The 144,179-nt window shown below is 38.0% G+C and overlaps 8 protein-coding genes and 1 pseudogene across 19 annotated transcripts; 3 read left to right on the forward strand and 6 right to left on the reverse strand.

Moving 5' to 3' along the window:
* Nucleotides 1-2,739: 2,739 nt before the first annotated feature.
* LOC118349259 (origin of replication complex subunit 6-like) lies at nucleotides 2,740-3,586 on the forward strand. Its single transcript, XM_035693165.1, has 3 exons — nucleotides 2,740-2,820; nucleotides 3,252-3,314; nucleotides 3,418-3,586. Exons 1-3 carry the CDS (start codon nucleotides 2,779-2,781, stop codon nucleotides 3,535-3,537), a joined length of 225 nt encoding a protein of 74 aa, XP_035549058.1. The 5' UTR covers nucleotides 2,740-2,778; the 3' UTR covers nucleotides 3,538-3,586.
* A 21,288-nt stretch (nucleotides 3,587-24,874) lies between these two features.
* Nucleotides 24,875-29,239, reverse strand: LOC108989091 (protein FAR1-RELATED SEQUENCE 5-like). The gene is made up of 3 exons (XM_018962584.1): nucleotides 29,015-29,239; nucleotides 25,511-27,589; nucleotides 24,875-25,078 (listed from the first exon to the last, which is right to left on the reverse strand). Exons 1-3 carry the CDS (start codon nucleotides 29,237-29,239, stop codon nucleotides 24,875-24,877), a joined length of 2,508 nt encoding a protein of 835 aa, XP_018818129.1.
* A 5,099-nt stretch (nucleotides 29,240-34,338) lies between these two features.
* LOC108989090 (protein PIN-LIKES 3-like) lies at nucleotides 34,339-40,161 on the forward strand. 7 transcript variants are annotated; one of them, XM_018962581.2, is made up of 11 exons: nucleotides 34,339-34,404; nucleotides 34,983-35,153; nucleotides 35,245-35,324; nucleotides 35,611-35,735; nucleotides 36,346-36,467; nucleotides 36,893-37,153; nucleotides 37,812-37,904; nucleotides 38,698-38,798; nucleotides 39,293-39,345; nucleotides 39,452-39,637; nucleotides 39,818-40,161. In XM_018962581.2, exons 2-11 carry the CDS (start codon nucleotides 35,019-35,021, stop codon nucleotides 39,940-39,942), a joined length of 1,281 nt encoding a protein of 426 aa, XP_018818126.1. In that variant the 5' UTR covers nucleotides 34,339-34,404; nucleotides 34,983-35,018; the 3' UTR covers nucleotides 39,943-40,161. The 7 variants fall into 7 exon arrangements, with proteins under 7 accessions (XP_018818126.1, XP_018818125.1, XP_018818124.1 ...); XM_018962580.2 differs by having other exon boundaries at nucleotides 34,343-34,404; nucleotides 34,988-35,153; XM_018962579.2 differs by lacking the exon at nucleotides 34,339-34,404 and adding an exon at nucleotides 34,524-34,768.
* Nucleotides 40,162-44,480: 4,319 nt separating this feature from the next.
* Nucleotides 44,481-88,090, reverse strand: LOC108989092 (annotated as a pseudogene).
* Nucleotides 52,354-53,455, forward strand: LOC118343732 (cyclin-dependent kinase B2-1-like). Its single transcript, XM_035693166.1, has 2 exons — nucleotides 52,354-52,564; nucleotides 53,406-53,455. The coding sequence occupies exons 1-2, from the start codon at nucleotides 52,366-52,368 to the stop codon at nucleotides 53,429-53,431; spliced, it is 225 nt and encodes a 74-aa protein (XP_035549059.1). The 5' UTR covers nucleotides 52,354-52,365; the 3' UTR covers nucleotides 53,432-53,455.
* Nucleotides 88,091-89,770: 1,680 nt separating the features above from the next.
* On the reverse strand, nucleotides 89,771-92,105 carry LOC109000526 (UDP-glycosyltransferase 74E2-like). Its single transcript, XM_018977441.2, has 2 exons — nucleotides 91,377-92,105; nucleotides 89,771-90,741 (listed from the first exon to the last, which is right to left on the reverse strand). Exons 1-2 carry the CDS (start codon nucleotides 92,016-92,018, stop codon nucleotides 90,013-90,015), a joined length of 1,371 nt encoding a protein of 456 aa, XP_018832986.1. The 5' UTR covers nucleotides 92,019-92,105; the 3' UTR covers nucleotides 89,771-90,012.
* Nucleotides 92,106-114,593: 22,488 nt separating this feature from the next.
* Nucleotides 114,594-122,005, reverse strand: LOC109000525 (pyrophosphate--fructose 6-phosphate 1-phosphotransferase subunit alpha-like). The gene is made up of 19 exons (XM_018977440.2): nucleotides 121,817-122,005; nucleotides 121,140-121,312; nucleotides 120,934-121,046; nucleotides 120,027-120,101; nucleotides 119,820-119,933; nucleotides 119,667-119,734; nucleotides 119,394-119,477; nucleotides 118,950-119,003; nucleotides 118,684-118,764; nucleotides 118,476-118,569; nucleotides 118,316-118,389; nucleotides 118,065-118,175; nucleotides 117,919-117,963; nucleotides 117,784-117,840; nucleotides 117,018-117,122; nucleotides 116,810-116,926; nucleotides 116,530-116,627; nucleotides 116,073-116,238; nucleotides 114,594-114,855 (listed from the first exon to the last, which is right to left on the reverse strand). The coding sequence occupies exons 1-19, from the start codon at nucleotides 121,904-121,906 to the stop codon at nucleotides 114,730-114,732; spliced, it is 1,845 nt and encodes a 614-aa protein (XP_018832985.1). The 5' UTR covers nucleotides 121,907-122,005; the 3' UTR covers nucleotides 114,594-114,729.
* Nucleotides 122,006-124,631: 2,626 nt separating this feature from the next.
* On the reverse strand, nucleotides 124,632-127,263 carry LOC109000523 (bZIP transcription factor 60-like). Its single transcript, XM_018977435.2, has 3 exons — nucleotides 126,599-127,263; nucleotides 126,205-126,428; nucleotides 124,632-125,158 (listed from the first exon to the last, which is right to left on the reverse strand). Exons 1-3 carry the CDS (start codon nucleotides 127,039-127,041, stop codon nucleotides 124,914-124,916), a joined length of 912 nt encoding a protein of 303 aa, XP_018832980.1. The 5' UTR covers nucleotides 127,042-127,263; the 3' UTR covers nucleotides 124,632-124,913.
* Nucleotides 127,264-129,975: 2,712 nt separating this feature from the next.
* On the reverse strand, nucleotides 129,976-134,786 carry LOC109000524 (splicing factor U2af small subunit B-like). Of its 6 annotated transcripts, none has more exons than XR_004802239.1 (3): nucleotides 133,678-134,786; nucleotides 131,552-132,695; nucleotides 130,480-130,706 (listed from the first exon to the last, which is right to left on the reverse strand). XR_004802239.1 is itself a non-coding variant. In XM_018977439.2 (2 exons), exon 1 carries the CDS (start codon nucleotides 134,556-134,558, stop codon nucleotides 133,710-133,712), a length of 849 nt encoding a protein of 282 aa, XP_018832984.1. In that variant the 5' UTR covers nucleotides 134,559-134,786; the 3' UTR covers nucleotides 129,976-130,460; nucleotides 133,678-133,709. The 6 variants fall into 6 exon arrangements, 2 of the variants coding, with proteins under 2 accessions (XP_018832984.1, XP_018832983.1); XR_004802240.1 differs by having other exon boundaries at nucleotides 130,485-130,706; nucleotides 132,353-132,689; XR_001997730.2 differs by having other exon boundaries at nucleotides 130,487-130,701; nucleotides 132,353-132,695.
* Nucleotides 134,787-144,179: the final 9,393 nt, after the last annotated feature.

Raw genomic sequence — 144,179 nt, forward strand, 5'->3', positions numbered from 1 at the left:
GAAGAGAAAAGATAAACAAAGAACAAGGAGATAGCTAAGATTATCTTGGGTGTGTACCAAATCAACAAACTAATTACAAATATCCTTAAAGCTTTGTGGAGTTGTATTGAAAATGCTAGAGACATGAATTTCTTATTGGCTTCCACAATCTCCTTAATTAGTATATATAGGCAATGTGCAACCCTAGTAATAATAATGTTATTATTTTAGTGCTATTATTGTTATCTTTTTCAGAAAGATGGCTGCAAGAAAACTCTACTTCTGCTAGTAATTATATTTTAGTGCTATTAATTCTATAAGTGGACTAGTTCTAGCCTCCCCAAGTCATCAACATCTAGGAGAGAGTTAAAAAGTCTTGAATTATTAAGCATCATGTAAAATATGAAGGTCAGTTTGATAATTGCATGTGTTGACTAGACTCTTTAACCAAAGGTTGACAAGTTTGCCATCATGTTCCTGCCGTTTGATGATCTAAAGGACACTTGCTATGTAATAATGCTAGCATATTGCATCCAATAAAAATGTCCATTTTATGACAAGTGTCCCCAACCATTATATATAGTTTGGTGTGGCAATATAACAATTAACTAGAAACTGTCAAAACTCGTGGTTTTGCCTGCCAATTCTAGTGCAAAGAAATTAAAATCACTTTAAGTATAGAGCATAAATGTGGGAAGGTATATATCTACCTATATATATAAAGAGGCTATCAAACGGAAATTTCTTGTTTTAACGGAGGTAAGTAATTTTAATTATTTTCCGTTATGTTTCCGTTAAATCCGTCTAGGCATCAAACTTCACTTGGCGAGACATTGGTTGCTTTAAAAGAATATTTATGAGAAAGGAAAATAACGCTTCCAGTACCGAGTGCCTCTTCGCATTCATCGCTCTCGCTTCGTCTTCCACATGAGAGTTCCCGAAAATAGCAGGGCAGAATGTGTTCAAAGAGAGGAAGGAAGCTACAAACATAAACTTCAACAAAAGGTGCATGGAGGATGGTTTCACCATTCCAGAAACTAACCTTCCTTTGATTGGCTCCAAGAGATCTAGACCTTTTTGGTAGAACAAAGAAACCTGTAGATATACTTAGGTGATTGGAGAATGGTTTCAGTACTGTTCCATATATTTTCCTGATTTGGCTTGAATCCTGTTCTCTTTACTTTCCGAGTTAAGTTGATCGTTTCATCAGCTTTTTGTATGTGCTTTGTATGCCAACCCCCAAGATCTTTCTCGGAGTGTTCAAATCCCTCCTTCAGCGTCGCTCCAAAGCCCTCTCACTCCTCTATTCCTCCACTACCATTGCTAACCATAAGGTTAAAATCTGCTTCTAGAATGTTAAATCTGCCCTGTATTTCTCGTTCTTTTTTATTTTTTTTTTAGGTTTTTGGTGGTTTCGAAGTTATATTTTCTTGTATTAAGATTATTTTTTTTTTATGTTTTTAAATGGTTTTTAAATGGATTCTTTGATCCATGGTTTCCTCTCGAAGTACAATGGCAACAAATTCTGTATGAAAGATTTTGTCTTTATAATATTTGGGTTTTTGTTTATGAACAAGATTTGACCTTTCGGTTGGATGTTAAATAGTTGGGGAAAATATATGTTTTATTTTCTGTTCTTTTTATCAGATGGGTAGTGAGTTTGTCAACTTTTTTGTTCTTTTTTAGTTTTAGATTAGTACTTTGGTTTTAATGTAGATTGAGAGTGAAATTTACTAATAGATATATTTATTGATTTGTTGGAGTCAATGTCGTTTTATATATGCAGTTGTGATATACTCTCTGTTTGGCATGAATCATAAGGTATTTGCCAGTTGCCAAGATTACTTTTTACAATAGAATCTGCAAATACGTTTATGATTTTCATTCCCTTTTATTGGTCATATTTCATATCATTTTTATTTATTTATGTTGGTTTCATTTTTTTTTCCGTTCCAGTACAGAATTTTAGGGGTTTTTATAACCACAACATTATTCTGGTTTTTTACGGTTTAGTTTATGAGTGCCCAGGAATGACATTGATTTTTTGCCTGAGAATTGTTGGCCCATGAGGATGGCTATTGGGAAGTTAGTTATTTATTTGACTGAAATCTTTCATATTTTAGATACCATGCGGGGTAATGTATCTCCTTTTGTATTAGAGATATAATGCCTTAATGATCCCTTTTGTTTCACATAGAATTGATTTTATTTTAAATGTCTTATGCACATTTGAAGTATTTGTATTTTTGAGCTGCATTTTGCATAGACATGGTGAAGAGTTTGCTTCAATAACATGATCTCATGCTTGAATATAAAATTTGTCCGCATGATAGTGTGAATTTGCTTGAGAAGAGTTGGTTCCACTAATGAGTTGAGAGGTAATGTCAGCTTATTGACAACTTATTGACGTTCATGTAAAAATTCTATTTTTGCAGCCTTAACAACCTGGTTACACTGCCCCACCTCCTCCTCACTCTGAAGATACTTCAATTGATATAAGGCAAGATACTGATTGTGTCTCTTGACTGTGTTTGTTTTAAGTGACTGCCACTTAACAAAGTACCTACAAATGACCGCAATTTTGGAATTACCTGAAAACCTCTCAAACAATCCAGTAGATCCACCACCCTTCTAGGCTTTTCATCAAAATTTATTTACTTTCTTTTGGGAATTATGTCATAGACAATTTTTTTATTTTGCTGTAATATATTGGTGAGAATGGGGCCTAGATTGGATCTGATTGGATTTGTGGTGTTGCAGGAACAACCTGGATGTAAAGGAATTGGCAATTTAGTTTGAATGTGTGAGGCTCATTCCTTTTGTGAAAAAGGGCTTATCTATGTAAGACCCATTTCCGTTTGTTTTGCCCAAGTTTCCAACTTCTCTCTCTTTATGTTCATATGCTATCTCTGTGTTTGAGAAAATTCCTGTAAGTGTGAAGATTGTTGCTTTTGCAATTTGCAATTTGCTAGGTGTTTCAAATGTTAGTGATTACTTTGTACTATTTGATCCAAAATGGTAAAAGTTTATAGTCAATGATCCCTGTATAGTTTTTGTAAATGTTTATATGTGAGTAATTGCTAACATGTTTGCTTTCCAGTTTTAAGGAACGGTTTCTGGCTTCATTGCCAACTTCTCAGCATGCAAGTGCTGACTTCACTCGCCCCTCATTCATGATCCCTCTATCTCTCTCACCATACATAGGCAGGGAAATTAGTTGCCTTCTGTTCTTTTTGAGCAATTTACAAATTTATTTACTGCTTGTTTTACAGCTCAAGGTAGACAAGCTTAAGTTGATTGAGCTCTGTGGGGCATCTGAACCTGAATTCTCTAATGTAAGGGAGCCTTCCCACCATGCACGTTGTTGTGTAGCCCACTATAGTTTTCATTCATTTACTCATCATATTGTTAGACATTGATTATGGTTTACCACTGAAGGTTTCTACTTCCAAGAAGAACTTATGCCACTATGTTTCCGGAGTTGCAAAGGAAAAGAAAGATGCCAGAGATATAAAGGGGAACCGAGGTATGTCTCTTAAGTGGAGGTGGCAGAACTAGACCCTCTGGGATGTGCACGTAGTGGAGGTCAACTCGACCATGTTATAGCTTTTATTAATGCCCTTCTTTTATAATATATTACAGTGTATAATTATTTATAAATTACATAAACATTACATCGTTATTTAATTGACCAAAACATTACGTCCTTATTAATAAAAAAATAGTTCTTAACAAAAAATAAATAAATAAAAATTAAGCAAACGTGCATTGCACGTTACTTTCACCTAGTATATATATATATATATACCTGTATATATATATATATATATATATATATATATAGGAGAAAAAAGATAGGAAAGAGAATTTGAATCAAATAATAATAAAATATTATTATTTTTAATTTTTTTCTTAAAATTATTATTATTTATATATTTTACAATTAGCACCATGTGCTCAAAAATACAAATTTCATATATTTAAATATTACAAATTTCATATATCAAAATGACTAATTTTATCAATAAATATTAATATGTATTAAAAAACACTTTGTATCATCAATTTAATACAAATTTCATATATCAAAATCATTTTAATACAAATTCTACAAAGTTGATTTTAATGGATAAGAGAGAAAAAACATTTAAAATAATGTTTGGAGAGTGAATAGTGCTTCTTCAATCATAACTATGTAAAAATTTAGAAATGCATGTAGATGAATTTAAAGACATATTATTTAAATATAAAGATAAAAATAAAGATAAATAAGCCATTACTAGTACTCTACAGAAATGCTATATGTCTTGAAGGTATGTCTCGAAAATGTGTCCCGAAATCTTTTTTTTTTTTTTTTTACTTAGTGATTAAGAATGTGTTTTTTAATAATGTTGTGAATTTTTTATTTTTTTATAAATTTTTATGATAATTAAAAAAATGCATGAAAAAAAAAAAGAAAAAGATGAAATGTACATTTCAGGACATAAATTCCGGACAAATCTTCGGTAGGTAGTATTACTCAGTACTCTAAGATTCTCCCTTTTATCAATGGTTACTTTTTTTCTATTTTGGGTCTGCCGCCATCTGAAGTACACTAATGAAAGTGGGATTCAGCTTTTCTATAATAATTTAAACTCAAATGCTTGTTATAAATAGAAGAAAGATAAATACAACGTGTATTCCACTACATCAAATGATACACGTGCGTAATGTGTACTTCAAATTAAAATGAATAATTCTGTTTGGATAACAAATTATAGAAACTCCTTAATCTATGAAAGCCCACTACGATTAGATTCATAAAAAAACCTTGGAATTACAAAAACCAGTTTTATCGTGCTGTGAATTCCTTTGAAGATGGTTTCATTTTGGAAATTTATGGTCCTATTTGATATTCAATATTGAAGTCTAATTATCAACATGATTAGAAAGAAGATAAGTAATAATAATCGAAAAATGATACCCTTGCAATGGGCAAGTTTCTGGAATTTTTCCATGGTTCATAGGAGAGATTTTAATATTATTAAGAACAATGATGAAAAGGTGGGTGAAATTATGCAGCTGTTCCGTGTGAAATATGAGTTTAATTATTGTATTCAGGACTGCGGTTTGATCGATCTTCCTTACGAGGGGCAATATTTGTCATGGTGTAATGGAAGGCTAGGGGGGAGACAGATTTGGGGGAGGTTGAATAGAGTTTTGGTGAACACAAAATTTCTTAATTTATTTGGTGATGTGCGTGTGGTGTATCTCCCGAGAACATCTTCAGATCATAGTCCGATCATGGTTTCTTTAGGCCTGGTTTGGTTACACAATACAGATGACATGTTTTCATCTCATTTGTACCATACAATAGTTTTTCCTATTCAAACACACTATATTTCATCTATAAATTTTAAAAACATCCACTTAAATAAACTGTAATGAATAGTGAATACTGACAGTGAACATTGCATGAACAGTACGTGAACAATGAATGAACAGTGAAAACTGACAGTGTGTGAACAATGCATAATAGTGCACTTTTATGTTCTCTAATCAACGATGGGACCCACACATTTTTCAAATCCCAAAAATTAAAAACTATATCATCTCATCTCACTATCCAAACACATATTTTTTTTACAAAATATTTTATCTCATCTTAACTCAAACACTTCACTACTATTCAAAATATCTCATTTCATCTCATTTGAACTGCGTAACCAAATAGGGCCTTAATCCGTGATAGGAGAGTTGTGGCAAGGCCTTTTCGTTTCCTGCGTATGTGGGGCACTCATGAAGGGTTTCTTCCATTAGTGAAGGAGGTGTGGAGCGATAGTGTGGAGAGTTGTCCAATGGTGCGCATTAGTAAGAAATTATAACTTTTGAAAGGAGCTTTGCGGAAATGGAATTTAGAGGTCTTTGTGTGAGATCCCTAATTTTCATATGTTTTTAATTCCTTATTATTTTATTTAAGTGTGTTATTTTATTTATGATAATTTTAATTTATTTTGGTGTGTTTTTATTTTGGACTTTTTTTAACTTGTAATGTTTTTATGGGCTGTGTGTGTATTGTGTGTGTTTTCAATTGGGCCGTGTGTATTAAAATGACCCAGCCCGTGTTTTGATCTAGCATGTGTGTTTAAGTGAACCTAACCTGCGTTTTGAAGCCCAGCCCATATAAGTCTCTTAACCCAACCCTTAGCATGTTAAACGGCGCCGTTATGATCAGGAATCTAGGGCTCCATCACTTTCTCCTTTGCGCCGTGCACTACTTTTCTTCTTCTTTCTTCTTCTTCCTTCGATTTTCTTCTTCCTTCCACTTATACTTCCGTGAGTCACCACCTTCACTTCCACCTCCATCTTCCATGAGTTACTCGGTGTCATTCGATAGTGAACTCCGAGAGGTTGCTATCAAGACGTCGCTCCACTCAGCCACCTCTTTCTCCCGTGAGCAGCTCCCTGTTGACTGGTGGTGGACTTTGTGTTGCGCTGTTAGCCGCCGCGCCACACGTCCGCATGAAATGCCTTCTTTCCTCCACGGCTTACATTGCCGTTTCTCTCTTCATTTACTCGTGAGACACGCAGCCTCGTAGGCCGCCGTGCTTGGCTTATAAATAGACCATGGGTTCTAAAAATAAAGTCTTATATATTCTTCATCTTCCCTCTCTCGTATAAGCTTTTTCATCCTTAGGTGTTTAGTTGTTGTTTTGTGAATTTTGTTGGTGAGTTGTCGTGCTCTATTTTTGTTCAAAAGTTGTGAACTTCAATCGGTTTTGGTAGTTGTTGTCCCAAAATCTTTAAGCTTTTATCGTGTTCACCACCACAAACCACCACACACAGTGTCTTACCTTGGTTGTTTGACCATCCCCGTGAGCCACTTTGAATATCAACTTGTAAAAGTTAGCCAACCTGTGAGATAAAAGCCCTTTTTGGCACTGCTCTGCCGTGAGCTCCGCCATGTACTGCCACCTTGAGCAACACTTCCTTTTGTGCGATCTTCCAGAAAATTTCCATCTTCATGTATGTAATTTTCCAATGCAACCCATAAGTTTTAAATAACGTTGTTATAATTGTCATTTATTTGTAATCTGTTGGTTTGTTGGAATTGGGCCTTGGGCCGTTGAAGTGTTGAGAATTTTAATTGGAGTTGTTGAAATTGGGCCTTGGGTCGGATTTGGAGGATGAGATTACGCGTGTAGTTGTGAAACTGTATATTTGTAAATGGTTGAGATTTTATGTAAATGAGATATTTAATATATCATCCAATAAATTGTTGTCATGCATATTTATTGTCTTAAATAAATTGTGCTATGAAGTCACGTTGTCTGTTTTGAAAATTGAGACTGATTATGTGGGTGCGTGTGTATCACGACCCCAAGTCGAGATGGGGCATTATCTCGGTGGAGCTCCTCTGGTCACTCAGGAGCGTAACAGACTGATATGACGTCTCATGAGTTGTCGCAGGGCGACGACGGGAACGGATGAGACGGTAACACTATCATACCGATTCCATGACCTTTTGGCTGGCAAGGTTAGAGGATGCTTGGCCATGTACGCGCTGGGCGCGGAACTGGGCATCGCTCGTTACGAAGTCTCAAGCACAGACATTACCCGTACTGTGACGATGAGAGCTAGGGCGTGCAGATGGTCGATAGGGGAGACCGTGGTGCATGCATAATAAAATAATAATTATGATTGGGCCAAAATGAGATTTTTGGTGTGAGTTATTAAAAGTGTATTTTTGGAAAAAGAATGTGGTTTTGTTTTCTACATATTTGTCTGTATGGGACGTGTGATTATATTATTGTGTTTTAAATCTCTTAGATATTGTTTTGGTTAATTACTTGCTAAGTTGTCATAATCTGATTGTGGTGTTTTACCCTACGGTTCCCTCTTATGGTGCTGTAGAGTCTGACGCAGAGCCCGAGTATAAACCTGAGGGGCCGACTCCGCCAGAAGCTTAAGTTGCTGATATGTTGTTCAGCATTTTGGGATTTGTTTCCCTTATGTTATTTGTTTTCTTTAAATTTTATGTCGGATGACTGTATAATTCTTGAAAAAATATTTTACTATTTTTGAACAATTCTAGTATTTAATAAAGAAAAACCTTTTTATTTCTCCGTTGCGAATATTATTTTTGTACACTTATTGCATGTTGTACACACTCTGAGCACTGGTCGTTGGGGTGTGTGATCTGTGTGGTCATCATCTCGGTGTCACGAACTCCACAAAAATAACACGTGGGGGTCGAGGGCGCCACACTTTGGTAGAGTGGAAGTGGAATTAAATGCACTTGAAGATTGTATTTCTTGTTTGGAGCAATTTGTTAGTGTAGATTACACTTAACAAAATGAAAGTGATTTATTAAAGTGTAAGCAACAACATTTGCAGTGGTTGCAACATAAGGAAATGTTGGGTTGTCAAAAGTCTTGTGTGTTAAATGGTTAGCGGAAGGGGATTCCAATATGACATTTTTTCATTTTTGATGAGAGTCAAGAAGAAAAATAAGCGGGTAGAACGTATGATGCTTGAAAATGGATAGATGTTGGAATCCTCGGAGGAGGTCCATAATGGTGCTGTGAATTTTTTAAGACATTACTCACATTGTCCAGTGTGGAGTTTAATGAGTCGACGCTATCATTACTGTTGCCCCCAGTTTCAGTGTAGGAAAATGAGGATTTATGAGTTATGACATCGATGGAAGAGGTTAAAGCTGCTCTTTGATCAATTCAGTTAGATAGTAGCCAAGGTTCGAATGAGTTCTCCGTTAGTTTCTTTATACTAGCATGGGATATTGTTAAGCAGGATCTTATGGAGATGGTTACAGAATTTTTTGAGGGGAAGTCTTTTGCGACATTTTTTGGTGCTACAAATTTAGTGCTTTTTCCTAAGGTTGATAAACTTGTGGGATTTAGGCAATTTCGGCCTATTATTTTATGTTTAGTGGTCTAAAAAATCATGGCTAAGATAATGGTTTTTAGATTGGCACGGCTTCTTGATTGTATTATTTCTCTTGAGCATGCGGCATTCATTAGGAGAAGAAGTATTTTTGATAATATGTGTTGATGTTGTAAAAATTGCATAACATGCTGGAAGGAGAGAAAGAGTCATTTCCATCCCACTAGGTCAATTGGGCCTTGATCGGTGTGGTTTGGTGCCCTCGACAGTGTTCCGGTGAAAATAAAGAGAGAGACAGATTTACGTGGTTCGACACTAGGCCTACGTCCACGGGAGTTTGGGGAGAGGACTTTCCACTATAATATATTTGTTTACAGTCACTCATGGTCTCTCACATCTCACTGTACAAAGAAAGCTAAAGATCCATTTGTTGGAGAAGAAAATCTCATTGGTGCGCTCTGTTCCTGGGAAAAAGAAGAAGAGGAAGAAGACTAATTTGAGAGAGAGCCCATTGTTCATCTATCTGAAGGCTTTTTATCTAGCCTGTAGTGATGGGACCAGACCCCTTGGCGTGTGTCAGCTCCCCCCTTTTTCCCATTTCCTCTAACAGCCTTCCATACCTCCTGACCCCTGACAACCCCTCCCTTACTTTCTCTGCTCTGAAGCCCCCGCCACAAGCCTGCTCCACGTCCCCCCTTGTTCCCCATGCCTATCCCTTTGTCTTATCTTCTAATGTGGCCTAGTGGCTGGGCCTTATACTGGGCTTTAACATTTTATTCCTCTACAGAAGCTCGCAATTCTTAAGGGCAACTTGTTCTAACAAAAGTCCTTGAGAATCTTTAGGATAAAATATGCATCACAGGGGAGGATAAAATGGAAAAGTCCATAACAAAAGTCATTAGGATAAAATGAAAAAGTCCTTAACAAAAGTTCTTAAGGGGAGGCAATGTTATGTTGAAAACTGATATTGCCAAAGCTTATGATCGGGTGAATTGACGTTTTTTAATGGAGGTGTTGCGTAGATTGGATTTTTCAGATAAATGGAAAAATCTTATCTTTAATTCTATCTCTTCTCCATTTTCTTTGGTGATGTTGAATGGTTATAATAGGGGTTTTTTTAAGCCTTCTCGTGGGCTTCACCAAGGTGATCCTTTATCATCTTATTTGTTTATTTTGTTAGAGGAAGTGCTTTCTCGGATGTTGCACAAGGAGTTTCAGTTGGGAAGTATAAAGCCTTTCAATACAAATGGGGGAACTATGATTAGCCATTTGTTGCATTTGGATGATCTCTTGATTTTTGCTAATGGTGGTAAAGCCTCTCTTTATTCTTAAGCTTACGGAGGTGATTCACAATTATGAGGAGATGTCTAGTCAGTTGGTAAGCCCGCATAAATCTTCTATGTTTTTGTCCTTTAATATTTCACTTAATAGGAAAAATGATTTGAAATGGATTTATGATTTTGAGGAGGGTGTATGGCCATGCACTTATTTGGGGATTCCATTGCATGTGGGAAGAATGAGAATTCAGATGTTTGATTCTTTGTTGGCAAAAGTTAAAAAAAATTAGCGGGTTGGAAAAGCAAGCTTCTCTCTTTTGGTGGTAAACTTATTTTTATTAAGCATGTTTTGAATAGTATGCTCATTCATATACTTTCAGTATTGTATGTGCCAAAGAAAGTGTTGTCAGCACTTAAAAGGGATTTTCTCTAATTTCTTATAAGGTTATAGCATCGAAAAAAAGAAGAGGAAGTTGATATCTTGGAGGAAGATTTGTTTACCAGTGGAGGAAGGTGGGCTTGAAATTCAGGATCTTTTTGAGGTTCAAAATTCTTTGCTTATGAAATTTGCTTGGAAATTAATTATGGGAGGTTCGTTGTGGTCAAATTTTTTTCCAACAAATATGTGGGCAATGCACACATTGCATCAGATATATCTTTGGGGAGAGGATCTCGTTTCTGGAAATGTGTCATGCAGCTCATGCCTACTGTTTTATATAACTTGAGATGGTTACTCTGGAGTGGTAAGGTGAATTTTTGGCATGATAATTGGTTGGATGATGGGCCATTGGCGGAGGAGATTTCAGTGGTAAGGGATGCTGGGTTGCAAGTGCGGTCTCTGGTGGACGAAACAAGGTGGAATCTCAAGTTATTAATAGCAATTGTTACCGAGAATGTTGTTGAGAAAATAACTCAATTTGGTTTATGCCTGTAGGAAGGAAATGATATTTGTGTCTGGATGCATTCGGTGGAGGGAGTGTTCACAACAAAATCAGCCTGGTAGCTGCTTTGATAGCATGGTACTTTTGTCCATGGTAGAGGTGGTTGTGGCAGGATTTTAAACCAAAGAAAATGTTTTTCATGTGTTCGAGGGCTTGACAGAAAGCATTGCTTATGGATGATGTAATCCGACAACTTGGAACTCTGATTGTTTCAAAGTGTACCTATTGTGTACACTATTGACCGTTTCTCACGGAGGCCGTTCGTGAGAACGAGTCTCCAGCTTTCCTTAATTTTAGGAGCTCTTGAAGTGGTCCACTCTGAATATTCATCACGTTTGTAGAACGTTGGAACTTCTACAACACGTGGGACACATAGCCACCAAAGCTTGATGGAAGCTTCAGCTATAAATACTACGTTTGGTCCTCAGACTCATTTACTCAATCCCCTTCAGTCTTACACCATCTAAATAGAGTAGAGTAGAGTTTGGAAGTGCCAAACATCAGTGAGAAAGCGCAGCAAAACAGTGAGGAACATCAATGTCTGGAGGTACTGTTTCTTTGGCATTAAACTTGTCGATTCTGTTTTAAAGTGTTTATTCTGCATTATAGAATCGCCATTTAGCTTACATTTGGTATCAGAGCCCAGTTTTTATCTCTGTCTTGGTGTTTATAGACCTGCTCTGTTTATCTCTGTTTTTTGGCCGAAAGTTTTAAAAAAATTTAAGTTTTGATTTTTGGTTGCTTTTAATTCGAAAGAAGATTAGAAATCATGTGGAAATAGTTTTTCTAAACTTTCTGTGATTAAAAACATATTTTTTGACGTCAAAATCGTCTTAGAAATCGTGATCTGCAACACTGTCTGGAGGTTGAAGACAACCAAAACGACATGTAGATTAGCTAGCGGGTTTCATTCAGTATGAAGCTAAACGACATGTCGTTTTCAGTTCTAACGAAAACGACATATCATTTAGCCGAAGGCCTTTTATTCAGTATGGCCCTAAAAGACACATAGTTTTCAGTTTTGATGAAAATAACATGTCGTTTAGTTAGGCCACAATCATTCCATAGAGAGAAAAACGATACGTCGTTTATAAGTTTAATAAAAACGACATGTCGTTTATATAGCCTGTTTTTTAAACAATGAGGAAAATGACACGTCATTTTCATTTTTAGAAAAAATGACATGTCGTTTATATGGGTTAGTTTTCAATTAAAAAAAAAAATTCCTCTTTTATAGATGGTTTGGAAAGTGGGTTTTTGGACCCACGTCCTTTGTGCTTATAATTTTCATTTGTTTTAATTATATGCAATTTGGATAATTGTTGTGCAAATTTATCTATTATGCTCTATTTAGTTTGCATGAATTAATTAATTTTGCTCTATATTAATACATGCAATTTTTGGATGAGTATATAGTTAAAGGTATGAAATTAAATGTTATGCATAATATTATAGTTTTGATTATGCAATATTTATGCTTATATTATGAGAATATTTTGTACATAATAATAACATGTTAGTATTAGTTAAAATTATGTAATTCATAATATTAAACTAGTTTTATGCAATTTAATGTCTAGTGATCCATATAATTTTAATTAATTAGAGAATAACCACAACATCTTTAATTAAATAAAATTATATATTATGATTGATTAGGATCATATAAAGAATATTAGACATTAATTGTAATTAATTATACTTAATATAATAAATTTTATCCCACTTGAATTTTTATTATATTTATATTATTAATTAGGATAAAATATCAAGTTATTCATAATTTACCCACATTAATTATGAATTTAGTAAATAAGTTGATAGTTTTTTCATAAAGTTTAATCTAAGATAGAATATATATCAAATTATAATCATAATATACACATAGAATTATGAATTAAATAAATAATTTGATAAAATTCTATCATAAAGAATAATTGAATCTACTAAATTAAAATTTTGACCCGCAAGCATTTTTTATGTCATTAGATTCAATTTTTAAGCATGATTTATATTACTAAAGTAGGAAATTTTATTTAGGCATCAGTTTTAACATAAGCATGTAATCTATAATTTTATGCAGTTGTTCAACCTGTAAATTTCTCTAATATTCGTTATGATATTTTTGAACTGAAGGGAGATAACTATAAGGTCTGAAATGAGAGAGTTCTTCTTCATTTAGGGTGGATGGACATAGACTATGCTATTAGGAAAGACGAACCACCAGCACTCACTGATACCAGCACTGCAGCGGATATCGCGCTTTATGAGCGATGAGAGTGATCTAATCGCCTCAACATGATGTTCATTAAGACTAGAATTTCTGTTGGTATTCGTGGTTCTGTCGATGAGTATGAAAAGGTCCGAAACTTGCTAAAAGCCATTGATGAACAATTTGTCATTTCAGACAAGGTACTAGCAAGGACCCTAATTATGAAGTTCTCATCCTTAAGGCTCACCAGTGTAAGAGGTGTGTGTGAGCACATCATGTAAATGAGGGATAATGTGGGTCAATTGAAGAAACTCGAACTTAAAATGTCGGAGTCATTGCTGGTGCACTACATCCTGAACACCCTTCTGCATCAATATGGACCCTTCAAAATATCATACAACACACATATGGATAAATGATTAATTAATGAACTCATGACCATATGTGTTCAAGAGGAAGGGAGACTGATGATGGAATAGGATGATAGTGCAATGTTGACAACGCGTGGAAAGGGAGAATCTCAAGCCAATCAGAAAGGAAAATGCAAAATACCTCCCCAAGCTGGTATCAAGAAAGATTCCAAGTGTTTCTTCTGTAAAAGAAGGGATACATGAAGAAGGAACGCGCCCAATTTCAGAAATGACTTGTAGACAAAGGTAATCCAATCTCACTTGTTTGTTATGAATCTAATATGATTAATGTCAATATTAACATATGGTGGATTGATTCTGGATCAACAATCCACATTTTGAATTCCTTGGAGGGTTTGCAAAACCTAAGTAAGCCAGTAGGAAGTGAGCAAAGCATCTTATCAGGAAACAAGATGGGCTCGCATGTGGAAGTTATAGGAACTTGCTATTTAATTTTAACTAGTGATTTTGTTTTAAAGTTGGAAAAGATTTTTTATGTTCCAAGTTTCTCTAGAAACTTGATTTCAGTTTCAAGACTTATACCTTTTGATTATTCCTTTAATTTTTCAAATTTATCATTTAGTTTATTTTATAAATCTGATTGTGTTGGAAATGATACTTTGTCTGATGGTCTTTACATCATTAATTTATAAAATAATGCCACTTATAATTCAATGCATGTTCACACTAGCACTAAAATATGTGTTATTAATGAGGATTCCTCTAAATTATGGCATCGGAGATTAGGTCATATCTCCGTAGATAGAATTAAAAGATTTGTAAATGAAGGGGTACTTAATACTCTATATTTTACTATTTTAAGACTTGTGTGGATTACATAAAGGGAAAGCAGACCAACAAGTCAAAACAAGGTACCAATAGGAGTTCAGATATATTAGAGATCATACATACTGATATATGTAGTCCAGACATGGACTCACATGGTCAGAAATACTTCATCTCTTTTATAAATGATTACTCACGATATATATATCTCTACATGCTTCATAACAAGAACGAAGCATTATATGCCTTTAAGATTTTTAAGGCTGAAGTAGAGAAACAATGCGGTAAGCAAATTAAGATCGTGAGATCAGCTAAATGTGGAGAATATTATGGTAGATACACAGAGGATGGACAAGCACCTGTGCCATTTGCAAAGTTTCTTCAAGAGTATGAAATTGTTGTCCAATACACCATGCCTGGTTCACCAGACCAGATTGGTGTAGCAGAAAGAAGAAACTGAACATTATTGGACATGGTGTAGAATATGCTTAGCAGCTCCAATCTTCTTAAATCCTTGTGGACTGATACACTTAAGACGACAATGTATATATTAAACTGAGTTCCAACCAATGCTGTTCCTAAAATGCCATTTGAATTATAGAAATGTTAGAAACCGAGTTTGTGACATATGCGCGTTTGGGGATGCTTGTCTGAGGTGAGAATTTATAATTCACAAGAGAAGAAACTAGACCTAAGGACCATTAGTGGGTATTTCATTAGATATGTTGAAAGTCTAAAGGTTACAGATTTTATTGTCCATCTCATAGTACTAGGATTGTAGAATCAAGAAATATAAAATTTCTTGAAAATGACTTGATCAGTGGGAGCGATCAAACCAGGAACATAGTTTCTGAGAATGATCACTCAGAATCTCAAACTTCCACCTCAAGTGATAGATTGGTTATTGTTTACAGCACCCCTCAAATACAAACAGGTGTTGAACAACCAATCATTGAAGTTTCATAAGCTGCTGACGACATTCCAGTAGATCAGGAAGTTCAAGAGTTGCCAAAAACTTTTGAACAACGGTTGAACCACATATTTCTCAGGAAGATGATGGTACAATATTAAGAAGATCTATTAGAGCAAAAAGATCAGCAATTCCTAATGATTATGTTGTGTATATGCAAGAATCTGACTATAACATTGGAGCCGAAAATGATCCTGAGTTCTTTTGACAGGCCACGAGTTGCAAAAAATCAGAATTATGGTACAACGCCATGAAGGAAGAGATGAATTCTCTGAAGAGCAACGGAGTTTGAGAGTTTGTTGAGTTGCCTAATGGTGTAAAAGTCATTGGATGTAAATGGGTTCAAAGAAAGACTCATTGGGCAACATTAAGGGATACACGACAAGACTCGTTGCTAAGGGATTCACTCAGAAAGAAGGAATCGATTACACAGAGACTTTCTCTCCTGTACCTAAGAAAGATTCGTTGCGCGTTATTTTGGCATTAGTAGCTCATTTTGACTTAGAGTTGCAAAAAATATATGTGAAAACAACATTTCTCAATGGAGATCTAGAGGTCCATATACGGTTTAAAACAAGCATCCCGCCAATGGTATTTGAAATTTCATAATGTAATTTCTTCATTCGATTTTGTAGAAAACGCTATGGATCAATGTATATATCAGAAGATTAGTGGGAGTAAAATCTGTTTTCTTGTTTTATATGTGGATGACATTTTGTTAGCAACCAATGATAAGAGTTTGCTGCATGAGGTGAAACATTTTATCTCTAAAAATTTTGATATGAAGGATATAGGTGAGGCACCTTATGTCATTGGCATTAAGATCCATAGAGACAGATTTCGAGGTATCTTGGGTTTGTCTCAGGAAACCTATATTAATAAAGTTTTAGAGAGATTTCGAATGAAAGATTGTTCACCAAGTGTAGCTCCCATTGTGAGAGATGATAGGTTTAATTTGAACCAATGCCCGAAAAATGACCTTGAAAGGGAACAAATGAAGAACATTCCATATACTTCTGCTGTCGAAAGCCTAATGTATGCTCAGGTCTGTATAAGACTTGACATTGCATTTGCTGTGGGAATATTGGGACGATATCAGAATGATTTAGGTTTAGACCACTAGATAGCTGCAAAGAAAGTAATGAGGTACCTTCAAGGAACCAAAGACCACATGCTAATGTATAGACGAATGGACAATTTGGAAGTAATTGGCTACTCAGATTCTGGCTTTGTTGACTGTATTGATTCACGTAGATCAATATCAGGATACAATTTTTTGATGGTTGGTGGAGCTGTATCATGGAGGAGTGCCAAGCAGACTTTGACTGCCACTTCCACTATGGAAACTGAGTTCGTCTATTGTTTTTAGGCTACTTCATATGGTGTATGGCTTAAGAGTTTCATTTCTAGGCTTAGAATTATGGATTCTATCTCTAGGCCATTGAGAATGTATTGCCACAATTCAACTGCTGTTTTTATGGCTAAGAATAACAAATGTGGGAGTCAAAGTAAACATATCGACATTAAATATTTAGCCATAATGGAACGTGTTAAAGAAAAGAAAGTGGTCATTGAGCACGTCAGCACTGAGCTAATGATCGCTGATCCTTTGACTAAGGGCATGATACCTTTGAAATTCAAGAATCATGTAGTGAATATGAGACTTGGTTCCATTATGTAATTTTTCATTGTATGAACAATGTTATTTTAATGAAATTTTTAATTATTTTGATTTTTTTCTCATATTGATGTGCACCTTAATTTAATTTTGAGAAAATTCATGTGTTGCACCAAGAATAAACATAGGGTTTATTCATTAAGAAATTGTTGCCACATAAATTATAATGTTTAAGAAATAAATACATGGTAATACATGAAAGGTAATACTCGTCATTAGAGGACCTATCGCCATGATTAATGTATTTATTACTTAAATATAGATTATCGATGGATTTAAGATGAAAAGTGTGAACCAAGTGGGAGAATGTTGACCGTTTCTCACGGAGGCCATTCGTGAGAACGAGTCTCCAGCTTCTCTTAATTTTAGGAGTTCTTGAAGTGGTCCACTATGAGTATTCATCACATTCATAGAACATTGGAACTGCTCCATGACAAACTGAACACGTGGGACACATAGCCACCAAATCTTGATGGAAGTTTCGGCTATAAATACTACGTTTGGTCCCTATTTATTCAATCCCCTTCAATCTTACACCATCTAAATAGAGTGGAGTAGAGTTTGGAAGTGCTAAACATCAGTAAGAAAGCGCAGCAAAATAGTGAGGAATATCAATGGCTGGAGGTACTGTTTCTTTGACATTGAACTTGTCGATTCTGTCTTAAAGTGTTTATTCCGCATTATAAAATCGCCATTTAGCTTACATACACCCCCCAAGTTGAGACTTTAAATCATGTTCTTTGAGAGGGGGAGGGAGCGAGAAGAATGTGGAATTATTTTGCTGCCATTTGTGGGGTTCGGTTGCCACAGAATAGGAGCTGAGAAGGGATGATGAATTTGTAGTGGGGTCGTGTAGTTGGGTCATCTCAAGTTGAATGGATTCGTAGAGTCATTTCAATTATTATTTCATGGGCTCTTTAGAGGAGGTCTTGATGTTCAGCTCGGATGGAGGATATAAAATATGATTGGGGAGGGTGATTATTCGTGTTGGTAAAGTAACATTAATTGACATCAATAATAGCTTGCAACAATTATGAAAAATGGGATCTAATTATTTGCTAGTATTGCAGGAATTAAGTTGTCCAATTGTGCCAGTGTGTGCAAAAATGCCAAGGTTGGTTGCGTGGAAGCCATTGGATGTGGGGAGGTTCAAACTGAATGTGGATGGTGGTTCTTGTGAAAATCCAGGGATGTCGAGTGGTGGAGGCATTATTTGGGATTCACAGGGGAGAGTTATGGCTGGTTTTGCTCATTTTTATGGTCAACCGACAAATAAAATTGCGGAGTGTAGAGCTTTACAAGATGGACTATGATTGTGTCGTTCACTTGGTTTGAGAGATTTATTGGTGGAGTCCAACTCAAGTGTGGTGGTGGGATGGTTATCTTCTAGTGTTTGTAAGTATTGGTTTTTATGGGATTTTTGGGAGGAAGTGAATGAACTTGTTTGTTTGCTTAAGGTCCGTTTTTGGCATAATTTTATAGAAGCTAATATGGTGTCGGATTTCTTGGCAAAAGAGGATACTAATGGCAGAATTTCAGATTTTATTAGAGACCACTTTGTTCAAAGACAACTTTGGGGTTTAGTTCATTTGGATAAATTGAATATTCCTTATATTCGACATTGATGTAATCTTTATTTTTTCGGTACGCGAACATTGTAATCATGATTGTTCCTCCACCTCAGTGAATGTTTCAATAATAAGAGGCCTTGACTAGGGGTGATACCCGCCCCTACAGGGCGGGGCCACCCGTCCCCTGCCCCCCACCCCCGCATATGCGACGGTGGGAGATTTTTTCCCAGACCCCGCCCCAGCATGGGCGGGGGTGGGGTCCCCCGTTCGCTGCCCTGGGTGTTGGGGTAGACCCCCACCCTTCCGTACCCCTCGCATCCCCTACTGGGCCTTCGGCCCAATACATTTTTCTGGGCCCTAAATGGCCCAGAATCGGTTTTTGGGCCACTTTGGGCCCATAATTTAGATTAAAAAATATATAAATTTAAAAACAGAAAACAAATAATTTTTTTTGATAAGTAGAAAACAAATAATATATATATAATCATAGATTGAACTATTAAGTAGATATTAAGTTTCAACTATTAATTAATTAAGTAATAATCATCACTAAGGTAGTAAGACACTATGCTAAAATAAATAGTTTACAATTATACAAATTAAGAGAACTAATAAACTATTACACTATTACAAACTCCTCTAAAAAAAATAAATATTACAAATTGTACAATTAACTATTGTAGCAACATTACATTAATTGTAAATTAATAAAATTGATTTTGGGGTGGAGCCATAGCGGTGAGTTTACTGAGTTGTGTCGATTGCTGTGAGACTGAAAATCAAGATCATAAAAGTTAATAAGTTATAAAACCTAAAATATTAATAAGTTAAAAATAAAACAAATTAGAATTAAAAAGTTATAAAGATGAAACAAAATTTTAAATGCAAAAAAAAAATTAGGGGAGAAATTATGCAAACCATGGCAATGGTCGGTCCAATACAAAGTCATATTGTATCGGAGGTAGCCGTAAACGCGGTCTCATGTATCACTATAAGTATTAAATTTGAAATCAAATTAATGAATACCAATTAAATGAAAATAAATAAATTAAAATAAGAAATTAGAAAATAAAATTAAAATAAATACCAGATCCAGACTGATCATCACCCTCCTACTCGACATCGGCTTCCTCATATTTAAGAACATCCGAAACATGAATTGGGGTTCCCTTAATCTAATTCTACGTGCAAATCAAAGCCTCCACAGTGACAGGAGCTAATTAACTCCGAAATGAATCTAATACACGCCCTCCGGTGCTAAAGGCCGACTCTGAGGCTACTGTGCTAACAGGGATGGCCAAAAGTATGCGGGCTATCTCTTCAAGGATGGGATACTTCACGACATTCACCGTCCACCAACTTAATATATCGAAATCTCGTGAAAATGGTAGAATCTTTGCTGCTAAGTATCTGTCTATATTTGACTGAGCCTCTACAGAACTCCGGAGGAAGGAGGTCTGCTCATACCTCTCACCCCACTCCAATCTACGCCTTTTCCCAATCTCGACTTCAGGAAATTGTGAGCCTGAAGCTGAGGGGGTAGATGTAGGTGCCGCAATATTACCACCCCACAGGGTGGAAAACTCATCAAATAATTAGTAAGGGTTTCCCGAACCCTTGCTGCAATAAGCTTCGCCCATACTTGCCCGTACGCAAGGCCTAATCCAAATATCATGCCATCCAACTTATACCTTGAGTCAAAGACGAGAGTTACATATAACAAAATATTAGTCCTAGTTAAATCTCCCCAATACTTGTCGTACTTTGTCCTCATAATCAATGCTATCTCCCGCAGCCTAATGTGACCACCAGCGACCATGTCATCTAATTCTTCTTTTACCCTACATATTTGCTGGCATACAACATTGGATGTAGAGTACAAAGTTCCGGATAGCCTCATGATGACATCGTAAAAAGCCTAAAAAACTCTACAAAAATAGTTACAATTTCTCAATCATCATCTACGGGTTTCCTCAATCCCCCGTGATCATCAAAATATTTAATATATTGGATGTCTTCGTCACCCAATAATGCAAATGCCAGCCTATATTTTTGGGCCACCTCCAACATCAGAAATGTTGAGTTCCATCGTGTAGGTATATCAGTACAAAGGCCCTTATTAGATGTTAGACCCGCAGATCTCGCAGTAACCTTAAATTTCTCCAACCTTGAAGGAGAAGATCTCACCCATCTCACAGCAGTCCTAACCCGAGCAATCGAGTCATGAAGATCCCTTAAACCATCACTGACAATCAGATTCAGAATATGTGCTGCACATCTTACACATGCAGACACTCACCACCCATAAGTGTCTTATTTGCCCCTCTAAGATAAGTTTTCAGATATCCCAATGCAACATCATTAGACGAGGCATTATCAACTGTGACTGTAACAACTCGGGTCAAACCCCACTCTTTTATTGAAGCCTCCAAGGCCTTCCCAATTGTCTCACCCTTATGATCGGTGATTTTACAAAATTTTATAATTTTCTTTTGCAATGTTCAATGGCAATCAATAAATGCATAGTCAAAGATATATAATTAAAATTTTGGATCGATGTCCAAGTGTCAGTGGTGAGACAAACAAATTGATCTGCCAATTGACCCATCAACTTATCCTTTTCAATGTAAAAATGTTTTTTTACATTCTTTGCCACCGTGTGGCGAGATGGAATATTAAACCTTGGTTCCAAGTAGTGAGAATATGCTTGAAACCCTTTCCCGTCAACAATTTGAAAAGGTAGCTCGTCCATTATGACCATACAAGTTAGGTGTCTTCTACACTCATCGGGATCATACTTAGTATACCCCCTCAAAGTTGCACCCCCACTAGTCCCATCCGCCATTTTTTGAAGTCCAATTTCTAGCCTAGATTGGCTTTTCTCTTGTAATGATCTTAATATTGGACTTTTTTTGCATTGCTCTTCTAAGTACACCTTTAATTGTGAGGTGCCGTGTTTCCTATAGTGACATCCATAAATTTTCCCACAATGGTTACACTTGGCTTGGGGGTTACTTGAGTCACCACCCTCTAGTTTGGTGAAATGACTCCAAACTATTGAAGCAGGTTTCTTGCTGGGCTTGGGGGCGGGGCAAGGTGCCGTAGGGCTAGGGGTAGGGGTATGAGTAGGAGTGGTAGGTGTAGGTGTAGGTGTAGGTGTAGGGGTAGGGGTAGGGGTGCCCTCGGCCTGGAAAGGAGAGATCGCACTAGAATCTGCTGGCATATCCATGAACTCAAGCAAACAAGAAATCTGAAATTATAGAAAAGATAACAACTATATAATGAACATAAAAGAAAAGTAGAATAAAAAAAGTATCACTTGACATTCATATATATATATAAATATATATATATTGTGTACTTTGGTTATAAATATAATAAAGTATATTAACAACAAATACACTATATGTGTGTATATAATGAACATAAAAAAAAGTTGGATTAAATATTTACAAATATTCACGTGGAAGATATGTATATGTGTGTATATGAGATAACCTGCACGCCGGTCGGGCTGTTTTAAACAAATAACAGCCCGCGAATAAAATTGTGACACGTAGAGTCACACTGCAAATACCGTGTGGATATCCCGCATCAGAGTTTTTGCATCTCATATGTTTTTCCAAGCCCCCACCATTTTGCCGAGTTCATTCCCTTCGGTCCTTCCCATTTCGCAAACCTTAACCCAGTTTCCCCAATTGCGCAGTACCCCCAATTTTGCGCAGTACCTAATTGCGCAGTACCCCCAATTTCGCACCCCCTCTCGCAGTGCAAACCCTCACCATTTTGCAAGATCCCGTCGCACGGCCTCGCGGCTAACCCTCACTCCTTAACGTCCCTCGACGCCGCGACTCGTGGAATTTCTCTAGTATGCCCTACCCTAACCTAGGTCTCTGGTATGATTTTCTATGCATTTTTTAGGTCTCCTGCAAACTTGGCAACATCTGCTCTCTTGGATTAATGCTATTTTTTGTTTGCATTGTACGTGTTACCTTTCCATTTTTTTTCTCTGGTATGCAGCAGACTAGTGTTTGATCCTATTCCAAAATGTCAAAATGTAGTGATTTAGTTAGTTTTTTTACTTAATCCAGGTACAACTGAAATAGAGTTGTTTACTGATTTTTTCATAATTTTGGCTGAACAAATATTTACTTCAAAATAGAGTAGTATTTTTACAGTTTGGTTTACTATTTTTATGTTCAAATATTTTTTAACGTGACCAAGATTGTTGCACATTGGAGGATTGGTTTGATAAATTGATTGTGTTAGGAAGCGTGTGCTTAGTGCATTTTGAGACAAGGAAGTTTGTATTGCTGCCTGATAAGCTTAACCCATTTTAGAACATCTTTCTTCTGTAAATAGCGTTCCCAAATGATTTTGTGGTGGAAGAAAATATATCAGTTTGGTACAAAAAATTTCCAAGTAACTCCTCATCTAGAGAACCCATTGGAATCCGTTTGTGTAAAGCCTGGTTGGCTTGGTTAAGATAAGCTTTCTGTTTTGGCTGGCCTTCAATATGACTCAAACTTTTAATGTAAGAAGAGATGGTGTTTAATGGCACTAATACTTTTTATAATTTCGTGTTATCAATTGTCAGCATATGTGTTTTTGTTAACATAGCTTCTTACTGATCTGGGGGCTTTCTTTAATAGCATGATTTTCAGTTACTGCTTAGTTTCTTCAATATTATGATAGGGCATGAAGAGTTTGGGTTCTCAGTCCGGGTCAAGTTCTAGGGGTGTAAGATGGGAAGACCAAGGTAGTTTGGAAAGACCACTTTGCTATTGTGGCTGCCAAGCGAAGCTACGGATTTCTGGAAAAGCAAATAGTTTTGGAAGAAGATTTTTTAATTGTCCAAACTATAAGAAGAAAAAACAATGTGACTTCTTTGAGTGGATTGATCTTCAAAGTGAGCAAAACAGCTGCTGTAAGATGGCGTTGGAGTTAGCTGAATGGAGAAACGACAGGATTCTTCATGAACGGCTACGCATAGAAGAATCCAAATTGAAAGCAATGGAGAAGAAATACAACGGAGTTTTGAAGCTGTTAATTTTATCATGGTTATTTTTTATTTTTGTTTGTGGGGTAATTTTTATGAATCAAAATAATTACAATGTATCTCGGTCAGTGTCATGTAACCCGTTGTACTTGTTGTAACACTTTAATGTAGTTACTATTTTCTTTTTGATACTTGGTCCTGTAATTACTTTGTGCTTACTCATGGATGTGATATCAGTTGTCCTTGTACTACCGAATTGAATTTCAGCTTAACATGTTCATTCGCTTTCAATCTTATTTTAATAGGAATGAGACAGGTCTTTTTTATGCACTGGACCTTGGAGGTTTGTTGTTATAATTGATGACCTTGGAGGTTTTTTATTATATATATATATATATAAATATATATAATTGTTGCAGATCATATTTAATTAGGAGACAGAATTTTGAGTTTTGTTGGAGCATGGCGGGCTTTAAATTTCTTGATTGGAGCTATTATCGAACAAAGGAAACTCTGAATTGTAATTCCATCACGTTGCTATTGTATTGAAAGCAAGAATATTATGAACTATTGGTGTAATTTTATACATAAATGTCTGGTAAACAAAACCGATTGAAAGCTCCTTAATTATCATTTTATTCAATTCCAGATGTTTACATTGACGAACCTTATTGGTATATGCCTTTTGCGAGCTCAATGTTGATGGGATTACAATGCAAAGTCCATCCTTGTTTGGTACTTTCTTGTGAAAATTAATAAAAAAATAGGTAACAATCTCTATAAATATAAACTTGATGTTTTGCAGCCAAGAAAGAGTCCCAGAGAAGAAATCTCCTAAGACCTGGCCAGTTTTGCTGCAGCAATCCAAGTAAGTCATACAGCATCTGTACCAAGAAGGGCAAGAGCATATTGGATACATAACACAGGCCCCATTGGCTGCTTGGCAGTGACCTTAAACTACTACCACTGCCCACTTACTGGCATTCTTGACCAACATAGTGCGTCATAGCTCAAAATAACATGGCTGAAAGGTAATACCGAAACTCAAAACTAATCAGATAGGAAGATATCTTTGCAGCGAAGTATAAACTAATCAGAAATCCAAAGAAGGAAGGTAATACCGAAACTCAAAACTTTCTTTTTGCCGCTGCCATGATATAAAGTACCATCAAATATCAGTGAAGTGCTGCCATGATAACAAAGATAAATGGCAGTGAAGTGCTGCCATGATAACAAATAATGTGTCTCTATTTGTCACCAAGGGAAAAATCAATAGAGCTACATCAAACACCATGGCATAGCTTCCTTTATATGACTCGAATAACTTCCTCAGCTGCTCCTCGTATGACTCAAAACCTTTAGTTTCCGCATCCTACTGCATCAAATAAAGAGTAAGTTTGACATTTGTGTCCTATCAAATAATCCCACCAATTTAATTTAGCTAAAAGAGGGAAGAAATCACATACTGCTTTATAATAAAAGTTGCATGCACTATGAATCCAAATGTTCCGATATGTTGTCAGTTGTTGTTGGTCCAAAATCCCTACAAAAAGAACAACAATCTTTATTAGCTTCTTTAATTACAAAGTGATAAAACACAAATAACTATAAGGCTACTATACCTTACTGAAGGACAATTATTTTTAACATGTCCCTCATTCTTGCAAATGCTACAACGTCTTTTCTTTGTTGTTTGTGTTTCCTTTGGGTTCTTCGCTCTCAAAGATTTTGGACGCCCTTTTGTGGGTACCCGTGGAGGATCTTGCACCGTTTGTGAAAAGTTCGATACAACTTGGCTTCTTACTATTTGATCATCATTGGCCGGCACTACTCGTGAACATTCTACATGCTCGTCCATTGCAAGCATCTCTTTGTGAACCTTCTCCAATGCAAGTGTGAAATGATTGTGTTTTTCTGCTGATTGGGATGCAAGTTCTACAATGTCATAAAGTTGTATCATTGACTTGCTTCTTCTCATCGTAGGCTCATCTACTTCCACGCTCACTTGTGCATCACAACACGGAATGTGGGGAATGGGTCGACTCTTAGCATTAATAGTCCATCTGTCTAGAACATAATGCTCTGGCAATCTATTTAACTTCGCTTTCTTGCCAAAAACACACAAGATATGCCTACAAAGAATCCCCATAAACTCCCACATATGGCATGTACATGTAGCATGTTCTCCACTACCCTCCAATATCACATGGTAAATAGGTGTTTCTTTACCATGAACTGTCACTCCATATGTCTTCGCCTCACCAGTCAGAGACAATCTTCTTGCTTGGTACCGTAGACTATTAAACAACTCATCTTGGAAGATGATGAAAGATTTTCTTGTATAAACCAATGCTGCCTCCTCTTCAATTTTAAAAGGTGTCTTCATTATCGCTCGGGTAGATTTTGTCCGGACATCCTTCTCTTTCTCTTTAAAGTAACGTGCATCTATAACTTTTTCATATTGATGCACAAAGTCACTAACCATAGTGCTTGAACGAACATAATCTTTGAAAAATTTGTTCATGCTTTCACTCCTCTGAGTTGTTGACATACAGGCACAGAATGTTGAACGCAAGTAGGCGGGTACCCACTTATCCCGTCGGCTGTAAAGATTTTGCAACCAAGTATTTTCTCCTAGGTCATACTTCACCACAATCAAATTCCATTCTTGCTCGACCTCATCAGTAGTAATTGTTTCATGGATGCAATGACGAAAATCTTTTTGAAAGTCTGGAAATTTGTTGTATACATAGGCTAAGTGTTCTGGAAACTTTTGTAAAATGTGCCACAAACACAACCTATGAGTTGTATTCGGGAGTACCTCAACAATTGCCTTAGTCATTGCCTTGTCATCATCTGTAATTATAGTTGAAGGGGCACGCCCAAGCATTGCCTCTTGCCATGTTCTTAATAACCATATATATGATTCCGCCGTTTCATTAACTAATAAGGCACACCCAAACATTATAGTCTGATGATGATGATTAACTCCAGAAAATGGCACAAATGGCATCTTATAAATATTGGTCAAGTAAGTGGCATCAAATGTAACAACATCCCCAAAATATTGGTATGCAGCTCTTGATCTCGCATCAGCCCAAAAACAACTTCCCATACACCCATCGTTATCAACTTGCATGGAGAACACAAACTCAGGTTCTTTGTTTTGTCGATCAAGAAAGTAGGAATATAGCCTTTGTGCATCACCCTCTTCAAATATTTTTCTCCTTTGGCTTCCCAAGTAATTTTCTACATCCTTCCCAATACAACCGACATTAAAGTCACCACCTGAATCTTTACTCAATACCGACATTATCTTCCTTGTCGGTACACCAGACTCATTCAAGGTCATAATAAGTTTCTTTTGTACTTTACTAACTCCTCTATGTCCACGAAGGAAACTAGTACTTCTCGGTGTAAGCAAAATATGATTATGTCCAACCACAAACTTGTTGACTATCCACTTTTCACCATCTTTCTTTATTCCCATTATTGCTTTACATCCAATCTTTGTCTCAGCAGGTTCAGGCATTATTCGATCGGTGTCTTTCCTACTAACCCACAGAAATCCTTCTCTTGTGCAAACATAGTCTACTGCACAACGAGTTTTATCATCTTTCGACAATCGAGTATGATTTATCCGGATTGCAAATCCTTGTCGCCTTGCATATGCCTTATAAAATGCTTGGGCATCTTCGACCTCCTCAAATACCATACCAATGAATGGCTCCAACGGAGCACTACTCGAAGAGGGAATCACATTTACTCCATCTTCGACTTCGACATTAACCCCATCTTCGACATTCACATCACCTTGTACCTCAACACTTTCAGCCTCAAGTTCACCCTCAAACTCATCACTATCAATATTATAAATTGGTTCCTACCATACAAAACCACATGATTATGAACAAGCAAGTTTTGGGAAATCACCAAAATACATTATGTCATTTGCATCTAAAGACAAATTATAGATTGCAGAAAATAAAATAAACAAGTATTTCTAGATATTTTGATAAGTACCATGAGATTGTTAACAATTTAGCTGCTTTAAATTTGCAGGAAACCGCAAAGTAATGGCTCCCTACCATCGTGACAAGTAGCTCTTTCTAGGCATCATGCAAAAGGGCCACTGTAAATTATTATAATTAATGATCTGCATCTCTTGGTCACTACTTCTATATATAATGTGTTGATAACAGAAAAGTATCTCCCTATCTAATTCACTAACAAATATAACCAACATTAACTTTCTATTATGTTTATCTCAAACTTTCTATTATTGGACTCAGGAAGAGGAAGTAGGAGATTCCACTCTTCTTATCTTCCTATCTAATTCACTTGTTTAACCTTTTATGAACACCATTTCTATTGAAGTCTCAATATTCTTCTTCGACACCCTTCCTTTTTCTCTCTTTCATTTTTTTTTTTTGTAAGCCATTTGGTTTCTTTTCATAGCCTTTCTCAAACCACGTAATTCTAGACTTTTTTTTTTCTCCTTCATACCTTAAATTCATTAAATTTTCCCTCTTCTGCCAACTTTTCCCTAATATATTTCAAACTTTTTTTTTCCTTTCAATGGGTTCTCACCTTAAAACAATAATAATAAGAAGGCAATATGCCTCTTTTTGGTGGATTTCTGGTTCCTCTTTTTTCTTTTATTGATGGACTATAATGATTAAAAGAGAGAGTAGCCGAAGTAAGATGAAAGAAACAGAGAGAGACAGAGAGAAATACCTGAGCTACTTCAAACTAATTAATATTGTTCCTAATTAGGTTAGTCGAACCATGTGATTGCTTCATATTATCTAGAGATGTATTATCTACCATTCCTAACTACCAATACCGGATGAAAAAAAAAAAATATATCCCCAAACTAAAGAAAACAAATAATATTTTCTCTGCCTTGCAAATTTTTTTTTTTTTTGCAAATAGCTTCTTAAAGATTTTTATTCTTCGTGGTATTGATGTACTAGTTTTGCAACTCCATTGGAATTTTCTTGAACATCCATTAATTAAAGAGATTCCACTACCTACAACCCAGATCTTACATTAGCTTCCAAGAGCAATCTCACAATAAATTCAAATGCTAGTCTGGACCGGATGTGTCTTTCAAACATTTTTTCAAACACATGGTCAGCCATGAACAACCAAAGCATATAGAGAAATACCTGAGCTACACCAAAGCCACTGAACTCAGCCATGACAACCGTTACTGGGCGGTGGAATGGCGGTGCGTAGTGGAATAAATTACTGGGCGACGAACCAGTGGCGAGGAACTCGTGGAATAAATTACTGGGCGACGAACCAGTGGCGAGGAAAGTATGGCTAAAATCGGGAAACTCGGTTGCAGTCGGTTGCGGTTGCGTAGTGGTCGACGGAGAACTTGTGGAAGTGGTGGACTGGTGGCAGTTGCCTTTGGACGTGGAGGCGAGTTCGCGTTTTGAAGCAAACGGACCACAACAATCGCATTAACCAGAATAGTTCTGCTGAAGCATGAAGAAGCACAACTATCCCATGCGCACGAGTCCATCGTTACTTTCCAAGATTTGCTGACGTGTCAACACATCATTAGAGGGCTGTTATTCTTGAATTATCGGTCCGACCGCTTAGCAGCGGAACTGATGTGTATATATATATATATATACAAACATTTACAAACATGCAGATTGGAAGATATTTATACAAACATTTACAAACATACGGGGGTACAAACTCCTAGCTAGCTACCTAGCCTATTAATTAATTTATTGGTACGTAGATATTTATGAGCGATAACTACACTGTTGGATCAAATCATTAACGTTTAGAAAGCTGGCATCACCTGAATTATCTAATGTGATCAACAATCAAGAAGCGTCTTTATGTGGAGGTTTTGTTTTTTTCTATATGCATTTATAAATTTTAAAACAAAGGAGTCTAGAAAAATACTACAACCATATGCATATTAATAATCCAATTGGTCAAAAGTGCACGCATAGGATTGAGTTTTGGATGGGCCACTTTGAGGACAAATTTCTCCAATTTTGTTTGCTTTTTGACTTTTGGCCCCCACAAATAGGCATATACTCCATGTTCGTCCCAATTATAACGGCAATCAAAGACTAAAACATGTTTTTTTTCATGAATAAAATGAGATGAGTAAATAAATGAAATGAGATGGGATGAGTTGTAAAAAAACTAAGACCTAATTTAAAATTAATTTTGAGTAATTGTAGCAATAAACAACTAACGGAAATATAATAAGAGGTGGTGATATTCATGGGAAAGTTGTGAAAGTTGTGAATTTATTGAGAGGTATGAGGTATGGAGTTAGAGAAATGAATATTTATTAAAATCACGATTGTATTTAGTATTACTTATAAAATTAATATGAAAACAGAAAACTGCACTAATTTAATTTATAGCCATGCAAGATTAGTGCGCTAAAACTCTGGCCAGCTTGGATGAGGACATGAGGTAATTGAACATTGGTGGGATTATACTTATTATATAATTTTTCAGAGATTAATTAATATCATGGATAATTCTAATATTATATATATATATATATATTTCCACCAATTACAAAGCTGCATGCAGTAGTAGTATGTATAGACTATGCCATTAATTGTATAAAATTGTAAAATGGCCATAACATTGAAGGCATGAAGTATCTAGTGATTAATGTTGTATCTACTGAATTTATAAAAAACTTTATGGTGATTAATGTGTATCTACTGAATTAATGTGTTTCGAAAAACTCTAAATTAATTTAGGATTTCGGATTGGAGCCCTAAATTAATTTAGGGGTTCCAATCCGAATTAATTAGAGTCTTAGACACAATCCAATCCAATCCAATCCAATCCAATCCGAATTAATTTAGGGGTTCCAATCCAATCCGAAATAATTACAGAAAACAAACACAATTCACATGCACGAAGTCACAGACTCATTCAAATTTCAAACCAAACCACATGCACAATCTAAGCTCCACAGCACACAATTCACAAAAATCCCATCCTCCATCTCCGATAAACCTCATCCATCCTCCAATCTCCATTAAAAATATAAATTACAAAAAAAATAAAATGGGATAAAGTTTCGTACCTTCGGATCTTCGGTGACTGAGATGCAGAGAGAGGAACCTGATGCTAGTCGTGCGATGGCGACGTTGAAGGGGACGCTAGGCGCGGCGCCGGGAACTCAGAGAGAGGGAGAGACGAGTTGCAGCACGGGACTGGATCTGGGTCATTGGGAGGAAGTGAGCACTAAGAGTGAGCGAGGGAGGGAATCTTAGGGGAGGATTTCGTTATTAACCAAAGCATGAAACGACGTCTGGGTTAAAAAAAAAAAAAAACCTACGCATGAAACGACGTAGGATTTCGTTATTAACCAAAGCATGAAACGACGTCGGGGTTAAAAAAAAAAACCCATGCGTAGGTTTTTTTTTTTTTTAATTTTTTATATATATAAATATATAATATATATATGGGTGGGGCGGGGGTCACCCCATCCCGCCCCCGACCCCGGACAGAGCCCCAGATGCGGGCGGGTGGCCCCGGCCTCCGCATCTGGCAGACGGGGAGGCGGGGCCTGGCGCCTCGCTGCCCACCCTTAGCCTTGACCTCAACTTAAAAAAAAACCATTTAAAATTGGGTGACGTGGGAGCTTGACATAGGCTCATTTAAAACATAAAAAATAAAAATAAAAATAAAATTTTGAAATCAGATGGATTTGTTCTTCAGCTGCCCTTTTTGTTCCCAAAAAACCATCCTCCCAAACTCCTGCCCACTATCGTGAACCGTCCACCGTGAAGCCGCCACCCACTATGAAACTCGTCTCATATGAGTCCCTTTTTGTTCTTTGCGTCTCTCTCCTCAGTGGAGCTGTCCACCGAAAACAGCTGCCTTGACTTTTTACAGAGCCCATTGATCCAACTTAATAAATATCTGATGATATTATTACTATCATCATCAGATTGTAATTTCCAAAAATAGTAGAAGCAAAATGGCCAGAATCAAAGCAATATGTGCTTGCATTGAAAAAGAAAAGAAAAAGAAACTCTACCATTTTCATTTCAATTAGAGAATGCATGAGTGGTGCATGAATGTAGAAAATCTTTCGCTGGTTTCTAGAGATCCATTGAGAATAAAACAACTCCATGAGAGGAAACTCATTAGTGGTTCTAATAGGATATTAATGCATCTCACCATCATGAGAAATTGAACTCCTCTACATAATTCACATACCTATTACCTATTAAGAAATCATGGTTTTGGGGAAACACCCTTCCGCACATTTCTTTAGTTGATTATGACTGAGAGCTAACTTCGTGCAAGACTTTCCTTGAAACCAATCGAAGCAAAGAAGTAAGAATATTAACTTCTTGCATGCAAGACTTTTCTTGCAACCAACAGTAAGACTCCTGTTGTTGCGGTCGAAACAGAGTTCACAGTCTTTTTCCATCCCATGTGGTAGCAATTATTTTTATTCACTTTTTTCAACAGGAGTGTGCGGTATTTACATATTTTATGACCGCAAATATCATTTTTCTGTCTCGATTGAGTTTTAAAATGCAGTATGGTACCTTGACACACAACATAGTCATGGTGATCCACCTCAGGAATCCATAATCCATGGACATGGCACCAACATTAACACAGCTGAGATAATGTCCTAGTCTCCTAATCTAGTACCGCACTTAAACACGGTTTTTAGGAATTTTCTTTTATGTCTTTTTCTCCAATATTTATACTAAAGCAAGGTATAGATAGCAAAGCTGTGCCATTTCTTTTTTCTATATTCCTGTTATTTGGAAAAAAAAAAAAAAATGCCCAGGCATCTCAGTGTGTGATTAAATTATGAGCAAATCCAGCTGCAATTGGACATATATAACTACAAATCTAAATATGGATCCACATGAAAAAAAATTAATTTTTTAATAATAAATTTTATTCTTTTAAAATGATATATTATGCAACGCTTATATACTCCATTACTGTATGTAGCATTATTCAAATATATATTTTCACTTTCCATGTCACAACTCTTTCTTACCGTTCAAGACGGGGAGTTCTCTCCGGCCGATTGTGATGGCATGTGCGCATCACACCGAATATGATTATTTAGTAGTTTTTATTTTCTTTAATTTTACTTATAACTTGATTATGTGAAGTAATTTAAACATGGTCTTCTTCAATTATTAATTTTAAAATAAGATGATAACTATAAAATTACTCTCATTATTCATCATCCCACTATAACATTACTCTTATTTTTTTAAAGAGGAAACTTAAAAGATTGATGAATAATGAGACCTCGTCATAGTGGGATGGAAGTGGAGTAATTTGTAGAAATTTTCATGATTTGGATAACTATAGTAAAACTAATTAAAAAAGATACACATACATATGCTCGAATGAAGTGCACGTACGCATGTTGAACGAGGATGCATGATTGGCATACAATGTTCAGATGGTTAAAACATTTACTTAGTTGATAATTAATATGCTTGGATAATCTAAAAACATGATGTTCGAATGGTCGGAACATATGCTCAGATGACCGAAATATTATATGTTCCGATGCTCAACACATATACTCCGATGATCGAAATATTTATTCGGATGGTCGGAATATATACTCGTGAGATGGTTTAGACATATATGCTCGGAATCCTCAGATATTAGTTGGAACATATGCTTCTTCTTCTTATATATTGCAGTACTCTTGTCATGTATCTCAGCTAGCGAACATTGCTCATCACCGAGGTTTGCAGAACTGATATAATTTGGACTAGGAAAGACTGCTGGAATTAGAGACAGTGGGATCGAGCTCCTTCACCTACCTAAATCCCAAGGCTTACCAAACTCTTTTAACTTCTTTGTGAGTGAAAATATGTTTCTTTCTCCAGTCTTTTAGAGCTAAATAGCACCCATGCAGCATTATTCGTAATAATTATGTGGATTAGGCTCTGGTTTTTCTCATATATCTAAATCTTTTTCAGAATTGCTGAATTACTTTCAAAGTTCCTGAATGCCAATATGAGAATAGATGAAAAGAGAATTAGAGTACTGGCCTGTGGTAACAACGGCAGAAAACTGAGAGTTGAGAGATTTTTATTAGAATTAACAATATTATTAAGAATAATAAAATTGGTTTAAAAATATTAGGTGCAATATTTTATAAAAAGATTTGCTTGCTTTTATGTAGTAATGGATAGATAACAACTATTTCTTGAAAAAATGACTTTTTTATTAAAATAAGTCTATTTTCGTAACAAATAATTATTCTTATTGGAAATAATCATTCACAAATATTTTTTTATCTCTATTTGTTTATTTTTTGTAGTAGTTACGTATGTACAACAAAATAAAATATTTTAAAAGTTGTATAAAATATTTTTATTTAAAAATTTGAAAATTTGAAAAATTAAATTATTTATTATATTTTACGTAAAAATTTGAAAAAATTATAATAATTACATGAGATGTGAGAGTTTAAGAACATTATAATGATTACGTGAGATGAGAGAAAACCAATATGCTTCTCCTCTCGTTTCTTTGCCCACGTTGTCTGAGTTCTCTTATAAAAACCTTTGGAGATCCATTGCCTTCTTTGAGTTCTTCACACGTGGGATCGTTGCATGGATGACATAGAGCCGAGGAAAAAGGAGGTTCTTTTGAGGTGTCTCTCTCGTGTAGAAGAGTTAGCTGGTTGGACTCATGACATGTTTCAAGTTTTCTGTTTTGTTTCATACTCAATATATACAACCTTTGTTAATACTTATTCTGTTTGGGAATCCATAAATGTTTTGATTGAGAACGACGTGGAGTTGCAGCTTTTGGTTTGTTTAGTCGATATTTAATTCAAAATCTAGAAGCTGGATACATAACTATTTGTGCATGCCTGTAATCGTTTTCCTTTTTAATCTTTAGACCATCTTACAAAGAAATGAATCCTCCACAGCTATTCCAAGCAAATGTTCCTGTGATACTTGAACTAGATATGAAGTTTTGTTCAATAGAAGCTGGGATTTTACCTTGTGAGAATCGAGAAAATTTTGAAATAAGCCATCGGGTAATTAATTCCATGTGATTCCTTTGTACCCCCTTTTGTTCGAGCGAGCTGCAGGTGTTGGCATTTTGTTATATGTATGAATGATTTAGCCATTTTGGGTATTTTTCCGTTTTATTGTTCGAATCAGTCGTGTTTCAGACAGCAGTCAATTAATCTGAACTCTCTCTCTCTCTCTCAAGGCATTTTTCATAATATTGGCTTTTGGTATGGTTAGTGAAGGTCGTTTTCAAGATTGCGAGGGAATCTCAACATGAAGCTTTTGCATCTCTTCATCACAGCATCAATTCCAGTCTTGAAACTACTCTTGATTACCGGACTTGGGGCTTATCTTGCTCGAGATAGTATCGATATTTTGGGGGAAGATGCTAGGAAGCATTTAAATACTGTTAGTTCGTTGATTCAATTCTATGTTGTCTCACAAGCATTATTGATTAAATGCACTGTGCAGTCTCTAAGTATTCTTTGTTTGTTAACAGGTTGTATTCTATGTATTCAGTCCAGCCCTCGTAGCCTCCTACCTGGCACAAACAATAACAAGCACGAGCATGGTTAAGATGTGATTACAGCTCTCAGTCCATTTAACCTACGAGTTCAGCTATATATATAAAGTCACTTTTACATACTCATTAGGCACTTCACTAATGTAATTGGCCAAAACAGTTATTTTTTATTAAAAAAAGTGATGCAGCCAATTACATTAGTGAAATTCATAAAAAATACGCAAAAGTGACTGCACATAGAGTTTTTGTTAATCTATGCCAAAGCTCACTGGAAAAAAAATTCAATTCTTTTTTTAGTATTACAATTCTAGTATTTTGAAGTGAATTTGGTTGGGTGTGTAGGTGGTTTATGCCAATTAATATCCTCATCACATTTATTATTGGCTCTATTCTTGGATGGATAGTTATCCTAGTGACAAGAGCTCCTCCACACCTGAGAGGCCTCATATTGGGTTGCTGCGCTGCAGGTAAACATATATATAAATATATATATATATATATGTATGTAAAGATATATGTTTATATAAAGATATAGATATAGATACTTCCTTTCCTTTATTGTTCAAAATAACTAGATGACAGAAGTGTAGCAATCCTTTCATTAAGGAAGATGATGGACACAGAATGCAATTTTTAAGGAAGATTTGATTTGATTTCACCTGCTTACTCACTTTTGCAATTAGAAGTTTAATCAGTCATTGGAGGAGGCTCTGACCTGGCTTTCGAAAGCTGGATTACCCTCGAAGGCTTATCAACCTCACTCACCATTGACTTATTGCACCAATGGTGGGTTAACTTAACCATGCATAGCAGAGTCGTTGCGGTTGTAGAGGCTGATTACCTTGACAAGAAACAATAAACAGGATTTTTTTTTGTCTCAACATTTTTTATGACTTGTTTGTTTATTTTCTTTGGTGCAAACATAGCTAAAGTAATTACTTCCAAAAAAATTCTGTGTCGTTTCATCTTCAAAGTACACTCTAATTTTATCCGAGGATGTAATCCAATGAAGTGCTATTATTCTATTATGTACTACGTTATAAATCATTGACACACTTTTTCCCCTTATGTGAACAGGAAATTTAGGGAACATTCTGTTGATTATAATCCCGTCTATTTGTAAAGAAAAAGGAGGGCCATTTGGAGCACCTGATGTCTGTCAAACATATGGAATGGGTTATGTTTCACTTTCAATGGCGGTATTTCCCTTTCCTTTTATTTCATTTCTTTTTCTGGACTGAACTCTGAAGTTATTTATAATATTTTGCTTGGATTCCAAGTGTGAAGGATATCAGATGATCTTGCTAGTTGCTTCTTGTGAGTTTTAAGGTGTTTATAACCACTTTTACTATATAATAACCACCATCAAATCGTCTGAGTAAGGCTCTAGCCTAATAAATTGAGAATGTTCGATTATGGTTGGTATCTCATACAAGAGAAAGTTTATCCAATTGAGATTTTAAATAATCATATGGTATACATTTATCGCCTTCAGTTTAGAATTTAGTTGTCCTAATACATGTAATGTGAGCATTTGTTTCAGTACATCTTACCCTGTTTAACTATGATTGGCCAATTTCCAAGTAGATTTCTACTCTCGTAATTGTTTGCTGTGACACTTCAGATAGGAAGCATTTATTTGTGGTCCTACGTGTATAATATCATACGGATATTTTCAAGGAGAAGCACCAAAGGATCAGAAGTAAGAGAAATCTCTATCAGTATGCCTTCCAAAGAATCCTCCACATCAGTCCTAGAGAGTTGCATAGAGCCGCTACCTTCTTCCTCCAAGGATATGATAGCTGAGGACAATGAACATCATCAATGTGCAGTTCCCTGCAGTAGATCTGTAGAGAAACCTGAGGTTGTCTCCAGCATCAATATGGTTAGCTTTTTATCTGTATATTACTTCTTACATTAAATATTCTTTGGCGTTATTTCATATCCTAGTTGCAACCCTGGCTATAAACTGTCCCACTTGTCTAACAAATTTAGGAATTCTTGTTGCAAAATGCAAACTTAGGAAAGGCCTGAAAGGGGCTTTCAGTATTTAGCTACAATTTTGAAACTTACAATTCATTTGGCAAAATAATTGCAAATACAGATAATGAGATTCGCCTGGTATCATGTTAAAGGTCCCTTACGGGACGATTTCTTCTTCTATTTGACATGCAGCAACCGGAGAGCTTTACTTCTTATTGGTACATTATGTGAAAATTATGTCTCTCTCTTTTTCTTTTTGGGGTATTCTGGTATTGAGTTGATGGTGTCAATTGGGATATTAGACAACCCGACTCAGTCTTGGAGCCCCGTTGGCTGCACTTGAAGAACAAACTTATTTTTGCAGAAAAAGAGTTGTCTTAGCATGACTTTCTTTTATAATGTTTCATTCCCAAATAGTTAAGATTTTACTTTTTTTCTGTATGATTCATTATGGTAGATCTAGTAAATTCTTTCACTGGTTTATGGTTTATTGTAGTATTCACATTCAGAGAAAAGAGAAAGTATTCTGTGATTTCATTATTTATTGAACTCAATTTCAGGTTTCAGTTACAGATAAAGTAAAGCAAAAAATATCAATGATGTTCAGAAAAACTGATCTGAACGCAATACTTGCCCCTTCAACTATTGCAGCGGTATGACCATTGAGCAAGCTTGTTTTCATCTAATCCCGTTTCGTGTACTTTTAGCACCGTTTCCTTGGGTAGATCTGGTATCTAAATTAACTTTCCTAAACAAAACTAATTTCATTCTCCTTGGTGGATGTACTTTGCATTTTATAGAAGAATGAGTTATACAACTATAGGAATGAGATATCTTATGTTTCCAACTTCTAAATAGAATAACTTTTCACATCTATAACATGCCATGTGCTACGTCCTGGCCCTAGGTGAATGTATAAACTTCATTGGAGCTTTGAAATAGCACTAGGTGATCAGATTATAACCTATTATGTGAAAGCTGTTAAGATATAAAATGATAAAATCTACCTCTTCCCATCAGCTTAAGCTTTTGGGACAAGTGGTGATTTCACATAGTATCAGAGCAGAGGTCCTGAGTTCGAACCCCGACTCTACACTCTACCCCATTTAATTAAATATTCCACTTGTTGGGCCTACTCATTAAGGGGAAGTCTGGCCCACAAGTGAGGGGGAGTGTTAAGATATAAAATGATAAAATCTACCTCTTCTCATCAGCTTAAGCTTTTGGGACAAGTGGTGATTTCACAAAAGCATGTGTCTCATGTTTGGTGCCACTGTGCCTTCAATCTGGAGGACACCCTATGTCCCCCCATCAGAATGTTAGACTCCCAAGTATGTCCAAACTTGGAATGTGCTGCTTTTCTTTGCTAGTGGGGAGTCTGGTATACTTAATCCAAACTTTTGCTTAGTTATGGACACATTGACCTCATGCTCTTTTCTCGTGTAGATTGTTGGGTTTGCAATTGGACTCGTCCCCGAGATCCGAAAGTTAATGATTGGTGAAGGTGCTCCTCTTCGTGTTATCCAAGACTCCGTCCTCTTGTTGGGGTATAAAACTCATGCCCTAAATCTGTTAAACTCTGGATATATCAGTCATTTATCTTTTTTCAGGATGTAGGTAATAGATATTTGTTGGTTAATTGAATGAGTTTATAGAATTCAGCACATTTTATATCTGAAGGTGCACTTTCAATCCTCAAATATTGTTAGAGCTTATTGTGAAAGTGGGTGAATGAGCATTATGAATCGCTCTTGCTGCACAATGTACTTACTCCATGACCTATACAAACTATTGCATCATATCATGCAAAGGCATATATAGAAAGGTATCCAGAATGGCATAATTTTGATATCGATTCATTAGTAAAAACGATTCTCTTATTTTTGAATTGCTGAAATAAGAACTTTACTCCAAAGACGAAGTGCCAAACAAGAAATTGGATTTTATTTATTTGCATCGTTACATTTCACAAAATGAGAATCTTTTGTTGTTCAACTTCTCCTTGCTGCTAAGTTTCCCAATACTCTCTTCACAACTACAGAGATGGAACCATTGCAGCTATGACTCTGATAATCGGTGGAAACCTTGTCAACGGTAATAATTGATATGAGGATCATCTTTTGACATCAAAGCCCAACTTTCTGTTGGACTTTTGCCACATTTGCAACAGGGAAGTTGCAACTGATATTTTGTCTTTCAGGTTTGCAAGGCCAAGGAATTCGAAAATCCCTTATCATTGGCATTGTAGTCGTTCGTTATATTGCCCTGCCTTTGACAGGGATTTTCATTATTAAAGGTGCCCATCAAATTGGTTTGGTGCACTCGGATCCATTGTACCGGTTCATTCTCTTGCTCCAGTATGTAGTTCCTCCTGCTATGAACATAGGTAAATCTGTTCATTCAGAAATAAAGTGGCTTGAAAATTTTTGCCATAGTTCTTTAAAATATCTTGAATGTTTTGATAATTCGTAAACCAAAAAACTTAGTTGGAATTTGTTTGAAGTCTTATTCAATTGACTTGCATCTGGACATTGTTAAACCTTTTAATTCTAATGTCAAATGCCAGGAGTCATCACTCAACTGTTTGGAGCAGGAGAGAGTGAATGTTCTGTGATCATGTTGTGGACTTATGCGTTGGCTTCGATTTCACTTACTCTATGGTCAGCCGTCTTCATGTGGCTAGTGGCTTGAAGTCTCAGCTTTTATTAAATACATCCACTATCTTGTAAATCGTCTCCGGTCTAATGGAATGTGCGACTTACAACAGATTTTGGAAAGATATGCACTTTTTTTTTTGTTGTTGTTGTAGTATTTGGAATAAGAAGGTCGGACCAGATTAAATATCAGACTAGTGAAATTAGATTCATAGATATTCTGATCAGTTGTGGAATTCAGACTAGTGAAATTAAATTTGGTTTAACACAGCCATAAGAAAACCATATTTTCATTAAAACATTTTAAAGAGGATTCTGTGCAATGACATCTAGAACAAATTCAGTCATAAAATGATACGGAAGTTTATCATTGCCAAACTGATCTGGTTATAAATTCAGTCTTTTGATCTTTTCTGTTTAGCTTCGCTTGACTTCAACTCCAAAGCTTCAATTTGAGTTTGTATATTCCAACAGGGACTTTGCTCTGATTGCGATGAGAACTTTGTACCCAACCATCGTTGTAAAAAATTATTTTTGATCGAAGGAGTTTATATGAATGAGGAAGGAATGGAGGGAGAAGAAGAGGAAATGGAGTGGGCAAATTAGGAGGAGGAACCTGTGATCTCACTGCGTGCCATTGTGGGAACCACGTTGCCACAAACCATTTGGATTAGAGTAATCAAGGGACATGGCATCACTGTTCTTCTCGACTCAGGAAGTTCTCACAATTTCTTGAATGCCTCCTCCGCGGAGGCCATGGGCTTGTCACTTCAACGTACGCGTGGGATGAAGTTAATGGTTACAAATGGGGAGAAGTTAGATTGTAACAGTCGATGCGATGGGGTCCAAATAATTTTCCGTGGTACTATGTTCCCCATTGATTTTCTCTTGCTAGCCATTGAAGGGTGTGACGCTGTCCTAGGCACTTAGTGGTCGCACACATTGGGGCCAATATGGTGGGATTTTACAAAACTTGTGATGAGTTTTGAATACAAGGGAAGCCGATTGGAGTTGGAGGGGATTAAGGGGCCGATGCATAAGGTGGTTTAAGGGGGAGTAGCAACTAGGGAATTAATCCAGAAGAAGGATGGCCTCCTCTGCCAGTTACTTCCCACTGACCCCAGGAAGATCAGTGCACCAGCTACCATGTTTTCAATTAATCTGGGTGCTAATTTTGCAGGTCCTACAGCCATTCCATTCCATCTAGACCGGTTATTGCATGAGTACGAGGGTGTTTCTTCCGAGCCTACGGGGCTCCCACCTGACCGATCCCACAACCATCAAATCCCATTGAAGCCAGGCTCAGGACCAGTGAATGTGAGGCCCTACCGCTATCCGCACTATATCAAGGGAGAAATTGAAAAGTTGATCACCAGCTTGCTGCAATCGGGAGCTGTGCGGCCCAATAACAGCCCTTACTCGTTGCCGGTGTTAATGGTTAAAAAAAGGATGGATCATGGTGGCTTTGCGTGGACTACATGCCCTCAACCAAATCACGGTAAATGATAACTTTTCGATACCCATCATTGATGAGCTGTTGGACGAGTTAAATGGGGCCAAAATTCTTTTGAAGTTGGATCTTCGCTCGAGCTATTGCCAGATTAAGATGCACACTTCGGACATAGAGAAAATGGCGTTCTGCACTCACCATGGGCATTACAAATTTCTCATTATGCCATTCGAACTCACCAACTCCCCATCAATCTTTCAGTCCCTCATGAACGAAATTTTCAAGCCCGTATTGCGAAGGTATGTGCTGATTTTTTTCGATGACATTAATATATAGTCGAAATTGGGGGGACCATTTATCGCATCTCAAGGTTGTATTAGGCATGTTGCAATCTAACAAATTGTTTGTAAGGATGGACAAGTGTCAATTTGGACAAGGACAAGTGAGTTATTTGGGACACATGATATCCGAACGTGGGGTTGCCATGGACCCAGAGAAGGTTGCGGCAATGATCAAATGGCCCCAGCCGAATTTTATTTAAAGCTCTTCGCGGGTTTCTTGGATTGACAGACTACTATTGAAAATTTATCTACAACTATGGGTAGATTGCGGGACCCTTGACACAACTGCTAAAAGAGAGGCCTTCAATTGGAATGAATAAGCCGAATCTGCTTTCCTTCAACTCAAGTAAGCCATGACAATGCGCCTTGTTTTGGCACTTCCGAATTTCTCCATACCATTTGTGGTAGAATGTGACACCTCCGAATTTGGCTTGGGGGTAGTGCTCATGCAAGAGGGAAGGCATGTGGCGTACTTTAGCAAGACACTCAAAGGTCGAAACTTGAGCTGGTCCACTTATGAGAAGGAAGTCATGGCGTGGTGGCAGCCATCCGAAAATGGAGGCCATATTTACTTGATAGCAAATTCATCGTCCGAATGGATCACAAAAGTTTAAGGCACTTGTGGAATCAAACCATAGCCAAGAAGGTCCGGCAAAAATGGCTCATTAAATTAATGGGCTATGACTTCGTGATAGAATATAAAAAGGGACGGGATAACTTCACAGTGGACAACCTATCTCGACGTGAGGAAGAACCACTGGAACAAGGAGAAGTTTTTGCTGTTAGTAGGCCAATTCCCAATTGGACAGAGGCCATAAAAGAGGAAGTTATAAATAAACCGGACTTGAAAACATTGGCGAAAAAAATCCAAGCTGGAGAAGCCATTGGACCATGGAGTTTCAAGTCTGGACTTATTTTTTACAGGGATTGGATTTACTTAAAAAGGCCAACTCTCCCCTCATACAACCTATTCTCAGCGAGTTCCATGTCGACACCCATGAGGGTTTTCACAAAACGTGGTAGCGGCTCAAAGCAATTTTTTATTGGCCCAGGGTAAGGACTCACATGAAGGTGTTCATATGAGAGTGCGATATATGTCAACAACACAAGAGTGAACACACCAAATCCGTAGGTCTCCTCCAACAGTTGTCCATTCCTGTTGCTATGTGGTCAGACATATCCATGGATTTCATAACTAGGCTTCCCAATTCACATGGAAAAAATGTTATTTTTGTGGTGGTGGATTGACTATCGAAATTCACTCACTTTGTGCCTCTCAAGCACCCCATTTACGGCAACAATGGTGGCTCAAATTTTTTTAAAAAATGTGTTCAAGTTATATGGACTACCAACATCCATTGTGTGTGATCGTGATTCAACTTTTACTAGCAAATTCTGGCTTGAGCTTTTCCAGCTACAAGGCATCAAGTTCAATTTTAGCTCTTCTTATCATCCGCAAACAGACGGGCAAACCGAAGTGGTTAACTGCATGCTAGATATGTACTTACGATGCTTCATTAGCGACACCCCAACGGTGTGGGTTAAATGGCTACCATGGGTAGAGTACGTCTATAATACCAGCACACACTCCAGCACTGATCGGACCCCTTACGAAGTGGTTTATGGCCGAAAGCCCCCAACCCTGGTTTCATATGTGCAAGGAACAACAAGGTGGAGGCAGTAGTTCAGACACTTACGGATAGAGATTAGCTATGATCAGGGGCATTAAGAAAGGAGCTTCCAACCAGGCGACTTAGTCTACGTGCGACTACAACAGTATAGGCAGAACACAGTGGAGAGAAGGACTAATAGGAAGTTTTTCGCCAAGTACTACGGGCCATTCAAGGTTCTAGAACGTATTGGGCAAGTGGTCTATCGATTGGATTTTCCTCTTGGCTTGTGTGTCCACCTCATGTTTCACATGTCTCTCTTCAACATAAAATTAGGCAACAAGGCGATGTCATCCATGGAGCTTCCAGAATCAGTGCTCAGCTCACCACCGATCGCACTGCAAGTCGTCCTATCATATCGTGGCCAAGGGAATAGAGCGGAAGTCCTCGTCCATTGGAGTGGCAGCTGTAACGCTCCAATGGAAGGCCCAAACCACATGACTTATACTTCAAAATGACTAGTCAATGATACAATTGGAGCCTCATTGGAACCTTATAAAAAGCAAGAACTTCTCATTCCCAAGCAATGTGGGATCACATACACCACCAACCCTTATCAATATCATATGAGGTATCACAACAGCAGCCCAGAAGAAGCCACCTAGGAAAACCAAGCAGCAATCAAGGTGCAATTTCTGGAATGTTTTCTCGAGGACAAGGAAAGTTTTGAAGAAAGGGAGGAATGATACGGAAGTCTAACATCCTACTTGGAAATATCTTATTTGGCAACTAAGGGTATTTTTGGGCTAGAGAATAATTGTTTGAAGAGGCAAACTTGCATATTTCGGAACAAATCGATTACGATTTATTTCATATGTTTCCTTGTATGCAAAAGTTGACTATAAGTATGTAATGATGCTATCAATAAAGTTATCAGACAATTATTCACAAACTAATGTTTGTAGAGGTAGGTTCCTCCTAAAAACCCATGTTCATCCTTTCACAAAATTGATCAACGTAGGTAAAGCACGCAAACACGATCCAACATCTTTTCCAGTCTACCCACCAGTTACACATTCCGTCTCTAGAGCTTGAAACATAAAACAAATTTGGTTTTCTATAAAATTTCTGTTAATATCCAGCGGAAAGATTTCCCATCCAGGTAGCTTTCTGTTCAAAGTGAGTCCTTATCCAGATCATTGAAGTAAGGATGTTCCATAGCTTTCTTTGCTGAGATCCACATGGAGGGCTCATACTGCAACATTTACTACCAAACACAGCATCTTAAGCATGTCAATTATTACATCTTTTTGTCTAGAGCAACCATTGCATGGCCAATTGAAGTGGTATTAGGTCCAACTTACAGATAACAGATCCAGTCCATCCTTATCCAAGTTAGGAACAACTGTTGAAAGATGTTTGGGTCTCCATTGGGGGTACTTGTGCCAATGTGTTAGGTTGCTTACCCCAGGCCACATTTCATCATTTGGGGTACCTAATAACCTGCATAAAAACCCAGAAAAAAAAAATACAGTGGCACACGAATACAGAAGCCAGGGTGACGCATTGAGAGTGGATACTACATCACTAAACTTGAATATGTGAAAGAGCTGTTGCAGTTCAAAATCTCCTTGAAACAGTGCTTGCATTGTGATGAGCTCAGCTACAACTAAGATGAAATAAATAAACTAAAATAAATGTTTGATATGGTAACGAACAAATTTAATTGAGGATCAAACCAATTTCACTAAAATAAGGATCTTTTACCAAATATACAGCCAACAAACCACCATCTACTACGGTTGAGTAATGGGTAGACCCTAGAAGGACTTCTAGAGCTCTATACCAAAGAGTCAATATCTAGAACAACAATTAGGCACAGTTTTTTCTTATGATTTAGTTAAGAGAACTTGAGATAAACATAAAGACATACATGAGAAAACATGATTTTACCTCATGAGTATACTTCTTGATTGGAACAGTGTAGCCTCGAGCCAGTCCAAGGTCTGCTATCTTAAGCATCATTGTCTTTGGGTCCATCAAGAGATTATGAGGTTTCAAATCCTTTTAACATAAAAACAGTAAAGAGAAAGAGTCTATCATTCTAGTTTGCTCATTTATAACGATTCGTTTTGAAGGAAAAATTAAGTCGAAAAATTACCTGTGTAGGATTCCATGACCATGGCAAAAAGCAACACTCTTGCAAAGTTGGAACATTAAACTTTTCATAAATATCCCCCAAAAACATTTGTAACTATGATGGAGGGAAAACGACCATAAATCAGTGATTCAGAATCATTCATTTACCTTGACGGTTTTGGCAAGAATGTTATCTCCGGTTTGACAGAAACTCTGGATAAATTTTTTTAGATCAGTTTCCATGTACTCGAAGACCAGGTAGAGTATTGTCTTCCTTTCATTGTTTTGACCTTGTTTGACATCATTCAACATGTTGGGTGCGTTGTTTAATTAAAAAACTGTAAGAAAATACAACGGAAAAATACCTCAAGCTCAACTTATAAAATTGCTCCACAAGTTCCTCCAAATTGATAAATCTCAAGCGTTTCCTCTTAGTGACAAAGTGTACTATATAAAACTAAAGTAACACAACAAATGCACAGCCTAAATATTTTATCAATAGAGAGAAAAAAGAGAGAGTTTTTGTATATTTTAGATAGTTCCAAAAAACAATTGAGGGGGGGGGGGGGGGTTATATAAGCCTTCAATTGCCATTTAAATGGACATCCCTAAAGTGTCTAAGACATGACTAGACACTTTAGGGATGTTATTATGCTGGTCTTCTTTGTGAGAGATTTGGCGTATGTACTCCTACCTTTCTACAGATGTACTTGGTGGTCGCACGACCTATTTACTTGTATGAATAAGATTGAGAACATTAGAGAGATGCAGACTGGCTGATGCGTTACTTGATTATAATGCATGACCTTTACAAACAAGTAACGCATCAAGATCAAGCATTTTGAACCCTTTTGAGTTAAAAAACTCAGAACAATGATTGACTACCTCCAAATCATTTCAATGTGTTCACAACCTTAGCTGCTGCCAAGATGTAGCATCATAGTTTGACGTCAGCAAATACTATTGAAGATACAATATCAAAGAGCCTTTCCTTTGCACTCATATCACTCAATTTTGGTCGAACCGCTTTACCAGCAATGCCTCTTTAGACCGTATCAATCATGGCCATAGCCAATATACCAAAGTAGCAGACATCACAACCTCTATCTTGTGACATAGTCAAAAGTAAATGATATTTTTTTAAAAAATGAGACTCACATAGTGAGAAAGAGGGAAACCTTTTACTCACTTACTCATATGGTCGAATAAGCACATGTAGTATGAAGCACATGCTACGATGGATTTCTTTTTCTCAAAGATGCAAGGCTATTGGGAACAAATGGGTTCTAAAGGTCAAGCGCAAGTCGGATGGATTAATAGAAATGTACAAAGCTTGCTTAGTGGCGAAAAGATATACCCAACTGGAGGGTATAGACAATGAGAAAACTTTTTCACCAGTGGTGAGGTTTGCCTCAATTCGCCTGATTCTATCTATAATAGCAAACATGGATTTAGAACTCTACCAAATAGATGTTAAGACAACATTTCTTAATAGAGAACTAGATGAGGAGATCTATATGGATCAACCAACGAGTTTTGTGGTCAAAGGTTAAGAGCGCAAAGTGTGCAAGCTCAAACGATCTATATGTGACCTAAAGTAATCATCTAGACAATGGTACCTCAAATTCCATCGATCCATTCTCTCGAATGGGTTTACGATGATCATGGAGGACCATTGTGTCTATGTCAAAAGGTCCAAGAAGAGTTTCATTATGTTGTCAACATAACTATTCTTTTGTGGCGACTATCCACCCTTTATCATTTCTAGCTAGTATGAATGAGGCAGAATACATTTTAGGAGTTAAGATCTATAGAGATCACTCAAAGAGATTTTTGTGTTTGTCGTAACAAAATTACATAAAGAAAGTTCTCAATGCTTCCTAATGAGTGGATATAAACTCATTGAAACTCCTGTTGCAAGAAGAGAGAACTTGTTCAAAGATATCCTAAGACTCAAAGCGAAAAGGAAAAGATGGTCTGTGTCCCTTTTGCTAATGTTGTGGATAGTCTGATGTATGCAATGATGTGTACTCGGCCTGATATATGCTATACAGTTGGCTTAGTGAGTAAATTTCAATATAACCCCGAACTGACTCACTGGAAAGTAGTTAAGAGGATTATGCGATATCTCAAGAGAACTGCGGACTACGTGCTGTGCTATCAGGGTTCAAATTTACAGCTAAGAGATTACAGTGATGACGATTGGGGCAGTGACCTAGATGAACTCAAATCAATCACTGGGTATGTCTTTCTGCTCAACAAAGGCGCTATTACATAGAACAGCAAGAAACAACCATGTATAGCTTTATCCACCATTGAGGCAAAATGCATAGCTTGTTTTGCAGTAGTTTAAGAAGCTATTTGGTTACAGAGGTTCCTCAAGCATTTAGATATTGACACGGATATTTCAGATCCGATGATAATATTCTGCAATAGCATGACAACTCTTGTATATGCTAAGGACTTAAAGTATCATGAAAGAACCAAACACATAGATATAAGATATCACTATATCAGAGACATGGTAGCGCAAAAAGAAGTGGTTCTGAAACAACTTTCTACGAGTCGCATGGTTGCTGATCCCTTAATGAAGCCTATAGCAAGAGATTTGTTTGAGGCTCATGTTAGAAATCTAGGACTGCGTAAACTGTAAATGTAATTTGTGTTTCAAATGACATTGAGATGTAACATTTCCTTTGGGATATTAATACAATATGATTCAGTTCTTGTTTTTATCGTATTGTTTTTTCTAATACACACACAAGATATGTCAACAGGCTTAGATCAGCTCACTCACACGAGCGATCGCCTCTAGCGCTTAAGTAACGAGTAAAGATAATATATTATGTCCCTAGGTACTTGTCCAAAGGGATAAGTCGGTTGACACAAAGATATGTCGCCTTAGAGGGAACTAAGATGAGGTTCATTGAGAGGACTATGCATGGGTTACCCCACCATCCATGTAGCATGTAGTTAGCCAGATGCGAGATCCTCTTTGATGTCTTGGAGGCGTGCAAATAGAGGAAATCGGGTTAGACGCTTAAAGAGCAGCTAGACTAAGATCTGTAAGGGAGTGAGATAAGGCCTCCAATACCTCTTACTCATCTAAGACATATTGGATCTTGCGATGCCAAATGTCGTTATTCTCCCCATCCAATTTATCCTCGTTGTTTAAATCGGCAACTATACTCTTGGATGTCATTTCACCACAACACGCAAAGAATGGATATTACACACACACACACATTTCGGTATGTAAGGATATTATCTAATTGCATTTATTTATATATATTCTTTGCACAAGACTTTGGTACAAGAAAAATGTTTTAACCACAAATAGATTTTACAAAAGTAAATATATAAGTGACGTGGTTTTGATGTGGTATATTAGATTGTAATTTTTTTTATTGTAAAATAGATCTAACATATCATATGAAGTCATGTTAGTTTGTGAATTTATTTTTATGAAATATTTTTATGGTTATAACACTTATATTCATCCAATAGATAAAATTGCTATCATCAACAATGTAACGTCCCAAAACCGGTTGGCTCGGAGAATTACTACCTATCACTTAAGAACATGTTTCCCAACACAACTAAAATAAAAATCTAAAACTTTATTAGTAAAACTCAATCTCAAGTACTCTAAATAACCACATTGAAACTCTACAAAGTTATTACTGTAGCAAAATAAACTAAGGAGTCCAAAATCTCTTGGTAGTTATAACAAACCAAATTAATAACTTCAAAAGTCTTACTAAACCCAAGCCCAAGATATAATTAAATCTAAAAGACATTAAGACATCAGAATTCCTTCTTCTAACATCATCTCCCAGCTTAAACATGCTCACCAATCTAATCCAGGTCCTCAGTTGGACTCTCCACATCATCTGAAAAATATTATGAAGATAGGGGGTGAGTTATCAACAACTCAGTAAGTAGAGGATATATGCTAGCGTGCAAACATGAGCATTTACAAAGTATAGCATGCAGAACAAAACATTTTCCTGAGTTATCATGCAGAGCGGAACATATTTTCAAAAGTAACAGAGCGATGGTTTTAAGACACGTAAAACCCATAATACTTTGGCATAACATAAACTGAGTATCATCATCAGATCAAAACAGAGCATCAAACAGAGCAGAGACCATGTTTCACCCCCGTGGTAGGGTTGTGCTAACCCCGGTGGCCAAACCAGGCAGAGACAGAGGTGAAATCTTTCCTTTATTCTTCTCGGAGCCCCGAGTGTGCACACAGGAAAGACCACAATAAAACCACTTTGTTTCCAAAGTGGGTGCACTCAGAGACAGAGAAGTTGGTACCAACCCAAACAGAGCAGAGCATAACAGAGCAGAGCAGAGACAGAGTCAGATACAAATACTAGTACACCATGCCAAAGGTTTTCAGATGTTATATCAAAATAATACAGAGTACCAAAACAGAATCAGACAGTTTACACACACTGAGAACAAAAGCCAGAACATCTTTCCAAATAAATGTACAATTTTCCATATTCTCAATATCGCTCCCTTTTTTAGATTTCAGAAAAACACATGATAGAATTTAGCTCATGTCTACACAATGCATGTCAGAACATTTTTTTTTTCACACAGATTTGATGAATAATGCAGATAAGCGACCGAGGTTGATCTTTGTTTTCACAAGTTCTCATCATATCACAAAATATGCAAGTTTTCATAAAATCAACCTTAGTCTTATTAACTTGTATAAAACCTAACATATGAACCCCGCTTACCTGGACAACTTAGCTTTTCAGAATTTTCCTAAAAAAATGTCGAGTCGAATATAAATCGCCACCTATAAAAATAATAACATAATTTCCGTAAGTTTTCAATCAATCACGGATTTTAATATTTAATCCTAAACTTCTAAAATAACCTATTTTAATATCTCAAAACTTAAAACTCTCATAATCTCAAATTATATCATCACTTCCTAAAAATCACCAATATTCACCATGACTAACGTCAAACTCAAAACACCAATATTTAAACCCGACACAGCCAACAAATTTCATAGCATAAACCAATCTCACACAAACAATTCCATCATCCAATCCAACCGACCCTCTTACTCCTCGGACTCAGTCCGGCACAACCAACAAATTCACAGTAAATATGAATTAGTGCAGAAATACATTTAAATCTCAAAAGTTCTTTGAAAAAAATACTTACAATGCTATAATATAAGTTTTGAAAGATCACGGAGGTACTAGAAGCGGCAACGCAGCAACAAAATAGTGCCAAATGCACTGTGGCCGTGGGTCTCAAAAACCCACTTTTCAACAGGTGTACACGAAGACCCGAGATTGATAGGGTAGGACTTAAGAATGTTGGTGAAGCTAGTGGTGGTGGTGGTTGGCCGTGGGTGGCGGAGTAGAGGGCGGTCGAAGGCTAAAATATCCAAAAAGAAAATGTTGATGGTGGGGCTTCACCGGTGACAGATCGGAGGTGGGGATGGGTCCATTGGGTTGCTAGGAAGTTGATGATGATGTGGTGAGAAGATGGTGGCTGGAGGTGGCACGATGGCGGCGCAACGGCGCAAGGAGTGCCGCGGCTTGGTGATGCGCGTGGGAGCTAACGACGGCGCGGTTGGGGCTGAGATTACAGGGGGTGGTCGCCAGTGGCTGGGGAGGACGGTGGGCCGGGCGGTGTCGCGAGGAGGCAGGGCTGGGTGGATGAAGGAACGGACGGAGAGAGGGAGGGGGAGAGTCGTGCGGTGCGCGGGAGAGGAGAGGAGAAAAAAAGAAAAGAAAAAGAAGGAAAATAAAAAAATAAAAAAAAAAGAAAAAGAAAAGAGGAAAAAGAAAATGTAAGGAAAGAAATGAGGTCCAAACCTCATATCTTGGGTCACAAAAATGATCCAACAGAAAAGATTTTAAAACAGCAAATAAAATAAAATAATTCAAACGTAATGATTAAAATGAAAATAAATAATTAAACCCAACAATAAGTTAATTTAATATGAAAAACAATTTAAATGTATTACAGTAATCAATTATAAAAAAAAAGCACTTCAGAATAATTTTCACAAAATTAAAATCATAAAAATAAACCCACTAAAAATCCAACTAATTTTAAAACAAGAGAATAAATTTTTAAATTAATAACAAATAATCTTTCAATTAAAAATACACTAAAATATGAGGTGTTACAAACAATTTTAGGATACTATACTTTAAATAGAATATCATGTCAAGACAATTGTTCATCACAAGTTTTGGGCCAACAAGAACAAAATGAAATTAAGGCTAGAATGTTACGAGTAATGATATTTGTTGTCATAAAGTATAAATAAATTTTTAGCAGCGGCACTAATTTGATTTAAAAAAAAAAGAGTTAAAAGGTCTATTTAAAAAAATATAGAGGTTGTCTTTGCAAACATAAGTATGGTTTTTATATTAATTAATTAGAAACTCAACATCCAAATTTTTACGTTTAACAAATTGATGCATAGACTTTTAATTTTTACAAAATTAATATATAAACTTTAAAAAAAATTGTAATTAGTTGAAAACTTTATCAATTTTTTGTAATAAGAGATTGATGTAAATATTTAATTTTGTTTTTTTTAGAATTTAAATATTAATTTTATAAAAGTTGAAAATCTAGAGTTTAATTTGTAAAAATATAAAAAATATATATATATACAAAACCGGGCACAATTAAACTTTTTTATTTTTTATTTTTAATTTACCTCTGGCATGAATTTGAATTTTAAATCTGTAGTCGTTGCCTCAACGGGAACATAGAGCGCCTCTCGCCTACTCCCCAAGTCTTGTGTATATTTCTCATTTTGGATTCACACCTTCTTGCACACGACTAGCCGTTTGAAAGAGACACGGGAGAGAAAATGGAGGGAGCAGGAGGGGTAAGGACTGTAGTGTCTGTCTGCCATGGATGCATACCAGAAGCTAGAGAAGGTAGGAGAAGGGACGTACGGGAAGGTGTACAGGGCGAAAGAGAAGGCGACCGGGAATATCGTGGCCCTGAAGAAGACTAGCCTCCACGAGGACGAGGAAGGCGTCCCCCTCCCACTACTCTCCGCGAGGTTTCCATCCTCCGCATGCTCTCCCGCGATCCCCATGTCGCCAGGTATACTCTGTTTGTTTCTCTATTTTTTGACAATCCCGCTTCTCGGTTCCCTTTCAATCAATTCTTAATATATGTTTAATGTTAACTTTTTAAGTCCTGAGTTTTATTTCTGTGGTTCGTAAAATAGTTTATTGTGATGGGGGTTCTAGCTGGTATCTAGCGTTTCATTTCCATGGAGATTTGATTTTTTTTAGGGGGTTTATTTCGTCAGTTAATTCTTTGGCTTGCAACTTCTTTGTTGCTGTGATTTGATCCTCTCTTCTTTGGGTTGTGTTTGCAAAATAGTGGTACCTGTTTCGTGTTGGTTTTCTAAAGTCGATCTTCTTTCTTGAGCATGTTCCTTGTAGCTTTTTACTCTTTTGTGCAAATATTTATAGAATTTTCCACTTCCAATCTTACGTATCTTGAACTTATTGTCTGTTTATTGATTTGTAATGGGTGTAGTCTAGCATTAGATTTATTTTTCTTATGCTATACAGGATCAGTTTCTTTCCAAATTACATTTTTTTTTTTTTTAATTTAATCTCTCTTCCATTTCTTTCTATTGCTTAAGAGGTCTTAGTTTTTGTTGAATGGAGGGGCGCCCACGTGGGGCTGACCCCTCCCTCCTCTCCCGTGTCTAACTCATGGCGTTACTTACTTGTAACGTTACTGCCATTTAAATGTCAATTGAAGGCTGGCCAGCCGTGAGGGGTGTACTATATATAACTCTCCTTAATTATTTTTTAGAATTATCTAAAATACATAAAAGTTTTTTCTCTTTTTGTTCTTTATTGATAAAATATTTAGATTGTGAATTTATTAAGTGTTACTCTAATTTTATGTATTATTTATCAATCAGGAGAAACTTGTGGAGCAATTTTATAAGTTGAGATTGAGGTATTTTTCTACTGTATTTTCTTACATTGGTATCAGAGCTTTTATAATTGCTTCCGATTCATATATTTTTTTTCTTGCACATGCTTGAAATCTGAGTGCCATTTTTGTTTGTCCTCTATTTTTTTTTCACGTGACCAGTAGCCATTTGAAAGAAGAAGATGACTTCTAAGTCGTCTGGGCTGGGCTGGGCCCTTCGGCCCATTAGTTTTTTAAAAGAAAAAAAAAACAATGGGCTTGGGCCGAATAGGCCATTCTGTTAAATAAAAATAAAATCAAATGGCCATTTTTTGCAGCCCAACACTGTTTACACCCATTTTTTTAACACAAATAAAAGAGGACAAAAAGTGGCACACTTAGGTAAGACCACCTACTAAACCAAGGAGCAAGGCGCACCAATGGGGTGCGAGTTTTCTTTGGTTTGGGTGAGGGTTTTAAATGTTACATGTGATTTTTTATTTAATATTTTAGATTAAATGTGACTACATGTGAATATATGGTTATATTCATGCTATTTTTTTTAATTCTATAATTTTATATTACATGTGATCTTTTATTTAATGTTTTAGATTCAATGTCATTACATGTATGTGTGAATTGAACATATGGATATGCGATTATTTTATCATCCACGAATGTTAGGCTTGAATGTTTAGATATTAGTCTTCATTTCTTTAATGATGAAATAGAAAAATTTCCACTAAGTAGTCTTAGTTAGAATTGTGAGTGTAAATGATAGGCTGAAAGAATTGCAGTGACCCTAGTAAAAATTGTAAATACACTGTATAGCCAAAAGACCATAGTGGCCCCAGTAAGAACTGTAAATGCACTGATGGAACAAGAAAATTGGACTGTAATGGTCTTCTATGAACCATCTTTGTAGACTGGCCCAACAGGTTACTGTGGTTGGAGTAGCTATCTTGTAGATTTGCCCAAAAGGTTACTACAATTTTAGTAGGATCTATGTCTTTACGCGTGACTAGGTAGGTGACTACTTAAGATAGTTAGAATATGGTCGAGATTTATGATGATTAATTCTCTCATATTTGTTTTAAATTTGTACGGGAATTAGATTAGAAATTTAATAATTGGATATAGTGGCGCAAGAGATGATTCTGAAGTTTAGCGATGTTTTGATCTTGCAACATGTCTAAATTATTCTTTTTCTAGCTTGGATGGACGCGGCAGATTTCTTAGGTGTGTGCGCGTGCGATATCCCTTCTTTGCGTGTTGTTGTGAAATGACATCCAAAAGTATAGTTGCCGATTTAAATAAATGAGAGAAATTGGATGAGAAGAACTATGACATTTGGCATTCCAAGTACAATATGTCTTAGATGAGCAAGAGGTATTGGAGACCATATCTCACTCCCTTATTGTGCCTGGGGAAGAGGACTTGGAACAATACAAGATAAATCATCTAGCCTAAACTCAATGGGCTAAGAAAAATAGGTGCGCACGTATAATATAGTTAAGCAACTTGCACAATGATCTAGTTCGAGACCTACGACACTGCCCAAAGCATGTAGTAAGCTTTGAAGATGAAGTTTGGGGGCAACTTTAGTCACTAGGTTGCGTGGATGAACTATGAGGTTTGACTCCTATAAAATGCGTTTGATCACATGATGAAGCAACATCGTAAGGCTATGTCGACCATGATCCACGAACTTTAGTCGGCAGGAAACAACCTGACTAATGGACAACAAATCCAAGCCGTGATAAGATCACTATCAAATTCTTGAGAAAATATGAGCCAGAACTTGACATTTAACGAGAATATCAAAGACTTTGGTGATGTCTTGCGTCACTTGGAATTGGAGGCTAAGCGCTTAGAGGCTGCTAAGCCCAATCATACGGCTTATGTGGCTAATTCTGGTTCGCGTAATGCATCTAGGCCTAAGCGCAAGAAGTCCAAAAATGGGATAGCTGCTAGACAAATTAAGGTGTTAGAAACTTCTCAGAGTAGCAAGAGGGGCAAGCGCAAGAAGAACAAGTAAAATTAGAGTGCTTAAACTGCGGAAAGAATGGCCACCACTCCGCTCGTGACTGCACTGAGCCGAAGAAACTACACTTTGACCTTTCTCGTATTGTTTTTGTAACTAGTCATGTGATGATTGCTCACTTCCATCTTGTGTGGACTGTTGATTCCGGAGTGACCAAACACATAGCACGAGACAGAGTCAGATTTATTGAGTATCATCGGATTCCAGCTGAGAGTCATGATATCGAGGTAGGGAATGGAGTTGTAGTGGAGGTATTGAGACTTGGTACTTACAAGCTGGACTTGCAGGGTGGCCACACTCTTTTCCTCCACAATATGAGGGAGGGCCCATCCCGAAAGGCCTACCAACGCCAACTTTGGAGGTGCCAATGGTCCTGGGGCTCGAAAACTTGCCAAACCCTATCACTAAGCACTAAACAGGACCCCCAACTACACGCAAACGACAGCACGTGCCCGTAGCGGATTTGACAGACCCAGGGTGTGCTGCGAGCAGTGCTTGTGTCAGGAATCCCGACAAGGGCAGACCCAGGCGGTACAAAGCAGAGGACTGATCCAGGAGGTGGCTGCGGGACAAACCTAGCACCATTGACACGGCACGATCTCCTGCTACGCCGCAGACTGCACACTGGGTGACAGAAACGTAGGTGGTGGCGGGTTTAACACCTGACGCACCACGATCTCCCATGACAGTGGAACCAAGATCAGATGTAAATAAGGGAGATTCCTTCGACGGGGATCTCTCGCTCTTTGTCCGAGAGTGATCGGAGTGATCCCAGGATTCATCGGAGCCTCTTCCCCCTCTTAGTTGTAGGTGACTTGGAGTTGGGCATCGCGGTATTGCTCGGGCTGCGAACCACGATATCAATAGTGGCCCTGTCTGTGGGATTCATTTTCCTATAAAAGTACTTCGTATGCCGGCAGTGATGTAGTTCCAGACTACAAGAAAGGAAGATCAAGAGGAAGAAAGAATGGAAGCACGACTCGTGATACTGCTTGGGTTGCGAAACACCACATCAATAGTGGCGCCATCTGTGTGATTCATTTTCCATAAAAGGGTGTACTTCGTATGCCGGCAGCGACATGGTCCCAGACTACAAGAAGGGAAGATCACGAGGAAGAAAGAATGGAAGCATGACTCGCGAGCATGGAGGAGACCATAAGAAAGCTAACGGAAGAAGCGGGGACGCTCTGCCAGGAGAATGTAGCCCTTAGGTTCGCCAACTAGCAGCTTGCAAGGGAAGCAGAATCGAGTGTTAACGAGTAGGAGGGCTCGCGAGATGCACTTTAAAATCTGAGAGTTAGGGGACAAACAGCAGATCGGCCGAAATATGGAAGTACTCGTAGACGATCTATTGATAAAAAACAAAGAGTCTGGGAAGCACTTAACAGATCTACGAGAAGCTTTCTCCGTCCTCCGTCCTTCGGCAATATCGGATGAAGCTCAACCCTTTGAAATGCGTGTTTAGTGCGGAGATAGGTAAGTTCTTAGGGTACATGGTCTCAGAGAGATGGATCGAAGTGGATCCCGAGAGGAATCAAAGCAGTGATGGGAATGCCTTCCTCCCGTAACCTTAATGAAGTCCAAAGGCTGGCCAGACAAGTGGTAGCCCTGAACCGATCCATCGTCCGATCAATCGACTGGTGCTTACCCTTCTTCAAAGTCTTGAGGAAGGCCCAAAATTGGGATGAGACTTGCGAAAAGGCCTTCATCGATCTGAAGTTGTACCTGAGTCACCCTACTACTAAGCCAGACGAGACCTGGTGAGACCTTGACTGTGTAATTGGTAATGTCCCCACAGGTTGTATCGGCCGTACTGGTCCTAGAAACGAAAGGACATCCAGAGGTTCTTGTAGGAAGGACAACTACCCAAAGACCCGAAAAAGGACGAAAAGTCAGGAACAGGGCAGCACGGTTCACCCTGCTGAAAGGAGTGCTGTATAAAAGAGGTTTCTTCGAGCTGCACCTTAGGTGCCTCTCATCGGACGAAACCCAGTACTTGCTTGCAGAAATCCGCAGAGGAATTTGCAGAAGCCACTTAGGAGGAAAGGGCCTTAGTTACGAGAGTAACTTGGGCTGGATACCAATGGCCCGTTCCCTCAGAGATGCAGAAGAATTCGCCAAGAAATGCCCAAGATGTAAGGAGCACGGACTGATTCCGCATTGCCTAGCAGAGGAGCTGACCTCAATCATGGCCCGTGACCATTCGCCCAATGGGGCCTAGACCTGCTATGCCGCGGACTGACACAATGGGTGATAGAAACGTAGTTGGTGGCGAGTCTAACACCTAACGCACCACGATCTCCCTTGACAGCGGAACCAAGATCAGGTGTAGTAAACAAGGGAGATTCCTTCGATGGGCATCTCTCGCTCTCCGTCCGATACATTCTGTATTTTCTTCATAGAATTCTCCACTAACTTAGGCATCAGAGTGATCCCAGGATTCACTGGAGCCTCTTTTCCCTCTTAGTTGCAGGTGACTTGGAGCTTGGGCATCACGGTACTGCTCGGGCTGCGAACCACGATATCAATAGTGGTCCTGTCTGTGGGATTCATTTTTATATAAAAGTACTTCGTATGCCGGCAGTGAAGTAGTTCCAGACTACAAGAAAGGAAGATCACGAGGAAGAAAGAATGGAAGCACGACTCGTGATACTGCTTGGGTTGCGAAACACCATATCAATAGTGGCTCCGTCTGTGTGATTCATTTTCCGTAAAATGGTGTACTTCGTATGCCGGTAGCGACATGGTCCCAGACTACAAGAAGGGAAGATCACAAGGAAGAAAGAATGGAAGCACGACTCGCGAGCATAGAGGAGACCATAAGAAAGCTAACGAAGGAAGCGGGATGCTCTGCCAGGAGAATGTAGCCCTCAGGTTCGCCAACTAGGAGCTGATAGGGGAAGCATAATCGAGTGTTAACGAGCAGGAGGGTTCGCAAAAGGCCTCGACAGACATTGCGGTGAAAGAAGAGAGGCGCGAGATGCACCTTAAAATCCGAGAGCTAGGGGACAAATACGCACAGATGGAGAAGAAGATAGATACCCCATCAACCGTAGACTAGCTACTCATCAGCTCCGACCTCTCTTACAGCGTGGAAGTCATGGCCATGCTGCTTCCCCGCAAGTTTAAAGTCCCCAGAAGGAAACTTTCGACGAATCCAAAGACCCACTGGAGAATCTAGAAATAATGAAGGCCCACATGTCCTTGCATGGTTTACCGAGAGAGGTTGCCCGTCGAGCCTTCCCACTAACTCTGAAGGGACCTGCCCTGACCTGGTTCTGGTTGTTATTGTCAGGAACAATAGAAACATTTCAGGAGCTCGCTCGCCTCTTCATGACGCAATACCTGGCCAGCCGTGAGAGCCGGCGCCCGGCAGCTTACCTCCTTATTGTCAAACAACGGGATGCCGAGAGTCTGAAGTCCAATCTCTCACGGTTCAATTGAGAGCACATGACCACAGACGACCAAAATGAAAAAACCACGTTGGCAGCACTTTTGGGAGGAATATGGCCACTGAATCTGTCTATGTTCGAGATAGCACGAAAGACTCCTACCACTCCAAGGGAGTTCATGGATTGGGCGAATGGGTTCATTAATGATGAAGATGCCTTTGAGGCCCTGACTGCCCCACGACAATCCGAGGAGGGGAAAGGAGGGGGAGCGTCGGAGGTGAAGAAAAAGGGAGGCACTAGAACCAATCAAGGACCCCGCTACAGAATCTAGAAACAATCAAGGCCCACATGACCTTGCATGGTTTTCTAGGAGAGGTCACTTGTCGAGCCTTCCCACTAACTCTGAAGGGAGCAGACCTGACCTGGTGGTTGTTATCATTAGGAACAATAGAAAGCTTTCCAGAGCTCGCCCGCCTTTTCATGACGTTGTTCTTGGCTAGTCGTAAGAGCAAGGGCCCAGCAGCTTACCTCCTTACCGTCAAACAACAGGACGACGAGAGTCTAAAATCGTATCTCTCAGGGGTCAACCAAGAGCGCATGACCACCGACGACTAAGATGAAAAGACCACGTTGGCATCACTCCTTGGTGGAATATGGCCACTAAATCCATTTATGTTTGAGATAGTATGAAAGACTCCTACCATTTTAAGGGAGTTCATAGACCGGGCAGATGGGTTCATTAATGCTAAAGACACCCTCGAGGCCCTAACTGCCCCGCGACAATTTGAGGTAGTGATGGCCAGCCTGAAGCCGTTAGGTCAGCGACTCAACCACGACCGAGGAGGGGAAATGAGGGTAGCGTCAGATGCGAAGAAAAAGAGAGAGGCACCAGCTCGGCCCCAAGGAGGGTGGGCCACACCTACACAAACTTGGCAGTAGAGGGGAACCGACACTCAAGCCCTAAAAAGGAACAAACTCAAGAGGCGGAAAACCATTCGTACAGTGAGTACCACATGAATAACCAACACAGCACTTGGGATTGCTATGCCCTGAAGAGAATAAAGGAAGAATAGCAGAAGAATAGGGCGCGCCAGTCGGAGGAATAAACGGATCGACGTGGAGGTAGTGCTCGGGCTTTCGGCAGGAAGGAAGCCCGAGGAGGCAGGGGCTCGAGCTAAGGATAGAAGGCAAAGAAGGACCCAGGGGAGATTAGTACAATCGCTAGAGAATACGCGGGGGAGGTGGAGCCACGTCAATTGCCTGAAAGGCACACGCCCAGAGGGCGCACTACAAGGACGAAGTGGTACAGGAAGCACCGCGATAACCCTCGACTTCAGGGACGAAGAAAGTGTCCTTCACCCACATGACGATGCATTAGTGGTAACGATGCAAGTGGAAGACGTCAGAACATGGAGAATCCTGATCAACGACGGCAGTTCGGTAGACATCATATTTTGGGAAGCCTTTGTCAAGATCGCTCGACTCCAATGCCACTTAAAGGCTTCACAAGAGACATCCAAACAATGGGGGCCATTACTCTCTTAGTCCTAGCAGGAAAGGCACCCCAGGACTGCGACCACCATGACCAACTTCTAGTTGACAAGACTCCATCCTTGTACAATGCCATACTAGGACGTCCCACCCTGAACAGCTTGAAGGCAGTGACGTCCACTTACGATCTCAAAATGAAGTTTCCCACCGACTCTAGGGTGGGCGAAATTTGCGGTGAGCAGGTCCTAGCACGGGAATACTACGACCGGGAATTGAGGCACGAAGTCAAAGTTGTAGCATCGATCGAATGGCTAGAAGAAGCTCTCAAGCCGGGTGCACCCCCAGCCCTGATCGAATGGGACAGAGAAATCCATGATGAACAGGCCCTCCAACAGGCTGCACCCAACGAGCCGTTGGAACTAGCAACTGTCGATGAACAGGAACCTAGACAACAGGTTCAGATTGAGACAAAGCTAGACCCAGAGATGAGAGCAGCCCTAATATCTCTCCTCATCAAACACAGAGATGTATTTTCCTAGAGCCAGGAGGACATGCCTGGTATCGACATCGACCTAATAGTGGATTCGACTGCGGTGCATCCTCTGCTTCTCTTTTATGGACGCTTATTTCGGATACAAACAGATCAAGATGAATCTGGAGGTATACGTAAACGAGAGCGTTCATAACAGACTGAGCCTACTTAAAGAATGCAGGGGCCACCTACTAACTGTTAGTCAACCGAATGTTCAAACAGCAGATCGACCGAAATTTGGAAGTATACGTAAACAATCTATGGGTAAATAGCAAAGAGCTCGGAAAGCACTTAACGGATCTATGAGAAGCGTTCTCCGTCCTTGGGCAATATCGGATGAAACTCAACTCGTTGAAATGAGTGTTTAGAGTGGAGACAGGTAAGTTCTTGGGGTACATGGCCTCGGAGAGAGGGATCAAAGCGAATCCTGATAAGGTAGAAGCAGTGATGGGAATGTCATCCTCTTGTAACCTTCATGAAGTCCATAGGCTGGCCAGACAAGTGGTAGCCCTGAACCAATCCATCGTCCGATCAACCGACTGGAGCTTACCCTTCTTCAAAGTCTTGAGGAAGGCCCAAAATTAGGATGAGACTTGCGAAAAGGCCTTCATCGATCTGAAGTTGTACCTGAGTCATCCCTACTGCTAAGCTAGACGAGACCAGGTGAGACCTTGACTATGTAATTGGTTGTGTCCCCACACGTTGTATCGGCCATACTGGTCCTAGAAACGGAAGGACATCCAGAGGTTCTTGTAGGAAGGACAACTACCCAAAGACCTAGAAAAAGTGGATCGAAGTGGATCCCGAGAGGAATCGAAGCAATGATGGGAATGCCTTCCTCCTGTAACCTTCATGAAGTCCAGAGGTTGGCCAGACAAGTGGTAGCCCTGAACCGATCCATCGTCAACTGGAGCTTAACCACCTTCAAAGTCTTGAGGAAGGCCCAAAATTGGGATGAGACTTGCGAAAAAGCCTTCATCGATCTGAAGTTGTACCTACTAAGCCAGACGAGACCAGGTGAGACCTTGACTGTGTAATTGGTAGTGTCCCCACACGTTGTATCAGCCATACTGGTCCTAGAAACGGAAGGACATCTAGAGGTTCTTACAGGAAGGACAACTACCCAAAGACCTAGAAAAAGAACGGAAAGTCAGGAACAGGGCAGCAAGGTTCACCCTGCTGCAAGGAGTGTTGTATAAAAGTGGTTTCTCCGAGCTGCTCCTTAGGTGCCTTTCATTGGACGAGAAACCTAGTACTTGCTTGCAGAATTCCACGAAGGAATTTGTGGAAGCCACTTAGGAGGAAGGGCCTTAGTTACGAGAGTAACCTGGGCTGGATACCAATGGCTTGTTCCCTCAGAGATGCAGAAGAATTCGCCAAGAAATGCCCAAGATGTAAGGAGCACGGACCGATTCCGCACTGCCTGGCAGAGGAGTTGACCTCAATCATGGCCATTGACATTTCGCCAAGTGGGGCCTAGATCTGATTGACCCCTTTCCGGTTGCCAGGGGAGAATCGACCGAGTGGGTCGAAGTGGATGCACTCACGAGCATCACCTCCCAAACCATCATGAAGTTCCTGTGGAAGTCAGTAGTTTGTCGATTCGGCATACTACAGAGCTTCGTATCAGACAACTGGAGATAGTTCAACTGCACGCATTACAAAGAATGGTGTGCAGAGCTAGAGTTTAAGGTAAAAATACTCATCCCTAGGACATTCTTCTCAAGTTAATGGGCAGGCTGAGGCCACCAACAAAACCCTCCTCTCCACTTTTAAGAAAAAGATCGAGACGCAGAAAGGGGCATGGGCTGAAGAACTCCCAAGTGTGTTGTGGGCATAACGAACCACTATTCGAACCCCCACGGGTGAGACGAAGCGAAGCGGTAATTCCAGACACAAACAACGAAAGGCTAGCCGAGAATAGGGAAACGAGCCGAGTTTGAGCAGCCTGGGGTGCGCGAGCTCGGCTTCTGGAGTCGAGCTCGGTTCTGTTAACGAGCCGAGCTCGCGCTTATGACAAAATTTAAAGACTAAAATGTCTAATATAAAATTAAAATAAATGCATCAGTAAAATAACAAATTAAATACAAATTTACATCATAAAACCTTAAAGAGTATTATGGCTATGGACCTATGGTACATTAAATGGCATTAGTAATTTTTATATCATAATGGAACTGTTGAATCAAAAAAATACTTTACAAATTACAACAATAAATTATGAAATAAGATACATTAAACTTAAAAAAAAATTGAGCTGTGAAATGAATGAAGTCCTCATTTGTTGATGAATGGATCCAGAAATCTTGAAAATGTTGCCCTACGTACACTAATACACTAAAAAAATTAAGGTTATTTTTAATCCCTTGCTTAAGTACTATTAACTTAGTAATATTGTCAATGGATGTTTGACAGAAAATGCAAAACTTAATTTGCCTAAAAAATGAATGGCATATTTCTAACAAGTTACACAATAAAATTATACAAACAATCTCATAAACAAATATGTGCATTAGGGATTCAGACTCATATTGAAATTTGAAATCACCATGATAGAGTCATAAAGTCAGCAACTGCAAGTTCCCAAAATCAGATAGAAAGATGTGCATCAAGACTAAGTTACCAACTGCAGTTACCAAATGCAGTTACCACAGAACAGATCCAAAACAGCGACCCAACAATAGGCATGACTCATATCAGCCAGACAACAAACTGTTAAGTAGAGAAGTTAACAACTTTAATAGGCATAGACTAATACAACAAACAGTTACCAGCCAGTCAGCCACAAGCCCACAAGAACAATCGAATCTGCCAACCAACAGGCAGCAATATGCAATACTCAATAGGCATACACTAATATCACAGGCAGTTACCAAATAAGTTACAAAAGAAGTTACAAGTTCAGTAACAACAAGTTCACAAAGTTACCAAAGTTCAAAAAAATCAGCAAGACAAATGCAGACTGCACTTACCAAAATTTATCAAAATCACAATGACAAGAAAAAATCAAACTTATACAAAATCTGCGTTCATCATGACAGAAGTCACCCCCCCCACTGCTAAGCCAAATGAGACCTTGACTGTGTACTTGGCAGTGTCCCCACACGCTGTATTGGCCATACTGTTTTGGGAAATGGAAGGACAGCGACATGTCTACTACAAGAGCCGAGGTTTTCTAGGTGTAGAGACAAGGTACCTCCCGAGCGAAAATGTTGGTGCTCTCCCTAATTGTCGCAGCAAGGAGATTAAGGTCGTATTTACAGGCCCACCGGATGAAAGTGCTCACCGACCTCCCCCTCAAGAAGGTGCTACAAAAACTGGACACCTCTGGATGTATCGTCAAATGGGCAATTGAGCTCAGCAAATTCGACATGGAGTACTAGCCCCAAGCTGCAATCAAAGGACAAGTATTGACAGATTTCGTCACCGAGTTCACCAGCATCTCGGAGGAAGTATCGGATGCTCTGGTAGGTCTACTTGGGCTGCTCGTCCTGCCGGGCTGGCGGAGGAGCCGGGGTGCACAGAGTCATCGAGAAGGAGAAAATCACAACTATGCGGTCAAGCTGGCCTTTAAATGAAGCTGAGTATTAAGCAGCACTCTTAACGGGGATTTCAATCGTGCGGGCACTAGGGGCTAAGGAAATAGAGGTGAGGGTTGATTCCCAAATTGTGGTCAACCAGGAACTAGGGCAATTCGACACAAAAGGAGAAAGACTGAAGAGGAATCTCTAATTGGCCTGTGACGAGTGCGACCGCTTCCTCCACTTTAGCATTCAACAGGTGCCGAAGGAGGGAAATCGAAAGGCAAACTGCCCAGCGAAGGCTCAGGGCAGGAGAAGGCCCCACTTCCAGAACACTCCATGGTCCAAACGGTTGATGCCTCGTCCATCAAAGATGAAGTGTCTGTTGCAGTCCCAGCACCTCCCGGATGGGCGACAGACATCCAGAGGTTCTTGTAGGAAGGACAACTTACCCAGCGACCCAGAAGAAGGACAGAAAGTCAGGAACAAAGCAATAAGGTTCACCCTGCTAGAAGGAATGCTGTATAAAAGAGGCTTGTCTTAGCCGCTCCTTAGGTGCCTCTCACCGGACAAAACCCAGTATATGCTAGCAAAAATCCACGAAGGAATTTGCGGAAGACACTTAGGAGGAAGGGCCTTAGCTACCAGAGTAACCCAGAGATGCAGAAGAATTCGCCAAAAAGTGCCCAAGATGTAAGGAGCACGGACCGATTCCGCACTAGCTGGCAGAGGAGCTGACCTCAATCATGGCTCCGTGACCTTTCGCAATAGGACCTGATTGGTCCCTTTCTGGGAGCCAGAGGAGGAGCCAAGTTTGTCATGGTTGTGGTCGATTACTTCACCAAGTGGATCGAGGTGGAGGCACTCTGGAGCATGACCTCCCGAACCATCATAAAGTTCCTGTGGAAGTCGGTAGTCTGTCGATTTGGCATACCACAAAGCTTCCTATCAGAGAACAGTCTTGTTTGACTGCATGCACTACTAGGAATGGTGAGCAGAACTTTAAATTAAGGTAAACTACTCATCGCCAAGACATCCTCTCCAACCGAGGCCACCAAAAAAACCCTCCTCTCCACCCTCAAGAAAAAGATCGGAATGCACAAAGGGGCATGTGTTAAAGAACTCTCGAGTGTGTTGTGGGCATATTGAACCACTGTCCGAATCCCCACTGGTTAAAAGGGAAGAAGCAGTGATGCGGACGACGAGTAACAAGCATAAGACAGAGCAGTACTTCAACAAACGAGTCAGGCCACGATCCTTCATGATAGGCAACATGGTGTTGCGACAGACAAGAATATCTATCCCGGGGGAAGGGAAGTTGGGGCCATGATGGAAAGAGCCTTATGTAGTCACCATAAGCAACCGACCCAGCTCCTATTGCCTCAAGGACAGCCAAGGACACGAGGTACCCCACTCTTGGAATGTCGAACATTTAAAAAAGTACTATGTGCAGTAGCATAAGGCAGCAATTTGTACGGACAATTTCCAAGCCTTGACGAGTCCCTTGACTCATAGCGGGATAAAGTTCCATGTCCCCGAACTCGGAACCGACCCCCCTCAATAAAAGTCAAGTCCTAACACTCGCAAGAAGACAGTTCACTTAACTCGATAAAAGTTGAGTCCCTACACTAGCAAGAAGACCGAGCCCTTGACTTGATAAAAGTCATGCTGTGAGGTAAGTTTCCAAGTTCCAAAACTCAGAACTGACCCCTCAATCCAACGAAGTTGAGTCCTAACACTCGCAAGAAGACGGGTTCCTTGACTCGATAAAAGTAGAGTCCTAACACTCGCAAGAAAACAGGTTCCCTGACTTTCCTTGGCTTGATAAAAGTCGCGCTCCGAGGTAAGGTTCCAAGTCCTAACACTCGCAAGAAGACCGGTCCCTTGACTCGATAAAAGTCACGCTATGGGGTAAGGTTCCAAGTCTCAAAACTAGGAGGGGGAATCATTTACTTGAGAGGGGAGTCATGTACTTGAAGCAGAACAACCGGAGGTCAGCGCCGGACATAGAGGAAACCCAACATTTCCCACTGAAGTGTGGATGAGCAAGGTCAATTTTTGGAGCCATCGTAACAGTGAGAAGCATGGGGAAAAACAACGCGAACTCAAATGAAAAAGAATGCTGACAGAAGAGGAGTGGTTGAAGTAACACAGTGGGTGGAGAAACAAAAAGGACTTGAAGAGGAGAGAGTGTTTCGACTGTAAGAGAGGAAGAAAAGGGATGAGTGGGATTTAAATAATGGGAAAGGTTAGGCGACGCATGAGAAACGAAGTGACACTGACAGTGATGACACTGGTAAGGGCGCATCATTGATAGTAGCAGCTGAAGCAACGGCCCGGAAGGCAACCGTCACCGACAAGCGTGTGGGGGGGGGCATGAACCAATGAAACCACGAGGCGTGAAAAGGCGAGGCGTGAAAAGGAATGCAGACGGCACGTCCAATCAACCATCGAGAGATGGAGCGATTGCAGGGAACAAGAAGAATTTATTAAGCGTGTGAATGGCCTTAGAAAGTCCAATAGACAGGAACCGAAGCGGCAGAAACCAAAAAGAGGGGAGAAGCCATGAGAAGGTTGAAGCCGAATGGACGAGCGTGATAGGAATTAACTCGAGCATAAAGGGGTGGTCCCACAAGTTCTTCTTCGTGTAGGGCCTGGACTTGGAATATCCTATAAGGGAAGCGGCCCACAAGGAGTTCCCCATTCAAGCTTGCTGGAGGTACCCCCAGTCTGCGGGGAGCCTAGAGCTTACCCCCAATCGGAGGGAAGAGGGTCGGTACGAGTTGGTCAAGGCTTGGGTGAGGGCCCGCTTGAATGACATCCTACCGCTCGAAGACTGACGTGGTTCTTTTTTATGAGAACATTCGTGACTACTTGATGACACCCTACCGCTAATATGCCATCGGACAAAATTTGTTGGGTAGCATGCTGCCTTTTGAGGCTCGACCCTCTCGTCTAAAATGCACCCCGCAGCCTTCTACCCGCCCGGCCAAGAGATCAAAGGTGCGCAAGAATTCTATCCCACAAAGTGGCGAGGCCTGGGGCTCTTCCTCTTCTGGTGGTATGGCCGGGAGATCTGGAAGGCGTTCCCAAAGGCCTCGAGTCCCGGAGTCCGTGCGTGCGGAGATTTTGGCTCCCTCGATATGGGGGACAACGACGTCATTTCCTAGCGATTTTGGCCTTGCTGTCGGTCCTCCTGCTTCTACCAGTTCTCAGCCCGTCGAACCTTTCTAGGACCCATTGTTTCCTTCCACAGAGGAATTGGAAGCTTGCGATCTTCAGGTGGCATTTTTCGCCTCACTAGCGCACCCCTTCTCTCACGAGCCCTTCACTTGTTTTGAGGATACTCTTCAGTAGGAGACTGCAACTTGGAAGGGTTGCACAGGTCGGTTGGTCGACAGGGCTCCTGGATGCTAGGCAACCCCCTTCTCAAGACTCAACTCAGAGAGATGCTATGGGCAAGCGAGGTGAGACGACTCTGGAGCCTGGGTCCCTGCCCATTCCCAAGCCTCAAAACTCATGGAGACATCGAGACAACACTATGGGTGATGAAGGCGACTCGACCCTGAAGCCCGGGTTAAGGAAGGCAGAGCCAAGCCCTTCTCGAGCCACAAGCACATAAGGGATGCACGCCAACTTCTTCTTTCAAGATGAAGAAGAAGAAGGTGGAGAAGAAGAGGATGGAAGGCGGAGAAGAAGAAGAAGGCGGAGAAGATGAAGAAGAAGAAGGCAGAGAAGAAGAGGATGGAAAAGGTGAGGAAGGCAGAGATGAATCCCCCCGTCATCGACCTGAGCGATGACGATGATTACGGGGCTTCAGGTCCCTTGGCGTCTGGGCCATGCAACAAGACCTGAGGGTCCCCTCCCAATTTTTCTTGGAAGCTGGCGGTCACCGATCCCTCATCTTCCTCCTAGGCGAACTAGATGGAGGCGCCCTCAACTCGGCTTTGGACAAAAATTGGGCCGATGGCTCTGAGCGCGTAGGCTGGATGTTGAAACCCCTGTTTGGCCAGGTATTATTCACAAGATGGCTTTTTTTTTTTTTTTTTTGTAGTAGGCTGGGGACCAATTAGTCTCAACGATCAGGGAGGAACTAGGATAGTTGGAGGAGGCTAACCGGGAGCTTGGTACCTTGGGGCGCTTTGGCTATTTTAAATTAAAGCAGGTGGTCCGAAGGCTAAAGGACCTAAAGACCGAGAGGAAGGAATTGATGGTGGTGTTCCTGAAGGAGCAAAACCAGCACCTGGAGATGGTCACCGCGAGGCCTAAAGAGAAGAAAAAGACTCTCAAGGACCTCTTGCGCAATGCCGACCAGGACTTTTTCCATTTGACATCAGAGGAAGCAGCTCGAAGAGGCTCGCATTGCTTCCGAGCGGAGCTTGGTCACTCTTGAAGCAAAGCTGAGGACTGCTCAGTTGCAGTTGGAGTCGGTTCGGGAGGAGTTGCAGAAGTCCAAGGAAGAGACGGAGTTCGCCTAAAAGGAGTTAGAGGAATCTTGACAGGGGCGGGCCCTAGCAGTTCGGCAGCGTTCGAGGCTGTTGTTTGGGAACTTCAGGCACTCCCATGAGGCCCAACACTTACGGGAACAACTGTGGCTGGCAAAGGTGCGCATCTGTGATCCTGGATTGCGAACACCAACGCCATCCAGGACGCAGCCTGGTCATACGGCAATTGTCTCTTGCGTCTTTTCCTCCCGGTCCTGAGTTGAACGCTTTCATAAAGAATTTCGGGAAGCCTGGGTACCCTCCCTTCCCTCCAAGTGCTCCTCCGACTCCTTCGTCCTAGTGATAGGCTCGGGCCTTTGCCCTTTTTTTTCTTTTGGGCATAACACCTTGTAATTTATATGTAAGGACTCGAATTGAATGAAACTTTGTTTCTGATGACCGTTGTGTGTTTTTTTTTTCTTTTCCCCTTATCTCTCTTCCATCTCCCTTTTCTTTTGCGTGGTTCTGGCGAAGGCTTGGGGCCGGATGCTGGGCCCGAGACCTTTGGACGGGGGTTGAGACCAACTCCTTAGGCTTGGGCTCGTATCCTTGCGAGCGTAAGGGTTTGATTATGTTGGATGGGAGCTCGATTCCAGTCCCAGTTCCGAAGTCTTGGGACTAGAACCTTACCCCCTCAGCGAGTCAAGGGATTTGTCTTCTTGCGAGTGCAGGAACTCGGCTTCATTGGATGAGGGGTCAGTTTCGAGTTCTGGGTCTTGGAACCTTACCCCGCAGCACAACTTTTATCGAGTCAAGGGACCCGTCTTCTTACGAGTGTTAGGACTCGACTTCGTTAGATGGGGGTCGATTCCGAGTTCTGGGACTTGGAACCTTACCTCGCAGCGTGACTTTTATCCAGTCAAGGGACCTGTCTTCTTGCGAGTGTTAGGACTCAACTTTTATCAAGTCAAGGGACCCATCTTATTGTGAGTGTAAGGACTCGACTTTTAACGAGTCAAGGGACCCATCTTCTTGCGAGTGTTAGGACTCGACTTCGTTGGATAAGGGGTTGGTTCTAAGTTCTAGGACTTGGAACCTTACACCGCAGCGTCACTTTTATCGAGTCAAGAAACCCATATTCTTGCGAGTGTTAGGACTCTACTTTTATCGAGTCAAGGGACCTGTCTTTTTGCGAGTTGTTACTTTTATCGATGACGGTTCCAAGTCCGGCGACCTGGAACCTTACCCCGTAGCGCAATTTTTATCGGGGGGGTCGGTTCCAAGTCTGGGGACAAGGAACCTTACCTCGTTGCACGATTTTTATCGAGGGGGTTGGTTTCAAGTCTGGGGACAAGGAACCTTACCTCGCTGCACGATTTTTATCGAGGGGGTCGGTTTCAAGTCCGGGGACATGGAACCTTACCCCGCTGCGAGTCAAGGGACTCGACATTCCCAGGATAGGGTAGCTCATGTCCTTGGTTATCCTTGAAGCGATAGGAGACGAGTCGGTTGCTTGCGGTGACTACATAAGGCCCTTCCCATTGTGGCCCCAACTTTCCTTATTCAGGGGTAGTTATTCCCGTTTGTCATAACACCATGTCCCCTATCTTGAAAGGTCGTGACCTGACTAGTTTGTTGAGGTACTGCTCTGCCTTACGCTTGTTACTCATTGTCTGCATCACTGCTACCTCCCTTCTTTCCTTCAAGACGTCAAAGTTCTCGGCTAGGGCTGTAAAATAAACAAGCGACTCGACAGGCAGCTCGAATTCTACTCGATTAAACTCGAAATCAACTTGGATCGAATATTAAATGGGTCGTTCGTAAACATAGAATTAGGCTCGATTATTAAACGATACAAACTCGTATAAAGCTCGACCGACTCGATTAATGTTCGTGAGCAAACTCGTTTGAAGCTCGACTCATATATATATTTGTACATATATAATATAATATATATATATATAATAGCCAAAAGTTAGATATATATAATTTATAATATACATGAATATGTATATAAGTCTTATAGATTTATAGTCCACTACATATACTATATATAAATTTATAATATTAACTTAATTTACAAATTACACCATATGGTCCATATTATATATATATATATATATATATATATATATTCATATTAGTATATGAATGTTAGAAAGATGGTATATTGATATTAGTAATAGACTAATTGTATATGTATGTTAATATATTACTGGTGTTAGAAAGATGATACATTCATATACTATTGCTGATGTATGGTGGTGTTACGTGTATGATATACTAATATGCTAATATTAGTATAAGTCTATAAGATATTAGTATATGTTACTATGTATGATGATGTATAATATTAACATGTCATATTAGTATTAGTATATACATATGGTGGTGTATCAATATTAGTGGTGTATTAGTATATACATATGGTGGTGTATCAGTATTAGTGGTGTATTAATTAATATATAGTATTATTAATTTATTAGTAGTATAGTCTTACATAATATATAACATTATAAATTTACAAATTACAACATCACCTTATCATATTAGTATAATAGTATTATAGTATTAGTATATAACAGATCTATAATATTATATTATGAGTAATAGATTATAATGTTTGATAAAAGATAAAAGATAATATGTTATATTATATAACATATGTTACAACTTACATATTAATCTAGTTTTATATGGTATTAGTATAATAGCACTATTATATTATACTAATTAATATAAATATTATATTATATTATGAGTAATAAATTATAATGTTTGACAAAATATATAAGGTTAGACAATGTTATCTTTATGAGGAGTGTTATTATTATTATTTTTATCTATTTTTAATAAAATATGAACTTGTAATAATATAAATTATAATGTTCCATCAAGCAATATAAAGTTGTTATAAAAGAAATATATCTATATAATGTTAGAAAATATTATAAACTTATATATGTATTATTGTATAAAGTATAAATATTAAATATATAGTTTTATAACTTTTATAACATATTTTACGGTCTTAATTCTTAGTCGTTGAATTTGTAAAAGTAAATCTGAGTCGTTCAATCATAAAGTTACATTCTTAATTCGTAGTCGTTGGATATGTATGTTTAAATCTAACCTGTTGATTAAAAAATAACCCTAGCCATAGCCCTAGCCGCCCCTCACTTAGTCACTCGTCAGTCCTTTCACTTTCACCTTTCACGAGTATGCCGTTTCACCCATTTCACTTTCTCTATTTCACACACAACTCTCACTTCCTCTCAAACTCATCACGATTCACAATTTGTGAAACCCTAGCCTCCTTAGTCCTACGCTTTGTCACTTACCTTGTGATTTCCATGGAATGAAGTCTTGAATCAAGGCTTGAATCTTGAATCTTGATTCTTGAAGTCTTGCAGCTATCTCTGACTACTCGAAACCCTCGTAGATGGAGGCGTTAGCCATATTTGATGGGAGCCGTGTGACTGCAATCTCAATCTCAGAAATGGCAGTCAAGCCTCGAGAGATGGGTCATTAAATGCTAGCATTTACGACTCCCAACCAAATAAATCCTTAATTTCGTGGTTCAAAATGGTTCTGATCTAATCACTTGATGGCAATCGCTGCGGTGTTAGACCCTAGATTCAAAATAGTCCTGATCCAATTCTGTTTTCCTATAATTTATCAAGAGCCGGACGCTTCTAAGAATATTGACGACGTCTCTCAAGTGTTGCATGAGTTATATGATGAGTATGTTCATGAATACAATTCGACTCTTGAGGCACAAAGAGTCAAATAAACGTATCCAGTTGTTCCTCAAGTGTTGTGAGAAACATGCAGAGTGGCCAGTCATTATTTAAATCTTTTGTTAGAAGTGTTGATACCGTGTAGCCTAATAAATCAGAACTGGACAATTATTTAGAAGAGAATATATATATATATCTATGAAGAGGGTTCAGATGCAAGTTTCGATGCCTTGAAATGGTGGAAAGCAAATAGTCTTAAGTTGCAAACTTTGTCCAAATTGGCCCGAGATATATTGGCTACACCAATTACCACAGTTAGCTCAGAATCAATATTCAACACAGGAGGCAGAGTCATTGATCCTCATCGAGCTTCATTGTCAACTGAAACTGTCCATATGTTGTTATGTGGGTCTGAATGAGTTAGAGCATTATATGGGCTTAAAAGATAATCAACAAATTCTATAAGCGTAATCTATTTATTTTAACTGTCTGTTGCTATTTTACTATTTCATTCTTAATATTATTAATTTATTTACAAAAATACTAATGCTATTTTTTTTTCTTGTCAATAGAAGGATGTTCCATCAGAAATTCAGATTCTCTTGCCATAGCCATAGGCCCATACAGACTCACAATCTGTTTTTTTTTTTCATGCTTAATCTATGGAGCATTGGGGCCGCTTTCTATTTTTATATAGTCTATATTATTTAATCTATATGATTTGCTATCTGATATTTGGGATGACATGAGTCATAATAGTTCAGGTAATTTCTAACTACTCACCATCCAGATTTTCGAAATTTCTTTAAATGGCAAATTAAATTTTACATTGCAAACATCCCTTGACAATATTACTAAATTAAAAGTATTTGAGTAATGATGTAAGAGAATAAAAACGATGTTAATATTTTTGACTGTATCAGTGTGTGCAGGTTGTCATGGTGATTTTCTTAAAATTTGGGAACTTGCTAACTTCTGTCATGGTGAACTTAGATTTTGTATAAGTTTGGTATTTTCCTGTCATTGTGATTTTGATAAATTTTGGTAAGTGCAGTCTGCAATTGTCTGGCTGATTTTGTTGAATTTTGGTAACTTGTTGTAAACTTGTTTTGGTAAAAAATCAAGTTGTCTGGCTTATTTTTTCTGGCTGTTTTTGTTGAACTGTGATAACTTGTTGTGAACTTTTTTTGGTAACTGCAGTTGTCTGTCATGGTGATTTTCTTAAAATTTGGGAACTTACTGACTTCTGTCATGATGAACGCAGATTTTGTATAAGTTTGATTTTTTCTTGTCATTGTGATTTTGATAAATTTTGGTAAGTGCAGTCTGCATTTGTCTTGCTGATTTTTTTGAACTTTGGTAACTTTGTGAACTTGTTGTTACTGAACTTGTAACTTCTTTTGTAACTTATTTGGTAACTGCCTGTGATATTAGTGTATGCCTATTGAGTATTGCATATTGCTGCCTGTTGGTTGGCAGATTCGATTGTTCTTGTGGGCTTGTGGCTGACTGGCTGGTAACTATTTGTTGTATTAGTCTATGCCTATTAAAGTTGTTAACTTCTCTACTTAACAGTTTGTTGTCTGGCTGATATGAGTCATGCCTATTGTTGGGTCGCTGTTTTGGATCTGTTCTGTGGTAACTGCATTTGGTAACTGCAGTTGGTAACTTAGTCTTGATGCACATCTTTCTATCTGATTTTGGGAACTTGCAGTTGCTGACTTTATGACTCTATCATGGTGATTTCAAATTTCAATATGAGTCTGAATCCCTAATGCACATATTTGTTTATGAGATTGTTTGTATAATTTTATTGTGTAACTTGTTAGAAATATGCCATTCATTTTTTAGGCAAATTAAGTTTTGCATTTTCTGTCAAACATCCATTGACAATATTACTAAGTTAATAGTACTTGAGCAAGGGATTAAAAATAACCTTAATTTTTTTAGTGTATTAGTGTATGTAGGGCAACATTTTCAAGATTTCTGGATCCATTCATCAACAAATGAGGACTTCATTCATTTCACAGCTCAATTTTTTTTTAAGTTTAATGTATCTTATTTCATAATTTATTGTTGTAATTTGTAAAGTATTTTTTTGATTCAACAGTTCCATTATGATATAAAAATTACTAATGCCATTTAATGTACCATAGGTCCATAGCCATAATACTCTTTAAGGTTTTATGATGTAAATTTGTATTTAATTTGTTATTTTACTGATGCATTTATTTTAATTTTATATTAGACATTTTAGTCTTTAAATTTTGTCATAAGCGCGAGCTCGGCTCGTTAACAGAACCGAGCTCGACTCCAGAAGCCGAGCTCGCGCACCCCAGGCTGCTCAAACTCGGCTCGTTTCCCTATTCTCGGCTAGCCTTTCGTTGTTTGTGTCTGGAATTACCGCTTCGCTTCGTCTCACCCGTGGGGGTTCGAATAGTGGTTCGTTATGCCCACAACACACTTGGGAGTTCTTCAGCCCATGCCCCTTTCTGCGTCTCGATCTTTTTCTTAAAAGTGGAGAGGAGGGTTTTGTTGGTGGCCTCAGCCTGCCCATTAACTTGAGAAGAATGTCCTAGGGATGAGTATTTTACCTTAAACTCTAGCTCTGCACACCATTCTTTGTAATGCGTGCAGTTGAACTATCTCCAGTTGTCTGATACGAAGCTCTGTAGTATGCCGAATCGACAAACTACTGACTTCCACAGGAACTTCATGATGGTTTGGGAGGTGATGCTCGTGAGTGCATCCACTTCGACCCACTCGGTCGATTCTCCCCTGGCAACCGGAAAGGGGTCAATCAGATCTAGGCCCCACTTGGCGAAATGTCAATGGCCATGATTGAGGTCAACTCCTCTGCCAGGCAGTGCGGAATCGGTCCGTGCTCCTTACATCTTGGGCATTTCTTGGCGAATTCTTCTGCATCTCTGAGGGAACAAGCCATTGGTATCCAGCCCAGGTTACTCTCGTAACTAAGGCCCTTCCTCCTAAGTGGCTTCCACAAATTCCTTCGTGGAATTCTGCAAGCAAGTACTAGGTTTCTCGTCCAATGAAAGGCACCTAAGGAGCAGCTCGGAGAAACCACTTTTATACAGCACTCCTTGCAGCAGGGTGAACCTTGCTGCCCTGTTCCTGACTTTCCGTTCTTTTTCTAGGTCTTTGGGTAGTTGTCCTTCCTGTAAGAACCTCTAGATGTCCTTCCGTTTCTAGGACCAGTATGGCTGATACAACGTGTGGGGACACTACCAATTACACAGTCAAGGTCTCACCTGGTCTCGTCTGGCTTAGTAGGTACAACTTCAGATCGATGAAGGCTTTTTCGCAAGTCTCATCCCAATTTTGGGCCTTCCTCAAGACTTTGAAGGTGGTTAAGCTCCAGTTGACGATGGATCGGTTCAGGGCTACCACTTGTCTGGCCAACCTCTGGACTTCATGAAGGTTACAGGAGGAAGGCATTCCCATCATTGCTTCGATTCCTCTCGGGATCCACTTCGATCCACTTTTTCTAGGTCTTTGGGTAGTTGTCCTTCCTACAAGAACCTCTGGATGTCCTTCCGTTTCTAGGACCAGTATGGCCAATACAACGTGTGGGGACACAACCAATTACATAGTCAAGGTCTCACCTGGTCTCGTCTAGCTTAGCAGTAGGGATGACTCAGGTACAACTTCAGATCGATGAAGGCCTTTTCGCAAGTCTCATCCTAATTTTGGGCCTTCCTCAAGACTTTGAAGAAGGGTAAGCTCCAGTCGGTTGATCGGACGATGGATTGGTTCAGGGCTACCACTTGTCTGGCCAGCCTATGGACTTCATGAAGGTTACAAGAGGAAGGCATTCCCATCACTGCTTCGATTCCTCTCGGGATCCACTTCGATCCATCTCTCTGAGACCATGTACCCTAAGAACTTACCTATCTCCACACTAAACACGCATTTCAAAGGGTTGAGCTTCATCCGATATTGCCGGAGGACGGAGGACGGAGAAAGCTTCTCTCATAGATCTGTTAAGTGCTATTTGAACATTCGGTTGACTAACCGCTGGTAGGTGGCCTCTGCATTCTGTTGTCGCATTCTCATGCCAGGACCTGCTCGCCGTAGATTTCACACCCCGGAGTCGGTGGAAAACTTAATTTTGAAATGGTAAGTGGACGTCATCGCCTTCAAACTATTCAGGGTGGGGCATCCTAGTATGGCATTGTACGAGGATGGAGCCTTGACGACTAAGAAGTAAGTCATGGTGGTCGCGGTCTTGGGTACCTTCCATGCTAGGACCGAGAGAGTAATGGCCCCCATCGGTTGGACAACGTCTCCCACGAAGCCCTTAAGCTGCATTGGAGTAGGGCACAGTCGCTCTGAGTCGATGCCCATCTTGACAAAGGCTTCCCAAAATAAGATGACAGCTGAACTGCCGTTGTTGATCAGGATTCTCCGTGTTCTAAAGTTTGTTACTTGCATCGTGATGTGGGTGGAGGACACATTTTTCATCCTTGTTGTCGAAGGTTATAGCGGTGCTTCCAGTGCGCCGCAGCGGCCTGCATGCACCCCTTTCGACGCAGAACACTTCCTTGTAGCGTGCCCTCCGGGCGTGTGCGTTTCGGGCCGACGACGTGGCTACACCTCCCTCGTGTCCTCCGGTGATTGTGTTGTTCTCCCTGAGCGGTATGTCCTCTGCTGGGGAGCTTCTTCGCCGTCTGTCCTTAGCTCCCTGCCTCATTGAGCTCCCTTCCTGCTAAAAGCCCAGGCGCCTACCTCCACGTTGGTCCGTTTGATCCTCTACTCTTCTTCTTTTATTCTCTCCAGGGAATAACAGTCCTGAGTGTTGTGTCAGTTATTCATTAGGTACTCACAATACACCTCTCGAGTTTGTTCCTTTTTGGGGCTCCAGAGTCGATTCCCCCTCAACTGCCAAGTTTGTGCAGATGTGCCCCCTCATTGGGGCGTAGCTGGTGCCTCCCTTTTTCTTCACATCCGACGCTCCCCTCCTTTCCCCTCCTCGGATTGTCGTGGGGCAGTCAGGGCCTCGAAGGCGTCTTCATCATTAATGAACCCATTCACCCGATCCATGAACTCCCTTGGAGTGGTAGGAGTCTTTCGTGCTATCTCGAACATAGACTGATTCTGTGGCCATATTCCTCCTAAAAGTGTCGCCAACGTGGTCTTTTCGTCTTGGTCGTCGGTGGTCATGTGCTCTTGGTTGACCCCTGAGAGATACGATTTCAGACTCTCGTCGTCCTGTTGTTTGACGGTAAGGAGGTAAGCTACTGGGCCCCTGCTCTTACGACTAGCCAAGAACAACGTCATGAAAAGGCGGGCGAGCTCCGGAAAGCTTTCTATTGTTCCTAATGATAACAACCACCAGGTCAGGTCCGCTCCCTTCAGAGTTAGTGGGAAGGCTCGACAAGTGACCTCTCCTAGAAAACCATGCAAGGTCATGTGGGCCTTGACTTTCTGTCCTTCTTCTGGGTCGCTGGGTAAGTTGTCCTTCCTACAAGAACCTCTGGATGTCTGTCGCCCATTCAGGAGGTGCTGGGACTGCAACAGACACTTCATCCTCAATGGACGAGGCATCAACCGTTTGGACCATGGAGTGTTCTGGAAGTGGGGCCTTCTCCTGCCCCGAGCCTTGGCTAGGCAGTTTGCCTTTCGATTTCCCTCCTTCGGCACCTGTTGAATGCTAAAGTAGAGGAAGCGGTCGCACTCGTCACAAGCCAATTAGGATTCCTCTTCAGTCTTTCTCCTTTTGTGTCGAATTGCCCTAGTTCCTGGTTGACCACAATTTGGGAATCAGCCCTCACCTCTATTTCCTTAGCCCCTAGTGCCCGCACGATTGAAATCCCCGTTAAGAGTGCTGCTTCATACTCGGCTTCATTTAAAGGCCAGCTTGACCGCATAGTTGTGATTTTCTCCTTCTCGATGACTCTGTGCACCCCGGCTCCTCCGCCAGCCCGGCAGGACGAGCAGCCCAAGTAGACCTACCAGGGCTTTCCCTAGGGAGCATCCGATACTTCCTCCGAGATGCTGGTGAACTCGGTGACGAAATCTGTCAATACTTGTCCTTTGATTGCAGCTTGGGGCTAGTACTCCATGTCGAATTTGCTGAGCTCAATTGCCCATTTGACGATACATCCAGAGGTGTCCAGTTTTTGCAGCACCTTCTTGAGGGGGAGGTCGGTGAGCACTTTCATCCGGTGGGCCTGTAAATACGACCTTAATCTCCTTGCTGCGACAATTAGGGAGAGCACCAACATTTTCGCTCGGGAGGTACCTTGTCTCTACACCTAGAAAACCTCGGCTCTTGTAGTAGACATGTCGTTGTCCTTCCATTTCCCAAAACAGTATGGCCAATACAGCGTGTGGGGACACTGCCAAGTACACAGTCAAGGTCTCATTTGGCTTAGCAGTGGGGGGGTGACTTAGGTACAAATTCAGATCGATGAAGGCCTTTTCACAAGTCTCATCCCAATTTTTGGCCTTCCTTAGGGCTTTGAAGAAAGGTAGGCACCGATCGGTTGATCGAACGATGAACCGGTTCAGGGCTGCCACTTGTCGGACCAGCCTCTGGGCTTCATGAAGGTTACAAGAGGATGACATTCCCATCACTGCTTCTACCTTATCAGGATTCGCTTTGATCCCTCTCTCCGAGGCCATGTACCCCAAGAACTTACCTGTCTCCACTCTAAACACTCATTTCAACGAGTTGAGTTTCATCCGATATTGCCCAAGGACGGAGAACGCTTCTCATAGATCCGTTAAGTGCTTTCCGAGCTCTTTGCTATTTACCCATAGATTGTTTACGTATACTTCCAAATTTCGGTCGATCTGCTGTTTGAACATTCGGTTGACTAACAGTTAGTAGGTGGCCCCTGCATTCTTTAAGTAGGCTCAGTCTGTTATGAACGCTCTCGTTTACGTATACCTCCAGATTCATCTTGATCTGTTTGTATCCGAAATAAGCGTCCATAAAAGAGAAGCAGAGGATGCACCGCAGTCGAATCCACTATTAGGTCGATGTCGATACCAGGCATGTCCTCCTGGCTCTAGGAAAATACATCTCTGTGTTTGATGAGGAGAGATATTAGGGCTGCTCTCATCTCTGGGTCTAGCTTTGTCTCAATCTGAACCTGTTGTCTAGGTTCCTGTTCATCGACAGTTGCTAGTTCCAACGGCTCGTTGGGTGCAGCCTGTTGGAGGGCCTGTTCATCATGGATTTCTCTGTCCCATTCGATCAGGGCTGGGGGTGCACCCGGCTTGAGAGCTTCTTCTAGCCATTCGATCGATGCTACAACTTTGACTTCGTGCCTCAATTCCCGGTCGTAGTATTCCCGTGCTAGGACCTGCTCACCGCAAATTTCGCCCACCCTAGAGTCGGTGGGAAACTTCATTTTGAGATCGTAAGTGGACGTCACTGCCTTCAAGCTGTTCAGGGTGGGACGTCCTAGTATGGCATTGTACAAGGATGGAGTCTTGTCAACTAGAAGTTGGTCATGGTGGTCGCAGTCCTGGGGTGCCTTTCCTGCTAGGACTAAGAGAGTAATGGCCCCCATTGTTTGGATGTCTCTTGTGAAGCCTTTAAGTGGCATTGGAGTCGAGCGATCTTGACAAAGGCTTCCCAAAATATGATGTCTACCGAACTGCCGTCGTTGATCAGGATTCTCCATGTTCTGACGTCTTCCACTTGCATCGTTACCACTAATGCATCGTCATGTGGGTGAAGGACACTTTCTTCGTCCCTGAAGTCGAGGGTTATCGCGGTGCTTCCTGTACCACTTCGTCCTTGTAGTGCGCCCTCTGGGCGTGTGCCTTTCAGGCAATTGACGTGGCTCCACCTCCCCCGCGTATTCTCTAGCGATTGTACTAATCTCCCCTGGGTCCTTCTTTGCCTTCTATCCTTAGCTCGAGCCCCTGCCTCCTCGGGCTTCCTTCCTGCCGAAAGCCCGAGCACTACCTCCACGTCAATCCGTTTATTCCTCCGACTGGCGCGCCCTATTCTTCTGCTATTCTTCCTTTATTCTCTTCAGGGCATAGCAATCCCGAGTGCTGTGTTGGTTATTCATGTGGTACTCACTGTACGAATGGTTTTCCGCCTCTTGAGTTTGTTCCTTTTTAGGGCTTGAGTGTCGGTTCCCCTCTACTGCCAAGTTTGTGTAGGTGTGGCCCACCCTCCTTGGGGCCGAGCTGGTGCCTCTCTCTTTTTCTTCGCATCTGACGCTACCCTCATTTCTCCTCCTCGGTCGTGGTTGAGTCGCTGACCTAACGGCTTCAGGCTGGCCATCACTACCTCAAATTGTCGCGGGGCAGTTAGGGCCTCGAGGGTGTCTTTAGCATTAATGAACCCATCTGCCCGGTCTATGAACTCCCTTAAAATGGTAGGAGTCTTTCATACTATCTCAAACATAAATGGATTTAGTGGCCATATTCCACCAAGGAGTGATGCCAACGTGGTCTTTTCATCTTAGTCGTCGGTGGTCATGCGCTCTTGGTTGACCCCTGAGAGATACAATTTTAGACTCTCGTCGTCCTGTTGTTTGACGGTAAGGAGGTAAGCTGCTGGGCCCTTGCTCTTACGACTAGCCAAGAACAACGTCATGAAAAGGCGGGCGAGCTCCGGAAAGCTTTCTATTGTTCCTAATGATAACAACCACCAGGTCAGGTCTGCTCCCTTCAGAGTTAGTGGGAAGGCTCGACAAGTGACCTCTCCTAGAAAACCATGCAAGGTCATGTGGGCCTTGATTGTTTCTAGATTCTGTAGCGGGGTCCTTGATTGGTTCTAGTGCCTCCCTTTTTCTTCACCTCCGACGCTCCCCCTCCTTTCCCCTCCTCGGATTGTCGTGGGGCAGTCAGGGCCTCAAAGGCATCTTCATCATTAATGAACCCATTCGCCCAATCCATGAACTCCCTTGGAGTGGTAGGAGTCTTTCGTGCTATCTCGAACATAGACAGATTCAGTGGCCATATTCCTCCCAAAAGTGCTGCCAACGTGGTTTTTTCATTTTGGTCGTCTGTGGTCATGTGCTCTCAATTGAACCGTGAGAGATTGGACTTCAGACTCTCGGCATCCCGTTGTTTGACAATAAGGAGGTAAGCTGCCGGGCGCCGGCTCTCACGGCTGGCCAGGTATTGCGTCATGAAGAGGCGAGCGAGCTCCTGAAATGTTTCTATTGTTCCTGACAATAACAACCAGAACCAGGTCAGGGCAGGTCCCTTCAGAGTTAGTGGGAAGGCTCGACGGGCAACCTCTCTCGGTAAACCATGCAAGGACATGTGGGCCTTCATTATTTCTAGATTCTCCAGTGGGTCTTTGGATTCGTCGAAAGTTTCCTTCTGGGGACTTTAAACTTGCGGGGAAGCAGCATGGCCATGACTTCCACGCTGTAAGAGAGGTCGGAGCTGATGAGTAGCTAGTCTACGGTTGATGGGGTATCTATCTTCTTCTCCATCTGTGCGTATTTGTCCCCTAGCTCTCGGATTTTAAGGTGCATCTCGCGCCTCTCTTCTTTCACCGCAATGTCTGTCGAGGCCTTTTGCGAACCCTCCTGCTCGTTAACACTCGATTATGCTTCCCCTATCAGCTCCTAGTTGGCGAACCTGAGGGCTACATTCTCCTGGCAGAGCATCCCGCTTCCTTCGTTAGCTTTCTTATGGTCTCCTCTATGCTCGCGAGTCGTGCTTCCATTCTTTCTTCCTTGTGATCTTCCCTTCTTGTAGTCTGGGACCATGTCGCTACCGGCATACGAAGTACACCATTTTACGGAAAATGAATCACACAGACGGAGCCACTATTGATATGGTGTTTCGCAACCCAAGCAGTATCACGAGTCGTGCTTCCATTCTTTCTTCCTCGTGATCTTCCTTTCTTGTAGTCTGGAACTACTTCACTGCCGGCATACGAAGTACTTTTATATAAAAATGAATCCCACAGACAGGACCACTATTGATATCGTGGTTCGCAGCCCGAGCAGTACCGTGATGCCCAAGCTCCAAGTCACCTGCAACTAAGAGGGAAAAGAGGCTCCAGTGAATCCTGGGATCACTCTGATGCCTAAGTTAGTGGAGAATTCTATGAAGAAAATACAGAATGTATCGGACGGAGAGCGAGAGATGCCCATCGAAGGAATCTCCCTTGTTTACTACACCTGATCTTGGTTCCGCTGTCAAGGGAGATCGTGGTGCGTTAGGTGTTAGACTCGCCACCAACTACGTTTCTATCACCCATTGTGTCAGTCCGCGGCATAGCAGGTCTAGGCCCCATTGGGCGAATGGTCACGGGCCATGATTGAGGTCAGCTCCTCTGCTAGGCAATGCGGAATCAGTCCGTGCTCCTTACATCTTGGGCATTTCTTGGCGAATTCTTCTGCATCTCTGAGGGAACGGGCCATTGGTATCCAGCCCAAGTTACTCTCGTAACTAAGGCCCTTTCCTCCTAAGTGGCTTCTGCAAATTCCTCTGCGGATTTCTGCAAGCAAGTACTGGGTTTCGTCCGATGAGAGGCACCTAAGGTGCAGCTCGAAGAAACCTCTTTTATACAGCACTCCTTCCAGCAGGGTGAACCGTGCTGCCCTGTTCCTGACTTTTGTCCTTTTTTCGGGTCTTTGGGTAGTTGTCCTTCCTACAAGAACCTCTGGATGTCCTTTCGTTTCTAGGACCAGTACGGCCGATACAACCTGTGGGGACATTACCAATTACACAGTCAAGGTCTCACCAGGTCTCGTCTGGCTTAGTAGTAGGGTGACTCAGGTACAACTTCAGATCGATGAAGGCCTTTTCGCAAGTCTCATCCCAATTTTGGGCCTTCCTCAAGACTTTGAAGAAGGGTAAGCACCAGTCGATTGATCGGACGATGGATCGGTTCAGGGCTACCACTTGTCTGGCCAGCCTTTGGACTTCATTAAGGTTACGGGAGGAAGGCATTCCCATCACTGCTTTGATTCCTCTCGGGATCCACTTCGATCCATCTCTCTGAGACCATGTACCCTAAGAACTTACCTATCTCCGCACTAAACACGCATTTCAAAGGGTTGAGCTTCATCCGATATTGCCGAAGGACGGAGGACGGAGAAAGCTTCTCGTAGATCTGTTAAGTGCTTCCTAGACTCTTTGTTTTTTATCAATAGATCGTCTACGAGTACTTCAATATTTCTGCCGATCTGCTGTTTGTCCCCTAACTCTCAGATTTTAAAGTGCATCTCGCGAGCCCTCCTACTCGTTAACACTCGATTCTGCTTCCCTTGCAAGCTGCTAGTTGGCGAACCTAAGGGCTACATTCTCCTGGCAGAGCGTCCCCGCTTCCTCCGTTAGCTTTCTTATGGTCTCCTCCATGCTCGCGAGTCATGCTTCCATTCTTTCTTCCTCGTGATCTTCCCTTCTTGTAGTCTGGGACCATGTCGCTGCCGGCATACGAAGTACACCCTTTTATGGAAAATGAATCACACAGATGGCGCCACTATTGATGTGGTGTTTCGCAACCCAAGCAGTATCACGAGTCGTGCTTCCATTCTTTCTTCCTCTTGATCTTCCTTTCTTGTAGTCTGGAACTACATCACTGCCGGCATACGAAGTACTTTTATAGGAAAATGAATCCCACAGACAGGGCCACTATTGATATCGTGGTTCGCAGCCCGAGCAATACCGCGATGCCCAACTCCAAGTCACCTACAACTAAGAGGGGGAAGAGGCTCCGATGAATCCTGGGATCACTCCGATCACTCTCGGACAAAGAGCGAGAGATCCCCGTCGAAGGAATCTCCCTTATTTACATCTGATCTTGGTTCCACTGTCATGGGAGATCGTGGTGCGTCAGGTGTTAAACCCGCCACCACCTACGTTTCTGTCACCCAGTGTGCAGTCTGCGGCGTAGCAGGAGATCGTGCCGTGTCAATGGTGCTAGGTTTGTCCCGCAGCCACCTCCTTGCTAGGATAGCGTGTCAGGTCTCGGGCGAGCTGTCCTTTGCCTGCATGTTACTTGTCGGGATTCCACACAAGCACTGCTCGCAGCACACAAATCCGCTACGGGCACGTGCTGTCGTTTGCGTGTAGTTGGGGGTCCTGTTTAGTGCTTAGTGATAGGGTTTGGCAAGTTTTCGAGCCCCAGGACCATTGGCACCTCCAAAGTTGGCGTTGGTAGGCCTTTCGGGATGGGCCCTCCCTCATATTGTGGAGGAAAAGAGTGTGGCCACCCTGCAAGTCCAGCTTGTAAAGTACCAAGTCTCAATACCTCCACTACAACTCCATTCCCTACCTCGATATCATGACTCTCAGCTGGAATCCGATGATACTCAATAAATCTGACTCTGTCTCGTGCTATGTGTTTGGTCACTCCGGAATCAACAGTCCACACAAGATGGAAGTGAGCAATCATCACATGACTAGTTACAAAAACAATACGAGAAAGGTCAAAGTGTAGTTTCTTCGGCTCAGTGCAGTCACGAGCGGAGTGGTGGCCATTCTTTCCGCAGTTTAAGCACTCTAATTTTACTTGTTCTTCTTGCGCTTGCCCCTCTTGCTACTCTGAGAAGTTTCTAACACCTTAATTTGTCTAGCAGCTATCCCATTTTTGGACTTCTTGCGCTTAGGCCTAGATGCATTACGCGAACCAGAATTAGCCACATAAGCCGTATGATTGGGCTTAGCAGCCTCTAAGCGCTTAGCCTCCAATTCCAAGTGACGCAAGACATCACCAAAGTCTTTGATATTCTCGTTAAATGTCAAGTTCTGGCTCATATTTTCTCAAGAATTTGATAGTGATCTTATCACGGCTTGGATTTGTTGTCCATTAGTCAGGTTGTTTCCTGCCGACTAAAGTTCGTGGATCATGGTCGACATAGCCTTACGATGTTGCTTCATCATGTGATCAAACGCATTTTATAGGAGTCAAACCTCATAGTTCATCCACGCAACCTAGTGACTAAAGTTGCCCCCAAACTTCATCTTCAAAGCTTACTACATGCTTTGGGCAGTGTCGTAGGTCTCGAACTAGATCATTGTGCAAGTTGCTTAACTATATTATACGTGCGCACCTATTTTTCTTAGCCCATTGAGTTTAGGCTAGATGATTTATCTTGTATTGTTCCAAGTCCTCTTCCCCAGGCACAATAAGGGAGTGAGATATGGTCTCCAATACCTCTTGCTCATCTAAGACATATTGTACTTGGAATGCCAAATGTCATAGTTCTTCTCATCCAATTTCTCTCATTTATTTAAATCGGCAACTATACTTTTGGATGTCATTTCACAACAACACGCAAAGAAGGGATATCGCACGCGCACACACCTAAGAAATCTGCCGCGTCCATCCAAGCTAGAAAAAGAATAATTTAGACATGTTGCAAGATCAAAACATCGCTAAACTTCAGAATCATCTCTTGCGCCACTATATCCAATTATTAAATTTCTAATCTAATTCCCGTACAAATTTAAAACAAATATGAGAGAATTAATCATCATAAATCTCGACCATATTCTAACTATCTTAAGTAGTCACCTACCTAGTCACGCGTAAAGACATAGATCCTACTAAAATTGTAGTAACCTTTTGGGCAAATCTACAAGATAGCTACTCCAACCACAGTAACCTGTTGGGCCAGTCTACAAAGATGGTTCATAGAAGACCATTACAGTCCAATTTTCTTGTTCCATCAGTGCATTTACAGTTCTTACTGGGGCCACTATGGTCTTTTGGCTATACAGTGTATTTACAATTTTTACTAGGGTCACTGCAATTCTTTCAGCCTATCATTTACACTCACAATTCTAACTAAGACTACTTAGTGGAAATTTTTCTATTTCATCATTAAAGAAATGAAGACTAATATCTAAACATTCAAGCCTAACATTCGTGGATGATAAAATAATCGCATATCCATATGTTCAATTCACACATACATGTAATGACATTGAATCTAAAACATTAAATAAAATATCACATGTAATATAAAATTATAGAATTAAAAAAAATAGCATGAATATAACCATATATTCACATGTAGTCACATTTAATCTAAAATATTAAATAAAAAATCACATGTAACATTTAAAACCCTCACCCAAACCAAAGAAAACTCGCACCCCATTGGTGCGCCTTGCTCCTTGGTTTAGTAGGTGGTCTTACCTAAGTGTGCCACTTTTTGTCCTCTTTTATTTGTGTTAAAAAAATGGGTGTAAACAGTGTTGGGCTGCAAAAAATGGCCATTTGATTTTATTTTTATTTAACAGAATGGCCTATTCGGCCCAAGCCCATTGTTTTTTTTTTCTTTTAAAAAACTAATGGGCCGAAGGGCCCAGCCCAGCCCAGACGACTTAGAAGTCATCTTCTTCTTTCAAATGGCTACTGGTCACGTGAAAAAAAAATAGAGGACAAACAAAAATGGCACTCAGATTTCAAGCATGTGCAAGAAAAAAAATATATGAATCGGAAGCAATTATAAAAGCTCTGATACCAATGTAAGAAAATACAGTAGAAAAATACCTCAATCTCAACTTATAAAATTGCTCCACAAGTTTCTCCTGATTGATAAATAATACATAAAATTAGAGTAACACTTAATAAATTCACAATCTAAATATTTTATCAATAAAGAACAAAAAGAGAAAAAACTTTTATGTATTTTAGATAATTCTAAAAAATAATTAAGGAGAGTTATATATAGTACACCCCTCACGGCTGGCCAGCCTTCAATTGACATTTAAATGGCAGTAACGTTACAAGTAAGTAACGCCATGAGTTAGACACGGGAGAGGAGGGAGGGGTCAGCCCCACGTGGGCGCCCCTCCATTCAACAAAAACTAAGACCTCTTAAGCAATAGAAAGAAATGGAAGAGAGATTAAATTAAAAAAAAAAAAAATGTAATTTGGAAAGAAACTGATCCTGTATAGCATAAGAAAAATAAATCTAATGCTAGACTACACCCATTACAAATCAATAAACAGACAATAAGTTCAAGATACGTAAGATTGGAAGTGGAAAATTCTATAAATATTTGCACAAAAGAGTAAAAAGCTACAAGGAACATGCTCAAGAAAGAAGATCGACTTTAGAAAACCAACACGAAACAGGTACCACTATTTTGCAAACACAACCCAAAGAAGAGAGGATCAAATCACAGCAACAAAGAAGTTGCAAGCCAAAGAATTAACTGACGAAATAAACCCCCTAAAAAAAATCAAATCTCCATGGAAATGAAACGCTAGATACCAGCTAGAACCCCCATCACAATAAACTATTTTACGAACCACAGAAATAAAACTCAGGACTTAAAAAGTTAACATTAAACATATATTAAGAATTGATTGAAAGGGAACCGAGAAGCGGGATTGTCAAAAAATAGAGAAACAAACAGAGTATACCTGGCGACATGGGGATCGCGGGAGAGCATGCGGAGGATGGAAACCTCGCGGAGAGTAGTGGGAGGGGGACGCCTTCCTCGTCCTCGTGGAGGCTAGTCTTCTTCAGGGCCACGATATTCCCGGTCGCCTTCTCTTTCGCCCTGTACACCTTCCCGTACGTCCCTTCTCCTACCTTCTCTAGCTTCTGGTATGCATCCATGGCAGACAGACACTACAGTCCTTACCCCTCCTGCTCCCTCCATTTTCTCTCCCGTGTCTCTTTCAAACGGCTAGTCGTGTGCAAGAAGGTGTGAATCCAAAATGAGAAATATACACAAGACTTGGGGAGTAGGCGAGAGGCGCTCTATGTTCCCGTTGAGGCAACGACTACAGATTTAAAATTCAAATTCATGCCAGAGGTAAATTAAAAATAAAAAATAAAAAAGTTTAATTGTGCCCGGTTTTGTATATATATATATTTTTTATATTTTTACAAATTAAACTCTAGATTTTCAACTTTTATAAAATTAATATTTAAATTCTAAAAAAAACAAAATTAAATATTTACATCAATCTCTTATTACAAAAAATTGATAAAGTTTTCAACTAATTACAATTTTTTTTAAAGTTTATATATTAATTTTGTAAAAATTAAAAGTCTATGCATCAATTTGTTAAACGTAAAAATTTGGATGTTGAGTTTCTAATTAATTAATATAAAAACCATACTTATGTTTGCAAAGACAACCTCTATATTTTTTTAAATAGACCTTTTAACTCTTTTTTTTTTTAAATCAAATTAGTGCCGCTGCTAAAAATTTATTTATACTTTATGACAACAAATATCATTACTCGTAACATTCTAGCCTTAATTTCATTTTGTTCTTGTTGGCCCAAAACTTGTGATGAACAATTGTCTTGACATGATATTCTATTTAAAGTATAGTATCCTAAAATTGTTTGTAACACCTCATATTTTAGTGTATTTTTAATTGAAAGATTATTTGTTATTAATTTAAAAATTTATTCTCTTGTTTTAAAATTAGTTGGATTTTTAGTGGGTTTATTTTTATGATTTTAATTTTGTGAAAATTATTCTGAAGTGCTTTTTTTTTATAATTGATTACTGTAATACATTTAAATTGTTTTTCATATTAAATTAACTTATTGTTGGGTTTAATTATTTATTTTCATTTTAATCATTACGTTTGAATTATTTTATTTTATTTGCTGTTTTAAAATCTTTTCTGTTGGATCATTTTTGTGACCCAAGATATGAGGTTTGGACCTCATTTCTTTCCTTACATTTTCTTTTTCCTCTTTTCTTTTTCTTTTTTTTTTATTTTTTTATTTTCCTTCTTTTTCTTTTCTTTTTTTCTCCTCTCCTCTCCCGCGCACCGCACGACTCTCCCCCTCCCTCTCTCCGTCCGTTCCTTCATCCACCCAGCCCTGCCTCCTCGCGACACCGCCCGGCCCACCGTCCTCCCCAGCCACTGGCGACCACCCCCTGTAATCTCAGCCCCAACCGCGCCGTCGTTAGCTCCCACGCGCATCACCAAGCCGCGGCACTCCTTGCGCCGTTGCGCCGCCATCGTGCCACCTCCAGCCACCATCTTCTCACCACATCATCATCAACTTCCTAGCAACCCAATGGACCCATCCCCACCTCCGATCTGTCACCGGTGAAGCCCCACCATCAACATTTTCTTTTTGGATATTTTAGCCTTCGACCGCCCTCTACTCCGCCACCCACGGCCAACATTTTCTTTTTGGGTATTTTGGCCCAAAACTTGTGATGAACAATTGTCTTGACATGATATTCTATTTAAAGTATAGTATCCTAAAATTGTTGATGATAGCAATTTTATCTATTGGATGAATATAAGTGTTATAACCATAAAAAGATTTCATAAAAATAAATTCACACGTTGACATGACTTCATATAGTATATTAGATCTATTTTACAATAAAAATATAATTTTTTATTAATAAATCGCAATGATGTAAAAAAGTACAGAAAACAAAACAACATCATTGCAAATCGAGAATCAACGAAGGAATTTGGTGCAATTTTAGGAAGAAATAACCGATGTTGAGGTTTCTTCTTAGTTCTTACAGTAGTTGGCAGCCCATTCCCAAAACTATACAGAATTTTAGGTGCAGACTAGTTGAGCAATAATCTCATCCATACACTTATCTGAACTTCCACCCTCATTCACTGCCTCCTTTGCAAACTGTTTCCACTGCATTGCTTTCTTCTTAAACTCCTGCCCTCTTTCTCCGGCCTGCATGACTTGGTTGATGCATCTCTCGATTTCTTCCCCACTAGCAAGACCTTTTTCGTCTACTTTTGGCTGAACTCCCACTTCCCAAACTTTCTCCAATAAATACGCATTCGTCATTTGGTCTAGAAACTGTGGCATTCCCACCATTGGCACTCCCAAGCTTACTCCTTCCACCGTCGAGTTCCATCCGCAATGTGTTATGAAGCATCCGATGGCTTGATGGGCCAGCACCTCCAGCTGCGGGCACCATGCCACCACCAATCCTTTCCCTGACGTCTCCTCCACAAATTTGTTGGGGAGATTGCTCTCTTCGGTTGCCTTCACCACCCACAAGAAGTTGCTGCTGGTTTGCCTCAGGGCGTGTGCCATTTCTGTCATTTGTGGAGCACTCAAAGCTGCAGCACTGCCAAATGAAACATACACCACTGAACCAGGTTCCTTTGAGTTTAGCCATTGCATGCATGTCTCGCTGATTGGCTTATAGAGATTGAAACCGTAATCTTTGTCATCTTCCAGCCTCTTGTCGAGGTAAACAGATGGCACAGTTGGTCCGATAGTTCTAACTGTAGAGTAGAGATTGGTCATCCACTTTAGAACCTACATCTTAGTCACATTTACCTTTGTCACCCATTGTATGATTAAATGTTGACAAGAATAATGATATATACAAATTTCAAATATACAAATTTTGCGTAGGTATATTTTATAAAAAAGCCGACTCCATTTCCTAGCATTACTTTATTGAAAATGACCTGAGAATGTAAAACTTTGCTATATATGCAAACAGTTCAAATTTTTGGTAGAATCAAATTTTTTTACTACTTTCCTAACTTGAGCCTGCAATTAAATCAGAGAAATTCTCTCTATTTTGTCGATATCCCCATGTACCAGTACTATACATTACATCCATTATAACACCTATATCATACCCATAAAACGTATCGCACTCATGTGAACATGCACACACATTTTTTAAATGCAAACAAACACAGGATAGGGTTGGCCAGCAACAAGGATTAATGCTTGGTGTCATTATTTCCACTACCATATATGAATTTCTTGTAAGTTTACTTACTATGTTTGGTTGAACTTGTATCGTGCCAATTCACAAAAGTGATAGCAATAATAAAAAAGATTGAACAACCAATGGATAAAGAAATTGATAATAGAAAAAAAGAACAGATATATATAATGCCCTGTAAAATAGTACCCAAAAAAAAAACTAAGCTCACCTCCTCTTCCAACTTATTGAATGAGTTAAACAGGATCCAATCGGCCTTCTCAATGTTGCTGAATTGGTTTAATATGTGTTTGATTAAGGGGGGAAACTGTTCTGTCTCTGAACCAAAGGATGCAGAGTTTGGAAGTGCAGGCTGTCGCAGTCCAGGCATTGAAAAGGCAGCCACCGATGGTGGTTTGCCACACATCTCCACGTACATGGGGTAGTAGCAGGCAATTGCAGCACATGATTGAGTGAAAAATGCTGCACTGACAACACCCAGTTGCTTAGCTATGTTCAGAGCCCACGGTAAATTAGCATCATAAACCAGTCCCTTCACAGGGTACTCAGAATTCTCTAGCTTCTTCAAGAGTTCTCCTAAGCAACGTGCGCCAACAACTTCAAAATTCTCGAGGAACCCCATCAACGCTGCTGGTCCTGTGGTCCCTTCAGTGTTGTCATCATATATTGATTCTAGTGTAATTGACTCAGCTCGAGATTGCAAGGACTTGACGCTAGAAAGTGTCGTGGATACCGTGATTTTGATCCCTTTCGAGGCCAAACGTTTAGAAAATTGGAGCATTGGATTTATATGGCCTTGTCCAGGAAACGGAAGAACCACGACGTGAGAACTGTAGCATTTCTTTTCCTCCATTTGTTTTCAACACTTTCAGGTTCTTTTCCTTGCCTTTGTTTCCTAAGCTGCTTAAGATTGTCAAGACAACGATTAATGAACAGGAAGGGATAAAAAAAAAAAAATGCTGTTTTTAAGCGTTTCTGTTGGTTTGGATTAATCTTCTAAGATTCCAGATATTCGGGCGGGCGATTGTCTGTCAGTAAAAGAGAGAAAAACGGAGCCATATCCGACTCCGATAATACCGAGTCCAGAGAGAATAATCTGAACTTTGTTTTTCTTTTTCTGGCCGCGCGTGCATGTGTTTTCAGTTTTAATTACTGCAAACTTCTCCGATTCTGCAATCTGGTCCGATAACAATGTATGATTAACGTACAAAAACGACCAATACCTGTAGCGCAACTCATTTTCATTTATACAGTCGTGTGAATCAATTATGGATAGGTTTGGAGAAGGTGATGAAAATTTTATATTTTGTTTCGAAGTTTAAAATATTATGTTTTAATATTATTATTATTTTGAAATTTTAAAAATGTGTATTGGAATTTGAAAAAGTTAAATTGTTTATTATATTTTGTATGGAGATTTGAAAAATGTGTAATGATGAGATGAGATGATATTAGAATTTTATGTTTTATTTTAGTTACCAAATCTGCCCTAAGTGGCCTCTTTGGATTCTCTCTATATGATAGAGGCAAGTCTCTAAGAGCATTCTCATTGGATTAGCTAAAAGCTAAATCTAATGAGAATTTAACTATTAGATCATAAAATTGTTCACATTGAATTAGCTATATTTCAAATATTTGAAATATAGTTACAGTAAAGTCTAAACTAATTTTTAAATTTGGAACACACTATTTATTCATCAAATCACTTTTATATTATTTCTTTCTCTCTCCTTTTAATATTAATTATTTCTCTCTCCATTTTAAATGACAATTGAAAAAATATAATTAGAATACAATTATTAATTAATATATAATATTATGAATAGTAAAATATGATAAAATAAAATAAATTCATAATTAAAAAAATTAAAAAATTTTTAAAATTATTAATTACTCATTATTATATAATGAATAGATAGATAATCCAATGTGGAGATTTGATGTGAATAATCAAAGTTAAATTTATCTTATATTATTTTATTGTCATATAATGAAAAAATGGCTATTCCAATATAGAAATTTATGTGAATGTAATAGCTAAATGTTAAATTTATCTTACATTCATAAAAAATGTACTTTAACTTTAACTAATCCAATGAGAGTGCTCTAAGGACAAACTATTTTTAAAAAAATTGTCAAAATTAAAAAAATAAATAAATAAAAATGAAATTTAAAAAATTCTTAGGGAGAGACGGCACATCAACATTCTATCATTCATGTATTCCATCATACAAGATGCCGTGACGACCTAAGATTTAGAATTTACTGAGAATTATTCGTGTCACCCTACGAACGTCCAACCCTTTCAACAAATAGAAGCAAAGCATGTATTACAAGCGACAAGATCTACCATAATAAATACAGACACACACAAAAAAAAGACATTTTTATTTCGGAATGATATACGAGGATATTGTTGAAAGTCCAAAAAGTCCACGCTCCCATCGCCATCGACGAAACTCCCCACACGATCATCATCTTATTCCAACATTGAATTATCTACAATGCATACATGATTGTATAATATAATTGCCCACAACAACCCCACACGAAGGGATTTTCTGCAGCCTCTTACGTCATTTTTTTTTTTTATTGTTTTTCTAGCATTTAAAGGTGTTCATCTGCGTTCCAGACTGGATATTTGGATATACCCGGCCCAGAACCCAGGTATCAAACCCAGGTTATCACTCAGGCCGGAACATAGATGATCAGGGATTTTATAATCCGAAAATCTGGATTCCAGATTTCAACCCATATATTTTTTTTTTTAATAAAAGCCTTTAGTATTTAATATTTTTAAACAAAAAAAAAACTAAAAAGTTTATTTTTTAATCTAAAAACCTATATTCTAGTACAATTGTTCTAAGAATGTTGACAAACATATTTTTTTATTTAAAACAATTATTGCCTTTTTAGCTAAATGCATCTTAAAAAAAATTCAATTTTATCATGTAAAATGCATGCAATAATACAATTCACTACATATTAAATTACATTACATTACAAAACAAAAAATTACAACATATAAAATTAAAAAAATATAAAAATTACATATCAAAAGTGGATTGTAAAATTACATATCAAAATTACATGCAATAACATAAACTTCTTCTGCATTGAGTGAAAGCCTGAAATCTCCTTTCCTAGCAACATTAAATCATGCCAAATAAAAAACAAAAGAAAAACAGTATCGGCTCGTTTGTTTTTGAATATGAGATGAGATAAAATAAGATGGGTTGAGATTAAAGTTAAAAAGTTGAATAAAGTATTGTTAGAATATATTTTTTAATATTATTTTTGTTTTAGGATTTGAAAAAGTTGAATTGTTTATTTTATTTTGTATTAAAAGTTGGAAAAGTTGTAAAAATTGTAAAAATTAGATAAGATGAGATGTTTTCTAAAAACAAGCGTTGTCTATATTATTTCAACAAATAGTATTAATAATATACAAGCAATAAGCAATAAGCAATAAACTTGTATAACTCATGTTGAGCTAAATGCAACTTAAATTCATGTTGAAATGATTCCACTGTGTTATTTTTTCATCTGGTTCTGGTGATGCTGGTGTTGATAATCACGAAGATTATGATGGTTTCTTAGAATATCTGGGTCCATCTGCTTCTCTTCTTTTTTCTTCAATTTTCTTCCATAAAATTTTTAAGGTGAGTTTGAAAAGTAGTGTACTTTTATAAACGCCCCTTCTATGGAATCAAACAAAAAACTATCAAAAAAACTATCAAAAACCACCATCAGGAACAGAGTTTGGCTCTATTTTCTTCAGAAGCAAAATTACTTCCCTGGAAGGTTTCCATAAATTTTTTTGCTGATTTCAATGGATCTATCACCAGATACTATAAACCCAAATCAATATTGTAACTTGGACAAAGAATACACTGCCATTAAAGTAGCCTTAAGAAATAGAGGAAAAAGATGGAAACATGTTAACAACCATCCAATCTGATGACAACCAGAATTATATTTGTGAGTTTGAACCACAAAACTGAAGAAAAATAACATTAAAAAATATTCAGAATAAGGACAATCTGAACAAGAAATTTCAGAATAGGGACAATCTAAGCAAGAAATTCCAACAAGGGCAACTTAAAAAAGAAAAGAAACGCATTAAGCAACTTAATTAGACAGTATCCCCTCGCGCTATATAAATATATTTATGTAATAAAATCAAATTATATTTTCTGCCAAAAATATCTTCCTACCAGTTGTAAAGGGAAAAACTACACGATAATCCAAACAAGTCTGTTATAAGAAGATTGGTTCAACATCATTTAAAACTTATGCCCACGATCCAAGTCTCACATCAAAATAAACCCAAAATCAACAGAGAGAACAAAAATCCAAACGCAGAAAGCAAAACAAGACCAGAAAAAAATAGCAGATCTAACAAAAATAACAGCATATAACAAACCCAAATAAATAAATAAAAACCCACGTTTAAAAACAAACCCAAAACAGACTCTTATCCTTTCCCACATGCTTACAAATCTAAAACAATGTAAAGAATCATAGATTTGGAAGTGTAAAGCATGGGTTTCGGGGATATTTCCCAAACAAGGAAATACGAACCTTCAATTTGTCAAGAAGAACTAACCTAGAGACAATATTTCACAACCCAAATCGAAATAATAGCACCAACACAGAGAGAGAGTATGTGAAATGGAGGAAAACTAACCTTGGGTTGTAGAAGTCGACGACGAAGCGAAAAAGTAGAAGACGACAGCCATGAGGAACAGATTTTCGATCAGCAGAGGAAGAGTGATAGGAGTTAGGGTTTTAGCACGAGAGAGAAAGAGAGAGAGAAGAAGACGACGGAGCGAAGAGAGAGAGAGGGGGCTACGGCCAGAAGATGGAGTCCAGAATGGGTTTTGAGAAGGGTTTCAACCCTTTTGAATCTTTGATCATGCGAAATTTCTTTTTAACCTGAGTACTGGGTTTAAAAACCGGGTTCCGGGTTTTAAATCAGGTACCCGGCCCGGCTATATCCAGGTTTAGTCATCCGGCTATACCCGTAACTAAAACCCAGTTATGCGGGTTCCGAGCTGGGCTGGGAAAAAACCCGACCCGGATGAATAGTCTTACTGGCACTCTCTTACGTAATTAAAAAAAATCAAATATTATTTATATATATAAAGGATATATGGAAAAGGGTTCCCCTCCCACAAGAAAACCTCTACATATATCTAAGCAGGGGTCATGGGGGTCCGGCTGAGGAAGTCTCCCTGCTTCAATTCCCCTGGGCCTCCTGGCAGATGTGAAAGGTGGAGGGCAGTGCCCCTCCCTAATAAACGGTGGTGCGGCACCTTGAGGCCGAGAGTTGAGGGGGCGACGCTTGTGTCTTGACCCTTTCCAATTTTTGAAGTAATTTCCCCTTTATACGGTGGTTGTGTCATCTTATTTTGGGCAGGGTAATAAATAGAATTTTTTATAATATATTTATAATTTTTATAATTATTTTATAATATAAAAAATTAAAAAACAATGGTGTGGCTCCTTTAGGAGAGTTTGGGGGCAACGCTTGTGACTTGACCCTTTCTAATGTTTGGAATAATTTTCCCTTCATATAAATGATTTGTCGTCCCTTTTGGTTGTAGAGCAAACTCTGATATAGGGCGGGATAGTGATATACGTACAATTCTTTTACAATAATTATGATACTAAATTAAAAAAATAATTTTAATTTTACATAATTACCTTCATTCTAAGTAGAATGATAAAATAATTGTAAGAGGTTTATCATTTTCTTGCAGGGCTACCCCCTCTCAACTCGATCCAAGTTGAGTGGGATGTGTACACCATTTTGTTGCATGAAATACCAACTTTGAGATATATTGTAAGTCTGTATCCACCATTTTCTTGTTTCCAACGTGTTTACACCGCTGTAACATTTAAATCTCAAATTTGTAATGTTTTTTCACTACAAGAAATAAGGCTTATTCTAGCGATTTCATATTCGTCGTAATAGAAATCATTGTTCATAGTTCTTTATTGTGGCGCAAGCAACGTCGCCATAGCAAATTTGGTTTTTATTTCGTTGTGAACAACTCCCAAACTTTTTTAGTCGATATTTTAATCTTTTATGATGATTTTAGTGTATTTGCGGCTAAATTCATTTTCGGAGATAGAAATTTAGTCACAAAAAGTGAATTTTACTATAGCGGTGTTTTCTTTCTGACAATAGAGGGAAAACACCACAAATACGACTTTTTGTGGCAATTTTTTGTCGCTGCATAGAACCCACTAGGTAAGGGATGAAAAATAACAACGAATTTTGCAGTGATAGAATTGTCGCCGAAACTTATTGCGGCAATAAGTTTCTCTCCAGAGGGAAAGACTCTAAACTACGTAGGTTTGAGACAAAAATCTTAATCTCTCTCTTTCTTTCCCCCCCACCTGTGTCGTCCCCTCTTGTGACCCCCAGCAAGCCTGTCAAAACCCCATGTTTTATGGCTCACAACCAAGCTGCCAACCATGCCATGATAAGCCTTGATGGGCCATGGCTGATGCCCTGACATTGTCATTTACAAGGTTTGACGACCCCACGACCCATGCCTCGACACTGTCACTGACATGCCCCAACAACCCCACATGCCAGGTCTCAACATTGTCGCTGACAAACCTTGACAGCCCTTTGACACTGTCGCTGACATGCCTTGACAGCCCCACAGCAGCCTCATAGGCATGCCATGGCCCCACCATGACATGCCCAGGACAGCCCCACAGCCATGCAACGGCCCCTGCCATGACATGCCCAGGATAGGCCCACAAGGCCATGGCACACCCATGACAGCCCCGCAGGCATGCCATGGCACAGCCAGGACGCACAGTGAGGCTAGTGACCAGGCCAGCAGCATGCATGCCCAACGCCTAGGCACCTTGCCTGGGCTATGCCATCAGCAGCCCCAGCATGCAGCCCTAGTGCCTAAGCCCCTTGCCTGGGTCATCTCAGCCACACGCTAGCAGCCATGCCAGCAGCCATGTCAGCCATGCGACACAGGCCATCATGGGACCCACCCAAGACCTATTTTACAAGGGGACCTTTTCGAGTTTCCCACTTATGTTATTGCTTTAAATATGACCTTAGACATTTCATTTTACATCTTTCCTTTGTGGATGGTTTGTTTATTCTTGAGATCACTTTCAGTGCTTTTACACTTGGACTGCTTGGGTGCAATTCATGAATCCCAATGAGAGGATCATCCTCTTACAATTCATGAATATATGTTGTTCCATTTATCTATCCATTTATCTATCTTTGTTTTATCACCTTGCAATTCGTGAATAGGTGTTGATTCATTTATCTATCTTTTGCATATTTTCCATTCTCTATTCAATATCCAAATTATTCATAGTTGTTCTTATATTTTCTAGTTTGTTCATATATTTCCTCGCATATCAAACACATCCTAAGCCTTCATCTTTCCAATCCCATATTTTCCATAATTTCCACTTTCCAAAATTAACCACCCTTCATTCAAATTAGCCCTAGCCAAAACCCTAGAGTCCCACAAGGAAATTCCTATATTTTAAGAATCCTCATCTCATCTTCTAAATCAAGTCCCTAAAATCACTCAATCCCACCAAAGACCTTCATCCTCTTGCCATATCAAAATCTTACTTTCAATCTCCAATTCTTTAATTCTAGGAACATCCCTAGAGTCACTAAATCCCACCAAATACCTTCCTCATCTTACCTTAGCCAATCCCTAAATTTAAGGAACAACCATGGACTCATTCAAACACTACCAAATCCTTCTTTTCCAAGCCTTAGCCGATTCCCATCATCCCTAAATTGTAGGATACAATTTAGGAGTCCTAACCTCACTCATCCACATCATTCCAATCCCTAACAACTCAATATCCTACACACCAACTCGAGTCCATCACTTCCCAATTTAATAATCCCCTTTAGCCACCACCCAAACCCTAGCCTAACTTCACCATACCAGCCATAAACACCACCCAAGTGGCGCCAACATCAAGGACCATCATCGAGCCGTTCCACATTGCATCAAATATACAAATTCATCACTTAGATCTCCCAAACTCATCATTATCATCATTTCCACCACTAAACACTATATATTCATCAACTTAAGGACCCTCCATTGCCACAATTCGTTCAAAGGCCAAGCAAGTTAACAAGACACATTCAGTCAACATAAGGCGAGGCAAGATAGCGGACCCTAATGTTTAGGGCTTAGACGAGGTCCTTAACATCCCAGCCAGCCCACACTATAGCCTTTCTTTTCCTCCATTTGTTTTCAACACTTTCAGGTTTTTTTCCTTGCCTTTGTTTCCTAAGCTGCTTAAGATTGTCAAGACAACGATTAATGAACAGGAAGGGATAAAAAAAAATGGTGTTTTTTAGTGTTTCTGTTGGTTTGGATTGATCTTCTAAGATTCCAGATATTCGGGCGGGCGATTGCCTGTCAGTAAAAGAGAGAAAAACGGAGCCATATCTGACTTCGACAATACCGAGTCCAAAGAGAGTAATCTAAACTTTGTTTTCCTTTTTCTGGTCGCGCGTGCATATGTTTTAATTATTGCAATCTTCTCCAATTCTATAATATGATCCAATAACAATGTATGATTAACATACAAAAATGACCAATACATTGGACCCCAGGATTCCCTTACAATAATTTATGAGAAAGGAGGAATCAAATTATGAGTTCTAGAGAACCCACCATAATTTATGGCTTTTATATTTTGTTGGGATCAAAGTTTTAATTTTAAAGAAAAATTCTAGACTTTTTAAGAATTTTTTAGGGTAGGATTGATCAAAGTTTTAAATTTCGTACCGTACCGGCCAGTGCGACAGAAATTTTTCGTTTCGGCCGTCCGGCCGGTACAGGTATTATATATGTTCCGTACCGGTTAAAATACCGGCCATTTCGGACTGAATTTCGGCCTGTACTGGCCTATATTTCGGCCGATACCGGCCGATATTTCGGCCTGTATGTTTTTTTTTTTTTTTCATTTTTTCAAACTACAAATTTATTTTTTAACCCCTAATTTAGACTAAACTATTTATAATTTTTATATATATGTATTTATATATAATTTATTTATATATAGACAATTATTTTGAAATATAATTTTTATATATATTTATATATATAATTTATTTATATATCAACTATCCCGAAAAGTTATCCCGAAACGCTATCCCGAAACGGTACTAGTACCGAAATATTTCGTTCCAGTGCCTTGACCAGTACGACGTCCGGTACAGTATTCAAAACATTGGGATTAATAGCTATTTCATTTTTGTTTATTTATTTATTTTAATTTTGATAATTTTTCTAAAAATGGTTCGCCCTTAATTAGAGGCTTGCTTCTATCATATAGAGAATTCAAATAGGCTTCTTCATTGATTCACACAACTGTATAGATGAAAATGAGTAGCGCTAAAGGTCTGTATTTTATGCATTATATATATTGAATGAAAGTCTCATTTTATCAATATTTCTTTTTAATTTAAATTTCAAATTTTAAAATTTTCACAATTTTTAATAGTTGACAAATAAGCATGTATGATTATGTAAGTAAAATTGTAAATATAAATAACATTTTCCAATGAAAACATTCCTCCACCAGTGGACATCTAATAAATGTACTTATGAAAACATTCCTCCACAATTTTTAATACTTACTGATAAGTTGTAAATCATAAAATTTGAAATTCAAAATTTAAATTTAAAAAGAAAACTAATAGAATGAGTTGTGTAAGTAAAAATATAAGCATAGGGGTGAAAACCGACGCCTTCAGCGTGATTTTTGGGCAAAATTGACACCGACCAACGAGAGAAAATAGGGAAGAGCAATCGACCATAACTGATTGATGGAGAGGATAAAAACCGGCCGTATCGACTCTAGCGGTTCACGATCGGTTCTCGATTTGAGCTAGCAGAGATGGTGATCTGAGAGAGTAAAGATAGAGAGTTGCAAAGGAGAGAGAGAGGATGAGAGAAACTAAAAATCAATCGGGGAAGAAAAAGGGAGGGAAGAAGAAGATATAAAATCGAAACGAAGTCGTTTGGTTTCAAATCAAACGGCATCGGCATCGTTTCAGTTGTGTTTAAAACACAACTACAGGCATAAATGACGCCGTTCCACTTAAACTTAAGTGGAATTGCGTCGTTTCATATATAAGACTGAAACTTACATATACCATCTGCCGGTTCAGTGGTTTGACAGTGGTTCAAACCGGGACCGAACCGGCCAACTTTGATTTGAGCAAATATCTGCCGCACGCTAGCCGGTTCTTCACCGGTTCCAGCCTGTTATGACCGATTTGGTAAGTTCCTGTACACCCCTATGGAAGTACATGTAGCACTATTCTTTTTTTTTCCCCAATTGTAATTCATAGCTTTGTTTTTTGCTTGAGCTTTGTTACTCATCATTCCACATACCACACTTACTTGTATTTTATTTTATTTTTTTATTACTGCTAAACTAATTGAGTATTCTACTCATCATCCCTACACTACATATTTGCTAAGAAAAAAAATAAAAAGATAAAAAAAATTATGTGTGATGTATGATATAGGGATGATAAGTAAAATTTTTCTTTTTGCTTTTATATGAAGACCTAAATTGATTGGAAAATCCATTCAATCATTTCGAATTTGCAATAATGTGATTATATATCGTACCTGTGCCTTGAGTATTGCATGCGTTTCTCTGTTAACTCATCTGGTAAAATGCTCAAGCAGACACTGCTTGAGGGGAAGATTTGGCATAGTTTCGATTCAAGAACGGGTAGAATATTATGAGAAGTTGTAGGGAATGGTTTATATAATGGAAAATGATATTTGTAGTCATAGAGTAAGTAAATATAGGATCAAAAATAGTAATTTTTTAATGGTAAACCTTACTATTTTTCAAAAAGAGTGTGCGACGTTTTCACAAATCATAATTGTATTTAACATTATTCTTATATAATACAGTAGGTAAAGGTAACAGTGGTTAGAATATAGTTTTAGAAAATTCCGATTAACTTAATTTTATAAAACAAGGAATAATTTAACATACCATAAGAGCAAAGTTTTCTAAATTTAAATTTTGACTCTATACCTTATACAATCATAAGATACTACACAGTGACAATAATAAAATTTGAATGTAAAACTTAGGTATGCGAATAGACCGAATTTAGGATAGATAGATAGATAGATATTTATGGAGCAATTGAAAGTTTGACACCATTTATCAACTTTTAACTCACATTACATCTAATATCAATTTAATGGAACCTTATATCATTTAATAACACATCATTGGACTTATGAATAATTTAATGCTTTTCATATATACACATGCTTGTGCAAATCAGATCCAATCACTACAACAAAATAGCCTTTTTGCCACAAAAATATTTTCCAAGACAAACCATGGTGGGAAATACTTGATTTATGTCATAAACTGGGTTCGTGGGAAAAGAATTGCTCTGTTGTAGTGACATGCCAACAGCTCACTTAAAATTGTTGTAAAAAATTTCTTTTCCCCCCAACATATTTCGCCGCCAAAAAAAAAAAAAAAAACCCTCATTTTACACGGCTTAACACATGTGCAAACCCGGTTAAGAAAAAAAAAACATGTGCAAACCCAATTCGATGAACAACATGGTGGAAAATTGGAGTTGGCGTGCATTCTCTCCCTTTCGTCCGATTTCAGCGGGGAAATTTCTTCTCACCTCAGACCAAGTCTACCAAAATTTCCCTCTGCCTCTCTTATTTTCTCCAATTTCATGAAATCCTCCCGTGATCGACCATTTCCATGTTGGGTCAATTAGGGAGATAATTTCGCAAAGAGGAAAGGGTCAGCGTACACGAGTTGGTAACAACTCCCACGGCTTGCATCTACCACCTTCAACCCCAGAAGACTCGGTGGAGCTTCCAACGTCGCCAACCTCGTGGATTTGACTGGTGGCTGGTTGGACCATGCGCTCCACCGAAGACAGCACATGGTCATGTGGTGTCACTAGCTGAGGGCACCTCGTGGGTATGAGCAGAGGGGTTCGCGCGGTTTGAAGTCGGAGTTGTCCACAAACTGGTAGATGCCGTCACCACTCTCGCAGTGGTAAGTCTCTCAGCTCGTACCTGTCACGAATAGAAACCCCAGTCTTTAATTCATGTTCTGGTTTTCAACATCAACTTGGGAAAGCAAAATCGCTCCTTTAATTGTTCCTATTTTACTGTTCCATTTTTATTCGTTAAGAGTACTCAAAGTTATGAGTCGTGTTTATCAAAAGAATCAAAGATTATTAACAAATATCTCTCTATACTAATTTTGCATTATATTTTTACAAATTGCAACCTATTAGACAGGGAATGTAGATCTTGAAAATGATTTGGAAGATCTCTGTTTTGTTGTGGTGTTTTTATTTTATTTTTAACTTGAGGTCTCAAATAGCGACCAACATTATGTTTATTGGTTATGAACTTAATATTATTTCCCATCTCTATTGTAAATTATCTTTTATTTATAAAGTTTGTAAATGTTATAACTTGATTTTTGCATTGTTTTCTATGGTCAATACAAACCAGGGAATTAATTTGTGACATCTTAGTCTTTTTTCCACAGTCCAATAAAGGTCTGCACTGGGCTGACTAAAGAAACATGGTATTAGAGAATTATTTTATTATCCCATATATCGTTACCTCACAATCCTCAAATATTGCCTAATAACCAATTTTCTTCCAAATATATAGAGTCTAAAAATAAATAGGTACTGCAATTTTTTTCCAAAGGTGGATGTGGTCACCACTATTTCCTTATATTACCACCTCATTCCCATGACTCCAATTATGAATTATTTAGTCAGGAATTTTTAGGCTAGATTATCACAACATTTACTTGTATTGATTTTGCTTATTGATACTTATGTTGAGTATATGCCTTGTGTTTTGTATGTTTATGGTCTGAATTATCTATAGAATCTAAAGTATCAATTCAAGCAGGAGAGATGAATGCGTCATCCTTTCTTTCTTAACACCCGCTGAATATTTTTTCCTCCCTACTTGTTCTTTTCCATATCACTGCATGGTTTTTTTCCTTTACTAGAGAATTGCCACAAATCCGTTTTCATCAAATTTCTCTTTTTTATAGAGCTTTATTGGGAAAAAACATCATTGGGTATGTTTGATAATCTTCACTGATTTAGTGATCTGATTTAATGGAATGTTTGGTTCAGTTACCCAATATCCATGTCACGTGATTATAGAGAGATCCATGTTGTGGTGATGCTTTGTAGTTAGAAAGGTCGAGTCAGAGGTATTGACTGGAGGATTTTTCTCCACAAATTCATATTCTGCAACCTTTTTGTCACTTCTTTGTGCTAAATCCAGTTTTGTTTTTTCTCACCTCACTACTTTCCTTGTCAGTTATATATGAAGTTAAACTGAATAAACCAAAAATTGATGCCTACCTCAGAAAACCCTATTTACACTTTCTTATCCCTCTGTAGAGAAGTTTTCAAACCCAACCCAGCCCTTTCTACATAAATAGTTTATTTTATTTTAATAAAATAACAACTGTTTCCCCAAGGATAATCCTTCTATTCTTCTTTCACTAATCTTGGTTACTGGCATTATATGGTTACTCCAGGATGATATCATCACAGTTTAAGGCACCACAGTTGGAGTCACCAATCTTGGTTACTTGCCTTAATCAAGTCAAGCTAAATAATGTAAATGTTTTTATTTCTATAGGTTTCTAGCCATACTTCCAGAATATCCTAAAGGTTTTAGACCAAAAAATCATTATTCTCTGAATTTACTTTGGTGATGCTTTGGTTAAAATCCATCTTTAATTCTCATGGACTTTGCATCACGAATTACTTTGGTGATGTTGTTGGTGCCTTGTTTCTCCCTACTTGTTCTTTTCCATATCATTGTTTGCTACTTTTCCATATTACTCAATTCATTTTCTTTATCTTATCTTAATGCATGCATGTTTCTGCAGCAGCGGCTCTAATTTGGCTTTTGACTTAACTGGACAATTTCGTTTATTTCTTTCCATTTCTCATCCAACTGAGGCTAATTTGGGTGCATTTCACAATATTAGATTCATGATAAATCTTATTTCTTACTACCTGGTGCTTAAACTAATTTATTTATTATTTTTTGGATTACTTTTGTGCTTTTATGATAACAATATCACAATCTTTTGCAGACCTTATTTGCGATGAGACAACCTCGAGAAATCTTAACTCCCAGGAGAAATCTTAGCAAGATTTCCAGTGGGACTGAGTCATCTAAAAATGACTACAACCTCGATCCAGTGGTGTAGGATGTGCACTTTGTAGATTATGGCACAAAATGTTGTGGATTTATGATCAGACTTGAATTTATTTCCCAGTATTGTTTAGCACCTCCAATAGTGGACAGAAGTCTTTCGTGATGTTTAGTTATTGTAGATCTCTAAGAAATAGACCCCAATGAGTAGGTTGACATATATAATAAAGTGCATGATTGCAGTGTAAAGATAAATCTCTTGTTTCCATCAATTGTATGGTCAAATTAGGGAGATAATGTGCATTTGTCAACTCCTCACATTTGTCATTTCCATGCATCACCCTACGTACACTTTTACTTGTAGACTTGAGAATTTTAAACTTTGATTCAATGTTGTTGAGGGAGATATTCCTTCTTGATAGGTAGGCTAACAAAGTGATCTTTTTCATCGGCTCTAGTAGTTCCAGTCAATATTATATGGTTACATATATATATATATATATATATATATGCATGTGTGTGTGTGAAAGTTAAAACTGTTGCCTCCTCTTTTCTTGAGCCTGAATAAATAAAACACTTTATTTAGTACCAGTCTTTTTTGTTGCTTTTTTGTCCAATATTTTCCGGTGCAAGTAGAGTAGCCATTGAAAATTGCTTGATCTTTTCCTCTTCCAAATAGATTTCTGAATCGGCAACTCCATGGTGGCCGAGTGTAATCGATATTATACTTATTTAAATGTGTATTTAAGGGATTCATAAACTAGTAGGACCACAATATGAACACTTGGGAATAGGTGTATGAAATCAAAGTTGTTGGATATAGGATCAGTTTTAGCTAGGCAGTAGGTTAATCTCCCAGATAAATATTAGTCACCAACTTGATTTTATTTGCTATAGTAACGTCCTAATAGCTTGGAAATTAATGTTTTCTATTGGCTGATTGTGTTATTATACATGGTTTTTTCAGGTAACTATGAGACACCATGCTGTGTGGATTAAGATGGGTTGTAGAACTACAACAAAATTGGAGAACACAGCTTAAACGACATGTTGCTGTGTGGAGTAATGTGTATATGTGACAAAATTATAATCATACATGTACTGCCTGACCAAGGATTTGTTAGATTCATTACTGAACATGTTTGGTAATTCCCTGTTGTACTTGAGCTCTATTTGCAACAAATGTTGTATTGTCATGGCCTTAATACCCAATACTCCACAAGAATTGTAAATTAATAGTTCACATTATGTTATATATAATGTTGGTAAGAAATAGACTTGGATGGAATCATTTGATATAGTGTTGGTTTTATTTGTTGATGAGGTGCAATAAAATGATGTTTGAGTAGTATGAAGATTGTGGGATAATTAATTATCCCACAAACAAATATCCCACGGCAGGTTTTTTTCCTACAGGCAGATGTTGTTGGTGGCAATTTCTCTTTTTAAGAAGGGTTGATGTGGTCACAAATAGGTTAGTTCCCAACAACAGTATTTCCCACCACTAATTTTCTTGGAAAAAATTGCCTTTTCTTTGAAATATTTCCCAGTTGTTGGTGGGAATTCCCATATTTCTAGAAACATTTGTCATGTAAATAACTCTTTTCCCATGAATACTTTTCATGGAAAATAATGGTTATTGACACTTTTTGCAACGAATGAACTTCATGAGAACGTGAACATTTCTAATCAAATTTAGCCGTGGTGTCACATTTTTCCCCACCAACTGAGTTTGGTGGGGAAAAGAATTATTTCAACTAAAAATACATCTTTTTCCATGAGTGTCACTCCCGCTATAAACTAGTATCGTGGTCCATTGAACTTTTTTGCCACGAAGCCACTTCATGAGGAATTAGAATTATCCGTGACTAGTGTTCGTGGGAAATATATATTTGCAACCAAACTTAATTGTGGCAAAAATACTATTTCCAAAAATATTGTGCATGGTAAAAAACTTGTTCCCACGAGTATATGTCATGGATAAATATTTTTTGCCACCACTCTTCCTATGGAATGATGGTATTTCCCACCACATCATATGACAATAAAACCTTATTTACCACGAGAGGAAAATGTTTTAACCGCCATGGATGTCGTGGGAAATATATATTTGCAACCAAACTTAACAGTGAGAACTACCTTTTTCCAGCTGGCAAGATTTGGTGGGAAATTAGGTAGTTCTCACTGTTAAGTTTGGTTGCAAATATATATTTCCCACCAAAAGTAATTGTGGCAAAAATACAATTTCCAAGAATATTGTGCATGGCAAAAAACTTGTTCCCACGAGTATATGTCATGGATAAATATTTTTTGCCACCACTCTTCTCATGGAATGATGGTATTTCCCACCACATCATGTGGCAATGAGACCTTATTTGACACGAGAGGAAAATGTTTTAATCGTCACTGATGTCGTGGGAAAAATAATGTTTTTCTCATGAACTTGTGGTGTTGGTGGGAAAAGACCCTTTCTTTACCAATTATACGTCACGAATCTGCCACGGAGAAAATTGGGGAGAAAAAGTTTTTTCCCACTAAAGATATGCTTTTTCCCACGAGCCTCACTCCTGGCAAAAAATGATATTTGTTGTAGTGAATTAAGTCCATAGAAATAACTGAGACAATGCCAAGAAATAGAGGATAAGATTCACACAAAAAATTGAAAACTAAACTCACCTCTCATGGGTTGAAATTTGAGAAGGAACCCAATCTGCATTATCAATGTTGCTGATCATAGGAGGAGGATAGCAACCCTTATCTGAACCAAGTGATGGCAAGCTTGGAAGTCTTAAAAAGCAGGCACAGCGGCCAGTTGGAACTTGGAACCTGTCATAAACTACAGCGCAGAAAGCAGCAATAATATTACAGGTAAAAGGAGGTCTCGGCCATTTGAATGTAGTTTCGTGTATTAACTCAGCTTGGATTTATTCCCCACGCATTCACTTATCTTATGCTTCAAGTATAATAAATCAGTTATCTATATTTGTATTTATTTGGCTTCTAAAATCCGCTGCTGCACCCACTTGCCGTCCAAGCCAACTCTCCTGATCCCTCACTCTCGCACCCAGATACGCATAGAAATTGGTGCCTTGATCATCCCTTTTTAGGCTTTAAACGAGCCTAGATATTATGCCTGATGATGCTCTATTTACATTTGTTTTGGTCGAAGAAAATTATTTTCATTGTGTAAGGGTCCAGAGGTTGAGCAATGTAAGGGTGATTGTGTGCAGAAGCAGTTAGTGTTGAAGGCTCGTGAGAATAATGAGTTGAAGGCTCGTGAGTTGAATGCAGAAGTAGTTAAAGTGTTAGTTCTGTTAATTCTGTTAGTGTGTTCTGTTAATTCTGTTAGTGTGGTAATACGACAAGTCGTGTGTGGGTTCTTGTTTAATAGAGTGATTGCACGACGATGTCGTTATGTGAATGCAAAATGTGTAGAAAGCTTGAAACGGTGTCGTGCTAATAATGTTCAACTATATAAACAGATTGTAACGCAGTGAAAGGAATAAGATGAAATTTGACAGAATTTCCCTCGCAATCTTCTACTCTATTCTCTCTCTCTCTCTGCTCCCTGGACTTTCTCTCTCTAAGTTCCTGTAATTCATATTCTGTAAGGGCTCATTACAATTGGTATCAGTAGTCATGGCTGAAGGAACGCGATCCTATTCACAAGTGGTGGATTCCTTGAATAGTCTACGAGAGCAACAAGATCGCCATCAGAAGCAGCTCGAAGATACAATTGCTGTTCTGTTACAGCAACAAGAAAATGCAAGAATTGACAGAGAAAATCAAGATAAACGGTTTGCAGAAGTATTACAGCAGATTTCGAAAATATCAATCAATGGATCAAACGCACAGGAAGAAATGCATGATGACAATGAAGTGGTACCTGCCCGTGACCATGTCGATAGAGGATTTTTTAGAAACATCAAAGTGGAGTTTCCAAGGTTTTCTGGTGGAAATCCAGTGGCGTGGGTGTATAAGGCTAATCAATATTTTTTGTACCATCAAGTACCTCCCGGACAAAGAATCTTCTTTGCTTCCTTCTATATGGAGGAAGAGGCCTTGGTATGGTTTCAGAATTCATCTGAAGCAGGTTTATTTCGTTCTTGGGATGAGTTTACTCAAGCGTTGCAGGTAAGATTTGGCTTATCTGTTTATGATGACCCAATGGAGGCTCTTACAAGGTTGAAGCAATTGAGTACAGTAGCAGCCTATAAGACAGAATTTGAATTGATTTCTAATAGGCTTAAAGGAATCTCTGAGAAGAATAAGCTAAGTTGCTTTATAAGTGGCTTAAAAGATGAGGTGAGATTCGCTGTGAAGATGTTTAATCCTAAGAACTTAAATGATGCGTTTGGATTGGCCAAGATTCAAGAACAGAACATTTGGAGCACTAGGAAGGTGTGGAAGAACACCTCCTATGATCCGGGGACTAGTATACAGAAACCAATACAGGCTCCTTCAATCTTGGGAGCACCTCCTCGAGGGCAGGCTGTTTCAAAAATGCCTTTTCAAAGGATCTCAGAAAATCAGATGCAAGAAAGGAGAAAGAAGGGGCTTTGTTACTTTTGCGAAGAGAAATATTATCAAGGCCACAAGTGTGCAAAACCAAGAGTATATGTATTAGAAGGTATGGACTTATCTCACATGGAGCCATGCGAATCAGAAGAAGAACCTGAACAGTCAGAAGAAAATGATGAACAACAGATGCAAGGGGTTGCTGGTGTGGCTGCAATTTCAGTTCAAGCCTTGGTGGGAACACCAAGTCCCAAATAATGAGGGTTCTTGGCCATATCAAGAAGAGAAGGTTAACTATCTTAATAGATTCTGGCAGTACCCATAATTTTGTGGATACTGCAGTAGCAAGTAAATGTGGACTGGCAATACAACAATCTGAACCTTTGCAAGTCAGAATTGCAAATGGTGACTTGGTGGCTAGTGAAGGGAAGTGCTGTAATGTGCCACTACTTATACAAGGTACGACATTTCTATCTGATTTACTTACCTTGAAATTGGGTGGTTGTGACATAGTCTTAGGAGTCCAATGGTTGCTGTCATTGGGCCCTATCCTTTGGGATTTTGGCAAATTAAGCATGCAGTTCACTTACAAAGGAGTTTTGACCTGTTTAAAGGCCTTAACTTCCACTTCCAGCAATCTTGTGGATGATGTGGAGGTTACAAAAATCTCTTCTATGGAGAACACGGGATTATTTTTACAAATCACTGCAGTTCAGTCTCAAGAGGTGTTGCATGATGTACCTCAGGATGTCTTGAAATTGTTAGACAGCTTTCAGATAGTTTTTGATGAACCACGAGGCTTACCTCCACAAAGGTCTCAGGACCATCAGATACTTCTGAAAACAGATACTACACCAGTAAGTGTGAGGCCATATCGATATCCATACTACCAAAAGACTGAAATTGAAAAAATAGTTAAAGAATTGTTAGAATCTGGTGTCATCAGGCCAAGTCAGTCACCATTTTCTTCACCTGTCCTTTTAGTTAGGAAGGGAGATGGCTCTTGGAGAATGTGCATCGACTATAGAGCACTTAATGAGGCCACAATCAAAGCTAAATACCCTATCCGAGTAGTGGATGAATTGCTTGATGAACTCTTTGGGGCCACTGTTTTTTCCAAGCTTGATTTAAGATCAGGCTACCATCAGATTCGCATGAAAGAGGATGACATTTCCAAAACAGCATTTCGAACACATGAGGGTCATTATGAGTTCCTTGTAATGCCTTTTGGACTCACTAATGCACCCTCCACATTTCAAGGTCTTATGAATGATGTCTTTAGACCCTTTTTAAGAAAATTTGTCATTGTTTTCTTTGATGATATACTGATCTATAGTAGAGATTTGCACTCACATTTGAAGCATTTAGCCACTGTTTTGCATACCTTACAAGACCATCAATTGTATGCTAAAAAATCTAAATGTCACTTTGCCTGCCGTGAGATTGAATACTTGGGACACCTCATTTCTAAGGAGGGAGTCATGGCAGATCAGAAAAAGATAGAATCCATGATTCAATGGCCAATTCCTAAATCTGTTAAATCCTTGAGAGGGTTCTTGGGATTGACTGGATATTACAGGAAGTTTATTCGAGATTATGGCATCATAGCTGCTCCATTAACAACCTTGTTGAAGAAGGAAGCCTTTAAGTGGTCTGAGGCAGCAACTAAAGCATTTGCTGACTTGAAACAAGCCGTGACACAGCCTCCTGTTTTGGCCTTGCCAGACTTTTCTAAAAAGTTTGTGATTGAATGTGATGCATGTGGGAGTGGTGTAGGGGCAGTATTGATGCAAGAACAAAGACCTTTGGCTTTCTTGAGCCAAGCTTTAAAAGGAAAAAACTTACAATTGTCAACATATGAAAAGGAATTTTTGGCTTTGGTATTGGCAGTCAAGAAGTGGAGGCCTTACTTGTTGGGTGGCTCATTCCTCATTAGAACTGATCATCATAGCTTAAAATACTTGTTGGAACAGAAGGTTGGCACACCAGCTCAACAGAAGTGGCTCTCTAAATTGCTTGGCTATGACTTCTCAGTAGAATACAAAAAGGGAGTGGAAAACAAGGTGGCAGATGCTTTATCTAGGAAAGGCCAGTGGGAAAATGTCCATTCTGTGTTAGCCATATCTGTCCCAAACCCTATGTGGGTAGAGGAGATAAAAAGAGCATATGTTGAAGACCAGGTGGTACAGCAACAGTTTGTGATTTTGCAACAGAACCCTACAACAAGTTCATCATTTTCTATTCAAGGAGGAATTTTGTTTAAGAAGGGGAGGTTATATATTCCTGACTGCACTGACTTAAAAGTCAGAATTTTGCATTATATTCATGCAAGCCCTGTTGCAGGTCATTCAGGTTTCCATAAGTCACTACAGAGGGCAAGATCTGACTTCTACTGGCCTGGTATGAAAACCGAGATAAAGAAATTCATCAAGGAGTGTGAAGTATGCCAGAGAAATAAAGTTGAAAATGTTCACCCAGCTGGGTTACTTCAGCCCTTAAAAATTCCTCAAGCAGTTTGGACTGATATCTCAATGGATTTTGTGGAAGGATTGCCATTGTCTAGAGGTTACTCAGTTATTATGGTAATTGTTGATAGGCTTTCGAAATATGCTCATTTTTTGCCTTTAAAACATCCCTTCACAGCAGTTAAAGTTGCCTCAGTTTTCTTGGACCATGTTTTTAAATTACATGGCATGCCAAAATCCATTGTGTCAGATCGTGGTTCCACTTTCCTCAGTTCCTTCTGGAAGGAGTTTTTCAAGTTACAAGATGTAAATCTGGCTTATTCTTCAGCATACCATCCTCAAAGTGATGGCCAAACCGAGGCTGTAAACAAATGTTTAGAGCAATTTTTAAGATGTTTTTCAGGTGATAAACCAAGGCAGTGGTCTGATTGGTTGGCTTTAGCTGAGTGGTGGTACAATACCAGTTTCCACACCTCTACTAAGATCACTCCCTATGAGGCAGTTTATGGTGTTTCACCTACTCCACTCAGAGGCTATGTTCCAGGTCTTTCCTCTAATCAAGCTGTGGAAGAATTGTTGAAGTCTCGGGAACAGATTTTAGACATTTTGAAGACTAATATGTTATTGGCACAAGAAAGAATGAAGTTTCAGTATGATAAACAGCATACTGAGAGAGCTTTTACAGTGGGAGATTGGGTTTATTTACGACTTCAGCCCTATAGACAGAAGTCTTTGGCAGTAAGGAAAAACATGAAACTGTCACCTAAGTTTTTTGGTCCTTTCCAAATATTGGAAAGGATTGGACAGGTGGCTTATCGTCTTGAATTACCTCCACAGTCACAATTACATCCTGTTTTCCATGTTTCTTGTTTAAAGCAAAAGATTGGGCATCATATTTCTCCTTTGGCAACATTACCTCCAGTGGATATTCAAGGTGAACTTACACCTGAGCCTCAGATTATTCTACAGCGTCGTAGCAGAAAAGTGAACAACAGAGCAGTGGTAGAAGTTTTGGTCCAGTGGGAAGGCACTGATGCTGATCAAGCCACTTGGGAGCCTTATTGGCAGTTAAGGAAGAGTTTTCCTCACCTTGTGGGCAAGGTGCTTTGAAGGGGAGGGGTATGTAAGGGTCCAGAGGTTGAGCAATGTAAGGGTGATTGTGTGCAGAAGCAGTTAGTGTTGAAGGCTCGTGAGAATAATGAGTTGAAGGCTCGTGAGTTGAATGCAGAAGTAGTTAAAGTGTTAGTTCTGTTAATTCTGTTAGTGTGTTCTGTTAATTCTGTTAGTGTGGTAATACGACAAGTCGTGTGTGGGTTCTTGTTTAATAGAGTGATTGCACGACGATGTCGTTATGTGAATGCAAAATGTGTAGAAAGCTTGAAACGGTGTCGTGCTAATAATGTTCAACTATATAAACAGATTGTAACGCAGTGAAAGGAATAAGATGAAATTTGACAGAATTTCCCTCGCAATCTTCTACTCTATTCTCTCTCTCTCTCTCTGCTCCCTGGACTTTCTCTCTCTAAGTTCCTGTAATTCATATTCTGTAAGGGCTCATTACACATTGTATTAAAAAGGATGGACTTGAAAATTAACCAGTTCATTCGTAGCCACTGGGTTAAAAAGCTGAAAGATTTTTGCTGACTTGATTCCAAACCTGTTTAATGCTAAACGAATATTCGGATTATAGATTTTTAGCGATTCTTTTTTACTCGTTTTAGCAATTTTTATGGTCCTATAATAAGTAAAAGAGAAATGCTTTAGCAACAAAAAAATCCCACAAAAATAATCTCACAAATTGATGTTTTATGGCTGTAGTACTTCTCTAAGTAATATACCGGCTTCTGGTCTATTAAATTAGTTCTTATCAATCACGCCAACTTTCTCGAGGATGCTATTGAACTATATGTGAAAAAAGGGGTTAGATTTTATATCATAGTCATGAAATACTTTTGCACCAGCACAATGCAGGTCTAGCAAGAAAGGCATGCAGTTGCTTCCACGGCACCTGCAGGGCACATAAACTATGTAGCAAATTAGCAATCATTTAACAATGCAATTTGCAGACACATGAAACTGTATTAAACTGTGTAGAATGCCTCAAAGCCATTGATCCGTGGACGCCTCAAACTAAAAAAAAACATAGTGTATATAGTACCATAAACAAAATTTCATCTCTTCCAGAGCTTGAAATACAATCCTGATTATTTGGCAGATGTTAGAATAAAAAAGTCAGACTCGGTTGCACACCTACAATTTCAGGATATTAACATTTTGGAATCCGAGTATCATGGTCATTAGATCTAGATGCGAATAACTATATTTAGATAGATGAGTTGTTGGATGAAGGCGACGCCATCACAGAGAGAACGTCTGTCACAGAAGCCATAATACTTAAAGCTGCTTTGAGAACATCCTGTGAACATCCTGGCTTTACGATGGTTCGTACCTGGGAAGAAAAAAAGAATTCAATAAGCGAATTCACAGATGAAAGCAAGCAAAAAAGTAAGGATATTCATTTGAACCACAAGATATTGATCGGCAAAAGTGCAAATTAGAGAAGGGATAGGCTATGGAATGGGCATGTAATGACCTAAGGAAAGCTCTACCTACATATATGTAGGTAGATTGCGACGATGAAAAATCGCCGCAATTAAAAACCATTTTAAAAACTCAATGAAAAAAGATTGCGACAATGTAGAAATCGCCGCAATTAAAGCCTTTTTGCGACGATTTTATTTCCAACTGACAAAAAAAGGCCGCAAAAGACTATATTTCTTGTAGTGATATGAGCTTATAATCCAAAAGGACTACTTGACGTTACAGTTGGAACTCATTGAAACCATAATATAACCCAGTTCTATCTAGTAAGGAATTAATGTGAGACTTGACACTCAATGCACATTTTGTCTTGCTCATTATTTTTTCTTTTTTGGCCAAAATTTATCTTGCTCATTCACTCCTATAATTCTTCACCCATCCAATGTGGGACTTGGCAGGGTGTTAAATGGAATGAGACTTAGACCAGTTCCACCATAGGCTATGCCCGTTGGTTCTCAAGTCTTTCTATAAAGTTTCAGTGTTTTACAAAAGTAGAAGCCAGTTTTGTTTTATTTATGGTTGCACAACTTCAACTTGTTAGGGGTGTGTTTATGTAGTTTCAGAATTTCTGTTGTTGCCAAAGGTCAAGTTGCGATATTTCCCATATAAGAAGTTTTGAGACCAATCATAACTTGGGAAAGCAGTGGTCATTGTATATGGATGTGATTCTTTCAATTGAATGAAGAAAAAAGAAAAGGAAAATATTTTCAGCTATTACGGTGTCAGTTTGAGTGACGCAAGCCTAATATGTGATGCATAGAAGGTATAAGTTATAACAAGTCTGTGATGTGACCCCAAATTATCAAATTACTGATAAATTGAGAATAAATATTCATAGGTTACATTAAATCAGGAATTATTGCATTGCATGAGAATGTAAGACTGTGATGAGAAAACAGAAGCCATCAAAGTTGAACATCCCACAGGAATAAATCCATCAGCAGGAAGTGATGGATTACAAAACCTTGAAACTGAGTCTTTATCTGTGTTTCTTCTTTTCACAGCAAGGTTCATAGCACACATTTGAGTAAAACTAAAATATTGAGATAATAGAATTGTAAGCACCTTATCGAGGTATTCCTGCAATTTCTTGATGCGGCCCATGTAATCCTGATCTTCAACGCATAGAGTTACAGCCTTAGAATCAGCACCAGGACCATCGAACTGAAGGGGCCCTGGATTTCTGTAAAGGTCGTCCAACAAAAATTTTGCTGCATTGTGCCTCAACAGACTACAACCAAAATTATCCAACAGTTCAGAACCAGAACAACAATAAGATCTCATGAAGCAAAACTCAATGCTTTATTCAAGCAAAGTTGTGGGGGGGGGCCAAAATTGAGAAGAGAGAGATAGAGAAAGAGAGAGAAACAATTGCCCCATCCAAAAATGTAAAATAAAATAACTCAATTCAAAGCTAGTCACAGTTTCTTCTATATTTTATATTCTGTTCTTCGCTTCCTTTATCCAAAATCACAACATCATATCATTGAGGCAACTTAAATGCAATCGCTGGGAGACTTACTCATATGCTTTTCCCCTCAAGTCCACGGTAGCTGGGTGAATGGCAGGTTTTCCTATTGCCCCTGGATTTTGAGACCAATGCTTCACAGTCATCATTGCCTAATGTTCATCAAATACAATCAATGGAGTCAACATTCTCCACAACTGCAAGCATTATCAATGAATGAAAATCTCTGGACAATACTTTGAAAATAAGACATTAAAAAAATTGTAAAATAAATATTTTCCAGGTTTTATGGAGGAGAAAGGCTATAAAAATATTAAAAGAAAGAAACCCCTACGGTAATCGGAGCAGCACCACAACGCCAATTCTTCACAGGATGCTTCAGGTTAGTTACAGTTGCCATGTAACCATTCAAACCAGCTGCTAAAATATGATAGCAGATATGCCCAAGAACCTGCACGAACATTGTCTCAGTATTAACTCGAGGAGAATATTAGTAGCAAAAAAAGGATGAGGAAACAAAGCAAAGCCTAGTGTTTACATACATAGGCATAGTCACAGTCAAAATTTGACACTAAGGATCCTCGAGCCTGATAGCCGAAGAAGTGGCAGATAGCATTAAATTTCTTCCCTTTGTACGTGCCTTCTTTCTGTTTAGAACACGAAAGGTATCAGAAGCTAAGGCTCTTGTTGCATTAAAGATAACTAAACGTACTTAGTTAACTGTGAAACCAATTCTTAGTAGGTTATAATTTCTTATCCGAAAAGCAATTAATAGCCAAGAATCATAATTAAAACTCATTGAAAAAAAAAAAACAAGAGGCAAGCATAGTATAAAAGTTGAACAAGAACAAGAAGTCTAAGGCATATTTAATGATTACACAATGTAGACTTCAGTAAGGATTAAAATTCTGAGGAATGAAAGCAAAATGTCATACTAGAGCAAAAGAAAAGAGACAAGAAAGCAGCAAAAAACTAATGCACTCAATTGAATTTCGGATTTTGTGGGGAGTGGTTGGGCCAACTGGATTCCAAAACCTTGCCCTAAAGATTTTTTTTATCAGTTATCCTTGCTCTAAAGAAATAAAAATAACTTTCCTCTTTACAAGTGATTAGAATTTCCTTTAATGTTAATAAGTAGATATTGATGTACCAAAAAAGAAAAACACACAGAGGGAACATCATCTGAGATTTCCCACCCAGAAAAATATTATGAGAAAAAGAGAAACAAATCCCATTACCATCATCTTTAGAAAAAATCATGAAAAAACTACGAAAAGAGGAAACAGCGTACGAAGAAGAACTGTGTACCAGACGCTTGTTCATTTCAGTCTCCACAAGATGTGCAAAAAGTTTCTCTGTCTCAATCTGTAAAATGAAGTAGTATCTTATAGATCTCAAAGCTTAACGTTTCTTTTCATTATGGAAGGATCTAAAGCCCATTACCTGGGATAATTGTGCAGAGTCATCTGACTCAGGGTAAAGGAGCAGCTGTAACATTCAAAATCTCAATTATATGGGCCATATAATATATAAAGTTAAATTAAAAGTAATGTGTCTTTGGAGGGGAGAAGTCTATGGAAAATTGGAACCTGTTTCTTAATAAAGGGTGGCAAAAATTCAAACAAAGCAGATGCCCAAGGTGAAAGTTGAGAATAAATGTTATCAGCAGAAACACCTTGCCTGAGCAAAACATGAATTTCCTGAGGCACAAAATGTAAATATTAGAGCATTAATGCGCATTGATTACTCATTAATATCACATGAAAATACAAAAAGAAATATAAAAGCAACCACAACAGTGGTTCTTTCAAAGAAATTATTATTAAACTGCCTAAGTTACCTTCAAAAGTGCATAAACTTCAGGAATGCTTTCTATAAGTCCTTCTGGTAGTAAGATAACTCCATGGTACTTGTCTGGTATATATAGACTAGATCAGATAATAACGATGGTAATTATCACCAACAAGGGCATAAAAAAAAAAACTTAAACTATTTGATACCTTGTCCTGCTCTCGCTTGAACTGCATCACAAATTTGCTTTGTGATATCGAAAAGTGTAAGCTTTGATGCAGCCACCTCCTCCCCAAGAATTACCTGCAAAGAGTGTATCAGATTACACGTAGAAAAGAGATCGATAAAAATGTAGAAGCTATGTTGAAAAGTCCATAGTTGGAACATCAAATTAAATAATATAATAAAAAAACTAACCATGTTTGGATGGGACTGGAGGGTGCACTCCAGTGCAACATGCGAAGCCTTCCGACCCATGAGTCGAATAAAATAATAATACTGGAACAGAAAATAAGTTAAGTAACCTTGTCAATTGAACAAGATAAAAAAAACCAAGGAAGAAAACAGATACCAAAGATTTATAACCAAGAAGAAGAGGACTATGGAACAGCAACGTCAACAATCATAGACTGAAAATATCATCTGTTTCACAGCGAATCAAATTATGGGAATTAATCCATTACCTTCTCAGCGGAGAGTGCATCAGTGCAAACATTACTGATGAGCTGGGAATTGACCTGAAAAGAGCATTTAATTCTCAACATCAAGTTTCTTCCATTACAAATGATCTCATGACATGATTTAGTAGCCAAGTGTATAGTAGTGAATGGTACCCAGATGTTGGCAAAACAAAAACATTGATATGCTAATTTTATTAACATGAACCAAGTTGACATGCATGTGCGCACACACACCACGTCCCAGCCACTAGTTGCATGTGATCAACATAATAAGAACCAAAACCAGAAAGAAAAGGTAATAGGCTTGACATCTTCAGTGTGTATCAAATTTTCATGCACAATATATCTAGACTGCTGACACATAAGGGAAAAGGGGGACTTCCTCCAAGAACACAGGAGTAATTTCTTGAGCGTACAAGTACACAATCAGCATCATTCAGCAGATACCTTAGTTATTGTGTCAAAACCAACATTAGTTTCAACAAACTGGTTTTTAAGATCTCCATTCAGAGTAACAGGAACGCCAACCACCTGCAAAATCCAAAAGATTTAAAATTATAGACTGCAATAGCTCAAAATTATATTTAAGTAACTTTACACAAGATGCACAATAGAATCACAACATAAGCTTAAGAAAATTCAATTATCTTTAGAAAACCACCTATAAATACAACTGAAGGATTTCCTAATTCTATCATAGAAAATTTACATGCAGAATACCTTTGTTGCGCATTTTTCTTCGGCAAATGTTTCTGCAAGCTGAGCAGCATCTGTGTTTGATGTAACCCCTTCAAAAACACCAGATATCATGTTCAATAATTTCAAATTAAAAATATGTGCCTGCAAACTTTAACCCCACCATGTCCATTGTACCTCCAACAATAACAAGGCCATCCAATTTCAAATCTTTGCAAGAAATTAGGGCAGCATTAACTTGCTCGGTTGTTCTAATTTGATCTTTTGTTCGTCCCAGCAAATCATAACCACCTAGTGAAGCACAACCAAATCAAATAGTTCTTAAGCTTTAATGCATGATAGTTTAATATTGCAACATGAAAATTTCCTAATATGACCACCTACCTTGATTTTTGTAGGTTGAAAGAACCTCATCTGTTATCTCGAGAGTTTTCTTTGCAAATAAACCTTCTGAACCACCTGTTTGCAGTTGAAAAGGAATTGGCTGAAGTAAATAACATATTTTGCTGTGAAATTCAAACACCATCCTTTCATATGCCAACCAAAATGACAAAGAAACATCTTACAAAATGCAGCTTTCTGAGACAGCTTTTTAGTATGAAGCACTTGCAAAACCAAACATATAAAAAATTCATAGAGAATGAACGCAAAAATTAAGTATATCAAGCCGGATTAAATTATCTGTTGATATATGTGTATGTGTGTGCGTATATCAAATACACGTCTAGGTATGTATATGCATGTTTATAAAATACATACATCGAAAAATTGGAAACTATAACGCCCCAATGAAATGTCCAAATCACATGGCCTATACTTCAAAATAACTAGTCAATGATACAATTGGAGTCCCATTGAAACCTTATAAAGAGCAAGAACTTCTCCTTCTCAAGTAATGTGAAAACCTATACACCACCTACCCTTAGTCTTATCCTATGGGGTATTACAATCTACCCCCCTTAAATTCTCAACATCCTCGTAGGGCCAATCCGTCATAGGAGGCATAGCTCAAGTCTCACATTTCTGGTTAGAATAGGCTCTGATACCATTTGTAACTCCCCAATGAAAGGCCCAAACCACATGATCTATACTCCAAAATGACTAGTCAATGATACAATTGGAGTTTCATTAGAACCTTATAAAGAATAAGAACTTCTCATTTCCAAGCAATATGGGATCTCTTACACCACCTACCCTTAACCTTATCATATGGGGTATCACATAAACACACATAAAAACTCATATAACAAAAGAAATAGATAGTGAAACCTTAATAGAAAACTAAGCTTACCAAGAAATCCAAGTAAGGTACTCTTGGGGTTGTGGATTTTAAGAGCATTGTGAAGACCCCATATAACATTATGTCCTCCAGGAGATTGTCTCCCACAAAAGACTACTCCCACCCTGTTAGAAGACAATGCATTTGGCAGGTAAGATGTAATTGTAATATAAGAAACTATACAACTGAGATGACTTTGAAATGATCGTCAGATGGACCTAATAGTCGGGTGCTCAGTTATAATCTGAGCGTCTGGGACTTTTGCAGTTGCCCTGAGAAAGTGAGCAATTGGCTGACCATAAGTGTGGGGAAAACATCGGCTTATGCATTGGAAGTCATTGGGGTCAACCGCGGTAGTTGCATCGCCGAATTCAACCCTGACAGTAGTTCCCTGTACAACGGCAATGCATGATTACATCAGCAATATTTTCCACCCCGTTTATGAGCCATGCCCAAGCGACAACATGTATTTTTATTTTAAAGAAAAAAATTATTAATTGCCTGAATAAATATTAACTGAGTAGCAAGCAACAAGATGTTTTTTTATTTCTTAAAAACTCCTCTTTTGCATCAAAATATCAAAAGAGGATTTCATGAATAAATACAAACATATTAACAAGCAAACAATACGGAACCAAAACAGAATGGCAGTTAACAACAATATATCCTATCGAGCAGTTCCATCGGTTCTTTGAAACGATAGCCTATCTAGACAGCAATCAGAACACAGGTTTTGTCGAACACGATGAGGAAGACACATAGAACAAAGAAAATATTTCAAATTCATTCACCAAGATTTGCGAAAAATCAATCGGAGATAACGCAAGAAAAACTCTAAAAAAAAAAAAAGTCAAAAGTGTAGAGGTATTGATAGGGGGAAGCGAAGCGAGGAGACCTGGAGACAAGGAGGGAGTTGGGGTTGGTAGAGAGATCGGCGTTTTTGAAGTTCGGAGAGTTCTCTTGGAATGCCGTAGTCGGAATCCATGGAGAAACGCTCAGGGAGCTTTGTGTTGGTGGAGTAGGAGTTGTTGCTGAAAATGAAGCGACACAGTACTGAAAGTGGTTTGGGTGATGTTGGTAGGTGTTTCGAAGAAGACCGTTTTTATAGGGACTGTGTAAAGGTCATTTCGACGATATAACTAACTGTATGACTTTTCTGTTTTTTTTTTTTTTTTCCCTTCTCCTCCACTTCATTTGAGTTCCAATTTAATATGAGTTTATATCATATAATTAATAATCATCTAAAAAACTATTAAATATTTTAGTAAGATTAGACTTTTAGGCCTCATTTGATTATACAAGATTAGATAAAAGTTGAATAAACATACAAATTCACACGACTTAATATAATATATTAAATTATAAAATTATTTTTATTATAAAATAAATTTAACATGTCACGTAAAATTATGTAAGTTAATAAGTTAATTTTTATGAAATTTCTTTGTTATTATAGAACTTGTCTAATCCAAATTCGGTTTGAATTTCTCCAATGGAAAAATTACTTCAAAGTACCATCTCCTACCTTTTTTTGTAATCACTCGAATAAAATTCTTAAAATATTTATTTACTTAAATTTAATTATCCGAAGCAAATCAAAGTTAAGAGATGAAGAATAGTGTGGAGCATAATTGAGCTGATCGATTACTATTTATTTCATATTATTATTTCTTATCCATCATAGCATAAGTATGCATATGGGTTTAGATTTGAAGAACATTTTGTCAGATATTTATTTAAATTATAATGATAAAATCCCAATGAACAAAGAGATAAAGCCATAAAGGTGTAAAACATTTATTATTTAAATCTGACCTACATTTTAATGCAGTCGGTTGAACAGTCAACGGTTAAACCTGTTGAAATAATGCATTGAACGGTTGAAAAATAGAATTACTTTCCATTAAAGAATATTCAAGATTTTCTAGAAAATAGCACTTTTCTTTCTTTATTCAACCCGTTGAAATAAATATTCAAACTTGTTGTATTAACGTAAGAGTAATTTTATTCGTTTTTTTTTTCCAAATTTAATCACTGTTAAAATGATGTGATATATATATATATATATTAATTTAATCATCCAAAAATCGTAAGAGCAATTAAGAAAGATGAAAAGTTCACTCACCGGTGGGGAAGATTCGAAGGGACGTAGTTTTCTTATTCCTATTCCTATTCCTATTCCTATTCGTAAAGCACATTGTTCTTTGTAAATTCAATCGAAGACCACCGGTTTAACAAACTAATTGACTTGACTCTGTAAACTTTAAAAACACTTCACGTATCCCTCACCAAACGTTCCACCTTCAACTTTGAACTACAAGTCGTAGATCCTGTTTTATATAATTCTTTTCTTTTTCTTTTTCTTTTTCTTTTTTCATTAGATGTGGGGTATGGGATAAATAGTGATTTATAAGGAGAATTATTCATATATATATATATATATATATATCTATACACAACAATTCATAAAGAAATGAATAAAAGAAAATACAAATAAATTTGGCTCCCATTATTGATGAGATTATTTTTTAGTAGACTTTCATGTTTGTTACTGCTTCTGTTTTATATGACTAATCGTTTATCTTAAATTTTACAAAAACTCTACTTAACTTCCGGTCTGCCTATTGCACAACACACACTTGATGTGGTGAACCTGGTTCGTCGCCCGCATCACAGTTCTGCCTTTCTACCAACAAGAACAACAATAATATTGTCTAAATCAATTCAGATAAACTCCACAAATAAAAACCTTATTCCAGACTTGTTCAATTTAACAAATTAATTTAAATAAATGCCTAGACTATGAGAGAGAAAAAAAATTCTTATTGGTGGTTGGAGGAGCAGTTTGAAGAGGCGCACTAGTTGTTGTTCGTGGACAACAGTTTGAAGAGGCACACTTGTTTCGAATTTTCGTCAAGTACAAAATGAAAAAGTGGAAGAAATCTAAAAGGGCAACTTCGATAGGTCATTTTCGTTTCTTTTTAACTTTTTTCTATTTATTTTCACTTTTCGGTTCCGTTTACTTTGATTTCTCACTTTTCCGTTTATTTTAATAAAAAGTGTGGGGTTAAACGTGTGGAGTTTTAAGGCAGCCATCACTTTTCCGTTTGTCTCACGTGTGAGGTCTTAAGTGTACGTCTTTTATACGTTTTCTTTCTTTTAAGTACAAAAACATTTCTCTTTTGATTTCAATAGGTTCTACTAAATCTCCAAAACGAGCGTTTCATTAAAAAATAACAAAATACAGGTCAGCTGTGTGGAGGTTGCATCACAGTAGGTAGTTGTATAGATTTACTATAAATTTTATTATCCTCAATCGCATTACTACGCGGTACTGTCACTTAAGAACTTATACATGAAACCATTTAAATATTGTCATGTTAACAAATGTTATCGAAAATGACAAGACTTGAAATTGCTTTTTCCTCCTGTTCTGGCCAAGAGATTTGGAGAGGGTGGAGGAAGCATGCAGTATGAAAAGAACATTGTAATATATATATGGGTATCGGAACGTGTTCATGATCTTAAAAGTTTAAGAAACTCTGAACAAAAATGTAAGGGGAAAAAACATCATGTAAACCGGTGATAGCATCACAAAATTGGGTTTCATAAAGCTCCATTAAGTTTCTGTCGACGGAAGCTCCATCTTACTCGCAACGATTGCTTCAGTGGAGCCATGATCGGACACGAAAATAGGTGGAGAGCATGACTCAATATCGCAAACAGAAAGTTCATTGCTTCAACCCAAAATCATCAATCAGAAAGAAAGACACAGCCAAATGCTGTCCGATGCGAAAATGGTGCAACGAATAACATATTATATAGCTCTAATCGTTAGACAAGGAACCTTACTTCAATTTACTATTATGTCTTTACCAGGATGTTCATTGCTTTTTATTATCATCACTTAACTACTAGTAACACCTGAACATAAGAACGGAGAACAACATATTCAACCTGTAATGGAAGATGAAGGTCTCACACAAAAACACTCAAAGAACAAGGTAATTCGGTTTCATCTTCATCCTTGAAGCTTTGCATCTCCTACTCTTTACAAATGATTGGACCATCAAAAATCCAAACATCTTACTTTTTGCCCCTCCTAGAGCCACTCCTGGATTTTTCTTTCCTACGTTTTCCAGTGGAACCCTTTTCAGAATTGTCTGGGGCATGGTGGGCAGAGTGAATAGGCACATGATGCCCACGAACCAAAGCAGGGAACCCAACAGCAGGGATTCTGCAAGTAACCATTGTCAACCAAGTCAAAAAACAAAATATGGAGCTACCAGAATATAATATAAAAAATAAAGCATAATGAAAACAATATATTCTTTCATTTCCCACCTCCTAATAACACTTGGAAAAGCTCAAACTAAAGATTTACAAAACCATAAAATGGCAAGCACAGGCAAAGCAACCTCTTTTACAATCAAAAGCGGTGAGTTCTATTAACGGATACATGGAACTTGATAACAAATATATCTGCAAGTTGCATGATATAACTGGACAGGACATCAATACAGTTTATACACACCCATGTAAAGTCTGAATTCCTGAGACATGGATGATCCAGGAGAAAAATACATAGCTCCTGGATCGCATAGCCTGATTCTTATGACTGGGAAACTAAACAAGTCAGACTTTCTGATTACAAATAAGAGAAGAATAATGCCTAACGCCTCTACACCACACATCATCCACATGGCATCCACATCACGTTAAATGATAAGATGTAAGATTTTATTTGTAAGATTCAAATTTTAAAATTTATCTTCCAAATCAAATTATGTCTTGTGGATGCTATGTGGTGTAGAGGCCTTAGAATAGCTTTACTTATAAGAGAAACAATCAGCAAAGCAACGCTATAATTCCTTGGGAAAAAAAATCTTGGTGGGAATAAAATTTGTCAAATTCCTATCGATAGTAATTTGTTTGTTTTCCTTTACCCCTTCCCTTATATTAGCTATAAGACATTTGAACCCAACAGAGAAAATGGAATGACTCAACCAGGGATTCTCCCCAGCAAGCTGAGGATGTGGAGTACCAGTCAATTTGATGAGTTTTGGTGAGCTAGGCAAACAAATATAGCTACGTTAATTATTTTTTTTCAAAGAGAAAATTACAAGTTGGACCAAGTTATTAGACCGTTCTCAGTAACAAATTGGAATTAAAAATCTCTCAACTGATACACAAAAATGCACTTTCCGTATCATATAAAGCTCAATTGAACTGACAAGTGCTTGGAAAAACAAAAAAAGAGGCAATATGGTATGTTATTCATACCCAACAAGAGCACAGCAGACTCCTGCTTGGTTATGGAAGCACCAAATGCGCTGCCCGACTGCAAACCAAGGCGTAAAGCTTGATTCTCTGCATAACAACACTGAAGCAAACGCCCCAGTCTCAAACATTCCCCTTCCAGATACCTACTCTTTATCTCGAGATCCCTCACATACATCTTTTTCCGCTCCCTTGATCTCACCGCCGCGTCCCTATTGCTCAGCTGCCTGAAGACAAATTCAGATGCATCCACTGATCACATACACACTAACCATAAAAAACACACACACACACACAACGTGTGTATCTATATATATATTTAGATACATACATACATACATATATATATATATATATAATTTCATCATTTAGTACGCAATCAAATTACTACTGGTACCTTCTCCGTTTCTTGGAGAGGGGGTTATCAGCATCAACTTGACCGTCACCGTGGTTATCTTCGTTGGTCTTCTCCTTGTCCCAATTACCACTTCCGTCATCGGAAACACATGGAGAGTCTTTGTCGGCCTCACTAGATCCCTCCCGAGGCGATTTGTCCACAATTATATCGGCCAAAAAGTTATCGCAGAACTCCTTATTCGGCTCCACGGCGTCACATTCACCGTCATCGTCTTTCATCAACATGGTCTCGATCTCGTCGATCCACGAAGAAAACGAATCCCGGGACGGGTCCGAAAAGGCCTCGGCCGAAGAGGATTCGTCGAAAACCGGGGGCTCGATGGAGAAAAGATTCGCGCCCTCCGGTAATTCATCGAAAAGACCATCAAAATTGATTCTTCCGACTATGTCGTCGTCGTCTTCAAGAAATTTCTGTTCTTCCATAAACCGCTAATTAGATTATGATTTTTTAAAAAGTGGAAAACCTAAAGGCAACAGGAAGAATTAACACCAAAATTAACTAAAGAAAATAAACTAAAGGGAAGAGCCTGAGCCCTGAGGAGAGGAAAAACGTGGAAGAAGAAGAAGAATGAAGTTGCTTCGCGTTTTCTAAGAACAGCCGTTTATTTACCTGGGAAACGCGTCGGCTGTTTTCCTTTCCTTCGTGCCCAAGGGAATAGACTGGAGTGTTAAAACAAAAAAAGAATAGACTAGAGAGCAGCCTCGGAACCCGCGCCCCGAATAGTGACGTGCCGTCTGCTCAGCTGGACGAATTTGAAATTTTGAAGTTGCTGTTGACCGATTTCTTTAAACCCACGAGACATGTCAAATAAATATATAGATGATGATTCCACGAAATTGATACGACGAATTACTTTAAATCACTTTCATTGGATTACTTAAATTAAAATATATTTTTTTATGAATGTAAGATAAATTTAATATTTAGTATTATATTCACATAAATTTTTACATTAAAATAACTATTTTTTCATTATATGACAATAAAATAATATAAGATAAATTTAACTTTGAGTATTCACATCAAATCTCTAAATTGTATTATCTATTTATTCATTATATAAATAATGAGTAATTAATAATTTTAAAAATTTTTTAATTTTTTTAATTATGAATTTATTTTATTTTATCATATTTTACTATTCATAATATTATATATTAATTAGTAATTGTATTCTAATTATATTTTTTCAATTGTCATTTAAAATGGAGAGAGAAATAATTGATATTAAAAATAGAGATAAAGAAATAATATAAAATAGATTTGATGAATGAATAGTATGTTCCAAATTTAGAAATTAGTTTAGACTTTACTGTAGCTATATTCCAAATATTTGGAATATAACTAATTCAATGTGAGGGATTTTATGACCTAATAGCTAAATTCTCATTGGATTTAGCTTTTAGCTAATCCAATGAGAATGCTCTTATATATATTTTTAATCTAACCTACAAGACATGTTTAAGATTCCTTAAAAGTCATGAAAGTTATATAAATATTTTTAAAAATTTTTTAAGTCTCGTTTGAATTTAAAATTCACTTTCACTTATTTTATTATTACAATTTTCTTAAATTTACATATAAAATATAATTAACAATTCAATTTTTTCAAATTTCAAAACAACTTTCTCAAATTCTCACATAAAATATAATAAATAATTCAATTTTTATTCTACTATTTACAAATCATCTTAATTCATCTCAAATCATTTCTGAATCCAAATAAAATATTTTTTAATTTCAAATAAGTTAAAAACTAGGTTTGATTTTTATTTTTTCCTCAAATGTGTTTTTTGAAATAAAAGTAATGTTAAGTACAAGTTCCAAATATACAAACATTGTACAAGCTTTTTATAAAAATGTGAGTCCCATAAAAAAAAAAAAAAAAAAAAATGATTTTTTTACACTTTTTCATGGTGGAGTCATCGTTTTTATAAAATGCTTGTAAGAGATTTGTGCATTTAGAACTTGTATATATCATTTATCTTAAGATAATGAGGAAGGTAATTCAAATTTAAAAAGACTCAATAAATGAAAATACTCTTATAACTTTCAGATAATTATAATTTTTAAACTTTCAAAAATTTGGTCATAATCCTTAAAACATCAAATAATTTGACATTTTTACCTCAGAAAATATTTTTTAAATTTGTTTCTAAATAAATGTAAGATATTTGAAAGTGTTTTAAACATAGAGTTACTAAATAGTAAATAACTTTTTAATAGTAAAACTTATTGCTTAAGCTATAATCTATAAACTCTAAAGTTATAAGTTATATTTCACATTACAATCTCAAACATGCACTAAATCATGTTAATTTATGAATTTATCTTTATACAATTTCTTTATGATTAAAATATTTCTCTTTTTAAAGTATCATCTTACGTCGGTATACCTTCTCGAGTTAACTAAATTTTCATATAAAATAATTAATTAAATTAAAGTTTTCTATTTTAATTAATTATTTTATTAATACACCATACATTAACTTATTTATTATTTTTTATATTTAAATATTTTTTCTTTCTTTATTTTAAATATTTTCTTCAACTATTAATAAATCTTTAATATTCACCTATCATTCAATATTTTTGACTATTAATGTCATTACGCTATCTTTTCGCAAAATGACATCAATAGTCTAATAATAAACTAAAACAAAAATGAAAAACAAAACACATTCATCCTTTTTTCTCTTTGGTCTTTTCATCCTTTTTTCATGTTTTGCAAATTTCTTTTATCATAAGTAATTTTATTTTCATTAAAATAAAGTATTGAAATGATATTAGAACTTTTTCATGTTTTATAAATGAAAGCATAATATGAAAAGTATAAGGAAGATAAGGAAGAAGAAATAAATAATAAATAATAAATATTTTTCATTTTATCACATATGTATTTTATATTTGGAGGACAACCAAGCATTTTCCTTTTATATATCCGATGGAGACCTTATTTTGACATGTTAGTCATTTTACATAAAAATGCAAAATAGGTAAGCAACGTGATTGGTCTAGGCTACCAAATTTTATATATTTATTTTTTAAACTTCGAATATTTTTAGAAGGAAATTTAGTTTAATAAGTAATTTTTATTCAATAAATACAAAATTTTAAAATTAAAAAAAAAAGTTTTAATCAATTCAGATTATCATATGTTATGCCAACTGTCATTTCTCGTTTTTCAAAATAGTAATTATAATTTACCAATTTATGTAGATCCGTGGTCTCACCCAATTATAAAATCAAAAACTCTATATGGAATTATTTTTCCGCTATTAATGTGATTGATTGTGTTATTTTTTTAATATAAAATAATTAATTTGACCAATCATATTAATAAAATACATAAAAAATAAGCAAAATAACTACATATATCAAAACTCAAACTGACCTGTTCGGTGCAAAGCAAGGTCGAGGAGTTTCACAAATCTAGAGAATTCTGCACTAGACTTACCGAAGGAAGGCCTTAGATGGAAGGTTGGGGATGGGCAAAATATCAACATTTGGGGACAAAAATGATTGCAGTCACCAACCTCCTTCAATGTTCAATCTCCTATTAAAATATTAGAGGCAAAACAAATTCAGAGATTGTATGTATCCATTTTAAGATCTGAGGATTCACAGGAATTGGTGAGGGCAGCCGAGTTCATAAGCTGCAATTCTCGTTCCGGGATTTGTTCTGCAACTGGTGAGGAACAAACTGATTTTCTTGCGACTTTAGGGTATTATTATGATGAGAAGTACACACTCGGCATTTTTTGGTATTGGATTCGTTGGCGTTAATAGCCCATTTCTCTAGCATGATCATCCCAGCTAGGCATTTCGAGTGAATTGGTGCCTGGTTTCAGAAGTATATCCTTTTTAAAATAAATAAACTATAGAGAATTAAAAAAAAAACTCAAGTTAAAACTTAAAGAAAAAATAAAAAATAAACTACGTAGATAAGTTGAAGTCCCCTCATTAGATGGGTTCATTCATGCATCTAACCACAACACAAAAACATGCAAAATATGATATACTAGCCTCCTGGGAAAATTTTGCAGTTGCAGCAGCCATGTAAGTAGTTAGCCGCACACCATCTAACCTAAATAACAAGGAAAGAAGAAAGATTCGTCACAATTCACACATCCCGAATTTATTACTCATTTATGCAGTATTATCCACACACACACACCCACCCACACAACTTTTTATAATGGATTCTATGCAAATATGATAAAGATTGAGCCTGTTGAAAATAAAATTATTGAGCACAAAATTCCAACAGATTAAAAGGGCCCTCCAGTCTCTTGGGTTCCCGATAAATTTTTTTTTTTGTAGATAAATAATAAATATCAAGTTGTTTTACTAAAATTAAGTTGTTTTCATAAGAATTTATTAATACGTGTTTTGTGAGGGTTTGTGAAAATAGGCAAGAAGATATGAGAAGTATAATTATTATTTTTCTAATATTTTTTAAAAATATTTTAGTTTTCATTTTTTCACGTAAACTAGGGAAATCAAAGTTGTTTGAGAAATAATTTTTTTTATTAAAAAATTAAAGATGTTTGGATTGAAATAGAAAACTTCCGGGAAAAAAAAAAACAAACAAGCAAACAAACTTTTTTGCATCCAAACATACAGACATGGCAATGTGTTGCTCGAGGTGCAGTCAATACTTCAAACTATGCAAGTCCGTACTAATTTTTTTTTTTTTTATAAGTATGCAAGTCCGCACTAATAAACTTAACTTCACCAATGAATGAAAATTCAACCAAACAAAAAGTCATTCTATTCTCAAGCTATGTAGAACACATCATCTATATCACTTAAATCACTTAAATGATAAGATTTGATTTGTAAGATTCAAATCAAATTATATCATGTAAGCACTATATTAGCACAACACACCGGCCTGAAAATGGAACTTTTCAAACTAAAATAGCTTACAAGAGTTTCTGAAGTCATGGCCTTTTAATCCTCAACATCTTCTCAACCCCAATGAATGAACACTTCAAGAAGTAAATACATTGGCCCTCTCAAAACCAACTGTCTTGGGCCTTGGCTGTATGATCATGGGCAAAACCTAGAGGTACAATTCGTGTTTTCGGCTCGTGTTTGTATCGTGCCAAGTCATGAATATTCGACTTATAGGTTAACCCTAACCCAACCCATTAAGCTAAACGTGTCAAACTTTCAAACCCTAATCCAACTCATTTAGATAATGGGTCTTGTCATGTCACCCGTTTTGACCCGTTTAATAATTAATAAAAAATAGATCAACACAACACGATTCATTTAAGCTTGTTTTATGTAAATGAGTTGAAATAACACGCATAACCCATTTGACTTGATTACCCATTAACATCAAAGTCAAACTCGCTAATTTTGTGTCGTGTTCATGTTGGATTCACTGGTCATGTCACATATTGCCACCCCTAGTAAAACCCTATATCAAGCACTGGGACAAATGATGGAGGAGGTGAATTTTGGATTCTCAATAATGAGGATAAAAAATGTTTTTATGTTTCTAACAGAAGGGATCAACTATTTTCCTATAACACCACAAAAACATAGAGAGGTACACCTCAGCTAGTTTTAGAGACCCATACTGTCATGAAGTCAATAACCGTGAGTCAACAAAAAGGAAAACATAACCTGTTTTTTCCTTTACCTAGAGGCAGAAGAACAATTATGATCCCGATAAACACTTTTTGTCAGGAGAAAAAAACTAAGATATGATACACTAACCAGACAACTTGCCCTGTTTTCTGACCGACTTTGAGGTCGACAACCCCAGTTTTCCGGGCTGCCGGATCTGGCCCTAAAAGCATAATTGGAAAAATTATTAGAGAGGTAGGAGAAAAAAAATAGAAGTCTCTGACCAGAAAATAAAACCAGGAACCCGTTTTCTGACCAACTTTGCGTTCTGCAACCCCAGTTTTCAGGGCAGCCAGATCTGGCCCTAAAAGCATTAATGGAAAATCATTAGAGAGAAAAAAGGACAAGTTTGAGAGTAGAAAACTAAACCAGCACCCGTTTCTGACCAACTTTGAGCTCAGCAAGCCCAATTTTCAGGGCTACAAATCTGATCCTAAATCATAAATGGAAAAGTCATTAGAGAGATCTGAAAAAAGAGAAAAGGATCAAGTTTCTGACTAGAAAATAAAAGCAGGAACAGAAATTATAAAAAAAAAACATAAGAATCAAGTGGTTGATCACCAATATCCAGACCCTTAGGAAACACCTACGAATTCCAGTGCCACCAATGGGGCATATTACCAATCACAGCTAGTTAGCCTAGTTACCTATAACAGATGTGGACTTGTAATCGCAGGCCCAGTCAGAATCAGATGCACGACTATCCTAACCCACCACACAAGTGTGCTGAGGTCCTCTAATAAGGCTCAAAATCAGTATGTTGGATCAAAGAGTAATGAGAAGTATATCTTAAACATAACCATCAATTAACCTTCCTGACTAGCAAGGGAAAGAGAAAAGCCACAGGGAACTCGCCACCTTCTAAAGACATGCTAAGCTATAAAATCTTTGATCATCCATTGAGCACCAAACAATCATGAAACCTAGAAACTTTCTCCAAAAACCAGAATCTAATTGAAACTACTTTATCCACAAATCACATAGCCTTAAAATCAGGGTCTGTATTGTCAACTAAAACTGAGCCAATGAACTTGTTAACAAATGCAGACTACACATAAACTAACAATTTGTATGGGACTCGCTCTCGCCCTTTACAAGTCCATCCTCCAGTTTGGGTTCAGAACTGAACATAGGAAAACTTAGAAGCATGGAGATTTAGAAAGAGGACTAACAATAACACAGTACCAGAACCATTAATAAAGGATTTAAATAAACACTACAAGAAGGCTCATAAAAGCAGTATAGAAGCAGGAATAAAATCTTTGCCTAGATCACTTGATCATACCAATAAACTATCTTAACAGACGCTAGAATCAGTACCGATGGTACAAAGGTAAGGGTAATTTTAAATGTCTGTCAAGTAGATCCAAAAAATCTACAAAGCCTAGAGAAGGAAGAAATTTTGAGCACCCTACCATATCGAATGCAAAGGAAAACACTCCAGATATCACGGCCTATCCTCCCTTTCCCGATTCCACTGTTCAATCCTAGCTCGCCGTTCCTCGCTCCCTTCCCTCCCGGGCACGGGGGTTCTGCTCCTGCTCCGCCTCGGGCTACCATGCCTTCTCCGTCCTCCACCACCACCACCACCACCATCCCTGTCATACCTGTCCCTGCTCGATCGCTTCCCATTCGCTCGATAATCACGGTCCCGGTCTCTATAATCCCTATACTCTCGTTTATGACGCGGGCTCAAACTCCGACTCCGGCTCCGGCTAATCCTAAACCCACGGTACCTCCCGAAGAGCTTCCTCCTCAGCTCCCTTCCAATCAGCTTAACATGCATGAAATTGCAGTACCCGCCTCGGTTGCAATTGTTCTCCTCGAATTGCCGACACGTGGCCTCGCGGAAATCTGTGACTGGTGAGAAATCCGCGATAATGGGGCGGCCCGAGTAGAAGCGTCCCTGCAAGGCGTGCAATGCTGCGGCAGCCTGGTCTTCCTCCTTGAACTGAACGTAGACGTTGCCGATCATGTGGTCGGCGAGGTTATCGCAGACGTTGAGGCTCTCGATCTCCCCGAATTTGCCGAGCTCCTCGAAGATATCCTCGTAGAAGTCCTCGAAGTGCTCCTGGATCTTACGAGGTTCAATGGGCTGGCCCTGGGCGTCCACGCCGGGTGTGATCATGTCCGGGCGCTGGTACATGTTGGAGAGGAGAAGGGTCGGCGAGATCGTGGGGCGATTGTGGAGGCGAGAGCAACGATCGCCGTGACGACATGCGCCGATCTTGAAGTAGAAGGGGCAGTTCACCCTGTCCTTCTCGGTGCCGAAGATCGAAGCCAAGTGCTCCGCCATAGAGGAAAAGGCCCGATTATTAGGGTGATTCCGGAGACCTAATAATAGTCCGACTAGAAAATGAAAATGAGATAGAGAGGGCCAGAGATAATGGAGATGTTGAGACGAACTATTTTTATGGCCGACTGGGGGGGACCTAATTTTGAGAATTGGGGAATTTGGTTTGGAAGGTTCTAGCAAAGTGAGCCCCAAATCGCCGGTTTATAAGAGTCTTCGTCGACCAAACTAGATAACATCCTCAGTCCACCAAAAGCTCAAACGTCAGCTAAATTAATAAAATGAACGCCAGGTGCACGTGGCATCGTGGGCGTTAAGTGCGTTTACTTTTCAGTTCTCTGACTAGAATATGGGCCGAGGCCGAGGCCGAGGCCTAGCGCTCATATGTACGCATTTGGATGGGATTAGATTTCTGATTTACGCCTCTTTGTTTTTGAAATATAACGAGGTTGATTGATATTAAAGTTAAAAATTAAATAAAATATTATTAAAATATTATTTTTATTTTAAATTTTAAAAATAAAATATTTATTTTATTTTATATAAAAATTATAATAATTAAATAAAATAAATTATAAAAATAAACTAGAATTAAGAGTACTCATTAGAATTGTCAGATTCAAATAAAGTCATTCAAATGGCAAAAGCCTAAGAGCACTAATAGTGTTCTTGTTAAAGTTTGGCTAAATCTTCATTAAAAAATTTATTTTTATAAATTTACTAGTCATTTTTTAATAATATTAAATAATAAATTTTCTAAATCTATCGATATTTTATTACAATATTAATTTTAATATTTTTATTTATTTTAATTCTAATTATAATTGAAATATTTATTCATATTTTACCCGAGTTGTTCATATTTTAATCACTTAGGTTATATTTGGGTACCAAACATTCCTCAACACTTTCTAAATATTCTCGTACTTTTGAAAATACTTCACATGCCAAACAACTTAAAATACTCTCAATGGGACCCACAAATCCACTTTAATCTCTACTCATAACTATTTATAAACATTTTATAATACTTATCATTATTACATATAAATAAAAAATAAAATTACTATAATATTTATCACTATTAAATATAAATAAAATAAAATCATTATAATATATAAATAAAAAATAAAATCACTATAATATATAAATAAGAAATATTTATCACTATTATATATAAATAAAAAATAAAATCGCTATAATATATAAATAAAAAATAAAATCACTATAATATATAAATAAAAAATAAAATCGCTATAATATATAAATAAAAAATAAAATCACTATAATATATAAATAAAAAATAAAATCACTATAATATATAAAAAATAAAAAATAAAATTACTATAATATTTATCACTATTAAATATAAATAAAAAATAAAATCATTATAATATATAAATAAAAAATAAAATCACTATAATATATAAATATAAAATAAAATCACTATAATATATAAATATAAAATATTTATCACTATTATATATAAATAAAAAATAAAATCACTATAATATATAATAAATAAAAAATAAAATTATTATAATATTTATCACTATTAAATATAAATAAAAAATAAAATCATTATAATATATAAATAAAAAATAAAATCACTATAATATATAAATAAAAAATAAAATCATTATAATATTTATCTCTATTATATATAAATAAAAAATAAAATCACTAAAATATATAAATAAAAATAAAATCACTATTATATATAAATAAAAAATAAAATCACTCACTTATATATAAATAAAAAATAAAATCACTATTATATATATATAAATAAAATCATTATAATATTTATCACTATTATATATAAATTAAAAATAAAATCATTATAATATTTATCATTATTATATATAAATTAAAAATAAAATCATTATAATATTTATCATTATTATATATAAAAGTAAAAAAAAATCACTACAATATTTATTAATATTAAAAAATCACTATAATAAAATCATTATAATATTTATTATTAAAAATCAAATCACTATAATATTTATGAGACCCACATATTTTTCAACTACCTACTCAAAAGTCAACAACTCAACATACTTCACACATCTAAATAACTTAAAATACTCTCAATGAGACCCACAAACTCATTTCAATCTCTATTCATAACTATTCACAAATATTTTTAACATTTCTCAATACTTTTCAACACCCAAACGTGTCCTAGCGAGTGAGAATATTGTTGGTTGTCAAGGTGATGCATGCATTTAATTTTCTTTGTAATTATTCATGCTGTTTTATGGGTTGTAGTGCTCATACTTTAATTTATTCGACAGAGTGGTTTGCTTTTATTGGTAGACAAGCAGAGCCAAATGTGCCAGGTTCACCGTATGCAATTAAGTTCGGTTCAAATGCTACTGATTCATACATGCGGGAAGCTAACTTTTATACATGAAAAATTATTTGGCCAAATTTGTTGTATATTTGTTGAGTTTGGTGTAGTTAGTTTTTCAGCAACCTAACTAAATTTTAGTCAAAATTTGACTATGGCTATCTCACTGCTAGTGCTCTAATAAGACGTGAAAATATGCTATATTGGATTAGGCAAAATCATATTACAGTAACTCTGAGCTACAGAATTCAAGCCTTATGAAATCCACTGGTCTGATTGAACGTCACCACTGCACCATCGGCAACGGCTTCGACTGGTCTTCGTGACGCCTCCGCACCACCCTCTCCTCTCTCTCTCTCTCTCTGATCCCGCATGTTCTCTTCCTTTTCCAGCGACCAGGTATGCGATGTCGATACAAGGGTCCTAATATTTCTTCTCCCTCAAATATTTAAAGCATTTCTCTCCCACATCTTATATATCTCTCTCTGTCTCAAATTTGTGTGCTCTAACCCACTCCATCTTTTTTGTGATTAATCTATCATTTATGATATGGAGAGACGTTTGGGGTCGAGAATTTTGGGACTTACCATTTGTGAAGATCTCTTTGAGGTCTATTAAGGGTTTCTAGGGTCTGTTATACCATTTGTGTTCCTTATTTGGTGTTACAAAATTCAGGGCTTACGAATTGGTTTAGTTCAACCGAATTTGGGGTTCCTTTCTTCTGGCCGACCAAGGACCATGTTCAAGCATGTATCTCGCCATAAATGTCTGGATGAGTTTGCTTGCGTGTTGAGTGTTCTTTTTTCTTTTTTTTTTTCCTTTTTGATTTTGTGTATTAAGGGAGAGTTGGATGAACTGAAAAGGGAGGACTTCTTCAACTCATAACTTATTATATGATCTACAGCTGCGCACAATGATGAGGATATCATTTTCTAACATGGGGTTTGGTTCATATGTTGTTCAGGGATGTGTTGCTTTGTCTGTGCTTCTTGTTTTGCCGTGCTGAATAAAATCTTGACGTGTGTTAATTTTTCATGCGTATTATTTTTGCTCTACAGATATATATGTTAGGAAAAGTGCTTGACCAAACCACAAAAAGATACGTTACTCCAGATATATATGTTACAGATCAGTGCAACATTCAAAGCTGTGATATTGGTTAGCCAAAATAACCACATGAGCTCTTGTACATCTTTCATATTATAAAATATTGTTTCAGCTAGATGAAATGATAATAGCGTAAACAAAGTTTGCTTCATTCTTTTTGCTGTTGTCTGCCAATATTTATGATGATTGTGTTTGTGCACGTATGAATGGAAAATATAGATATTTTATTTGTAATCTTATAAAGTAGAATGTAATGGCCAAAGGCCTGATTGGCATAATTCTCATCTTTTAAAATGGTGGTCTGAAGTTCGAAACCTCACTCTTCCAAATATATATGCAGGCATCATCTATTGAAACCAACACCAGAGAAAGTGAAGGTGCTGAGGCTTGATTTCCATGTGGCTTCCTCATGCTGAGGAACCAAGCTTGCTTTCTTGGTTGCTTTCCAATCTTTTTTCCACTCATCTTTTTCATATTTCCTAAAACAAAAACAAATCTGTTGCATAGCGGGTTTGGTTTCTTATGCAACCTCGTCAATATTAACTAACATCGACAAATATATTTCCTAATTTTTTTTAATAATTATATTAAAGGAAAATAATTTGTACACCCTTGAAGTGTGTTTTACGCATTCTTTTTTTAAAAATATGATAAATCAATGACTCACATAAAAGTAAAAACTTATATTTTAATAATGAGCTCTATTATTTTAAAAAAAATTATACAATCTAAAACTATATTTAACATTATTCTTATATTAAATTCATACCATAAAGTATTTTTAAAGTGATTTATATCACAAATTACTGCATAAGCCATAAAGTCTTAAAGAGGTGATAGACATGAAAAAGTGAAAAAACCTTATCAATGATATTTGCAGTCGTGAATGTGCAAGTATAGTACAGTCATTTTGAAAAAAGTGAATAAATACGATATGTATATGAAAAAAATTAATTTTTTAATAATAAATTCTATTATTTTTCAAAACAATGTACGATATGTAACATTACTTCATCCTTGAAGTCTATATAGGGAGACTTTTCAGTGTGGGTCTTTTAAATATGTGGTTAAAATATCTGTTCTTTCCAAATCAATTCCACTTTCATCCCCAATATTTGAAATTGAAATTTATGAGCCACCAAATTGAAAGAAAAATCACGACATCTAACGTAAGAAAATAAGGAAAAAAAAAAACAAAAGGAAACTATTGTTAAATTGAAAGTTGGATAAGGGAGTTGAGATGAGATGAGATAAAAATTGAAAATTGAATAAAATATTATTATAATATTATTTTTATTTTAAAATTTAATAAAGTTAAATTATTTATTAAATTTTGTATAAAATTTTAAAAAATAAATAAATTATAATAATAAGATAACATAACATAAAATAAAATAAGATGACCTAAAAGCTTATCATATCCTATCAACCCCTAAATGGTCCTGGGGCTTTTCAAGAACATCACGTGGTCGATGTGGAATCATTATGCATTTCAACTTTCAATCATTCTATTTGAGACATGGGTATAAAACATGCTTTTGATTTGGCAGACTTCTAGTCCATTTTGCTTGTGATGAGTTCCCTTCCCATTATCTAAGCTGTAAATGTAAAAATGGTTGGTTAGGATTAGATGATTAGGATTATAAAGATTTATTTAAGTTGGTAGTTTGTTGAGATTGGATGAATATAAATATTTTATCTTTATCTAAATTACATTTGATTTAAATAATTGTTAGATAAGAGGTTAGATAAGTCAAGAGAATGTATATCTGAAGTTTAAGGAGTTTGGAATTATCTAGTTAAATAGAAACTATATCTGATGAGAAGACTTAGCGCCATGTGTCAACAAACGCATCAGTAGACTCGTTCACTGCATAGTTCTCTCGTCAGCAGATTCTTACTGCATCTAAAATTCCTAATAGACTGAGTCCGTCAGCAAAGTCTTACTACAAATCCAATACTGGCTAGATTATTTAACAGAGGATCTCGACCGAGGGATGTATCTTTTGATAAGTTAATTTTTAGAGAGCTTGGAGATATAAGAGAGATCTAAGAGCTTGAGTGTGAGAAAATTTTCTAGTGTTTTTCCCTTTCTCACTTTGAGTGCGTGCTTACTCCGTGTCGGAGTTGAGGTGATCAAGTTTAGCCACTGGAGTTCTAGAAAGGAAGTCAATAGTTTGAAAATCGACAGAGGTTCTGGCTGCTATTGCGATAAAAGACAAACAGGTCGTTTGTCTGATCAAGTAAGAGAGTCAAATTACAAAGGTTTTGTAATTGAGATTTTCTTGTAATTGATGTTCAAATAATGAGATTGATTTTTCTGAATTTGACTGCTCCGTAGGTTTTTAATTTTGAGAAGTTCTTCAAAATGTTTCCCTTCGTAACCAAAGTCGATCTTAAGCACCTTTATTACTTTATGTATTTGATTATTTATCAGATTATCATATAACAAGCGGCTAATCAATTTGGTTGATTGTGTGGTAAAGCGTGAGATCTAAATACATGGATACTTGAGTAATTTGATAGGCTATAAAAGCTCACATTATTCTCCAAAAACTCAATATCATATAAAGCTAATTACTAGGGGTGTAAATTTAAACCGGGAAACCGGGAAACCGGACCGGACCGAACCGGACCGGTTGGTCCGGTTTTGAACCGGTCCGGTCCGGAACCGGTTCCTATTTTATAAAAACCGGCCGGTTCCGGTCCGGTTCCGGTTCCGTAGTTTTTGGGACCGGACCGGACCGAACCGGACCGGTTGGAAAAAAAAATATAAAAATTAATTTATATATTATACAAAATATTTATATATATAATATATAATTATATGTTAAATTTTTATATATAATATATATAATTATATATCATATATGAAAAAATTTTATATTATAATTTATAAATAATAACATAAAATGTTAATCTTAAATATGAACATTTGTAATTTATTTGATCATATGTTATTAATATAATTATATATAAGATAATGTTGTTATAATTTATAAAATAAAAGTTTAATCTTAAAGATAAAAATTTAATTGATCATATGCTTTAAGCATAATATATATATTAAATTTTTAATAATATTTTATAATAAGAATTAACACTTTATTATATGTTTTTTACATTTAAAAAAAACTGGAAAACCGGACCGGACCGGACCGGAAACCGGTAAAACCGGAAGTACCGGTTTAGGAGGGTAATCGGGACGTAATCGGTTTTGAAAAATACAAAACCGGAACATATCGGTTCGGTCCTAGATTTTGTCCAAAACCGGACCGGACCGGACCGGTTACACCCCTACTAATTACAAATGGTCCAGGTCAAGAGCCACGCTTAACATTACCATGGCCCAGTACTTACACAGTTTCACTCTTTTAAGTTTTGGCATAGGCACGTGTCTGTTGTCTATTATTATTTTACATAAAATATGTTATTTCTTATCATAAATTTTATCATTTTTAGTCATAGGTATATTATTGATTTTTTTTATGGTATTTATTTATATAGGTGGTTTCTCGTTATTTTTTTTATATTTTTCACGATTTTTTACTATTATTCATTATTATTTAATTTTTTTTTTTTTTTACTATTATTAACATATCATTTAAGATCATCTCACTATCCAAACGCAGACTTAATACGTACTACCCGAGCTCATCTTTAAGCTCTCATACTCATACGCCTGTATCTTTGTGAGTTCCCATGCTATACCGACTCTGCCTCTGTTCTTGGAAATAAAAGGAAAACCGAGTTCGGTGGTTGTTTGTCATTTTGTTAAATGGGTTGTCGTTGCCCCCATGTTTTGTTGGATTTCTTGAATTTATATAGTTAAATCGGATGTTGTTTGATTTTTCTTGATTTCTCGATTTCCTACGAATTTAGTCGTTGCTTTGGGAGCTGGAGCTATTTTTTCTGTTCTTTTTTTTTTTTTTTGCTTTTCTTCTTTCCTTCAACACAGATCGGAGCTCTGGCGTCCGAATCTGACATCGGCAACTCTAATCAGAGTTCACTTTAGTTGGAGTCTGGCTTTCCTCTCTGTCGGAGCCCAGCCCTAGTGAAAACCGACTAGCTTTTTATTTTTATAAGATCAATTGAACCAACAGATTAAGGGGGCGAAAATCGTCTAGTGCAATTATGGTCGGTTCGGAAATTTTCGATCAATTTTGGGCCCTTGGGAGGGGAAATGCTAGGGAGCTGATTTGGGCTCTCGTTTCTAATTTCCCGTCTGACGTGGGAACTGGTCTTTCCACTTTATTTTTTTTTTCTTTTTCTTCCTCTCCTCACGTACTTTGACTACCAACAACGCCAAAACTCATAAAAGTAACCGAAACTATTGGAGAACCTCTCGCTCACAGATGAAATAAAATTAACCGAAACAAATCCACAAACTCAACAATGCCGAAACTGAGATGAGATAAAATTCCAAAACTCAACAAAACTCAAAACTGAGATTTAAAAAAAAAACCTAACAATGGGTCTCAAATTGGTACAACAATTCTATCATCACTACTCGCATTATTGTAATAATTCATTCATATTCGGAATCATTATCTATGCTGCTTCTTACATCATTGATTATTGTCTCTTCATTGTCTTCAACGCCTACTTACAAACCCGTCCAAAACCCTCATTGTCACCTAAACCATTGATTTACCCTAAATCCTCCATTTGTAAATCCGAACTCCAGAGACAAGCAGCTTGCTTTACTCTCTGTCTTTAGAGATGTACCTATATGCTACTGGATTCATCTTCATGGAACTTCCAGCTCTTAGTGGCCCAAAGGTTCGTTTCACTCTTGTCACATTGTATTTATCTGCAGAGAAAAAAAGTCGATGAAAAGGATTCGCAGTGCTTCAAGTGCAACCGTTTCACGAGACTATTCGTTTTCTTCATTATTTGTGCAGGTTTGGAGCTCTTCTGGATCGTCTGGGCTGGTTGTCAAAGTACGTGCTGGACTCGGTTTGAGTTGGTACAACCAAAGCTAGAAAACAAAAAACAAAACTAAAGCATCTGAAATAAAATTAAAAAAAAAATTCGGAGAGTAATCGGCATCTTACCTTGGAAAAGAACTAGGCAGTGACCGGAGATGGAGACAGAGATGCGAGGGAGGGGAGATGGAGACGGAGACGCGGTCTGTGATCTGAGTGAGGGAAATGGGAAGGGAGACGCGAGTGAGAGAGATCTAGGGGTGAGGGAGAGTGGGAGGGAGGAATACATGGGACAGGAGAGAAGAGAATCACGTGAGAAGAAGAAGTTAAAAAAAAAATGTAAAGTGGAAAAGGCCAACTGGCCTTCCCACGTCAGACGGGAAATTAGAAACGGGAGCCCAAATCGGGCTCCCTAGTATTTTCCTATTGGGAGAGAGATATTTAACTTACGGGCAGATTCATGAGAGAGAAAGAGATGGGACACGAGGCAGAGAGAGACAACATTAGGGCGACAGGGCCAGTGAGTTGAGTCTCACCAATTGACAACATAGAGAGGTTTGAGAGAAACAATGAAGTCGGCAAGAGAGAGAAAGTGAGAAACGACACTATGTGAAGAAATGAAGCGGGGGGATGGGGGCTCGGGCTAGGGCTTTAGCTCTAACCTAAAACAACACCAATTGATGTATTAAATCAAACCGCATCATTTTTTATTTTTTATTTTCTAAAACGTATGTACAAAACGATATCGTTTTATATAAAAATAAAATAATATATATTATATCGGTTGGTTCGCCCAATTTGAACATAATCAATCAATCGACATCAGTTTCTAGTATTTTGGATTGTTGGCCGATTGGTTCTCCACCAGTTTCAGACTCCGTTGGCCGTTTCCTATCATTTCTGCCAGTTATTGTTCACCCCTAAAATAAACACAGAAATTGTGCCTACAAAATCTCAAACAATTAACTATTTAAATTTTAAACTATTTTGGATTTTCAACTTCAATTCAAAAATATTTTCAATGCCTAACAAAATTTTAAAAACATTACTCTTGTGAAAAATTGAAAATTTTCTAATTTTCTAATTCTATTTAAAAACTATTACATCACACACTATCCATGTGGCATAATTGGATTTAGAATATAAGTTTTAAAATTTGAATCTTACAAATTAAATTATGTCAAGTGGATCATGTGTTATTCTATAGAAATTAGAATTAGATTAGAGATA

This window comes from Juglans regia, chromosome 8 (assembly GCF_001411555.2).
Source record: "Juglans regia cultivar Chandler chromosome 8, Walnut 2.0, whole genome shotgun sequence".
In the NCBI taxonomy this organism is placed as follows: Eukaryota; Viridiplantae; Streptophyta; class Magnoliopsida; order Fagales; family Juglandaceae; genus Juglans; species Juglans regia.

What these genes read in the sequence shown, in the direction of transcription:
- LOC108989090 (XM_018962577.2), top strand. An exon ending in TTGTCTCCAGCATCAATATG is followed by an intron (nt 37,154 to 37,811) that starts GTTAGCTTTTTA and finishes ACTCAATTTCAG; the next exon opens with GTTTCAGTTACAGATAAAGT. An exon ending in CGGTGGAAACCTTGTCAACG is followed by an intron (nt 39,346 to 39,451) that starts GTAATAATTGAT and finishes TTTGTCTTTCAG; the next exon opens with GTTTGCAAGGCCAAGGAATT.
- LOC109000523 (XM_018977435.2), bottom strand. Translation starts at nt 127,041, where the DNA reads ATGGAAGAACAGAAATTTCTTGAAGACGACGACGACATAGTCGGAAGA. An exon ending in CTCTCCAAGAAACGGAGAAG is followed by an intron (nt 126,429 to 126,598) that starts GTACCAGTAGTA and finishes ATTTGTCTTCAG; the next exon opens with GCAGCTGAGCAATAGGGACG. An exon ending in GTCTGCTGTGCTCTTGTTGG is followed by an intron (nt 125,159 to 126,204) that starts GTATGAATAACA and finishes GGTTACTTGCAG; the next exon opens with AATCCCTGCTGTTGGGTTCC.
- LOC109000526 (XM_018977441.2), bottom strand. Translation starts at nt 92,018, where the DNA reads ATGGAGGAAAAGAAATGCTACAGTTCTCACGTCGTGGTTCTTCCGTTT. An exon ending in TCAATAAGTTGGAAGAGGAG is followed by an intron (nt 90,742 to 91,376) that starts GTGAGCTTAGTT and finishes ACTAAGATGTAG; the next exon opens with GTTCTAAAGTGGATGACCAA.
- LOC118343732 (XM_035693166.1), top strand. Translation starts at nt 52,366, where the DNA reads ATGGATGCATACCAGAAGCTAGAGAAGGTAGGAGAAGGGACGTACGGG. An exon ending in CGCGATCCCCATGTCGCCAG is followed by an intron (nt 52,565 to 53,405) that starts GTATACTCTGTT and finishes TTTATCAATCAG; the next exon opens with GAGAAACTTGTGGAGCAATT.
- LOC108989091 (XM_018962584.1), bottom strand. Translation starts at nt 29,239, where the DNA reads ATGGACTCGTGCGCATGGGATAGTTGTGCTTCTTCATGCTTCAGCAGA. An exon ending in CCATACTTTCCTCGCCACTG is followed by an intron (nt 27,590 to 29,014) that starts GTTCGTCGCCCA and finishes TTTGTATGGTAG; the next exon opens with GAACCAATTTATAATATTGA. An exon ending in CGGCCAATGATGATCAAATA is followed by an intron (nt 25,079 to 25,510) that starts GTAAGAAGCCAA and finishes TTGATGCAGTAG; the next exon opens with GATGCGGAAACTAAAGGTTT.
- LOC118349259 (XM_035693165.1), top strand. Translation starts at nt 2,779, where the DNA reads ATGTGTGAGGCTCATTCCTTTTGTGAAAAAGGGCTTATCTAT. An exon ending in GTGAAAAAGGGCTTATCTAT is followed by an intron (nt 2,821 to 3,251) that starts GTAAGACCCATT and finishes CTTGTTTTACAG; the next exon opens with CTCAAGGTAGACAAGCTTAA. An exon ending in CTGAACCTGAATTCTCTAAT is followed by an intron (nt 3,315 to 3,417) that starts GTAAGGGAGCCT and finishes TTACCACTGAAG; the next exon opens with GTTTCTACTTCCAAGAAGAA.
- LOC109000524 (XM_018977439.2), bottom strand. Translation starts at nt 134,558, where the DNA reads ATGGCGGAGCACTTGGCTTCGATCTTCGGCACCGAGAAGGACAGGGTG.
- LOC109000525 (XM_018977440.2), bottom strand. Translation starts at nt 121,906, where the DNA reads ATGGATTCCGACTACGGCATTCCAAGAGAACTCTCCGAACTTCAAAAA. An exon ending in TTCAACCTACAAAAATCAAG is followed by an intron (nt 119,934 to 120,026) that starts GTAGGTGGTCAT and finishes GTGCTTCACTAG; the next exon opens with GTGGTTATGATTTGCTGGGA. An exon ending in AAGTTTATGCACTTTTGAAG is followed by an intron (nt 118,176 to 118,315) that starts GTAACTTAGGCA and finishes TTTGTGCCTCAG; the next exon opens with GAAATTCATGTTTTGCTCAG.